Raw genomic sequence first — 107958 nt, 5'->3', positions numbered from 1 at the left:
AAACCCAGTGAAACTCCTCATCATCCACCCGACTGCCCTAAATAATGATAGAAAAATAATAACTAAAAGAGAGAAGGGTGGTCTTCCATACATCAGTAGTATTCTTCGTCTGCGGTTTTGGCCTCGTTTTGGGTGTGGGCTGGGCAGGGGGAGTTTGAGGACAGCTTTATAAAGAGCACAAGGGTCCCGGCAAATCAAAGGTGAGATCACAAGAGTTCATACTGCCGCAGGTGCATTCTCTGGATGATGTCTCGACAGTCGTTGAAGACCCGCCGGATGTTTTCTGTGTCCACTGCACATGTAAAATGGGGGTAACAGTAGTGACGGCCATCTCCATTTTCTGTACTGATCCTCTGTAAATAATAGAGGCAAAAAGTTAATTTGAATTAAACATAAATTAACATTTCACTATATTCATATTCAATATTTCATAGCTGAGCATAACTAGAAAACGTGATATTCACTATAGACATTTGCATTACTTTGGTATTAATTTTTTATATTTTATTAATTTCAGTGCCTGGATATAGCGATGATAAAATTCCCGATAGTACAAAATTAAGAAGATAAAAAAAAACCTACCAGAAACTCGTCACGAATGAAAAACTTGGCTCTTGTCACTTTGGGGTCTTCTCCAGGTTCTGGAGTTACTAAAATAGAAATATTGATAAACACAAACATCAAAAGTGTTACTTACTAATATTAATGCAAGCATTACCTGCCGTTATCAACTAAAGCATTTTAGCATTTGAGAATTATAAGATAAAGTGTGTCCAGACAAAATCTTCACAAAACTAGAAAATTGAACAAATAATCTTGAGCAGTTTGCAATCTTAAAGGAATAGTTCACCCAAAAATGAAAATTCTGTCAAATAAATGTACTCACCAAATGTTGTTCCAAACCCACATGACTTACTTTTTTATTTAGAACACAAAAGGATAATTTGTTTTAATCATTTTTGTATGTACATTTGAAGTCAGAAGTAAACATACACTTAGGTTGAAGTTATTAAAACTAAAAAATAACATTTTAACCACTCCACAGATTTAATATTAGCAAACTATAGTTTTGGCAAGTGGTTTAGGACATCTACTTTGTGCATGACACAAGTAATTTTTCCAACAATTGTTTAGAGACAGATTGTTCCAGATTTAATTGACTATATCACAATTCCAGTGGGTCAGAAGTTTACATACACTAAGATAACTGTGCCTTTAAGCAGCTTGGAAAATTCCAGAAAATTATGTGAAGCCTTTAGGCAATTAGCTTCTGATAGGAGGTGTACCTTTGGATGTACCTCCGAACTCATTGCCTCTTTGCTTGACACCATGGGAAAATAAAAAAATACAAATCAGAAAGACCTCAGAAAAAAAAATTGTGGACCTCCACAAGTCTGGTTCATCCTTGTGAGCAATTTCCAAATGCCTGAATGTACCACGTTCATCTGTACAAACAATAGTACGCAAGTATAAACACCATGAGACGCATTCTGTCTCCAAGATATGAACGTAGTTTGGTGCGAAAAGTGCAAATCAATCCCAGAACAACAGCAAAGGACCTTGTGAAGATGCTGGAGGAAACATGTTGACAAGTATCTATATCCACAGTAAAACAAGTCCTACAGTATATCGACATAACCTGAAAGGCTGCTCAGCAAGGAAGAAGCCACTGCTCCAAAACCGCCATAAAAAAGACAGACTACAGTTTGCAAGTGCACATGGGGACAAAGATCATAATTTTTGGAGAAATGCCCTCTGGTCTGATGAAACAAAAATGTAACTGTTTGGCTATAATGACCATCGTTACGTTTGGAGGGAAAAGAGTGAGGCTTGCAAGCCGAAGAACAGCATCCCAACTGTGAAGCAAGGGGGTGGCAGCATCATGTTGTAGGGTGATTTTCTGCAGGAGGGACTGGTGCACTTCACAAAATAGATGGCATCATGAGGAAGGAAAATTATGTGGATATATTGAAGCACCATCTCAAGACATAAGTCATGAAGTTAAAGCTTGGTCACAAATGGGTCTTCCTAATGGACAATGAGCCCAAGCATACCTCCAAAGTGTGGTAAAATGGATTAAGGACAACAAAGTCAAAGTATTGGAGTGTCAATCACAAAGCCCTGACCTCTGTGAGCCCGTTAGAAAATTTGCGGGCAGAACTGAAAGTGTGTGTGTGAGCAAGGAGGCCTACAAACCTGACTCAGTTACACCAGTTCTGTCTGGAGGAATGAGCTCAAATTCCAGAAACTTATTGTGAGAAGCTTGTGGAAGGATACCCAAAACATTTGACCCAAGTTATACAATTTAAAGTCAATTCTACCAAATACTAACAAAGTGTATGTAAACTTCTGATTCACTGGGAATGTGATGAAAGAAATAAAAGTACTATTATTCTGACATTTCACATTCTTAAAATAAAGTAGTGATCCTAACTGACCTAAAACAGGGAATGTTTTCTATGATTAAATGTCAGGACTTGCGAAAAACCGAGTTTAAATGTATTTGGCTAAGATGTATGTAAACTTCTGACTCCAACTGTATATCCCGTCCGTCTTTTTACTACAATGGCAGTTGACAGAGACTCACTTTAAAGCTCATAAAGGACATAAAAAGTGTCAAAAGTAGTCCATGTGGCTTGTGCATTGTATTCCATGTCTTCTGAAGGCATGTGATAGATTTTGGTGTGAAACAACCTAAAATTTCATGAGTTTTTTAGTGATCTTGACGTCTGTTGTGCATTTACAAGTGCATAAGAGAAACTTGTTCACAGTTGCATATATGCTCACTCGAAACCTTTTAGCGCTAACACAGCCCTCTGCGCTAAAAGTAATCACTTGCATTTGCGACTAATATATGTCTGTTATTAGCCACTGTTTAGTAAATATTCAGATTTCACTCACCAGTAATTGAGCTGTGTAGTGGCGAATCACTGAGATCCTTTTACTCAATAAGAAGCTAGCGATGAAAAGGCTGGATTCAGCCTCGTGTTCACTGCATGCTTGTTGTGTCTCATGAGCGAACACACTCTGTAGGAAATCTACCTTATTTGGCTACGGTGAGTGAGTGATCATGCAGCCATGATATGCCATAGTTAGCTACATTTACATTTTATTTAACCACTTCAGCTCCAATATTGGTTAAACCTTTCCATGGACTGTTTACACAACATTCTCTGTTTTACAGCATGGCTACAGACCAGTGTAATGTGCTGGTTGGATGTCTATTAGAAGGTAGAAATGATGCAAAACTCATGCGCTTGTAGATTTGAATTTGAGAACTTGTACAATATATATTTCTAGTAGCAAGTCAACACACATTATGGAAGTAAAAGTTTCCTTTTGGCTCTTTCTGTGTATTGCGTGTCCAAAGATTAGATCATTTCATGTCTCTAATATCCTTTATCTTATTTACAGTTAGTTGTTGATCAAAAAGTAAAAAAGAAATATTGATTTAAATCACACATTGCACAGATGAGGTAAAAACAACTGTTGTAGTTCTCTCTTATTAATGTGTGCTGCGCTCATTCAGCAGTAAACACTTGCTAGCGGAAACTACCGTAAACTATTTCTCTTAAAGAGACGGTACCAATTTAGTGCTTGTTATACATATCAATGTAAACTTAATGTAAATCACACAAATGCATATAAACAAACATGTAGTAAGTGTAATAAATTTGTAAATTATTCATATTTAAAAGGGACAATCAGACATTATGAAATATTTTTTTTAAAAAACACTATAAATATGACAGAATTTAACAAATAGGCTCTTGCGGCATGTATGCAGGGGTTTGGTTAAAAACAATATAATTTTTTTGCATAGTACATCATTTTTTTAATATAATCATTACATAATTATTAGACACGTAATTCCATTTTCATTATTAGGTTTCAACTTTGTGAATATCTTGTTAAAATGTGTATGACCTTTCAAACAGTGACAGCATTTTGTATCATTATTAAAATTGCAATTTCATTACATCGTATAAATTTATGTGAAATTTGTAGATTTTTAAGAAGCTAATTAGTGGTTCAATTTCACTAAATAAAATTCACAATCTTGCATAGTATATTGCATTAACATATGTGAAGATGCCCTGTTCCTGGTTAGCTTAATATCTTAAGTCGTTAAAAGTCTGGCAAGTAAAAACAAAAATTTACTAGCCAATGGCCATTCTTTCTCCAATGTGTACGTAGAGGGTTGAAACACAGTTTTTCACATAAACACGCTTGTGAATGCACAACAGCCGTTGTTTTGGGTGAACTATTCCTTTAAAGGTGTCAGCGTGAGAACTCTCTACCTTTGTCTGGTATGGTGTAGCGAGTATATTCAGGGAAATAATCTTCGATTTTGGATTTCCCAGCTAAAACTTTCTCTGCCAGCATGTCCTGTTTGTTGAGGAACAATATGACAGAAATCGTCCGTAACCATCTGTAAACAAACAGAGAACAAAATAGACACAAATAAGGGTCAATAAAGCTTGTACTTTCACTAAAAGCATGTTGCAAATAATAGAAACACATTTGTAAATACTGGTGTTGAACACTGTGAGTAGATATGGACAGTTTCCAAGAAGCATCAGTGTATACCTAATATGATGAAGAGAATGAATTAAGAGAATGCGTCACCTGTTGTTCCAGATACTGCGAAAAAGATCAAGTGCTTCCCGTAGTCTGTTTGTGTTGTTGTCTTCCCTTATGACCATGTTGTAGCTGCTGCTCGCTACCACAAAGATGATCGCTGTGACGTCTGCAGAGAATGAGAGAAAATCAGCCCCAAACACATGCTGAATATAAATGTGTCCCTGTATTTTTTAAAAGCTTTAAATTTTAAGTAAACCAATACATTTAAAAGTACTTAAAGACCACAACACAAAATCTATTTTCCAAATACTTAGGTATTTAAGGTCAAATAAAATTGTTAAAAGCATGTTTAACATATATGTATGTCCACTCTCACAATGTACACACTTAAATGTAAATGAATATACCATTAAAACACTGAATCCATTTTCTCCTTTCATCTCTCTGACCTCCAACATCAAACATACTGCAAATAAAGAAAGACATAAATGAGTTTGGAGGATGGCTCTCTCTAGTGGACATTTGAAGACATGATGCTGCTAAACACAACAGGACTAAAGTTTATAATAATAAGATAATAACAAGAAGAAAATTGTGGTTATTTACATTTTTAAAGAGATTCAATGTATAATCGCAAATGGACTCACTGAAAGTTGACTTTGTCTACTTGAAATCGTGTTTCAAAAATCCCTGATGTTAACACTCTGCAGCGAAGCAAATCCTGTAAGAGAAAAGATAGATGTGTGTAAGGGGGGAAAAACAAGTTTTATGGTTTCTGGAGGAAATTTGGCAATCGTAAAGTTTACCTCATAACATGAGTTACAATGAAGGTAAATTACAGTGAACATGTGGTAAAATGAAGACAGGGACAGGGTTTAATCTAGTGTCCTATCTAGAAAATCTGCTTATTTAAAAATCCGACAAAGCAAGGAATCTGTGTTTACATGACATTTAAAATAACCGCGTTATTCTCCGCTTCTGACGTCAAACCAAGAAGAGGCCTGCGCACAAAACATGCGCACATTTGATAAGCCGGTGAGAACCCAATGGTTTATTCTTACGCCCTTTAAGGTCTTACAGTGATAAAGGAACGCTGTTTAATGCGTTTATATGACCACACACGTTGGCGGCTTATTAAGCATAATAATGGATGTAAGAACGTGCATGTGAACTTTGGTTGTGTTACCTGATCTGTTGGAGTATAGTCACTTTGTCTTACGGCATCGATCCGGTCAAGAAAACTGTAAAGACAAATACAGAGAAAATGTCAAATTTACAAGTGTACATTTTTCAAATTAATAAAAAAACAAAACACCAAGCTGATGCATTCGTATCTTTCACTATGTAATCTCTTAATACTGAACATAACTCCACAGTGTGAGTACAGTATCAAAGCATAATTACATGCACAACATATTTGGTGTTAGTAACACTATCAAATAGTAACTGGCCAGACCAGTTAATCATCGATAACAACAATTTTGATTATCTCAGATCATATAAAAGTGGCAAAACGTATTAAAGAAACTCCACTGCTCAAGATTATACCTGTTGCTGTGTCAGATATATTCAGCAAATATACAGAGGGCCTTATCTACTCAATAGACCTGAATGAGAGCTGAACCCCTGAAAACATCCCTAGTACAAGTATGCAGCTCAAGTATGTTAGATAACAAGCCCATCTCTTTGTCCTCACTTTCATGCAGAAAGGCAGAACTACTCCAACACTCTGTGACCATCATGTGCTATCAGCACTCACAGAGACAAACATAGACTCATCCCACAAGCTTGTGACAAGACAATCTGTAACGACATTGCCAAAAAAAAAAAGATAAAGAGATAGAGGGGAAATGAGTTTGTGTGCAGAAGCTATAACTTTTTAGAAGGAAAATTGGTTTTAATGTATAAAAGACTTGATTGTGACTTGATAAATATTTGTTTCGATCATAACTTAAAACTCACAGTTAGTTATTTATAATAAATACAACAGAACAATAAATAATGCCTGATGAAGGTCACATGACCAAAATGTTGCATTTTTATAAATACTGGACTTCTTGCAAGCTTTTCGGTAAAACTTTACAATAAGTTTGTATTTGTTAACAATAGCTAATACATTAGGTATCATGAACTAACAATGAACAATATTTTTTCTAAGGGTGCGAAAAATACTGATTTTCCGATGAATAGCGATCTTCATTTGAGCTGTCTCCATCTCAGCTCTTAAATCCCAAGATCGACCTTTTGCTTTATGCACAACCCTTTACCACAATGAGAGGAAATCATGCACATTGAAACTTTCATACAAATTTGGACATCTACATTTTGTAAATGAGACTAAAATGTATACAGATGAAGTCAGAAGTTGACATACACCTCAACCAAATACATTTAAACTCTGTTTTTAACAATTTCACAATAGGTCATTAAGGATCACTACTTTATTTTAACAATGTGAAATGTCAGAATAATAGTAGAGAGAATTATTTATTTCAGCTTTATGTCTTCATCACATTCCCAGTGGGTCAGAAGTTTACATACACTTTGTTAGTATCTGGTAGCATTCCCTTTAAATTGTTTAAATTGGGTCAAATGTTTTGGGTATCCTTCCACAAGCTTCTCACAATAAGTTTCTGGAATTTTGTCCCATTCCACCAAACAGAACTGGTGTAACAGAGACAAGTTTGTAGCCCTCCTTGCTCGCACACAAACTTTCAGTCCTGCCCACAAATTCTCAATTAGATTGAGGTCAGGACCTTGTGATGCCACTCCAATACCTTGACTTATAGATACTTGTCTACCCGTTTCCTCCAGCATCTTCACAAGGTCCGTTGTTGTTCTGGGATTGATTTGCACTTTTCGCACCAAACTACGTTCATCTCTAGGAGACAGAATGGGTCTCCTTCCTGAGCATTATGATGGCTGCGTGGTCCCATGGTGTTTACACTTGCGTACTATTGTTTGCACGGATGAACATTGTACCTTCAGGCATTTGGAAATTGCTCCCAAGGATGAACCAGACTTGCGGAGGTCCACAATTTTTTTTTTCTTGGCTGATTTCTTTGATTTCCCATTATGTCAAGCAAAGAGGCACTGAGTTTGAAGGTATGCCTTAAAATACATCCACATGTACACCTCCAATTGACTCAAATTAGCCAATTAGCCTATAATAAGCTAATTGGCTAATTGTGTAAAGGCTTGACATCACTTCTAGGAATTTTCCAAGCTGCTTAAAGGCACAGTTAACTTAATGTGTGTACATTTCTGACCAACTGGAACTGTGATAGTCAATAGAAAGTGAAACAATCTGTCTGTAAACAACTGTTGGAAAAATGACTCATGTCATGCACAAAGTAGATGTCCTAAACGACTTGCCAAAACTATAGTTTGCTAATATGTGGAGTGGTTAAAGAATTAGTTTTAATAACTTCAACCTAAGTGTATGTAAACTTCTGACTTCAACTGTATTTTTGGTAACTGGCTGGTAAAATGTTTACATTTCACTCACTAGTAATTGTGTATTATAGTAGTGGAGTATAAAGCAGCAAGATCCTTTCACTACATGTGGAGAATATAAGTTGTTCCATGTATGTTTAAATAAGAGATCCACGTGACCCATTTGTCATTAAATAATGTATTTTTGAATACCCTTTCTGTTCTTAACAGTCAGTTGTTGATCAAAACCAACAAAAAAAATAAACATTTGATTCTAATCAGGCATAGCACAGATAAGATATATCCAATTGAGTCATCTCTCGTTAATATGCGATCATTTACAGACGCTCTTGAACATAATTCTGGTTTTGTTAAAGAGACAGTACCAGTTTTAGCACGTGTTCAATTAATCAATGTAAATACTTGTAAATAGTAAAAATTGAGCAATTAACAATAAACATGTAACAAAAAAACTATATATGAAATCTCTTATTTATTGATTGAATACATGGATTTATTCATTTCTAAAAAGACAAAATGTGACCAAAATTATGAAAAACGAATTAAGAATTTCTTTATTTTTTTCATAAAGTAGAAGGTCCCCTGTATAATTCACATTATAACTGAAAAATACCCAAATGAATAGATATCAAATCGAAATCACATGAAATCCAGAGCATGTGAATTGGAATCGAATCGGGAAATCTGAATAAATATCCAGACCTAATTTTACAGCATTTATTAATCTTAGTTAACTTTAATTTTAAAAATACAATTGTTCATTGTTAGTTTGACACATTAACAACTTATAAATAAAAAAAAATGTATTAGTATACATTGTTATTAACACGAAACAAGATTAAAAAGTTCAGTAAAATTACCATTTATTGTTAGTTAACAAATTGTTATGTTAATGTAACTGGTCCTACTCGAACCGTTCTGAGTGGGATTCGAACCGGGGACCCCGGCATGGGAGGCGGGTGTGCTAACGAGGAAGCTAAAGGCTACAGATTCTAGCAACAGTCGCTAGTGCGCCTCTTGAGACCACGGGAGTGATATTTACACACTGCACAGCTACCTACCAGCTGGCTACCATTAAATTAACAAACATAAGCTTACTGTAGTGTTGACGCTTTTTCTATCAGGAAGACTCGCAGATTTGATTTCTTAAACATTTTTTTTTATCTTAATGGCATTTCAGAACTTGTCATCTAACAAACAAAACATTATATAAAAATGTTCTTTTATAATGTACAAATTAAAAATGACTCCTCGCAAACTTCTGGCATTCTGACTATTTCAGAGTATAAAAGTTTTGGGCAATGGCTTCAGAGGAAGTGATGTCACCTCATGTGCTCATTTTATAGTTGGCCTTATGTGGGCATGGTGGTGAAATGAATAGATTTTTAATTCCAGACTTTCTATGTGGTCTCAGACATTTGAACGACACTGTATATACCTTTGTTCTTGGTTAAATGCGTGTTTGATTCACTGTTTAACCTATCCAACTTGTCCAACATATAAGCCACAACCAAACATGCACTTGTATTTCCAATGTTGACCTCCAGAGGGCGCATTGTTTGCTCTGCTTATGTAAACCTCATTGAGTTGTGAAGATTTCCTCCCTGTGATCTGTACTCACAAAGTAACCACAGCTCTATCGACAACACTCCTATTAACATAAATCATCTCTCTCAGTATAATTTTCTTATTGTGTGATCTCTTTAAACTGTTTCTCTAAAACAACAGCAACCATATATCTGTATGACTATAAGAAGGCCCCTTTATCTGCATTGGACAGTTGGTGAGATGCATGTTTGTTTATGTGTAGGAGAAGACCAGAGTATGCGATTAAAACACAAGGAACAGGGTGTCTTTCAGCCAACAACAACATGCACAGTATGTGTAATGACAAGATGTACATGCTGAGTCCCCACCTTTGTCTTGTGCTGTTTTGCACGTACAAATGTTTTACATATGAGCAGTTTTGACATAAAGGTCAAATTAAAACAATTAAAACAAATTTCACAGATGGCTTTATGCACTGTAGATCAAAATATACCGTAGTATACAAGCGGACTCTATGATCCAAAAAAAAAATGTAATTCTTGTTGCACATTCATCAGTTTTGAATACTATTCTGATGCTACTCAAACTTTGTAATATGGCACTTTTTGTGTTTGACCCCCTTTCGCCTTCAGAACTGCCTTAATTCTATGTGGCATTGATTCAACAAGGTGCTGAAAGCATTCTTTAGAAATGTTGGCCCATATTGATAGGATAGCATCTTGCAGTTGATGGAGATTTGTGGGATGCACATCCAGGGCACGAAGCTCCCGTTCCACCACATCCCAAAGATGCTCTATTGGGTTGAGATCTGGTGACTGTGGGGGCCATTTTAGTACAGTGAACTCATTGTCATGTTCAAGAAACCAATTTGAAATGATTCGAGCTTTGTGACATGGTGCATTATCCTGCTGGAAGTAGCCATCAGATGATGGGTACACGGTGGCCATAAAGGGATGGACATGGTCAGAAACAATGCTCAGGTAGGCCGTGGCATATAAACGATGCCCAATTGGCACTAAGGGGCCTAAAGTGTGCCAAGAAAACATCCCCCACACCATTACACCACCACCACCAGCCTGCACAGTGGTAAAAAGGCATGATGGATCCATGTTCTCATTCTGTTTACGCCAAATTCTGACTCTACCATCTGAATGTCTCAACAGAAATCCAGACTCATCAGACCAGGCAACATTTTTCCAGTCTTCAACTGTCCAATTTTGGTGAGCTCTTGCAAATTGTAGCCTCTTTTTCCTATTTGTAGTGGAGATGAGTGGTACCCGGTGGGCTCTTCTGCTGTTGTAGCCCATCCGCCTCAAGGTTGTGCGTGTTGTGGCTTCACAAATGCTTTGCTGCATACCTCGGTTGTAACGAGTGGTTATTTCAGTCAAAGTTGCTCTTCTATCAGCTTGAATCAGTCGGCCCATTCTCCTCTGACCTCTAAGCGTCAACAAGGCATTTTAAGCCCACAGGACTGCCGCATACTGGATGTTTTTCCTTTTCACACCATTCTTTGTAAACCCTAGAAATGGTTGTGCGTGAAAATCCCAGTAATTGAGCAGATTGTGAAATACTCAGACCGGCCCGTCTGGCACCAACAACCATGCCACGCTCAAAATTGTTTAAATCACCTTTCTTTCCCATTCTGACATTCAGTTTGGAGTTCAGGAGATTGTCTTGACCAGGACCACACCCCTAAATGCATTGAAGCAACTGCCATGTGATTGGTTGATTAGATAATTGCATTAATGAGAAATTGAACAGGTGTTCCTAATAATCCTTTAGGTGAGTGTATATATATATATATATATATATATATATATATATATATATATATATATATATATATATATATATATATATATATATATATCATATATATAATATATCGTTTATATTGTTTGGCCATTATCATATAAAAATAGCTGATATTTTCTTCTCAAATTTATTTTAAACTTTTTTTAATAAAAATATTTGATTTAAATCACCCTCGGTTGCCCTTATTCTGAAAATAACATACTTCACGCTGTTAATCAGATATACAGGTGAAACTCGAAAAATTAGAATATCGTGCAAAAGTTCATTAATTTCAGTAATTCAACTTAAAAGATGAAACTAATATATTATATAGACTCATTACAAGCAAAGTAAGATATTTCAATACTTTATTTGATATAATTTTGATGATTATGGCTTACAGCTTATGAAAACCCCAAATTCAGAATCTCAGAAAATTAGAATATTACATGAAATCAATAAAAAAAAGGATTTTAAATACAGAAATGTCGGCCCTCTGAAAAGTATAATCATGCATATGTACTCAGTACTTGGTTTGGGCCGCTTTTGCATTAATTACTGCCTCAATGCGGCGTGGCATGGATGCTATCAGCCTGTAGCACTGCTGAGGTGTTATGGAAGACCAAGATGCTTCAATAGCGGCCTTCAGCTCTTCTGCATTGTTTGGTCTCATGTCTCTCATCTTTCTCTTGGCAATGCCCCATAGATTCTCTATGGGGTTCAGGTCAGGCGAGTTTGCTGGCCAATCAAGCACAGTAATACCATGGTCATTGAACCAGGTTTTGGTACTTTTGGCATTGTGGGCAGGTGCCAAGTCCTGCTGGAAAATGAAGTCAGCATCTCCATAAAGCTTGTCTGCTGAAGGAAGCATGAAGTGCTCTAAAATGTCCCGGTAGACAGCTGCGTTGACTCTGGACTTAATAAAGCACAGTGGACCAACACCAGCCGATGACATGGCTCCCCAAACCAACACAGACTGTGGAAACTTCACACTGGACTTCAAGCATCTTGGATTGTGTGCCTCTCCATTCTTCCTCCAGACTCTGGGACCTTGGTTTCCAAATGAGATGCAAAATTTGCTCTCATCAGAAAAGAGGACTTTGGACCACTGAGCAACAGACCAGTTCTTTTTTCTTTAGCCCAGGTAAGGCGCTTCTGATGTTGTTTGTTGTTCAGGAGCGGCTTGACAAGAGGAATACGACATTTGAAGCCCATGTCCAGGACCCGTCTGTGTGTGGTGGCTCTTGATGCAGTAACTCCAGCCTCAGTCCACTCCTTGTGAAGCTCCCCCACACATATGAATGGCCTTTTCCTGACAATCCTCTCCAGGCTACGGTCATCCCTGCTGCTTGTGCACCTTTTTCTTCCACACTTTTCCCTTCCACTTCACTTTCTATTAATGTGCTTTGATACAGCACTTTGAGAACATCCAACATCTTTTGCAATTACCTTTTGAGGCTTTCCCTCCTTGTGGAGGGTGTCAATGATGGTTTTCTGCACAACTGTCAGGTCAGCAGTCTTCCCCATGATTGTGAATTCAACTGAACCAGACTGAGAGACCATTTAAAGGCTCAGGAACCCTTTGCAGGTGTTTAGCTGATTAGAGTGTGACACTTTGAGCCTACAATACTGAACCTTTTCACAATATTCTAATTTTCTGAGATTCTGAATTTGGGGTTTTCATAAGCTGTAAGCCATAATCATCAAAATTATATCAAATAAAGGCTTGAAATATCTTACTTTGCTTGTAATGAGTCTATATAATATATTAGTTTCACCTTTTAAGTTGAATTACTGAAATTAATGAACTTTTGCACGATATTCTAATTTTTCGAGTTTCACCTGTATCATCCTGGTTTTTCTTCTTGAGAATGTTCTGCACAAAAGAGAAGATAATTGAGCCCAGATTGTACTCGACCACCCCTGTGTAGTACACTGTTTAGGATCAAGTGGTTGATTCTACAGTAGTGGTCAACATATTTGTGTTATTTAGTGGTCGATGCCAATATCCAGAGAGCAGGGTGGCTGATAGGACGATATAATGACGATATCTCACACAATTGAATATAGTAAACATAACATAAACATAAAATTGAAAAACAAAAAAAAATCAAAACAATCTATGAACTCTTTATATAGCACTATATTTTCACACTAAACTTTGAAAAACTATTTAGAGCACAAAACACAAGGAAATTGTACCAGGAGCCATTCCAAAACCAGTAAATCCAGTTCATACTGAACAATACGTGAATGTTTGAACACGTTTCACATTCCCCAGAGATTTCAACCGCCCAAGAGCTAAAGGTGTAGAGTGAAAGGTTACTTGGGTCTGTGCTTTGAAGTGATTGTTCACCCAAAAATACTGTCATCATTAATCATTTGTTTTTTGTTCCTTTTGTGTTGTGACAGAATTTATATTTTTGGGTGAACTATCCCTTTAAGTTTGAGGAAGCTTTCGGACCAAATATTTCCTCATGTAATATACAAAACCTTTCCACAGAAAAAAATATGTCACGTGTTTGGAACCACATAAGGGTGAGTAAATGATGACAATGTTTTCTTTGTTGGGTGAATAGTCCCTTTAAAGTTATGTTAATGTTGGCAGGACAAGTAACAATCTGAACTACAGAAACAATCCTTACTGTTGAGCCCTGGCTAACACCTGAAGCTTAAAGTAACCTACTTTTGCTTAAGTAACCAACATGGCACAGTTCATTTGTGCAATGAAAATCAAAGTAATAAACCTGTATTTAATATAATGACATTATGATTTAAAAACTATTATTGGTTTCCGTGGTTTTGAGCATTTGTGCTGCGCCCATTCTATTTTTTGCTACATGCTGGCAAATTTCTCCTATATAGACACCCAAATACTAAAAAAAGGAACTAATCTGTTGCTATTTTTATCAACTGCATGTGTGCGTGTTTGTGCATCTATGTAAGAAAAAAGTGAGAGACAGAAAGAGAGAGAGAGAGAGAGAGAGAGAGAGAGAGAGAGAGAGAGAGAGAGCCCATGAGCCGCTGTATATCAGTGAATGTTGATCCCCTTTAAACAAGGATGTAACCACATATTCAATGTACAAATATATTACAAGTGTAATTATTTAATAATAAAACATGGGAAAAACCCATATCAGTAGACCACTATTATGAATATTGGGGCGGGACATATCCTCCTCAATGTCTATGGTGGTTACGGCCATGCATTTAAGCACTTATGCGGGCCTGATATATAACCACACACACACATATACACACACATACACAAACACAGGCCCTTTCTGCTCCTCACCTTCTCTCTCTGACCTTCCTTTGTTTACGCGCATTGCCGGGATACTCCCTTTGAATCGGCGGTGCGCACACACACACACGTGACGCCCTCCACCAGTGAGTGCTCTGCAGTGCAATGCTATAAATAGCTCAGCTTGCCCCGGCCGCTCTGTTCCTTTACATAAGCTCTGGTGGAGAGAGGGAGGCGTTGGGTACAGACAGCCCAACCACAATCTCCATACAGCCGGGCCTGCAGAGCACACACAATTGGGATCTCTCGTGCTCTGACTGGTCCCTTTTGCTTTATAAGTGTCCTTCTATCACAACAATTTGATTTTGGTCATGCCAACAGTATTGCATACGAATGTGTGTTTGTGTGTGTCTCAGTGGTTTGAAATGACAAGCTATGGTTTTCAGTTTTATCCATTTTTTTCTTCTTCTATTTTAAACTTCACAGATATAATTGATCAGTGGATTTTAACTGGTGGGTCACAACCAAAAATGGGTTGCATGTCTGTTTTATTTGGGTCGTGGACAGCTGGTAAAAAGAAATGCTAAATGCAAATAATAAAATACAACTAACCATATCATCAGCATATTAGGGACAAGAAAACACTTGTTGTTAACGTAAAAGACTGCGTGTCCAATTAAACATGACAATATTTTAGCACAAATTAACTTGGTATTGGGCTGCTAAATCACACTACTACTGTTTTTTATGCAATTACAAAAGTTATTTTCACTTCACTTCTGTAAGCATATAACAATTATTTGTATTTTGAGCTGTCAGGTTCGATTTGGTGCAAAATCACTGGCTTATGATGTTCATCCTTGTGTCATTACGTCATGTCCGCACACACAGGAAAGTAGTGCCGGCTGTCTCGTGTTACGGCTGGAGAATCTAACTACGCTGTTCAGGTCAGTCAGTCACTGTGACACATTTCAGGACGGCATCGCTGCATTCTTGATGGATGTTTTTCTGTTATCCATTTGGCAAAGTTGTTTACCTGCTATAACGCTTGGATATGTTTTCTGGTAGGATTGATGAAGCTTATATGGCTTGTCATGCTTGTATGAATCGAACATTACTCGTGTGTTAACCGATCGCATTGTATCTACGTTGTCCGATTAAGTTACTGTGACATGTTTAAAATGTATGACTTCTGAAATCAGAAGTGGTGCCTGAGGAGAGTCCCCGTTCTCTTATTAAAAGTGCTTTGAGTGTAGGGTCAGAAAAGAGATTTAAGTGTAAAATTCATTCATTCATATACGTAAATAAGAGTGTTGTTTATCTTCATCAAAGCAAGTAATATTTCCATTTCAAATGTTTAATCGTATAACAGAATATCAACAATAAAATAACATGTTATGACTCCGGCTCCAGTCATGATCCCACACAGTCGATATCCAGGTAAGCTCGAATAGGGAGATTAATCTGCCAGAAGAGCAGTGCCATAACACGACTGACGCAACGCATTCTTCTGCAAATTGCTTGCAATTATACGTTTCAACCACAAATGCTGCTAGATAGCACAGATACGTAGTGCAATTAACAATACTTTGGCAGCACTTATTAATCTTGGTTAATGTTAATTTAAACATAAGCTAATTTATTTTAAACTAAAAGTTGTATATGTTTACATTATTAAATGCATTTTGAACCAACATGAACAAAAAACTGTATTTTCATAAGTTAACAATAACCATGATTAATAAATGCACTAAAAATGACAACTCTAATTACTAATTAGCTGCATTTAGGAATGCATTTATCAAATAGAACCGTATTGTACAGCGTTACCATATTAGTATTAACAAATATTAAATATTAATAAAACTTATTATAAATGTTTACACTAAATTTAGGTCTTTTTACAATTGATTACAATTAGGTACAATTGATTAATATTAATATTGTAAAACACATAAAGGCTACATGCACATAATGTGTGTAAAAATACTGTTTCAATAAATTTTAAACAAATACATTGACGCTGTATTGACGCTGACTACCACCCCTGGAAGAAAAGGGGATCATTTATTTTAAAACAAAAATTTAAAATGTGAGTATTGCAATGTTTCTGTTAATATATTTTCATGTCAGTGTATCTTGTGAATTGTTTAATAATAGTAAAAAAAAAAAAAAAAAAAAATGTTGGTAACATATGCAGGTTTTCATTTTTATTTACGCAATTTTGTGTTCATCTCATTTGCCAAAATGACATTTTATTATAAGTTAATTGTACATATACAGCAAGTGTCAGTATTATATCAGCTATCGGCTACAGCGCTGTCTAATTATCAGCACCAGTATCAGCTACAAAAAAAATAAAATCAATAGACCACTATTCACCACAATGCTGTAAACAGAATATATATAACAAAATACAATAAAAAGAAAACATAAAATTCTGCTTTAACTCTGAACATAGTTGTTCTGTGTAAAATTACTTATTGGGCAAATAATTAGTATAGAATGACAAGAACGGCAATAACATAAAATTAAGCTTATCCCTTACGACAGGCATTACATTCTTAAGGCAAAACATCCTCTATGCAAGTACGTAAATGCGGATGCTTCCAGCTACGCAAGCACAATTTCATGCATTGTTGCCTTCCAAATTGTGTCAAACTGACATGTTTCATGCCATAACGCAAGTATGCGTTGCATTCTCAACTTTGCCACAAGGGGTCCAATAGCAGCCGGACATTAGTATGAACTGTTCGGTTCTATGTTACGTTTTCTCTCTCAAGTCAACTACTGTCATGGTGAAGCAATAGTTTGAACAAAATATTGCTAAGTAATATATTAAGTCATTAAATTAATAGCAACATACCGGAATAAACACAAATTCAGTTTAATGGCACAGACTCTATCACGGCCTTGAGTACTGAGGTTTTATTTCCACAACAGTAACGCAAAAATGCACGTTAAGCAGACCACGCATTGGAAATATGTTGGCACATCTTTGGTGCACGTATCTTTGACAAGTTTATTTCCGGCTTTACAGTTCACGACAGGATTAAGACGTTTTACAAAAACAAACCTGATCTCAAAGTAATTCTAGAACGATAAAGCAATGCTAAATGTTCAAACTTTATTAGAAACATCCTTCTAAAGCTTTCTAAAATAAACACAAAACACCCCAAAACATGTTTGAGCAGACACTGACTTGAAGTTGTATAACAGAAGAATTCTCAGAATTGTAACAGTGTTCCACAAAGAACAAGCTCGTATTGAGAGCAGTTTGTCTGAGTTTCTCCAGGCCTTTTCTGACAGAGAGACAACAGTCGCCATTATGTGTCAGGCACTGCAATAGCTGGTGATGCTATCTGTGTCCCACAAACTGCTGACCAACTCCCATGACCTGCCCACCCTCCTCAGTTTTATATACCTGATACACAGACATTGTTCGACAGAATAAACACTTACACTACTCTAACACGCAGTCATCGGTAGACGTACAAACATCTCAATCTCCACAGCTAATAAAACTGGCAACTACAATATATGAAGTTAGATTCTAAATCTGTGTGTTTGCGTGTATGAGATTGCACATTCTGTTTCACTATTACGTGCACCTGTTACACAGTAGTGATGAGCAAATCTACATATTCTCTAAATCAACTATTTGGGGGAGTTGCATTAACTAGGGCTGGGAATAAATATAGATTTCTCAGTAAATTGTGATCTTTATTTGATTTTGTACGAGCACAATACTGATTCTTAAAATCCCAAGATCAGTCTTTTACTTTAAAGTCTACTTCTGATTGTGTGCTTATTATGTCTCTAAATATAAATAGCAATTGAACTGCATTGTTTGGTCCCGGATGTGATTTTTTTAAATACATTTTTGCGTAATGAACCAAGTTAAAAGGTTCCATGTATAATAGCATTATAATAAAGAAATAATTTCTCAGATTATGCTGTATCACATATATAGTCAAAATGGACATTATTACTGAAATATACACAAATGAATCAGAATCAAATCATTTGGAATCAGAATTTAATTGAAAGCTCATGAATCGAAATGGGGAAATCTGCACCTGACTGGGCTGGTATTTGGCAGGTTTCGGGTTCACCTGACCCTGATCATTTTTAAAGGGTGTTACAATGTCTGGCCAAAAAAAATTGGGTTTGGATTTAAATAAGCTGATACTAAAGAGTCTATGATTGGAACATTATTGCAGTAATTAATATGTTTCAGCCGGCAACAATTCTTTTAACCCTAACTGATGCAGTGTGTAGCTTGTCATTTCTTAAACAACTATGTCGGAAGATGTATCCCGTGGTCATGGCAAAGAGGTTACTTCACGGAAGAAATGTGGTTGGAAATCTTGAACGATCATGATCGGAGATAACTAAATGCTTGAAGTCACATCATAAAAAAATCGACAGTAGAACTCACGGCTATGTTTAAAAGTGAAAGTAAGAGCATTTCCACATGCACAATGTGACAAGGATTTACAGGATTGGGACTAAACAGCTGTGTGGCCACAAGAAAGCCACTTGTTAGTGAGGCTAATCGGAAAAACATATTTAAATTTGCTAGGGAGCATAGAGATTGGACTGTAGAGCAATGGAAAAAGGTAATTTGGTCTGTTGAGTCCAGATTTGCCCTATTCCAAACAGATGGGTGCATCAGGGTAAGAAGGGAAACTCATGAAGCGATGCACCCATCATGCATAGTGCCCACTGCACAAGCCTCTGGAAGCAGTTATGATCTGGCGTTGCTTCAATTGGTCAGGTCAAGGCTCAGCGACGTTATGCGTCAGCTGACTGACTACCTGAATGTACCGAATGACCAGGTTATCCCATCAATTGATTTTTTTATTCCCTGACGGCACGGGCATATTCCAGGATGACAACGCAAAAGATTCATCAGGCTCAAATTGTGAAAGAGTGGTTCAGGGAGCATGAGGAATCATTTTCACACATGAATTGGCTACCACGGAGTCCTGACCTCAACCGCATTGAAAGTCTTTGGGATGTGATGGAGAAGACTTACGGAGTAGTTCGTCTCTCCTGTCATCAGTGCAAGATCTCGGCCAAAGATGAATGCAATTATGGATGGAATTAGATGTTGTGACGTTGCATAAGGTTATCGAAACAATGCCAAGATGAATGCATGCCGTAATCAAAGCTAAAGGCGGTCCAATGAAATATTAGAGTATGAGACTTTCTTTTGGCCAGGCAGTGTATATGATGCTATCTTATTGGTGCAGCGCCCTTTAGAATGCAAAAAGTGACACAATGGCAGTAGACTTCCATCTGAGAGTGTATAGTTGTAGTGGCATGATTTTAAGGGGATGAATCTAAAGACGCAACTTTTCTGGGCTTTATTGTGCAAACTGTCTAACAGCTAAAGAACCACCACTAAAATATCTATCCATCTTTAGTATATACAGTATATAGGTAAGCTAGTCAACCTCACTAATCGATTAGTCATTTGTTAGACAACTAGTCGACCACAGCGACCCAAACAAAACAAACATTTACACCAATTACACAAACAGGCCCATGCGAGTTCAGCTATGTTTACAGAATCTGTTCCATTCAGATTCCTATTAACACACAATAGCAGGCGTTATTTCAAACCAACGCAAGCAGCAATTCCACTCTGATTTAGAATTTGATTCAAAACATCAGTGAAGAAGAGTGAGCGTTAGCATGGCTGTGCAACGATGGAACCATAAATACTACCATAACTGTCAGCACAAATAAAAAATAAGAAACAAATCACAGCAACTACTATGGATATTAACAGTGAATGACAGGAAGCTTTTGTCTAACCTGTGCAACAACAAAAAAAAGGAAAAAATGTAGTGCATGGCAGCAACAACGGCAAGGTCAGGAAACTTAACAACATTACAAGGCACTTTGGTAAAAGCATCTGCCAAATGCATAGATTTCAGGTGGTACTCACTAATGCGCACAGTCGATTAGTTGATACTCATTGGACCGCTCGTAACACGCCTTAACGCCTTCATCGTCCCAAAGCTTCTTCGCATGGTCGAAAAACTCCTGCAGAGGAAATTATAACAATGTTAACAACAACAACATACTACTTGAATTTCTTACATGCCAATTTTTTGGAATGATTTCTTCCTTATGGTTAGTACTTCATTTAAGTATATTTTCAAAAACATAACTTTGCTACATTCATAACATCCATTTCCATTAATAACCTTTTGGCTGTTCTGAAAACAGGCCGACTTATCACACTGGCTAGTCACTATGTATTCGGTGCTGCTCAGCACATCTGATCTTATAAGAACTCAAACGGCTCTTTATTTTCTTTCGTGGTTTGCAATTTTACATATTGTTCTGAAACATGAATTATTATTTTTTATATATAATTCAGCAATTGAATTAATTTGCGGTCATGTACTTTTATGGGCTTTTGTCCATTGTCACCTCTATTTTCACAAATGGTTAGAATATACAATCCTTAAAGAACTGACAAGGCATATGTGCTATCATTGCAGCATGTAATGTAACCTGCCTATGCAGCTGTCATTGATTCATAGCCTTTGATTCCTTCAAAAAGCAACTTGATAAAAGTGCAAGATCTACCAAAAATGTGTGTCGATCACTTTTTTAACCCAACCTACTCTTCTGGATGTTCTGGATGTTACAGTATTTATAATATATAAACATACAGACATTATAACCTCATGAATTTATGCATGAGTATAAATTTCTACTAATAATCAATTGAAGAGAAATCTTGAACTCCAATTGAAAAATATCTGTGTGGCATAAAACTCTCAGTTTCAAAATATAAAATCTCCATTTCAGCAGAGCCCACATTATATGAAGTTTAGAATTGTTATATAAAAATAATAGAATGTCAATTCAGTTTAATAAACATTCTTGCTCTGTAAAATGAGAGAATAGAGCCAACATTCTTGCAATCAGTCGACCAAGAATGCCAATAATAATTATAAAAGGTATAATGTGCAAGAGAAAAAATAATAAATTACCAAACAACAGAGTGCAATAGAATAAAAAAAAATTTTTTTTTAAAGGTTTTTGAGTTCACCAAAGTTTCCAACATCATTTAAAACTGAATTATAACAGGATATGGACTCTAAAAACTAACACAAAAGGTCAGTATCAGTAAACATATGCCTACAAATCTAACAGACAGCTTTTTTTATTATTAAAATAATTACAATCAACTACAGCCCAATTATAATAAATCAATAAGTTCATTCAGATTTAATAAAAACAACAAAACTATTGACTGTTGCAATGCTTGTTTTTGTACTACACTGTCATTCTATCTACAAACACTATTCGCAAAGCCAAAAAGAATATCAATAAAGGGTTAGTGATTATTTGTCCCGATCTAAAGTGCTAATGCAACATTTCCACGTGAAAATCTACATTCCGTTTCTGTGTCCCATGGATTAGTCAATCTCTAAATTAAAAGCTACATGTGAACTCAAGATAACCTCCACAATCCTTTAATTTATTTAACATAAAAAGCTTTGGATGCATGATATTGACTTGACGTTGTATAGTGGCATGCTAGCACAAAAATGCATGGCATTAACAAAATGCAAGCTATCAGAGCATATAGGCTACATTTAACACAATATGCACCATACATGATACAACTAAAATGTTTGGACAAATTAGGCCAAATATGTGTGTGATTAAAAGGCCAGTCCATTTTCATCATCTTTAACAAGTACAACATCACAAATTCCTAGACAACACAACACATTAGTTCGGATGATATCTGTCGATAATCTGAGGAACAAAATAGCTCTGCATGATTTTAGAACAGAATATGATTCAGATATTATCTGTTGATACATGTAACGGACAGCCACATCTTTTTTTTTAAATGTATTAGCTTTAAAAGATGCTAATTTGGCTAGAAATGCATTTTTGCCACACTTCTGATAATATTATGGGGCCATTTTTATTCTTTGGTGTCTGAACTTTTAAATCATAACACAATGGGAACAGCAGTTTTTGCATGTTCACAATGTAAAATACAATGACCCTAAAGTTACAAGTGTTTACAGCCCCTTTAAATTACACATGTAAACAACAACATGCCAGTCAGCATCTGTATTCACCCAAAATAGGTTTCCTCAGTTAAACATATTCAAATATTCAGCAGTCACATCTCTTAAGGTCCATAAAAATGTTGTTAAATCTGGATGTAGTAAAAACAACAGGGTTCCTACTCTTTTTGACCAATACATTTCCATTTTTCTGATTCCATAGAATGATTCATTGACAGATCACACATTACTTTGGCTTTCAAGCTAGTTTTGCTCAACACAAAAGCAATATTGAGCTAAAGAAAACTTTATATATTCGCTATAAATTTCCATAGCTATAAACTATAATTTTCCATAAAGTAAAAAAACACTATCTTTCCAGGTATTTTATGACCATGTGAACCCTCAAAATAAAATTTCTCTCACTAATTTGGAATGCCCAATTCCCTAAGTCCTCGTGGTGGCGTAGTGACTCGCCTCAAAACGGGTGGTGGATGATGAATCTCAGTTGCCTCCGCGCCTGAGACCGTCAATCCACGCATCTTATCACGTGACTTGTTGAGCGCGTTACTGCGGAGACGTAGCACGACGTAGCACGCTATTCTAAGCGGCATCCACGCACAACTCACCACGTGCCCCACCGAGAGCGAGAACCACACATTATAGCAACCACGAGGTGGTTACCCCATGTTACACTAACATCCCTAGCAACCGGCCAATTTGGTTGCTTAGGAGACCTGGCTGGAGTCACTCAGCACGCCCTGGATTCGAACTCGCGACTCCAGGGGTGGTAGTCAGCATCAAAACTCGCTGAACTACCCAGGTATCCATTTTTTTAAATGAATCATTCAAAACCAATTTGTGACCAGTTCAGCCGATTAATCGGCAATAACCAACTCAAAAGAACAATTCATTCACTAATGTCACAATGCGATCACGTTTTACTCCACATTCGAGAAATAACTAGCTTTTAAAATGATTAACAGCAGGTCTTATCAAGAAAAATGGAAAAGGATATACAGTAGAAATTAAATTCCCATGATATTTCAAAGTTAGGGTTACCTCAGTGAGCGGTTCAGAAGCCACAATACAATCAAACTAGTCTTTGCAGTTCAGTAACCTGAACACATTTACAAATATTCAAATTGAATTCAAAGCATCTCAGGTAAATTATGCAAATGAGACTCCTTACCTGTGTGTAATCAAAATCAGAGAGTGGAGCTATACTTTTGATGTAGTCGATCCTAAACTGGTCTTCTGAATTAGCGAGTGGGACGGGTGGTATTAAAGTGCTCATTGCCGACACTATGGTCTGGAAAAGAAAATAAAGATTTATGATCGGTGACACTGAGATTACCAAAAATCGAATTATAGAAACCAAAATCAGGATTGAACAGACGTTCACTTACCACGATGGCGTCCTTCACATTTTTACGAATATCTAGAATTTTCTGTTTCTTCTCTCTGCGTGTGAAAACAAGAAAAACAATTAAATTGGGCAAAAAAGCACAAAAATAAAGCCTTCAGGGCTTTGAATGAGTTGCGAGATATCTTACAGGAATAGTTGACCCAAAAATGAAAAATCTAGTTTTTTTACCTATATGCTTTCTTTTTTTCATGGAACACAAAAAAAGACATTTTGAAAAATCGATTCAATACAACGACGATTGCATGCAACCGTACATCCCACTTTAAATATGTGCAATGGAGAATGATATTTGAGAGCTTTGGCGGAGGGCAATATTATCAGTGAATAACAACTACATTTCAGTCAGTTCCTCACACAAAACTATCGTACAACTTCAGAAGATTTAGAATGAGTCATGTGGACCATTTATGTGTTTTTCATCCTATTTGTAGCTTGACAGATGTGGCTACTACTAGGGTTGCTTCGATACCAAAAATTTGGCTTTGGTACGATACCAGCCCTGGTACCTCGGTATTGATACTTCGGCAACAAATAAATAGCCTCTCCATGTAGAATAAAACAGCTTTTAAAAGGTTACTGATATGACTGGAGTCTTCATCTCATGGGAGTCATTATACGAGTTTAAAAATGTTTCTAAATTGCTATTAATTTCTTTAGGTGTAAATGTTATTTATAAGGCAAAAATTACTGAGTGCAACTTTAATCAAATGAATATATAAAGCTTTAATCAAATAAAATGTAATACATTTTCAACAAATAAATAGCAATATTTGCTATATTATTGCTGCACAAACACAGCTTCACAGTATAAATGAAAATATTAATGAAAAAAATCCAGTACACTTATTTTTGTGATTTTGCTAGCATGTAATAATAATTGTAATAATAATAATTATTATTATTAATAATGATAATAACAAAAAAAAAACATGTATTAATTAAATATTTTTCTGCTGTAATGTATTCAATTACACGCATCCAGTAAAACAGAGCTTTTATTTTGGCGGAACTTTTATTTTGACGGACCTTTGAGTTCCCCTTGTGTGGTAGCTTTTAATAAGGTCCGCATTCTAAATCAAATGCTGAAATACTTGCGCGCTGAGATCTCATCTTGATGTGCATCAATCTGTTTGTGTATATGTGTGCGAATCACGACATAGAGCACAGCGGCACCTCTCATTCATTTTGAAGCGTGCAGCATGTGTAGACGGCATATTATTTAATTAAATTACATACTTCCGCTGTTTGACGTTTACACTTCGCCATATCGAAATTTGTATTTGATTGTCAAATTGTCAGATTTCACCTTAAAAATGTCACATCCCGTAAAACTTTGTCAGTAGCACCAAACTGTATTATGGTACCAAAATTTGCAAAAAGCTGATATCGTACTGTTTTGAATTTTTTTATATCTCGATATTTCGTTAGTACTGTTATACCGCAGAACCAAGGGTGTATATTTGGCTTGAACATTGTGGGGGTTGCAGCGTGAAGCATTTACCCACTGATCATGGTATAAATAATGGAGGTTACCTCGCCCCATCCGCCGGAATCTACGCCCCTGCCGCTACCCTTGTTACTACAAACCGTTGTTTTATGGAAAAGAGCTGAATGATCATTCTTCAAAATTTCTCCTTTGGTTTCCCACAACAGAGCGAGCGAGTAAATAATGACCAAATTGTCATTTTTGGTGAACAGTTCCTTTAAAATTGACAACAACAGTGTTACTTCCCCATATTTAAAAACATACTCGTGAAAAAACAGCCAGACTATTTACATTAATATTACAGGTAACTAAGCTGTTACATTGCCAGGCATGAAACTTCACACACACACACACACACACACACACACACACACACACACACACACACACACACAGAGGCCTATCTGCAATCATATAGCATCGTGGGCACTAGTATGCTCATGATTATGAGCTGATCATTACAATTTAGTCTAAGATCACTTCGTAGGGTCTATTTAATGACTTTCCTACGTGCATTTCCAAGATCCATTCATTTACATTTACAATATGCATCATCATAACAGTGATGTTGTTAGCCCATACACTAGCTAATAGCATGTAGTGCTACATCAGAAACTAGTTGAGCATGTATAAGGCCCAAAACTAACATCCTATAGAAAATACATACAACAGAAGACTTTGCCTTCATAAAACGCCCTATACACATGTGCATTTGGTGCTTATGTCATTAGTAAATGTCTACTCACTCTGCATTAAACCCGTTGACATGAAGTATTTTCATCTGCTTAACGATAGTGCTCTTCCCCGACTCACCAGCCCCTATGAAGACAAACACAGCCGTATAAAGACATGCAAACATGCATATGCACCAAGGGCCAGGCAGATACTTTCGTTATCACGGTTTGATCTTGATATGTAGCCACATAGAGCTGTCAAACACGGTGCATTTGAAAAACACATTCTCGTATGGGTCTTCTATGCCATATATAATGCCTCACGTCTCCTCTTACCCAATAACAAAAGTCGGTGCGTGGCTTTAAAAGCCTGTCGCTCCTTTTGTAACTGTTTCTCTATTTTCTTGTTGGCCTCGCGCTGTGCTTTCTCGTCGATGCGCTGGTCTTCGGTTTTACCGCTGCCCAAACACCCCATTTTACTCCCTCGAACCCAAACTGTGTGCTGTCCTCACGAATGATATATCCAATTCCAAATCCAAGTGGCGTTAAATCCAGAATGGTGCGTAAAAATATATATAAAAAATATAAAAAAGGGAGAAAGGTCCTCGGGAAGGTTTTTTTTTTTTTTTTTTTTTTTTCCTCCCAGTTACAACGTATCAACCAGACCGGGGTAGCCTGTCTGGTATCATTCGGGCGACGGGATAGATGAAATTGATCACATATCGATCGGTAGGGTGAGATATGAACTTGACATCTGGATTTGGGGGTCTCCGTTGAGCCCCTGCCAAGAACTCGTCCCTTCTCTTCACTCGCCCTCTCTGTTTTGCTGTGTGATAGTCTCTGCATGTACATCTGCTGTAGTCTGTGGCTCAGCACTGCCCCTATCTGTGACAACTGGTAATGACAGCCGAGAACCCAAGAAAACCGTTACAAAGTAGCGCCTGAATATTGATACATTATAACAAGAAACGGATGTTACAGTGCGAGAAAAGAACGTTGCCACCCTTAAGTACACCTTAAGAACAATGTGCATTTTATGATACATTTTTACATATTTAAATGTGAGTTGTGTCATCCAATATTTTATTAGAGGACACAAATGCAAGGTTACTGCTTTAAAACCAAACCTTCAACTATTCTGTATTGAAATCTGAAATTGCTTTATGAATGTTTTCTACTTGAAACAAGAAAGCAATCAAAACATCTCTTTTATTGAAAATAATTATTGAATCATTGAGAAGTCAACCCGTTCAAGAGTGTGTTATTAGGCATTTTTTTTTATTTATATATTATTGTCTGTAATTTTATTCATTTATGTGTGTTGTTTTATGTTGTATTAGCCTGGCTATTTGCGGTTGCCCTGTACTGTTTCTAATTTCAAAATAAAAGCTTAAAAAATATGATTAGGGGAAATAAACAGAAACATTTGCTAATTTAGTTGTTATAATAGATATATAATAATACAAATAATAATATCAAAATCATGAATTTTTACAGAATGTTTCAAATACACCTGCTATCTTTTTTTAATTATTTATTCTCTTGGAAAATGTGCTTTTAAGTGTATAATACTAAATCATATTATGTAAAATTTTAGCAATTAGACAATTTAGTTTGTTAGCTATACAAATCTAATACTACTGTATTCTACTGTAAATTGGCCTTTGAATATATACCTTACACAAGCTATATTTTTAACTGAAGTGATGTCATAATAGCAACAGAGTATGAATTCAGATTGAATGATTCCACTTAATTAGTCTGAAGAATAATTAATCAATCTGCCTAAGCTGCTTTGCTGGTTTCAGCTTTTTAAAGTTGGGTTAACTGGTTTAAACGCGTCTCCCGTGTGGTTAAGCTGGACTTCAGCTGACCATAACCCCTCTAAACCCAGCCAAAAGAGCAGCCTTAAGAGACCAGTTAAGACCAACAAAACAATGGAAACAAGAAAATCTGACCTTTTAAATTCATGTATAAATTTTAATACATTACATAGTGCAGAATCTAAAGTATTTAATCTTAATTTTAAGATATATCTTTCCTTTTGTTTTAAATATAAAATATTTTACAACTTAATATTTATTTTCAGGTTTAAATCAAAGCAATTTCAGATTTGCAAAGTGGTCGCAGACTTTTGTATCCCACTTTAAATATATTTAATGAACACTGACCCTGTCCTGATGTAGGAATATCTTTATGACTTTGTGTGGTTATTGATAGTTTCCAGGACAATTAACAAAGCCAAAATAATAACAGTGCATATGACTAAGTGCAAATAAGTGGCTATGCCAACGGTCTAGTTTTACTTTTGTGATGCAAAATCTGTGGAAATGTGAGCCTCAGGTGTCATTTCCATTTTTTGAGCATGCATAAAAATGTGTACATTTGTGAAACTTTTAAGAGAAATAATAGGAAAAGTGATACATAGTGACATGTGACTCTCTGTGACATACTTAAAATGAATTAGGTTTTATTTTACTAATATATATTTTTTCATTTAATTTCATATTCAATGTTTTATTAAATAATTTTACAATGTAAATGTATAATAACAAAGTGAGTTTGTACATTTACATTGTAGTTCTCCTATTTTCTACTCAAGAACAGATACAACTTTCACTTCTTATAAAACATCTATAAAAAGCTCTTAAGATTCCTGTGAACTGATAGAGGATGTTCTGTTAAATAAAAATGAACTCCACTTTTCTGTGTTTCTTCAGCATTAAGCAATTGTGGAAAAATGATAACTCGCATTATCCAGAAATACAATGGACTTTGTTTAAAATAATAGGAAGAACCAAGGTCAAAATATACAATAAATGTTCTAGTAGTGGCTCAAGTTGGTGTAAAGTAAAGAAAACTTTAACATTGTGCAAATGGTGGTTCTGGAAAGACTTTTGAATGGTTTTAAGGGTATAATTTGAATGTTTCTTAGTACCTTAACTTATATTGTCACATTGTAAGACATAATCAGTGAGCATTTACGGCATAACCAGACAGAATAGAAGTAAACTATTAGGCCTACTTTCCACTTGGTAAGCATTAGCAACACATTTGATAATAATAAAAAAAATAGGATCCATCTACTTAAAGCCAACAGAAAAGAAAAGTCATAAATGGAGGAGAAATTATAAGCTTCACGTTTTCCCTTTTAATCCTAAAAAATGGCCCCATTCACTTCCATTGTAAGTTCCTCACTAAAGCTTTGCTTTCTTTCTTTTAGTTTTTTTTTTTTTAGAAAAGGAGGGACGAGTCCAAAATCATTTTTGTGGTAATCAACATTATGCCACAAATGCTATTGATTGAGCTTAACTCGTACTGAACACAAAATATTACTTGATGTTGATTTCCTTTTAAGGGTAAGACATAATTAATTCTCAATCTTGAGAATTCTTACTAATAAATTGAGGTAATTTATACAAAATTAGACAAATTTTATGTTTTATAAAATTAGGAAAAAAATGTCCCGGAAAATCAAAATCGAATTTTGCCTCTTAATGCAAAAGTGAATTTCTGACACTGACAATGCTCACTCAAAACCTACAATAACTTATTTATTAGTGCCGTTAATGCAACAAACCAATATTTATAGACCTAAATTACATGGAAGACCATTTTTGGATGATGGTTGATGCTTTGTGATCTCACCATGTTTTCAGGACAAAAGCTGCATGTATGCTCACATCTTTCAACAACAGAGGATATTGCATAATACTTTCATTACAATTAGCTACCCATATGCTGTAAGAGCCACACTAGAGCCAAAGTACACCTTCAGTAAATGATAAAACCTATTTACAGGGTAACAAAGTTCAGTTTAGATACTACATACACTTCACATTGCAACACATTCAGAAAGGAACAATAAAAGCTTTTGTAGAATTATGACATTTTTTTGCTTAAAGGCTTCCCTGCATGGTTTGCTACCACCATAATCAAACTATTCAAAAGAGAACCCCCTATCCCATCCCTTCTGGCTATTTATGGACAAGGAATCCATTATAAAAGGTAAATGTGCTATTTGTCTGTATAAGACACTTGTTTTTTATGATACTAGTCATGTTATATTAATAAATACCCAAATTAGCTTAAGGCCTAAAATACCTATTCAAATGGGATTATATTAGTTTTAAAGGAATAGTTCACCCAAAAATTATCCTAATGCCATCCCAAATGTGTATGACTGTCTTTCTTCAGCAGAACACAAATGAAGATTTTTAGAAGAAGATGGAGCTCTGTCAGGTCCTTATAATGCAAGTAAATGGGTGCCAGCACTTTGACAGTCAAAATGTCACATTTAGGCAGCATAAAAGTAATCCACACGACTCCAGTCGATCAATGAATATCTTCTGAAGCAAATTGATAGGTTAATGTAAAAAACAAGTCGATAATTAAAACTTTTTTAACTTTAAATCAGCACTTCCATCCAGGGATCTGATGCGGTTTGAAATAGCCGAACTCTCACGTTCTTCTGAGAACTTGCCGACGCGCTTACGTCATGCTTCGCTTTTTAAAAGTTAATACAATTATAATTATCTACTTATTTTATACACAAACATATCAATTTGCTTCAGAAGATATTCATTGATCGACTGAAGTCGTGTGGATTACTTTTATGCTGCATAAATGTGACTTTTGGACCGTCAAAGTGCTGGCACCCATTTACTTGCATTATAAGGACCTGACAGAGCTCCATCTTCTTCTAAAAATCTTCATTTGTGTTCTGCTGTAGAAAGACAGTCATACACATCTGGGATGGCATCAGGGTAAGTGAATAATGAGAGAATTTTCATTTTTGGGTGAACTATCTCTTTAAGGCTGTGTTATCTACTACTTGATATACCAGATTAAAGTACAGTTACAGTACAGCTTGCACAAAGATAATAATTGCAAGAAAATAATTGCACCATAAAGCTTAAAGATAACTCACCCAGATCCTCCAAGCAAGTTCATTTCTAATCCATATCTTGGATGCCTTCTCTCTTTTTTCCACTTTGTTAAATTTTATTATCATCTTAAAATGACAACACCTGTATCTCATCAGTTAAGGTTGTTTAATTGTCTAAGAGCAGGCTATCTTACGCAATAGTGCTAAATTATAAAACTAGACTTCTATCCAGAAAGAAAAATGAATTAATAATGTGTTCGTTTTTGAGGTGCCATTTCAATCTCCATATCTGGTTCACTAAACCAGAGATCAAATGAGTCATGTGTCTGTAAAACATACAAATAAATAGCTCTAACAATTGCTGGCCTGTGAGTTTGGATGACCAGATAACCTCAAGTTAGGTGCCACCTGGCATAACATCTTAAAACTGCATGCAAGTATTGGTAGTGTGTAGTAATTCACTCTTCTAGTGTGGGCTACACAGTTGTACATTATCCACTGGAGTTCACCCGTCTTCCTTGTAACCAGCAGGAAAGTACAATGAATGAATAAATGAATTCATTTAAAATTGCAGCAAAGTCTAATCTTTAGTCTTATCAACTCATGCCTATGGAAACAGGTACACCTAAACAAACTGATTCAGTGCAAAGCCAACACAGACATCACGTAGCAACATACTAAACCTCAAGGGCCAGTATTAAAGAACTATCTAGCATTAGAAGCCGTTTCCACTGTACTTCAAATTAAGTCACAATGAAATCGCTTTTTAGACCTTTAAAACAGCAGTAGGTTTCTATATTTATATTTAGTAAATTTTTCAGTACTTGCGTGATGTTTGAAATCAATACATATTTAGTTTTACAGGTTGTATAGGGTTTCTAGAATTAAAATAAGAATTACACTGAAAGAATATCAGGATATGTATGATCATGTTGGAACTGTCACTGTCCCAAAGGTCTAAGGATAACATCCTTTTTACTATGACTAATACTGGTATCTTATCAAAGCATCATATCCGTGCTGACAAACTACATGAGGTCAGTTTAAATACAGTATCTCATATCGCAGATAATAAGCAAAACTCTCCTACAATATTGAATGCGGAGTATATTAATGTCCATTTCAAGGGCCTCATTGGTGATGACAAAACTCATTAAAATAGACTTCTTGGTGAGAAAACGTATAAAAGCTATCCACGTTTACAGTTAACACAAATCACATAAATAGGCAAATAAAATTGATAAATAAATGCCACTTTACTTGTATCTATAATGCACTATAGAGGCATTGAAATACATTATAAAGGTCATTTATAATTCCTTTACAATAAACATTACAATACATTATATGATATTTTTGTTACTGATATACACCCTTTTTTTATACTTAACTTGTTATTGGTTGCTTTGGGTCTACCAATAAAAAGCAACTCCAAATGTTTAAAATATAACCCCAAATCAACATCTACTTTGTCATTTGTCAAAAATAGCATTGTTGAATTAATGAAATTGGTACTTTAATTCACCAAAGTGACATTCAACTGATCGCAAAGTATAGTCAGGACATTACTGATGAAAAAAAAGGCATTTTTGAACAAACCTAGACAGACCCCATTTCCAGCAGTCATCACTCCAACACCTTATCCTTGAGTAATCATGCTAAATTGATCATTTGGTCCTAGAAAATCTCTTGCCATCATATCAAACACAGTTGAAAGCTATTTGGTTCATTAAATGAAGATTAACATTGTCTTTGTGTTTGTTTTTGAGTTGTCACAGTATGCAATAGACTGGCATGTCTTAAGGTCAATATTAGGTCAAAAAAGGCAAAAAAGAAACAGCTTTCTCTAGAAACTCATCAGTCAATCATTGTTTTGAGGAATAAAGGCGATACAATGCTAGAGATTGCCAAAAAAACTGAAGATTTCATACAAAGGTGACACTACAGTCTTCAAAGACAAAGAACAACTGACTCTAACAAGGACAGAAAGAGATGTGGAAGACCAGATGTACAACTAAACAAGAGGATGAGTACATCAGAGTCTCTAGTTTGAGAAATAGACACCTCACATGTCCTCCGCTGACAGCTTCATTGAATTCTACCTGCTAAACACCAGTTTCATGTACAACAGTAAAGAGAAGACTCAGGGGTGCAGGCCTTATAAAAGTAGGAAAGTAGAAAAATAAAAAGAAAAGGTTCGAGTGGGCAAAGAAACACAGACATTGAACAACAGATAATTGGAAAAGAGTGTTATGGATCTTAACCCCATTGAGCTTTTGTGGGATCAGTTAGACTGTAAGGTGCGTGAGAAGTGCACGACAAGACAGTCACATCTATGGCAAGTGCTACAGGAAGTGTGGGGTGAAATGTCACCTGAGTGGAGGATCGGTGATGATCTGGGGGTGCTTCAGCAAGTCTAGAATCAGGGAGATTCATCTATGTGAAGGACGCATGAATCAAGCCACGTACAAGTTTCTCCTGGAAGAAAACTTGATCTCTTCTGCTCTGACAATGTTCTCCAACTCTGATGATTAGTTTTTCCAGCAGGACAATGCTTCATACCACACAGTCAGGTCAATCAAGGTGTGATTGGAGGACCACCGGATTAAGACCATGTCATGGCCAGCCCAATCTACAGACCTGAAACCTATTGAAAACCTCTGGAATGTGATCAAGAGGAAGATGGAGGCCACAAGCCAAAAAACAAAGCCGAGCTGCTTGAATTTTTGCACCAGGAGTGGCATAAAGTCACCCAACAGCAATACGAAAGACTGGTAGAGATCATGCCAAGATGCATGAGTTATTCCACCAAATATTGATTTCTGAACTCTTCCTAAGTTAAAACATTAGTTTTGTGTTGTTTACGAATTAATATGAACTTGTTTTCTTTGCATTATTTGAGGTCTGAAAACACGGCATCTTTATTGTTATTTTGATCAGTTTTCATTTTCTGCATATTAAATGCTCTAAATGACAATATTTATATTTGGAATTTGGGAGAAATGTTGTCCGTACTTTATAGAATAAAACTAAAATGTTAATTTGACTCAAAACACATACCTGTAAATAGTAAATCCAGAGAAACTGATAATTTTGCAGTGGTCTCTTAATTTTTTCCAGAGCTGTATATATATATGTGTATTACATTAATAATTACATTGTATATTAATTTATTACTAATATTAATTTATGTTAATATAGAAAAAGAATAAGAAGTTATTTTTTCAAATTGTAATAGTAATTTTTCATGTTATTAATGTCCTGAATCTTTATTGTGATCAGTTGAATGCCACTTTGGTGAATAAAAGCACCAATTTCATCCATAAGAGCAAAATCTGTACATTATTCCAAACATTTGGCCATCAGTATGTATGTGTGAGTGTGTGTGTGTGTGTGTGTGTGTATGTGTGTGTGTGTGTGTGTGTGATTGTATTATATTTAGAATTGAACTGTTGTAATGCAATGTTTATTTAGTGATTTAGTTTAATGATGAGTTAGTTGCTAGTAAAAATAGATTCACTATATCGGTTATCAGACACCTTCAAATGAAAATAATCCATATCAGTCATTTGAAAACACAGTAGGCAAAACCGTTATTAACATTAAAATAAAAATACAAATTACACCTACAAATTAAAGTAATAGGTATTGGTCATGTACAAATTTTATTAAAAAATATTAGTTGGTCTCTAATCAAAAGAAGACGTATAATGAGGCATTATGAATGCATTTATAATGTGCAATACCGACTTAAAGTAAAGTGTTGACACTGATTTAAGCAAGGCATTATGACGTCAACGTCACTCATGCATACACATGTCAATACCACATAAATAAACGGGGACCGTTATAAAGCAACCCAACATGTAGATGTAGCATCACCCACCTAAGAGCAGCAGCCGATGAGTCTGTTTATACTCCCGCTTGAGTTCCTTCAAGGCCCTGTCAATGTTCTTACTGACTTTATTGGCCTCCTTCTCGGCCTCCTTCTCCTCCACCACCACCAGTTTATCCCAGGTCTTCTGTTTTTGAGCGCTGCAGGACGTCTGGAGCAGCTGTAGCCTCCTCTTCCCGCCTCCTCCACCCCCGTTCTGGATGAGCGCTTTGTCCGCGTCTCCATGGCGGGGCTCCCCGGTCGGGATCTTACTGGCGTCCCCGGTGCGTAAAGGCGAGGTGGATGATGTCTTTCCGTTGTTCCCCCCGGACTCATCATCGTGCTGCCGCGATCCCCGGACACAGGACGGCTTCATCGTCATCCCTGCATCCGGAGGCTGGTGGTCCGACTCTGAGTTGGCGTTGGAAATGGATCCACTGAGTTCTCCAAACAAACGGGGACGCAGACTGTAGCACAGCCCCATGATATGACCAAGCGCTCACTGTTGATATTTTATCATAAATATACAATAAACCCTCTAATCCCCCAGTGATTTAGCGCGTCACCACGCGAGTTGAAGGTACCTGGTGCATTTTCCATCCACGTGTATTTGAAAAACGAAGCTCCTGTATTTACAAAATGTCATTTTGTATTCTTCTACAGTCCAACCTACGCGCAGTAGTCGGTGGATCACCTGACATCTGCCTGTGCTGACAGTGCATGTCCACTTTACCGTAAAGAAACCAAAAGCCCAACCACTGAAAATCCAGGTCGGACAAGGGATGGACACATCAAGATGCATTTTGCATGCACATTCATATACATTTACTGATCTATAATAGCAAAACCCTGTTGAGATGTCTGGGTGGATAATAACCTGGACTATTTGAGTGCCAAGGTTACATTATACCCTTGAGAGCATTTAAAGACTCACTAATGAGACACTTAATGAGGACACCTTAAGCTCAGAAGTATTTTGAAAATGAAGATCATAACAACAGTTGTGTGTAACTGATGTGATTGTACTATGTTAGATTGAGTTAAGTTATTTGGTTGTCCCACAAAATATTCTTCACACAAATCCATCAGAAACTATCTTTGGATAAAAAGTAGCAAAATGTGATAAATGTTTATATGCTGTTATAAAGAACAGCCATTTTTTGTGGTCTAAATTTGTTTTATTTGAACTAAAAGATTTTGGTTCCCTCTATACGTTGAAGTCACTATACTTTATACAGTTGCAACAATAAACAGTCTCCAAATGCAAGAAATTTGACTTCTGAGAAATTGTCTATGAACAAAACACATCAAATTAATTATTTTATTTTAAAATGCATTTGTGTTGCATTAGGCTCAGAAAGACTGAGGCTTGTCTGAGAAAACAATTTCAGCATAGCTCTGCCCACAGGTTCTGTCCTTTGGTTCATGATGCATCCTTTCTTCTTTTGAGAAGTCTGTAACACCTTCACACATATCCTGAGGAACATAAACAAACTGCGAGGAACAAAAGAGTGAAGAATAAAACATTTTGACAACCAAAATATACATAGATGATAGAGACATTTTATTTTTGTATCTATGAAAATATAACAGATTTCTTAGTCTCTTAGTGTAGAAAGTCTGGGTAGCTCAGCGAGTATTGACGCTGACTACCACCCCTGAAGATGCGAGTTGGAATCCAGGGTGTGCTGAGTGACTCCAGCCAGGTCTCCTAAACAACCAAATTGGCCCGGTTGCTAGGGAGGGTAGAGTCACATGGGGTAACCTCCTCGTGTTCGCTATAAGTGGTTCTCGCTCTCAATCAGGGATGGACTGGTAATCTGGCATACCAGGCATTTTCCCGGTGGACCGACGTATTTTGGGGCCGATCAGAACCGAGCGGGCCAGTGGGTCGGCCACGTAACGGGCCAAGATTTGCTAATATGGGCTGCCTCGTTAGGTAGAACGGACCACAAAACAGCACCGCGATATGCAGAAAAGGGCAGCGAGTTTTGGGCCAGTTGCCATGTAAAATCCCCGGCCGATTACTCTTCCCAGTCCAGCCCTGCTCTCAATGGGGCACATGGATCGCGGAGAGTAGCATGAGCCTCCACATGCTGTGAGTCTCTGCGGTGTCATGTACAGTGAGCCAGGTGATTAAAATTCGTGGTTTGACTGTCTCAGAAGCAGAGGCAACTGAGACATGTCCTCTGCCATCCGGATTGAAGTGAGTAACAGTGCCACCAGGAGGACCTGCTTAGTAGTGGGAATTTGGAATTCCAAATTGGGGAAAAAAGGGGATAAAAAATAAATAAAAATAATAATAGAATGTTTGCATTAAATAAAATCAATATTCCTGCCTTGCTCCTGCCATGAGTCCAGCTGGCATCATCTACCATGAACTCAAATATCTCACAGCCATTACAGCTGTCAGAGATCCATTCAAATAAAATACATTTATACAAAATAAAACTATTCATGATATATAGTGCTTATTTTCCATAAATCACAATAATAATAATAACGAAAAGAGAAATAAATAGGAGCATGAGATAAAAAACTAATGCTGCAACGCAAAACAGCAGCTCGGCGAACAAAGACACTAAACCGCCTACAGCAGGAAGACGAGCACATCTGACCATATTAGGAAGTTCCGTTCAAATAACGTTCCTGTCACGCATACCTGTATGATTTACAAACTGCTACATTCTAGTACAACAATCATGAAGGTTGAAAAAATCTTACCTGCTTAAGCATAACCAATAAAACCTCCTAATGTTATAAGAGTTGCATAAACATAACCTATCCAATCGACAGACATATTTGGATGTTTAACTCTCAAAGAAAACAGAAAGATGCGTTGGAAAAGCTAAATCATCCTACTTCCTGTTTGCTACTACAAAATAAAAGTCTGTCAGTACAGGTGGGGATTTTCAAAGTATTTTTACACAATTGCATCTGCAAGCAACCCAAACAAAGGCCAGTGTGCTCAGATTGAAAATGTTTGTTCCTTTACCTTTTGCTAATGCTAAAATATATATATATACACTCACCTAAAGGATTATTAGGAACACCATACTAATACTGTGTTTGACCCACATTCGCCTTCAGAACTGCCTTAATTCTACGTGGCATTGATTCAACAAGGTGCTGAAAGCATTCTTTAGAAATGTTGGCCCATATTGATAGGATAGCATCTTGCAGTTGATGGAGATTTGTGGGATGCACATCCAGGGCACGAAGCTCCGTTCCACCACATCCCAAAGATGCTCTATTGGGTTGAGATCTGGTGACTGTGGGGGCCATTTTAGTACAGTGAACTCATTGTCATGTTCAAGAAACCAATTTGAAATGATTCGAGCTTTGTGACATGGTGCATTATCCTGCTGGAAGTAGCCATCAGAGGATGGGTACATGGTGGCCATAAAGGGATGGACATGGTCAGAAACAATGCTCAGGTAGGCCGTGGCATTTAAGCGATGCCCAATTGGCACTAAGGGGCCTAAAGTGTGCCAAGAAAACATCCCCACACCATTACACCACCACCACCAGCCTGCACAGTGGTAACAAGGCATGATGGATCCATGTTCTCATTCTGTTTACGCCAAATTCTGACTCTACCATCTGAATGTCTCAACAGAAATCGAGACTCATCAGACCAGGCAACATTTTTCCAGTCTTCAACTGTCCAATTTTGGTGAGCTCTTGCAAATTGTAGCCTCTTTTTCCTATTTGTAGTGGAGATGAGTGGTACCCGGTGGGGTCTTCTGCTGTTGTAGCCCATCCGCCTCAAGGTTGTGCGTGTTGTGGCTTCACAAATGCTTTGCTGCATACCTCGGTTGTAACGAGTGGTTATTTCAGGCAAAGTTGCTCTTCTATCAGCTTGAATCAGTCGGCCCATTCTCCTCTGACCTCTAGCATCAACAAGGCATTTTCAGCCCACAGGACTGCCACATACTGGATGTTTTTCCCTTTTCACACCATTCTTTGTAAACCCTAGAAATGGTTGTGCGTGAAAATCCCAGTAACTGAGCAGATTGTGAAATACTCAGACCGGCCCGTCTGGCACCAACAACCATGCCACGCTCAAAATTGCTTAAATCACCTTTCTTTCCCATTCTGACATTCAGTTTGGAGTTCAGGAGATTGTCTTGACCAGGACCACACCCCTAAATGCATTGAAGCAACTGCCATGTGATTGGTTGATTAGATAATTGCATTAATGAGAAATTGAACAGGTGTTCCTAATAATCCTTTAGGTGAGTGTATATATATATATATATATATATAAATAAAATAGGTTTGGTAATGTCTTTGTAGTATAAGTGGTTCTCGCTCTCAATCAAGGATGGACTGGTAATCTGGCATACCGGGCATTTTCCCGGTGGACCGACGTACTTTGGGGCCGATCAGAACCGAGCGGGCCAGTGGGTCGGCCATGTAACGGGCCGAGATTTGCTAATATGGGCTGCCTCGTTAGGTAGAACGGACCACAAAACAGCAACGCGATATGCAGAAAAGGGCAGCGAGTTTTGGGCCAGTTGCCATGTAAAATCCCCGGCCGATTACTCTTCCCAGTCCAGCCCTGCTCTCAATGGGGCACATGGATAGTTTTTGACTCTAATAGTGTACTAAAGTGTCACTTTACTATACAGCAAGTAACTAAAGACATGTAAGGTAAATAACGAGATGACAGAAGATTTCAATACAAACAAAGTTTATTGCACTTTTTGTCTTTTTGTCTTTTTTCCTCGTTTCATGGAGCTGCTTTCCTCCTGTATAATCACCTCTTCAGTTTTGATCCTCACGCTTTTACCTTTGGCTGGCATAGGGGACTCCACAACAGCTGTTTTGAGAGAAGAGACATGCATGTTATTAGATTTTCAAAGTGTGGTTATCTTTCTGATTATGACTGCACAGTACTTCACAGTATTAAGGGTTACAGGGTTTGTTAGACATACTCTTAGAAGTTGCAGTCTGGGCAGATGGTTCTTTACCAGGTTTCCAGACAGATAGACAGGTGAGCCTGGCAGTGGTATTAATCTCACCAAGCAAGGAAGGGGTTTCCAGATTCTATGGGGAGAAAGGAGGAAGAGTAAAATCAAAATGGTTTGGCTAAAGCACCATTGGCCAAAAAGTTGTGCCTGTGTATTATATTAGTGCTCTTACATGTCTAGCTAAGAGAAGATAACACAATACCTCAAGATTAAGCTTCCACATCTTAATGAACCCATCATTTGAAGCTGTAACAAGGACATGGAAATAATCTTTCACAAAGCTCTGCATGGCTTTTACTCTAGAATGAAACACATTAACACGAACATTAAATTAATTAAACAATAGCAAATAGCGGTTACATCAAATGTGTTATGCAGACAAGCACCACTTGATGGATCCAATGCTTTAAAGGGATAGTTCACCCAAAAATAATAATTCTCTCATTTACTCACCTTCACGCCATCCCAAATGTGTCTGGCTTTTCTTCTGCAAAACACAAATTAAGATTTTTAGAAGAACATCTCAGCTCTGTAGGTCCATACAATGCAAGTGAATGGGGTCCAAAACTTTGATGCTCCAAAAAGCACATAAAAGCAGCATAATAGCAATCCATACGACTCCAGTGGTTTAATCCATGTCTTCTGAAGCCATCCAATCAGTCTTGGGTGCGAACAGACAAAATATAACTCCTTTTCACTGTACATCTTGGCATCAGAAGTCTTCCTTGGCAATCCTGATTTCAAGCTTGATTATACTTCTTAGCCCCATATAGCGCTCTGCGCTTGAGTTAAGCACTAGGAAGTGTAATCGAGCATGAAATCATGATCATGCCTATAGACTTCAATGGTAAGATGTACAGTGGAAAAAGGAGTTACATTTTGGTCTGTTCTCACACAAAACCGATTGCATCGCTTCAGAAGACATGGATTAAACCACTTATGGATTACTTTTAAGATTCCTATATGTGCTTTTTGGAGATTCGATATATGGTCACCATTCACTTATATTGTATGGACCTACAGAATGGAAATATTCTTCTAAAAATTTTAATTTGTGTTCTACAGAAGAAATAAAGTTATACACATCTGGCATGGCATGAGAGTAAATGATGAGAGAATTTTCATTTTGGGGTAATTACTCTGTTTATGGTTAATCGTTGACAAATCACCTGTTCTCATGCGCCTTGAACTCGCAAACGCACTTCTGTGAGGTGATGTCATATATACGCACACTGTCATCATCTCCCGCCACAGCTAAGAGCATATTCTTAATAAAAATATACAACAGAAACTTTAATAATGGATGTAAGAACGTATCTACACATTAACAATTTGATCAGACTACATCTGACAAACATGGGCAGCAAAATTTGAGAAAAACAAAACTTAGCAACTTCTCTTTTCAAACTATACAGATGTGTTTTGTTTGAATCCATGCAGCATGAGGAAAGCAGGTTTACATTTAGAAAGTTGAGACATGTAATCCTTTTTTGGAAGGCTATGGTTCCAATGACTGTGGCTGACTCCAGGATGTATATGTCCACTCTGTCATTCACAACCACTGCATATTTATCGCCATCGGGTGACCACAACACTATTTCTGCGTCTAGGAAACATTATTAAACACCGGTCACCTTACATCCAACAAAAGTAAGGAAAATACAGAATGGAAAAGTATTACAGCATGCATCCCCACTTACTTTGTTTGATGTTTTTGATGAAGGCTGACCGCCCTTCAATTAGATTCCATGTTCTGTAACACGATCAAATAATTAAAATAAATCAATGTGTTTTTCATTGACCCACATGATAAAAACCAAGCTGAATGGTGTTCATTACTAATTTAAAGAAATATTTCAGGTTCAATACAAGTTAAGCTCAATCGACAGCATTTGTGGCATAATGTTTATTACCACAAAAATTATTTCAACTGGCCCCTCTTTTTCTTTAAAAAAGGGGCAAATTAGGTTTCAGTGAGGCACATTCAATAGAAGTGAATGGGGCCAATTTTTGGAGGGTACAAAAGGCAGAAATGTGAAGCTTATTATTTTATAAAAGCACTTACATTAATTCTTCTGTTCAAACTGATTCATAATTTGAGCTGCTGTAAAGTTCTTTAAATCGTCATATTTACAGTATTTATTAGGGTTTGTTGACATTACATCGTTACATGGTGAAATAGGTAATAACTTTACACATAAAAAGCAAATTAGTGATTTTATCACCCTCAACCCTTTAAGCTCTGAAGGTGTTGCTGTTTTGCAGGACCTGGGTAGCTCAGAGATTATTGACGCTGACTACCACCCCTGGAGTCGTGAGTTCGAATCCAGGGTGTGCTGAGTGACTCCAGCCAGGTCTCCTAAACAACCAAATTGGCCTGGTTGCTAGGGAGGGTAGAGTCACATAGGGTAACCTCTTAGTGCTCGCGATTAGTGGTTGTCGCCCTCAATGGGGTGCTTGGTGAGTTGTGCGTGGATCGCAGAAAGTAGCATGAACCTCCACATGCTGTGAGTCTCCACAGTGTCATGCACAACGAGCCACATGATAAGATGTGCAGATTGACTGTCTCAGAAGTGGAGGCAACTGAGACTTGTCCTCCAAAACCCGGATTGAGATGAGTAACAGCGCCACCACGAGGACGCACTAAGTAGTGAGAATTGGGCGTTCAAAAATTGGGGAAAAAGAGGATAAAAAAAAATCATGCCCCCTGAGCCGTATTTAAATTCCGTAATGCAGGGTTTTTATTATCTTGACACAGTATCCTAAAAATACAGCATTTATGGCTAGAGATGCTGAAAACTACTGAGATGCGACGCAATCAAAGTGAGACGCTCCAAAAGCATCCGTCTGACGCATGAGTATTTAAACCAACAATTAAAAATAAAGAGATATGGGGAAAAATATATACATATTTTTATTGTCTAAATCCTGTACATTGTCTGCTGACACAATGCAAGGGATTGCAATTATTTTAATTATAATATTTATTACATCAAATTAATAATTATTGTAATTATTCTATACAAAATTATATTTCTTTAAGGGAGTTTCTCAGTACATATTAATGTATGCAATTAAATGTAGCTTAATTGACTTGATTAAAACATTTTAATCGACTGACAGCCCTAATACACTGTATATATAAAGTGTATTATGGCTGTCAGTCAATTATATATATTTATACACTCATAACATAAAATTCAACTTGTTTATTTACCGTAGAGTCTTGTCTGTTCCAACCGAGAGTGCCAGTTTTCCTGACGGGTGTACGGACAGTGATTTAACATGACCCCTAAGAAATGATACCCAGAATAATCCATTTAATCGTTGAATGTTTTTACTACACAATACATTTATGTTGCTTATGTGTGTTCAGCATATTTCAGAGCCCTTACTTGTGAGCTTTGATGGATTTTAGACACTCCCATTTCTGGGTGCTCCACACACAGATCAGACCGTCTTCTCCTCCGCTGAGTAAATGTGACGAGCTGTAGAACTCCAGACATGAGATGGTACCTGCCGAGAGTGTGGTTATAATATGTGGGACTCCAAAGAAGGTGCTTTATTTAAATATAACGAAGCATTATTATGATATGTAGGATTATAATTAACCTCACCATCATGGTGCAACAAGGATCCATATTCGGTTTTCTTGCTCATGTCATATAACTGAATGGTTTCATCTTTGCTTCCTGTGGCGATGAACTGATCATTGGATGCAACTGCAGAGAGTGATGCGGCGTGTGCATGGTGTGTAAAGTTGGGCTCAAGTGTCCACTCCTAAAAGAGAGGATATAATGGATCATATCTGAAGTCTGACATATACGGATAGTTAACCCAAAAATAAAAATGATGTCATCATTTAATCACCCTCATGTTGTTTTGGCACAATTCGAGTAAATGAAGGTGAGTAAATTACAGAATTTTCATTTTGGGGTGAACTATCCCCCACTGGAATGAGTGATTATAACTTTTATTAGAAATGTTATATTTTATCATACATGAAGAAATTACTTTATATGAGTCAAACTATTACGACAGTTTATCTAGACCAAAACGAAAGTTATATAATCTTAAACTCAAATCAATAGACGTATCTGCATTTTAATATACGCAATCATGGCCAATTACAACAATATGAAAAAACAAAAATATGTCGTTTAAAAAATAATTACCTTTTCACCCGTACATATACGATAACCAAACACTATCTGCTCATAACTTCCAGCGACCAACTCAACACGATCCCCCATTTTGACTACAAAACACGGGTTCACACGGCTACAAACTTAACGAGATGAGAGACTCCGATTAATTTACAACAATGTAATTAAACACGTTATGCGCAGATACAAGTGTTGAACGTATGTCAATGCTGGTTATCGTGTCTGAAGCAACGTGTGAGCAGCCATATGTGATTTTGAAAGACACGCCCACCGGAAGCTGGGTCATTTCATAATAAAAGTCCATATGTAAGTCGTCGAGAACTAGAAAAAATGTAATTATAAATAAATTGTGAAACAGTAGGACAAATATCGGAAATATGAGCTTGACCTCGTTAAGTCATTGAATAAAACACAAACAGTGTTTGTCATTACTTTTTTCATACATTTGTGGAACATTATATTTACTGTAATATTCACATTATGTGTTGGAGAATAGTGAAAGAGGATCTAAGTTGCCCCATTGTTAATTAAAGACAAGATTTAAAACGTTGCTTTTTTTAAACAGCCACGATATTCATTATTATGTCTGTTCTACCATGTATAACACTCTGAAGTTTAGTTTTTTACTTTTTCATTTATTTGTATTTTACCCAACTTGGGATTTCTGTCCAGCTGTCACAAGTTCATAAAAGACAAGTCCAGAGATTTTAGAACAAAACAAAGGGCTGACAGTAGCTTTACCAAAACATTGAAGGTGGCTGCTGAATGCTGGTTAATTAGCTCATAATTTTAGCTTAAAGCTGAAGTATGTTACTTTTTCTGTGTTAAGATACTTTCTTCGATCCCATCCTGACATGCAGAGACAACAATAAGTAAGCCATTCATAGGTACATTTTCTCAAAAACGGTAAACACTGTGTCTCTGTGGCACTATAAAAGTCCTGTTTGTTTAAAGCGACCTGCTTTGACCTGATGGTTAGAAGAGGGGCGTATATGGAAATCTATTTAAAAAACAGTTTATTTTTTCAATTCCATTCGGTGGCGTTAGTGTAACAGAAATTACATCCTTGAGCGTTAAAAGAATATTCCGGGTTCAATGAAAGTTAAGCTCAGTCAACAGCATTTGTTGAATTATTGATAACCACAAAATATTGTTTTGACTCATCCGTCCTTTTCTTTAAAAAAGAATAATCAAAGTTACAATGGGGCACGTACAATGGAAGTGAATGGGGCCAATTTTAGGAGGATTTATAGGTAGAAATGCAAAGCTTATAATTTTATAAAAGCACTTACATTAATTCTTCTGTTAAAAATGTCTTATTTGAACAGTAAAGTTGTTTAAATCCTCATATTTACAGTAATTTTAGGGTTTGCTGACATTAAATCGTCATTGCAACAAAGTTATAAAATTGTCTATAGCTTCACACTGAAAACTAGAGGTCGACCGATAGTGGATTTTGCAGATACCGATAACAAAGTTGGTGGAAAAGGCCAATAACGGATTATCGGTCGATAGTTTTTAAAATTGATTTATAAATAATCTAAGTATTTCCTTACTATGATGAGTACAGACAGTGGCTCCAAGAGTCCAAAATGAATAAAATCCCAGATGCAGTTTATTGTTCAATCAAAAACCTAATAATAATTCATAAATATGATTTGGTGCATAATGTGGTTGTTTTAACTATAAAAAAGCCCAAAACACACAAGGGACTTTTTCTCCCCAATTTGGAATGCCCAATTCCCAATGTGCTCTAAATCCTCACAGTGGCGAAGTGACTCGCCTCAATCCGGGTGGCGGAGGACAAATCTCAGTTGCCTCCGCATCTAAGACATCAATCCGTGCATCTTATCACATGGCTTGTTGAGTGCGTTACCATGGAGACGTAACGCACGTGGATGCTTCACTCTATTCACCGCAGAATCCACGCACAAATCTCCACGCGCCCCCACCGAGAGCGATCCACATTATAGCGACCACGAGGAGGTTACCCCATGTGACTCTACCCTCCATAACAACCGGGCCAATTTGGTTGCTTAGGAGACCTGGCTGGAGTAACTCAGCACGCCCTTTAATCGAACTTGCGAGTCAAGGAGTGGTAGTCAGCGTCAATACTCGCTGAGCTACCCAGGCCCCCTTGTGGCTATACTTTTGAAATAGTGATTCATTTAATGTTTCCGGATTGGCTCCATTCACTTCCATTTTAAGTGTCTCACTGGAAACGAGATTTTCCTCTTTTTTTTTTTTTTTTAAGAAAAGGATGGACAAAAATAAATTTTTGTGGTAATCAATATTATGCCACAAATGCTGTCAATAGAGCTTAACTTGTATTGAACCCGGAATATTCCTTTAAGACTGTTGTACAACTAGCCACTGTAAAATCTTATCAGTTGTTCTTCACAGTTTTGTAAACAAAGATGATAAAATACCCCAATGCATCGGAATAACATTAACTCAGTTGTTCTGATTGGTTAATGAGGCTTTTAAAATGTATTTTTGTATGGAGCAAAAGTATTACAAAAAAAGTATACACTTAAAAGTGTTCTTTGAAGTTATTTTATGGCTTTGAGTCACTGTTTACAAAGTGATGTACAGATAAATAAAGATATGTAGTCATTTCCAGGGGTAAATTAATATAATTCAATCAAAATACATATACATACATAAAAACCCTTCTAAAAATATTAAAATGAGATGGAATGCTATGGCTGGGCAAACATTGGATTATAACACTCGTGTTTTAGAAACAAATGAATCAAAGTCATTCTGCACAGTGCTGTGCAATACCAGTGACTTCTACGAAATCATTAGTGAATGCCATGCATGTAAACCTCTTTAAAATGCACATGGAACGCATTGTATCATGAAAATACACTCTTTTTGAAAATAGTTGACAAGATGTAGGGCTTTAAGGGAGTTTCTAATGACAAATTCATGACTTTCAACCTGAGATTCAAAAGATTTCGCCTCGTGACCGAGGCATTGCTTACAGTAGTAAAGCTCACACATCTTCCCGTATGTTTTAGGAAGAAGCACACTGATTTTGCATTTGTGCACTGGACAACATGGCTTCCACTAAACAGCGAGTCCTAAGATAGGCTGCAACGTAAACCTGAGAGAACATTTCAGATCTCTTTCACCAAACGATGCAACAGGTATAAGCTACTGTGTAGTCTTATTGAAATACGTCAACCGGCCAACGTGAGGAGTTCGATTTCAAAGTCTAACGTTGCATTCAATATCTCTGGTGAGGATCGCCATTTAAAAAACATCATAAGATGTTTCTGTTTCTTTCTTGTGTTCTCTTGCACTGACTGCTATAGTGAAATAATGTCTTCTTAGTCCAGTCCTCTTCTCAACTGAAAATATTTTAAAACTAAGCACTGTTTTTATGTCACGTCAGGTCGAGCGGTTGCCACTGACAAAGTTGTAGACCAGAAACCGAGAGGTTCCGCAGTAATGTGTGGCGAAAAGTTTGCCGTCAGGCGTGGGATCAGAGAAGGCGATTTCATCTTTACTTAGATGTGACCCATAGATAAAATTATTCCTGGAGAAGGAAAGAAAACAGAAAGAATTTATGTTCAAGATAAGTCTCTGGTAGGACTGTTTTATTGTTGTCAAATCACTCTCTTCTTTACCTGAGACACTCAATCATGCGCGAGGCGATGCCTTTCCGTCTCATCATACTGAACACCCAAATGCGGCTGATGCCGCAAAGTGCCGGCTCAGGAACCGTAGAGCAGCACCAGGCCCTCTGACGCTCAAACATCACCTTCTCTCCTTCTGTTCCTTCCAGCACAGACTCTTCAATAACCCTGTAGCCCTGCACACATCAACCAAAAGCAACCAATCAGATGTAGAATAGACTCATTTTATCATAATTAGTCATGAATTAGGCATGCTTTTTAGTCACATTTCTTGTGCAAATTGTGGTGGCAAAAATGGCAGAATTCTGGTAAATGGATTTAAATAATAAAAGGTGTTAAAATTAGCCAAAGGAACACAACTGTGGGGGTGTATAACTTGTGTAGTCGAATTCTGCAGGCACAGATTAAATACAGATTACGTGAAGTAATGATGTATTAAGCATTTTCTCAGCAAATTTCTCCCATCACTTACTCACCCTCATGCCATCCCATATCAGTATGACTTACTTTCTTCTGTAGAACACAAATTAAGATTTCTAGAAGGATATTTCAGCTCTGTAGGTCCATACAATGTAAGTGAGGGGGGTTCCAAAACTTTGAAGCTCCAAAAAGCACATAAAAGGCAGCATAAAAGTAATCCATATAACTACAGCGGTTAAATCTATAACTTTAGAAGCGATATGATAGGTGTAGGTGAGAAACAGATGAATATTTAAGTCCCTTTTTTCTTATAACTTCTCCTCCCTGCCCAGTAGGTGGCGATAGGAATGAAGAATGAGAATCAGCAAAAAATAAATTAATAAATAACTCTTTGGAGGGCTGTTTGAAAGTGGAGATTTACAGTAAAAAAAATAAATAAATGAAACCACTGGAGACATAGATAACTTTTATGCTGCCTTTATGTGCTTTTTGGAGCTTCAAAGTTTTGAACCTCATTCACTTACATTGTATGGAGGTACAGAGCTGAAATATCCTTCTAGAAATCTTAATTTGTGTTCTGCAGAAGAAAGACAGTCAAACACATCTGGAATGATGTGAGGTTTAGTAAATAATGAGAGAATTTTCATTTTTGGGTGAACTATTCCTTTAATTGTGATATATACCTATAACCATGTTATTAAAAGACCTGTATGATCAGCTGACCTCTTGGATGTGCTCGGCGATAAGGCAGCCTGCTACTTTCTTATCATTTGAAATGAAGAGGAAGGTTTTGGTCTGTGAAGGGACATTGGTCTCCACTTGCTGGAAGCCCAAGTCATTGTCCACCATTTCCCTTATCTCCTCAACCTTAAAGCCAGACAAAAAGCTATTAGAAGTGTTTTAATTGTGTTGTTCAAGTGCAACGGGCTGTTTTAAGGGGTAGTGAATGAAAATATTATGGCAAACACAGCATACCTTTTTTAGTGCATACTTTGGGTCATCAGGGAGTACAAGAATAATCTTGCCATCGGGATACTCTCCTAGAATTCTCTCTTTCTTCCAGCCCTGGGACAGATATTACGAGAGTGATTTTAAGACAAACGCATGTGATTATTAAAAAAAATCATAACACCCATCATCTTAAAATGTAAACTATACTATGCATAGTTTTGGCTCTAAAATCTGACTTGTTTGAAGCAGTTGTAAAATAGCCAAAATAAACAGACTGCATATGAAATTAATTCTGTATTAAAGGAATATTCCAGGTTCAATGTATGTTATGCTCAATTGACAGCCTTTGTGGCATAATACTGATAAAAAAAGCACAAATCTGAGTTATAGTGAGGCACTTTCAATGGAAGTGAATGGGGCCAATCTGTAAACGGTGTCTCCGGAAGTGACGATTTTGTTCTTTTGAACACATGGGATGGAAACACGACTTTATTGACACGTTGTTTTTGAGATATTATGAGTTTTTGCATAAGTTAAATTCACAAACTGGATGGAAACATAACTACTGTAACCTCGATTTTTGCTTCTTTTTTTTAAGAAAAGATTGTACAAGTTAAAATTATTATTTAAAATGATGCCTCAAATGCTGTTGATTGAGCTTAACTTGTACTGAATCCAGAATATTCCTAACATGCATTAATCACTCAATCATAGAATGACCTCCAATAGTTACAGCGCTGTGAAAAAGTATTTGCCCCCATTGTTTTTGTTTTTGTGTACACCTCAAAGTAAATAATTTCAAAATCTAACATAAAACAAAGGTAACTGGAGTAAACACAAAATACAGTTTTTAAATGATAATGTTATTTATTGAAGCAAAAAGGTTATCCAATACCAACTGGGCCTTTGTGAAAAAGTATTTGCCCCCTTACTTACTAAATCCTCAAATCTATGAAACTGCCCTCGTAATGGGGTTCAGCTGGACTACACACACTCAGGCCTGATTACTGCCAAACCTGTTCAATCAAATCAACACCTAAATATAACTTTTTCAGCAGCATGAAGTTGGCTAAATGGTCTCACACAGTAGCACACTATGCTACAGACGAAAGAACTTCCAGAAATGATGAGGAAAGAAAAGTGATAAAAGCACATCAGTCTGGGAAAGGTTAAAAAGCTATTTCAAAGGCTCTGGGACCCAGTGAGAGCTATTATCATCAAATAGAGAAAACTTGGCACAGTAGTGAACCTTCCCAGAAGTGGCTGACCTTCCAAAATGCCTCCACGTGCACAGCGACGAATCATCCAGGAAGTCACAAAAAAGCCAAGGACAACATACAAGGAACTTCAGGCCTTTCTGAAATCAAGGTCTCTGATCATATTCCACTATCAGCCAAAAATGACATCCATGGAAGAGTGGCGAGGCGAAAATCACTGCTAACCCAGAAGAACATTAAGGCTCGTCTGAATTTTTCACACCTTGATGATCCTCAAACCTATTGGGACAAAGTTCTGTGGGCTGATGAGTCAGACGTGGAACTGTTTGGAAGACACGTGTCCCGTTACATCTGGCGTAAATCAAACACAGAGTTCCACAATAAGAGCATCATACCTACGGTCAAATATGGTGGTGGTAGTGTGATGGTGTGGGGATGCTTGGCTGCTTCAGGAACAGGGCGACTTGCAATAATTGAGGGAAACATGAATTCTGCTCTCTACCAGAAAATCCTAATGGAGAACGTCCGGTCATCAGTCCGTGTGTTGAAGCTCAAGCGCAACTGGATTATGCATCAAGACATTGATCCAAAGCATAGGAGTAAGTCCACCTCTGAATGACTCAAAAGAAGCAAAATGTAAGTTTTGGAGCGGCCTAGTCAAAGTCATGACCTGAACCCGATTGAGATGCTGTGGCAGGACCTTAAATGTGCAGTTCATACTCTCAAACCCTCCAATGTGGCTGAACTAAAGCAGTTCTGCAAAGAAGAATGGGCAAATATTCCACCACAGCGTTGTGAAAGACTGATCTCCAGTTATCGGAAGCGTTTGATTGCAGCTGTTGTTGCTAAAGGTGGCACAACCAGCCATTAAATTTAAGGGGCAGTTTGTTTTTCATATGGGTGATATTACTTCAACAAAAAAAACATACAGCTCTGCAAATGTATCAGTTTCTCTGGATTTACCATTTATAGGTATGTGTTTGAGTAAAATAATTTTTTTTGTTTTATTATACAAAGTACTGACAACATTTCTCCCAAATTCCAAATAAAAATATTGTAATTTAGAGCATTTATTTGCAGAAAATAACAAATTATCAAAATAACAAAACAGTGTTTTCAGACCTCGAATAATGCAAAGAAAATAAGTTCATATTCATTTATGAACATATAGAAAGAGTTCAGAAATCAATATTTGGTGGAATAACTCAGATTTTCAATCACAGCTTTCATGTGTCTTGGCATGATCTCTACCAGTCTTTCATATTGCTGTTGGGTGACTTTATGCCACTCCTGGTGCAAAAATTCTCCTGATCTGAACCCCATTGAAAACCTCTGGAATGTGATCAAGAGGAAGATGGAGGCCACAAGCCAAAAAACAAAGCCGGGCTGCTTGAATTTTTGCACCAGGAGTGGCATAAAGTCACCCAACAGAAATATGAAAGACTGGTAGAGATCATGCCAAGATGCATGAGTTATTCCACCAAATATTGATTTCTGAACTCTTCCTAAGTTAAAACATTAGTATTGTTTTGTTTAAAAATTAATATGAACTTGTTTTCTTTGCATAATTTGAGGTCTGAAAACACGGCATCTTTATTGTTATTTTGATCAGTTGTCATTTTCTGCAATTAAATGTTCTAAATGACAATATTTTTATTTGGAATTTGGGAGAAATGTTGTCCGTACTTTATAGAATAAAACTAAAATGTTCATTTAACTCAAACACATACCTGTAAATAGTAAATCCAGAGAAACTAATAATTTTGCAGTGGTCTCTTAATTTTTTCTAGAGCTGTATATATATTTGAAAACTGTATTTTGTGTTTACTCAAGTAGCCTTTGTTTTATGTTATATCTCGTTTGAAGATCTAAAACAATTTAGTATGAAACAAATACACAAAAATAAAAGAAATCAGGAAGTGGGCAAATACATTTTTACACCAATGAATGTTGTTTGGCAACCTTTAGAAGCCTACAGTTAGATTATTTAGCTATATTTGGCAGGAAAGTTTGTTTAATATGAATATTACACTTAATAATAAATGTCATGTTATTTGACATGAAACTTTGGAGTCTTTTAAAGTTGTTGTCATAGTTTCATACAAGTAATAAGCCTTTTGAGGCGATGCATTGCAATGATTTTACTACAAGTAAAAGGGGTTTTAGGCAAGCCAATTCAAGTTGTGGCGAAAAACACCCCTTAATCAGGGTAAAATCACTGTAACTCATGGCCTAAATAACTATGAATTGTGTGCCAAAAAGTATCTGGATGGGCTGTCTGAGCAGCAGACATCAACAGCTACTGACTCACCACGTATTTGACAGCACTGATGAACTGGTTGTGGAAGAGGAGGTGTTGAGATTCGTCCTCTGGGCTGGTAGGAGAGTACAGCATCCCACACACATTACACGTCATCGCACCAAACGCCTTCTGACTAGCATCCTGCAAACCACAAAAACACCTGACGCAAAACCCTATAACGGATCCTGGAGATATCTATCATGTTAGGGTTTTATCCCGATATCTTTCATTTCTCAGAATTTACTTCATTATATTTTTACTTAATGACTTTTATTTCAAAAGGTTGTGTATGTGGCTCAGTAAGGCTACACCAGCAATCTGTAAATGAAAATGAAGGACAAGAGAAAAGATGGAACTATTAATACATGAGTTGATTTAAAATGTACTTACATTGCTTGTTTGTGATGCTGTACTTTCAGGTTTTGAACCATTTTTGACCTCTTTCTTCTGTTCTGCTGCAGGATCAACACCAGAACTTCCACTGAAAGTCGAACAAACAGTCACATGTAAGCACATGTAAGAATAATAGTTTCTATATTTGGACCTGCTGTCCTTCATTTTCTCCAAATTCCAAAAATGAATAGACATTACTCGGAGGCAATCGTGTATTTATGAGGATGTCATTTCAATAACATTTAACACTCCTATTGCCTTACGGTCATTTTTGACCCAGAGAGTATACATTAGAAATACTGCATAGTTTTTGGTATTAGAACCAAACATTGTGACTTTGTAAAGACCATCAAATCAAACTAAATAAAAAAAGAACTTACATTTTTGTATATAACCATTTAAGAGAAATAACTACTTAAAATAAACTGTTCCATCCTTTGTCTTAACATCTCAATTTTGACCTGTATTGGAAGAACCAGTTGTGACCTTTAACCTTTGGACTTTCTGGATGTTTTACAGCTTTTTATTTACATTATCTCCCCAAATATGGAATGCCCAATTCCCAATGTGCTCTAAGTCCTCGTGGTGGCGTAGTGACCCGCCTCAATCTGAGTGGAGGACGACTCATAGTTTCCTCCGCGTCTGAGATCGTCAATCCATGCATCTTATCACGTGGCTTGTTGAGCGCTTTACAGTGAAGACGTAGTGCGTGTGGAGGCCACGCACCCCACCACACATTATAGCGACCACAAGGAGTTTACCCCATGTGACTCTACCCTCCCTAGCAACCGGGCCAATTTAGTTTCTTAGGAGACCTGGCTGGAGTCACTCAGCACGCCCTGGATTCGAACTCGCGATTCCAGGTGTGGTAGTCAGCGTCAATTCTCGCTGAACTACCCAGGCCCCCGATGTTATACAGCTTTATATAGTTTTTAGTACATCTATGAATAAAATTTGACCTAAAAATTTTTTAGCCCTTAGCTCAATACTGTTCTCTAGCTTCCCCACCTGCCCCACTGCATCCTGCATCGTTTCAACAAATTGCACACTTTCCTCTCAAACTGGGTTTTTGGACACATGCACATGTCCAAACACACACAAAACAGAGTATTTTTTATTTTGTTTACAGTTTTGAATAGGCAATTGTTAGTAAATAATTTAAGACCATGATTTTAGATGGTAGTGTACAATGAGACCACCTAATGGTAAAAGACCTACTGAAGATCATTTTCTCCTATACATAAGATGGCAGAAATAACTATTACGGCACCTTCCTAAACCCCTGTAACACTGCAACAAATTGTCTGACTTAGCAAAGTGGACCCATTTTGAATTTTAGGTGCATTTTTGCCCTGAGCCCCCCTTAATTTCTGACCCTGCCACACAAACACTAAAAGTTTAAACAAATTTACATTTTCAACCTTGCACATTACCTGTTGCTGTTTTCTGTTTGTGTCTTTTGGGCAGGTTTTTGAGGGGAAGAGGGTTTCTGTTTAGTATCTGTGGATACATCCAACAAAAATAGGTTAAATTACGATATATTCTGTCTTATTACACATACCATGATGCCGAATACGCTTTTAGCATTATCACACATGGAATCTACAAGAGCAGGTGATTGATCTTGCTTACATAACAATCCACAAAAGCTAAGAATGAAACTAGCATTATTTGTAAAAAGGGGCAGATATTGGACACATTATTAGTTTTTTTTATTGAAAAACAATGGGACAACCTAATCTTTACCTGCAGTAGTGGGAGCACATTGTTTCTTCTCCACTGGTGCTTCAGGCTGGACTTTGGCTGATGAAGATGACTGCTCTGGTTTGATCTATGAGAGAATGACACATATCAGCAACACTAATAAACAGAAATTAATCACTGCCTATCTATTACATTAAAACTAACCCTTTAAAGGGATGGCTCACCCAAAAATGGAAATTCTCATCATTTACTCACCCTCATGCCATCCCATATGTGTATGACTTACCTTGTTCATCGGAACACAAACGAAGATTTTTGGAAGAATATTTCTGCTCTGCAGGTATATAAAATGCAAGTAAATGGGTACCAAAATTTTGAAGCTCCAAAAAGCACATATACCCATCATAAAAGTAATCCATACGACTCCAGTGCTCCAGTGTGTGAAACAAAAAGCAAGGTGTGTGTGTGTGTGTGTGTGTGTGTGTGTGTGTGTGTGTGTGTGTGTGTAAGAAATAGATCAATATTTAAAACTTTTTGACTAAAAATGTTCACTTCCGGCTAGCTTTTGGTTGCTTGTTGACAAGGATGAGTTCAAACTGCCTCTCACATGACATAAGCACGTAAGCCTCCTCTGCATAGATATAAATACGTAGATACCTTATTAGCAGCTGTTTCTATGGGCAATCATCTCAGCAAGGAGCTCATTCTGTGGCCTCTCCTCCATTCACTTGCATTCAAACCAATTCAAACCGCTCTAAGATGGCGCCACAGTTGGCGTACCCAAACTAGCCAAATGAGGCACCTCTGTATGAATATCTATGCTATTCTGTTGTAAAGAACACTGCGCTTCCGTATTTTTATCACATGTCAGTTCTCGCGTGAACTTGCCAACACGCATACTTGACGCGAGAGGCTGCATGACCTCAACCCTCCTGAATTTTAGTAAAAAGTTTAAAATATTGATCTATTTCTTACACACACCTAGCATTTCGCTTATTGTTTCAGAAGACAATAATTATCCACTGGAGTCTTTTATGGATTACTTTTATGATGGCTATTAGGGTTGTGCAGAACGACTGATTTCACTGATGTTTAAACTAGAGATGCACCGATCAACCGGCCAGGGACCGGAATTAGCCGATTTTCCGTGCGACGTTATCACAGCCGCACGTAAACATGTCATTGGCGTGGAAGATCATCACTGTGAAGAATACATAAAGTTCAAAATGTGTAATAATTGTAAGGCCAAAGTAAACCGTGGGGGAACCACCACAATAACCTTTGGAACAACAAACCTAATTAGACATTTATAACACCACCACCCAGCTGAAAATGCCCATTTTAAAAAAGAAGCTAAAAAGTGAAGGCAGCTAAAGCTAGCCAGAGCTCAGAGCCAGCCACAAGTCAGCAGCCTCTCCTATCATTCCTTGGAATGAGCAGCGAAAAGACCAAAGCAATTAGGAGGAAAATTATGGAATTCATGGCCCTGGATGACCAGCTGTTCTCCATAGTTGAGGACAGAGGCTTCAAAAATCTGATAAATTTCCTCGATACGGAGTAGGAGGTTATTTTCCGACGTCACGTTGCCCGAGTTGTTTAATCTCGTGTCATGTCACACACGCAGCCTGTTATCTGTCAACATTTGGGTACACAAATAAATACATACAAATTGTGCCGTTGTGATTTAACGTAATTTTTCCCACCATGTCCGATATTAAAATCAGTGCGAAACACATTGCAAAAGGCGTGGGCATTGTCGATATGGCTTCGGGATATGAAATTAAATTCTTCCATCCAGCTGTTGTTAAATGTACATGTATATTTCGTTTTTTTCACCAGAGCACCAGCTGAGTCTTCTCCTCCCCTCTACCAGTGATGCTTGATTTAACATCCCGCGTCTACTGCTTGCGCAGATATCAACAGCGCAAATGGGTTTTGGTTGCCAGGTAAAGGTCACAAATGATTTGTAATTTGTATGATGTGTCGATTGTGTGAGTAGGATTCGTTTCATTCATGATCTGGCAACTGGACCACCTTGGAATAATATATTGATGTGATTATTCATATAACGTGGTTTGGGCCATACAAATTATGGGAGGTTTTTTGGGAGAAATAACAAAACGGGAGACTCCTGGGAAAAAAGGGAGTGGTGACAGGTACAAGCCGATCCCGAAGCTGCAATCAGTTTTACAACTGATATTTAGACATCTAACGTAAGTTGAGTGTATTGGACACTTCAGTTTTTCAGATCTTTGGAATTGTTTTGTTAGACTAGTAATAAAGAGAAAAAGGTCCATTTATAAAAATAGTGGAAAATGACATCTGTTATATAAAGCAACTCATTTGCAGTTAATTGTTATTTCTACCTCTTTCCAGTCACAGAGCACTTTATTTTGAGAGTTGTTTAAGTGAGAGAAGATCCTGTAACTTAGTGCAGTTTGGGGGAAATTGTACTGTTTAATAATTTATTTTATGAAAATAAAATGTTGCATTGAAGAAAGGTAGATTTTGTTTGTATATGCGGTCAATAATAGTTCTTAGAAAGAAAATCGGAAAAAATCGGTATCGGCAGGTCACACTTGCCAAAAATCGGAAATCGGCCAAGAAAATTGCATTCGGTGCATCTCTAGTTTAAACGTCAATTTTGGAGTCGACTAGTCTAAAAAGTACAAAATTCTCAGAAAACATTAAGAAAAACAATGTTTATGTGGCCCATTTAAAATGCATTCTAGAATGGAATGATGGAGAGTAAATGATGAGAGAACTTTCATTTTTGGGTGAACTATCCCTTTAAGTTCAATAAAGTTTTCAATGAAATTTGGTGCATGTGCCTGCGTTTTTTACCTCATTTTTGGGAGCTGCTGGTTCGGTCATCTCTTCCTCGAGACCGTCTAGGTCAAAATCATCAGGTGAATACTTGGGTCTGGGAGTGTATGGTTTATACTCCACCACATGTTTGGGTTTTGTGCTGGTAATTCCATTAGGCATGGGTGGTGCCTGTACAGGCAGTGCCCGCCTGGGTTCGTTTGAGCCCACTTTGGGGATGCTCTCTGGGACAGGAGGCTGAGCAGGAGTGGCGCACTGGCTTGGTGAATCCAAAACAATTTCGGTCTCCTTGGGGGAGGCAGCTTGGCTTGCCTGATCAGACTTCAGTTTCTTAACACGGGTCCAGGTTAGTTTGTCCCTCTGAATTTCCACCTGCCTAAGCCTTTGATACCGGGTTAATTTCTTCTCCTGGGACTTGATAGGCAGTGACACGTGGCTGAGGAAAAAGCGCTTTCTGGGTGTGATATCTTGCGGCTGGGGCTCAGAGGTCTCGGGGGTTGCAATTTTGTCGGAGACAGTTGGTGATATTACTTCTTTTGTTTCACTTTCGGTATCACTTACCTCCATAGTCTCACTCCCCTCCTTTAGTTGCTCACCTTCTTTCTCATCTGAACCCACAGGGGCGTCGGAGGCAATATCGGAGGCGATTTCTTCGCAGAGAGCCAAAAGGTTGAGCTGTCGGGGTGGGGGTCTCTTGGCGGCAGCCGCCCTCTCCTGGGCAAGGGCAGCAATACGGGCCTTCGTCCGAGCCTGCGGGTTCATCGCTTGCTTTTTCGGAGGCCCTTCTGAGGAGTCTGTTGCACTTTCCTGGGGTGAAGAGGTAACATCCTTACTTACAACAGTTTCATTTTTTTCTTTATTTGGCGTTTCGTCCTCAATGTTTAAAGCTGATTGCTGGTCCTTAATGGAGCCGCTTTCCAAATCCTCATAGGTTTCAATCTCAACAACACAATGTTCAATTTCGATGTCGTCATCAAGAAATGCTTCAGAGTCTTGGAGAATCACTTTCGCCACATCTGATATTTTGGTGCTTTGTATATTGTCCTGAAGGGAACATGTGTTTACGACCTCTAGCTCATCCATATCGGAGATGTCTTTACTAGTGAATGCGTGTTTTGTAATGCCGGTCTCTTGGATGACTTTAAAAAGAGCTTCAAGTGGTGGAGGCGACTTTGTCATTACATCTACTTTTGCATCCAAACTCACAGTAATTTTTTCAATAGGGACTGTTGACAGCTCCTTATGCTCTTCAACTGATCCTTTGCTGGCTCTTAGGCAACTGTCAGGAACTTCTGGTTGTAAATCACCTATATTGGCCACATGGTTTTTCTCAGGTTGGGGTAACGTTATCTCCTTACTTTGCAAGTCAAGAAATCGACCATAGTTGTGCTCGATTTGCACGGGATACAAGGCTGCTGTCACAGTTTTTATGGTTTCGGAGACAGAAGGCTTGTCTTTCCTCACTCTTGGGGCATATTTCTTGGTTCCTTTTTTAAGGACAGCCAAATTCTGACATGGTTTACCTCCAAGTTTCTCTGAGATCTTGGAACCTCGTTCATTCGGTTGTACCACATCAGGTGCGCTCGATGCTTTCCGCAGTCTTCCTCTCGCACCCTTCTTTTGTGTCGTTTTTAGGCGAGAGGACCGGCGAACACACTTTCCGTTCTCTTCCCTCGAATGCGACGTTTCCAAACCCCTGCTTTTTGGAGGTCTTCCCCTTTTAGACTTCTGAGGTATCGGACCAGGTTTATCTGAGGACACAAGGTTTTGGTCCATCCTTGTCTTCTTAATTTCAGGTTCAACAGATGACATCCTTCTTTTCTGACCTGGCATCCTAAAGTGAAAATACAAAGCAAGTTATATGCACGTCCAAAGCATCAAACCATTAATTATGTGAACGTTACAGGAACAGTTAAATCAAAAAGACTGTTATATCATCATTTAGGCTACTCACCCACATGTTGTTCCAAACATGTATGACTTTCTTCCCTGAAACATGAAAGCAGATACAAGGCAGAATGTTAGAGGCTGACAACCTCGATCTACAGTAACATTCTGCATAATAAATCGCTCTTTTTGTGTTTCACGGTGAAACAGGATTGGAACAATATGAAGGCGAGTAAATTATGATAGAATTTGCATTCTGGGCTGCACAATCACTTTAAAACACGATTCACATAGATTCATAAAAGGAAAACTGATATAATACTGATTACAGAAGACGAACAACTGTCATCAAACAGAACAGATTGGATAAGTAACAACTCAGGCCAGATTTAAACGTTCCTACAGCCTGTAATAATAAGACCAGAGTTCCCTCAATCCTCTTTGACTTTACTAGCTCCATGTATAACGCAAACATCCATGAACATGTCAACAGCTCAGAGTCTCTGTGTTTCCAGAGATGTCAACTAGTCATGTGCCATTTATTCTCATTCAGCGTATTAATTACATGACAGGGTGTCCAATGAGCACTGTTTTGACCCGAAATATAAATAAAATCTTATTTTCTTTTGGGGTTAAAGTGACATTTAAGTGTTTAATCAGTCTGACGTCAAGAATAAAGTTAGCAGAGCTGGCTAACACTGTTAGCTGCATCTTTAAGAAGCCTCATTCATTCAGTGTCATTGTTTACATATACGAACCAAGTACGCATGACTTAAATATGAATACATTTACGAGTAGAAAATGAAACTGAAGTATAAAAAAGCAAGGCGGTGAACTTACTTTTATTTTCCTGATTCTAAACAACAGCTGTTTTCCGCTGTGTAGCAAAAGTTGAACCTCACTTCCGGCGCTGAGACATCTTTGGCGAATCAGCTGCGTTTGTGACTGACTGAGCGACATCTGCTGGACTGGAGAATAGAGACAAAAACACGCATTACACAATATTGTCCTTGCTCTTTAAAGGGACAGTTCACCCAAAACTGGAAATTCTTTCATAATGTACTCACACTCATGCCATAACAGATGTTTGACTTTCTTTCTTCTACTGAACACAAAGATTTTTAGAAGAATGTCTCAGCTCTGTAGGTCCATACAAAAGTAATCTGTGTGACTCCTGTGGTTTAATCCATGTCTTCAGAAGCGATATGATAGGTGTGGGTGAGAAACAGATCAACATATAAGTAATTTGGTACTATAAATTGTCCTTACAGATCAGTAAGTGGCAATATGCACAAAGAATGTGAATGTGAATGTGAAAGTGGAGATTTACAGGAGAGAAAAAAATACTTAAATATTGATCTGTTTTTCACCCACACTTATCAGTTAGCTTCTGAAGACATAGATTTAACAACTGGAGTCGTATGGATTACTTTTATGCTGCCTTTATTGTTTTTTTTTTATCTACAAATGTTGGGCCCTATTGACTTGCAATGTATGGATATACAGAGCTGAGATTTTCTCATAAAAATCTTCGTTTGTGTTCAGCAGAAGAAAGTCATGCACCTATGGGATGGCATGAGGGTGAGTAAATGATGAGACTTTTGGGTGAACTATTCCTTTACAGTAACATCTTTTTGAATGTTTATTTGATGATAGATAGATAGATAGACAGACAGACAGACAGACAGACAGACAGACAGACAGACAGACAGACAGACAGATAGATAGATAGATAGATAGATAGATAGATAGATAGATAGATAGATAGATAGATAGATAGATAGATAGATAGATAGATAGATAGATAGATAGATAGATAGATAGATAGATAGATACCCTTTAGCAACACTGTAAATGTTAACAATCATGTCAACAGGGGGCCTGGGTAGCTCAGCGAGTATTTACACTGACTACCACTCCTGGATTCGTGAGTTCGAATCCAGGGTGTGCTTAGTGACTCCAGCCAGGTCTCCTTAGCAACCAAATTGGCCCAGTTGCAAAGGAGGTTAGAGTCACATGGGGTTAGGGGTTCTCGCTCTCAATGGGGCATGTGGTAATATGTGCGTGGATTGTGGAGAGTAGCATGTGCCTCCACATGCTGGGAGTCTCCACTGTGTCATGCACAACGAGCGACGTGATAAGATGCACGGTTTGACGGTCTCAGAAGCGGAGGCAGTTGAGTCTTGTCCTCCACCACCCGGATGGAGGCGAGTAACCACACCACCACAGTGATGTCCTTCAGGTGGGCCAACACCAGTCTCTCAAATTACTTCATGACCACAGATGTCAGAGCTATGGGTCTGTAGTCATTAAGTCTTGGGTTTATTTGGGACAGGGATTATAGTGGAGCATTTGAAGCAGCAGGGAACTTTCCAGTGATCTGGTGAAGATCTGTGTGAGGATGGAGGCCAGATGGTCAGCACAAGTGGGTGAAACACCATCTGGGCCCTGTGCTTTCCTTGTCTTTTGTTTCCAGAAGACCCAGCACACCTCTTCTTCACAGATCTTAAGTGCAGGTTGTGTGGCAGGGAGGGGGGTGGTTGCAGGAGGTGTTGGTGTTTGTGTGAAGTGAAGGTTGGAGCGGGTGTGGGGTGTGAGACTGGGCCTTTCAAATCTACAGCAAAACACATTCAAGTTGTCATCCAGTTGTTGATTCCCTATAGTGTTGGGGGATGGTGTCATGTAGTTAGCAATGCCACAGACTCTGCTGATCCAATTCTGCTCAGCAGTTATTGAGTCTGTCCTCTGCACTTCAAAAACTGTCTGGTTTGGTTCAGCTACAAAATTGGACATCAGAAGACAATACAAAGTACAGTTTTGACTGCTTAGCAGATTATTGGTTGCCCCCTGCCATCCCTTCAAGATCTGTACACTTCCAGAGTGAGGAAAAGGGCTGGATAAATCACTCCGGACCCCACTCACCCTGCCCACTACCTTTTTGAACTGTTGCCTTCTGGCCGGCGCTACAGAGCACCGAGCACCAGAACAGTCAGGCACAGGAACAGTTTTTTCCCTCAGGCTATCCATCTCATAAACAGGTAAAACTGCCCCATTGAGCAATAATTATGTGCAATACACACCCTAGTCAATTATATTTATTTTACATATCCTACCTCTTCTGCATTACATTCTCTTGCACAGTGTATAACATTTGTATTTGTACATGTGTCTTATTGTTCTATATATACTTATATTTTCTATTATTAATTTATTTTATTTTATTTATTATTATCTCTGTCTTGTTGTTGTATTGTTTGTGCACTAGAAGCTTCTGTGACCAAGAAAAATTCCTTGTATGTGGAAGCATATTTGCCAATAAAGCTAATTCTGATTTTGATACACAGATAATTTTGTTGAAAAACGAATATTTCTGACTTAAACTGACTAATATAATATAATATAATATAATATAATATAATATAATATAATATAATATAATATAATATAATATAATAATTATTTTAACTATTATTAATGTAGTGTCCATGTGTGTCCACTAGGAAGTGCGCATGTGTTGAGCCGCCGCTGACTCCCAGAATCCCTCACGAGGCGCGGAATCCGAATGTTTACATGGTGGAACGGAATGTTCACGAGCTCTGAGGCGCAAATCTTTCTTGTTAATTTGTCGTTTATTAATTTCAAACGCATATACATGTACCGGATGATGACATCATGGCAACAACTTTAGTGAATATATTACAACCAGCTTTATCTTCGCCGTTCTTCTTATTTTAGCCCTACAATAAATGCCTTCCGCCCTGGCTCTGAGATGTGAAATAGTGAATAGACAAAAGCAGCTAGTTCAGTCGCTTTGTTGACAGCAGTTTGCAGGAAGATTTTAGGTGTTGTCATAGTTCAAGTTGAAGGTGTTTGTCTTTATGAGGGATCGAGAATGAGTACTCCAGATCTAAACGGTCCAAGTCCTGTTTTAAATACTCCTTCAGACTCCAGAGAGCAACTTCAGGATCTTTTGAATGCTGTCAGGGAGTTTCATGACACTGCAATACAAGGTACAGAAATAGCATTCATGCATCAACATTCTCCATTCTATTGATCACGAGAATATCTGTCAAACTGTAGAATTCTAGAATTCACTCTGAACTGCCACTTGGCCTATTATATAGTGTATATATAGGATACAGTATAGAACGTAGAACCGTTTTTGAAATTTGGAAATAATCAGAACGGACTATTTCCTGGGTTATTGATTATTTGTATTGTTATTTGACAATATGTTGATCTCAAATGGCACTTTAGTGTGAATTCTAGAATGAAATGGATTAGATTTTAGACTAACTGCTTTAACTTTCTCATGTTTAGATTTGCAGGCCAAAGTAAACAAACTGAAGAGGGAACGATGTCTGTAAGTTTAAGCCTTTAACTACATCAGAATGTAATTACTTGTTTAGTTTAGATTACTGATCAATTTCATGACTGTCACAGTATCTCTTTTACTAAATGTATTTCCTTTGTATCTGTTATTATTTCTTGTCTTGAGCTACCATAATTATTATTGTATGAATTATTGTATGAAGGATCCAACTCACATAATCAGAAGTCACTGAATAAAAAAAATACCAGTCAGCCCAGTTTGAATCTTATATAAAACCGCATTGTGTTTAAATAGCTTTTGAAGAATGTCAAATGTTAATATGATGCTCTACTGTCTGTAACAATACTATTTCCTTCTCAGAGATGCTCAGAGACTGAGTGAATTCCACAGTAAAAACCAGCAGTTACGAGAACAACAGAAGATTCTGGAGGAGAAGATCAAACAGTTAGAGGACAGGTGCATCGCAATATTACGACATCCAAAGAGACATTTCCACCTTTTTATTTCTTTCCAAGTTTGATGTAGATAGTTTGCCTTAAGTTCTGTTTTGTTTCTCCTTTTAGAGTGCATTCGGGACCATGTGATCGCTGCACTTTGACAGAGAGACATATTAAGAAGACAAATACTGAGTTTGAAGAAACTAATAAGAAAAATCTGTTTCACATTTCTGAGCTTGGTATGGTTTTAAAGATGTTTGTGTATTCTTGTGAATTTAAACACATTTATGTTTCATGTTATTACTCTATCTATCTATTATCTATCTATCAATCTATGAATTGATCGGCCTATCTATCTATTTATCTGTCTATCGATTGGTCTATCTATCTATTTATCAGTCTGCTATCTATCTCTATTAATCAGCTACCTATCATTATCGATCAGTCGGTCTATCTATCTATCATCTATCTATTTATCAGTCTGCTATCTATCATCTATCGATCAGTCTATCTATCTATTAATCAGCTACCTATCATTATCGATCAGTCGGTCTATCTATCTATCATCTATCTATTTATCAGTCTGCTATCTATCATCTATCGATCAGTCTATCTATCTATTTATACTAGCCATATTCAACCCAAAAAAATCTTTACAGTTGCAAACAAAATGCTGTTATGTGTGTTTGTGTGCTGATCATTGTGTTTAGAGGCAGACAGGAAGACTCTGAAAGATGAAAACAGGAGGTTGAGTCTTGAGTTGGAGCGATTCAGAAAGTCTGGGTGAGTTTGAGAGACAAAAACATGTCAAAATACCTTTAGAAGTTTAATCCTTAAATGCATGTGAATTTCACCAAATACAGGTGAAACTCGAAAAATTAGAATATCGTGCAAAAGTTCATTAATTTCAGTAATTCAACTTAAAAGGTGAAACTAATATATTATATAGACTCATTACAAGCAAAGTAAGATATTTCAAGCCTTTATTTGATATAATTTTGATGATTATGGCTTACAGCTTATGAAAACCCCAAATTCAGAATCTCAGAAAATTAGAATATTGTGAAAAGGTTCAGTATTGTAGGCTCAAAGTGTCACACTCTAATCAGCTAAACACCTGCAAAGGGTTCCTGAGCCTTTAAATGGTCTCTCAGTCTGGTTCAGTTGAATTCACAATCATGGGGAAGACTGCTGACCTGACAGTTGTGCAGAAAACCATCATTGACACCCTCCACAAGGAGGGAAAGCCTCAAAAGGTAATTGCAAAAGAAGTTGGATGTTCTCAAAGTGCTGTATCAAAGCACATTAATAGAAAGTTAAGTGGAAGGGAAAAGTGTGGAAGAAAAAGGTGCACAAGCAGCAGGGATGACCATAGCCTGGAGAGGATTGTCAGGAAGAGGCCATTCAAATGTGTGGGGAGCTTCACAAGGAGTGGACTGAGGCTGGAGTTACTGCATCAAGAGCCACCACACACAGACGGGTCCTGGACATGGGCTTCAAATGTCGTATTCCTCTTGTCAAGCAGCTCCTGAACAACAAACAACGTCAGAAGCGTCTTACCTGGGCTAAAGAAAAAAAGAACTGGTCTGTTGCTCAGTGGTCCAAAGTCCTCTTTTCTGATGAGAGCAAATTTTGCATCTCATTTGGAAACCAAGGTCCCAGAGTCTGGAGGAAGAATGGAGAGGCACACAATCCAAGATGCTTGAAGTCCAGTGTGAAGTTTCCACAGTCTGTGTTGGTTTGGGGAGCCATGTCATCGGCTGGTGTTGGTCCACTGTGCTTTATTAAGTCCAGAGTCAACGCAGCTGTCTACCGGGACATTTTAGAGCACTTCATGCTTCCTTCAGCAGACAAGCTTTATGGAGATGCTGACTTCATTTTCCAGCAGGACTTGGCACCTGCCCACACTGCCAAAAGTACCAAAACCTGGTTCAATGACCATGATATTACTGTGCTTGATTGGCCAGCAAACTCGCCTGACCTGAACCCCATAGAGAATCTATGGGGCATTGCCAAGAGAAAGATGAGAGACATGAGACCAAACAATGCAGAAGAGCTGAAGGCCGCTATTGAAGCATCTTGGTCTTCCATAACACCTCAGCAGTGCCACAGGCTGATAGCATCCATGCCACGCCGCATTGAGGCAGTAATTAATGCAAAGGGGCCCAAACCAAGTACTGAGTACATATGCATGATTATACTTTTCAGAGGGCCGACATTTCTGTATTTAAAATCCTTTTTTTTTATTGGTTTCATGTAATATTCTAATTTTCTGAGATTCTGAATTTGGGGTTTTCATAAGCTGTAAGCCATAATCATAAAACTTATATCAAATAAAGGCTTGAAATATCTTACTTTGCTTGTAATGAGTCTATATAATATATTAGTTTCACCTTTTAAGTTGAATTACTGAAATTAATGAACTTTTGCATGATATTCTAATTTTTCGAGTTTCACCTGTACTCTTACATATTCAGGTCTATAGAGACTCGGCACATATATCTATACAAATTAATATACAAAATACCCAGATAGTAAACATTTTCAAAATATGTTCAAAACCGTAAAATAATATAATACAAATATTGGTATTTTTATGTTTTATTTTTCATAAATCAAAGATATAATGCAACAAATATACAAAGGGATTCATTGTTTTCCCACTGAGATTTAATGAGACGCAACTGGCTGTCAAAAACATATTGAGCTACACATAATAGTTTCACAGGCATTACTGAGTCTAAATAGATGCACAAATTACACAAGTTCATGTGTTACATTCGCTATAGTTTACTTCCATGTTGTTTCTTCATCAAATAGCAATGTCAATTATAAATCAAGTCAATCACTGAAACAAAAGTGCCATCTTGAATAAGAAATAACATGTATATTATGTATGTGTCCATGCATATGGGAAACAGATAATTCACCATTGTTGATAATTAATTGTTGCACAGAAAATCAACATCATATAGTATTTATTTGTATGAATATAGTACACATTTATTTTGTAATAAACAAAGAAATAGATGTCCTGTGATCGTAGACTTATATAGATATGAAATAATCATAAAAAATATAAAAGACCATAAACAATTTTGGTACATAAACCATATATTTTTTAAAATATATAATAATATATTTTTATTAAATTGTATTGTGCGTGTGTGTTACACTGTTTATAAGAGATAGATTGAGGTATACTAAAGAGGTGTGGGCACAACTCCAAAAAATGGATGAGGTACAAGGGGTGTAATGAGATCCCGGGGTATGCGTTTAAGGGTTAAAGAGATCTATATTGATTATGTGAATTCTGTCTCTCTGTGTGTGTGTGTGTGTGTGTGTGTGTGTGTGTGTGTGTGTGTGTGTGTGTGTGTGTAGTTCTTCACAGAGCATGTCTACTGAAGTAGAGGAGGGAATGATCCCAGACTCTCCACTGAGGCCACTGTCTTTACCTGTCATTAGCAAGATGAAACGCAAGAAAGAACAAAACCATGTTCGCTACACTGAGAAACCACTATCATTCTCACACCCCGGTTAGACACATTCTTCAGGAATTTTTCTGTCTGTAAAGTTGCAAAAATTGATATTAATCAGTTTTATTCTGAATAAGTTATTTAAAACTGCATTTTGCTTTGATTGATTCTTAGAGCCCAGCAGAGGAGAGCCCTTAGATTGCAATGGCAGAAATGTGTTGGTTGCTGAAACTTGTGAAATGGATGTGACACATTTTCCAGGTAGTACGAGGTGATCTTCATCTATAAATTCACATTCATATATTTTCTGATCAATTATGTTTTTAAGGATATTCTTATTGTTTTATCTATTTTAGAGGCTAATCACAGGAAGCATTTCAGGACTGTGGTTCCAGAGACGTGCCGTATAGACGTCCCTCCAGAGCAGGTTCCCCCTTATCTGCTTAATTATAAAGGCTTTTTCAGGTGTCAGCTGAGTTATAAGATGACCTATAGGAAAATGCTTTTTATTAGAATTGCACAGTTAATCGAAATAAAATCGAAATCACGATATGAGCTTGTGCGATTATTAAACCACAAAGGGCTGTGATTTATTTAATAAAATAAATCGTCTTTGTGTGTTGCTCAGTTAAATTTTTTTGGTGAAATTCCAAATATGTTTGGCAGCTATATGGTAATATACAGTATAAATACAAATATTATACTTCTTAGCACCGGTTATTTGTGGTCAGAGGAGGTGGTGATGTTAAATTGAGGTGAGTAACCGCACCACGAGGACCTACTAAGTAGTGGGAATTGGGCATTCCAAATTGGGAGAAAAAGGGATAAAATACTGATTTATATATTTATGTGTTTGTTTGTTTTTGGCTGAAGTGATAAAGGTTTGAGTTTTTTTAGGAGGACTCAAGTGTGAACCTTTAAAGGGGTCATGACATGAGGAAACTAGTTTTCCTTGACATTTTGACATATAAGAGGTCGTTGTACTATGAAAACACACTGTAATTTTCATAACTCAAAACTTCCTTCTCACTGCAAAAAGAGCATTTGTGAATCCATGCTGCCAAGCTCGTTTTATACTTCCTCCACATTGTGATGTCACACTGGTAGAAATTTGCATTTGACCACCTCCACAACAACACATCGACGCCTACTTTACTTTTAATCACTTCCGTAGCCCGCCCAGTAGCAGTGAGCAGTGAGATGGCAAGACGAGAGGGCAGGTCAGTCAAGAGCAGAGAGCCAATCATAACAGTGGGTGTTTACTGTCAAGTCTTAAAGGAGAAGCAACACCAAAACCCAGTGTTTCTAACAGAGGGTCAGAAGGAGGGTGGAAAATGATAAATTGTTTTACTTATAGATGATTGTTTTAAGTGCAAAAAAACATTACTAATATTATAAGTGAACCTCAAGGAACATATTCAAATAATAATAAAAAAAGGCATGTCATGACCCCTTTAAAGAGTAGCCCAATTTTCTAATCTTTTCTTTTTTTGGCAGTAGAGCATGGGTAAAACATTACCTGATTTTAGTCAAAAGGAATAACTCATTATTATTATTATAATATTTCCAAGGTCATGGAAACCTCGAAATATCAGGGCATTTTAAAAAATGTATTTGCAGGCTTTTAAAAGTAATTTACATTTTTCAAATTGAACAAGTCATTCTTTTCTAAAATATTTAATCAGCAAGAAATTGCACCTTGTGAGTGTAATGTCTATCACATTTAAAAAAAAATGTAAATGCTAATTATAGAAATGCATTGGTCAAAAGGTGTGGGAATCTTGTACTGTATATATCCAGACTTGCAGTCTTCTAGAACGTCTTCAGACGTTCAGTGTGTTTTACTACAGGACTCTGAGTGTGATAATGATGATGAAGATGATGATAACAAGCTACACACTTCACTACAACAAACCAAACAACCAGATGGTGATGATGACCGAACAGCTAAGTAAGGAGACACTCGCTAATCTATGCAAACTTCCACTATAAACTCTTAAGAATTACCTCCGACTCTCTCTCTATATATGCTGATGATGTATATATATATATATATATATATATATATATATATATATATATAATCCACATCCACTAGAACTTTAGACAAAATGTCAAAGGTCTTCACTTATCGCACCTGTGACATAAATAGTTCAGAATAGTAGATGGTGTTTATGTTTACCAGTGTACTGAACATTATTTCCCTCTGCAAGTAAGTGAATAATCTTTACCCTTTTGTTCCAGTACCACTGAAGTCAATAATGAGGACTCGCCGTGCATTTTACGAATTCATGCTTTGGGTTCTCGAGAAAAGCAGCAACCCTCCACAGACATCACCGCACACACACCCATACACAACAGCTCACATGTCCCAGTGACAGGGAAGAGAAAACAAACAGACTGCAGGAAAAGAGAACAGAAGAATTCTGATGTCAGTCTGGAGAACCCTGATGAGACCGAAATCAAGGGGCTGATATTTGCATCAACTCCTGCTCACTGTCATACAGGCACCAAACATCTGAAAATGACAGTTAGACATAGTGAGACAGAAACAGTCCCAACACACCAGGTGGGACCTGCTACTATCCAATATTTATTCTCACTTATTCTGTTTAATCCAACAAAATAGTTTTGTATTAACCAAATGAAAACGTAATGTAAATATGTTTGACCTGGTGTTTAGGGATTGTGTAACTTTTAATTTTTCTAGGATTCAAAGAAAAGGAAATGTTTGGAGGACGACCTGTACTCGCAACACAAGAGTTCTCATCAGAACCAAAACATCACACAATTTCCTTACGGTATGCATGCTTTTTCTTTTCTTTTTTTATATCCCATTTAATTAATGCCCAATTCCCACTACTTAGTAGGTACCTCATGATGGTGCGGTTTCTCACCTCAATCCGGGTGGTGGAGGAACTCAGTTGCCTCCTCTTCTGAGACCGTCAATACACTCATCTTATCACGTGGCTCGTCGTGCATGACACCGCAGAGACTCACAGCATGTGGAGGCTCATGCTACTCTCCGCGATCTACGCACAACTTACCATGTGTCCCGTTGAGAGCAAGAACCATTTAATCGTGACCACGAGGAGGTTAACCCATGTGACTCTACCCTCCCTAGCAACCGGGCCAATTTGGTTGCTTTGGAGACCTGGCTGGAGTCACTCAGCACACCCTGGATTCGAACTCGCGACTCCAGGGGTGGTAGTCAGCGTCAATACTTACTGAGCTACCCAGGCCCCCGTATGCATACGTTCTTTTAAGCGTTACAGACCCTGTACTGTATGAAGCTAAATTATATTATACTTTATTCTTAAAGTACACCTTAAAGGAATAGTTTACCAAAAAATGTCATCCCAGATGTGTATGACTTTCTTCTGCTAAACACAAAAGATTTTTAAATTAATTTTTTAGCTCTGTTGATCTATACAAGTCAACAGGGTCAGAAACTTTGAAAATCAAAAAAAAGCACAAAGGCAGCATAAAAGTCCATACGACTCTAGTGGTTAAATCAATGTCTTCAGAAGCTATAAAATAGGTGTTTGTGGGAAACAAGTCCATTTTTAAGTCCTTTTTTACTATAAATTATCTTCCCTACCAAGTAGGTGGCGATATGCACCAAAAATGTGCATCGCTAAAAACAAAAGAACAAGAACACTCTTGAGGGTTGATTGAAAGTGGAGATTTATAGTAAAAAAGGATACATATAATAGGTACATATTTATCTGTTTCTCACCCGCACCTATCATATCACTTCTAAAAACCACTGGAGTCATATGGATTACTTTTATGCTGCAGTTATGTGATTTTTGAGCTTCAAAGTTCTGGACCAAAAGTGACAATAAAAGTAACCTACAAAAGTAGACATTGATTTAAACTGTTAAATTGCAAATATTGCCTTGCACCTGAGCCTATTTTCATTTTTGCGTCTCTTAAAGTGTCAACTACAGCACTTTTTGGAGTAGTTTGGGTTGAATCGTTCTAAATTAGCTTTGACTTATTTGGTGTATAATTCTTCCTCATATTCCCCAGATCAAAGTTGGAGTGTCGATCCAGGTGCTGATCTGGCTCAGTATGATACAGAGAACACTCTTCAACCTGAGGTATTGACATACTAATGAAAATTGATCCTAATAAATTTTATTTTGAAATATTATTTATCGTATGTGTCAGGAACTCGGGGGTGACGCAAGGTCAAGGGAACTGAGCTCGTGGAAAATGGGTTATGTGGACAAAGTTGCAGAAATGAGAGCACAGTCAGGGAATACACGAAATGTCTTTTAATTAGTCCAGAAGGTAATTCCAGAACAATCCATAAAATTATTCCAAACTGAAAAAATCTAAAAATGTCCCAGAGAGTCAATAGGGGGAAAAAGATAAAGTCATACCAACAGAAGATCCAAAAAGGGTTTAGAAACCTCAAAGGGTAAAAGAGTGTCTTCAAAAAACAAAAGACTAGAGATGTTGGTCTCAACATATGAAACACTGAGCATAGAACAGAGGAACAGAGCAACTTAAATACACTCACAGAAAAATGAGGCACAGGTGAAAACAATTACACATGATACAAAGGCGGGAAACTGAAATGAAATGTAATGAGGGCCTCTAGTGGCCAAAACTAGTCCATAAACCTAACAGTATGTTATGTAAACTGCTGAAAAAATGCGTTTTGGCAGTTAACACTCATTTACTAAAGTTATATAACATGGAATTTTTAATGATGCCTAATAGCGATGCACCAATATAAATAATATTGATACTGATACTTTGCCACTCACCGCTAGAGGGCGCCGCTTGCTTACACAATGCTGACTGAAGCGCTGAATGCAGACTATTTTAAAACGCAGCCTTTCAAGCTTTCATCATTTTGCACAAGACCATATTGCAATTTCAATTTAACTTAAGCAATCGTGCAGCCTTAATGGATACCATATCAATGTCTCAGAAGTCAAAGTTTGTTGATTTCAAAGGATTTTGTATGGTTTTACCTCATATAGCCTGTGAAAGTTCTGGATTGCGCATTTGAATTCAAAGAGTTTTTACAGAATGCGTTGATCATTTTAAATTAACCATTGATTTTTCATATCAGCGTTTTCATGCTTCAAACCGATTTGCCGATGGTTTTAATTTGGTCAATAATAGGCCAATAAACTTCAGCTGCCGATGCATCGGTGCATCCCTAGTGCCTTTCTAGATTCACTGACTGTTGATCTTTTTTTATTATTCAACGTGCATTAGCCCGTTGCTGACTTGGAAACAATGGACACAGACTGCACATTTGTGAGCCACAGTCTCCTGCTGGGAGGCCAAAAGAAGACAGGACTGACTGGTATAACATTAATCGCTAATTGATTTGTGTGAAGGACTTGTATGGTAAACATGCTTGTTTTGTAACATATGATTGACCAACAGGAATAGGGCAGAGAGCAAACGATAGTCTTGCTGACATCTTCGATAAAACAGCATATGGAGAATACGAGTCATGTCCTCAGGATGTGAGCTCTGATGACAATCAAGAGAGTGTGTATGAGGAAGAGAGAGAGGAAGAGGAGATAAAAGAGGAAGAACAACAACAAGTAGTTGGTAATTGTTTCATATTCCATTAATTTCTCTAAATCTTGCAGATGTTGGATGATAAAAATATTGCACTCCATGTAGCTTTGTAGGCTTTGCCACTTGTTAATTGTGAGCAACATTATTATTATGTTTGAAATCTAACAAAGTTTGAATATTTGATCTTTTAAACACTTTTTAACAAACATGTTATGGATGTTTAGTGGAGTTCCGCCGGCCTGCAGACAAAGAACGTGTAAAGTGCAACGGTGATGCTTCTAACAGGTGAGACAGTGTCCATGATACATTATTTAGAAATAGATATATACATATTTGATGTAATTATATTGTACATAGACAGGATGTGGTGCTTTAAAAACATCCAGTAATAAAAGAAGAGTCATGATGGGTTTTTAAGCCTATGTAGTACTTTATTTCTAGTCATTAGTATAAAACTCATCAAGTGAGCATGAAATATGCTTCTCGCCAACATAAGACAAATTCAAAGTATGTACTTTTCTTTTTTCTTTTCATATTATCTTTTTTTGTTATTGTTTTTATGCTTGGTATTGAAATTACTTAAAATGTTGTTTCATGTTCCTCATTTAGAATATAATTTTCACCATATAATCGTAATGCAAGAAAAGTAGTTTTATCCTTATTTTTCTCTTAACCCTTAGATTGTGTTTTCCGGTCAAAACTGACCGATTAATTAATTGAACTAGTTTATTTCATCCAGTTGAAATAACATTCCATGACTTTGTTCACGTAAGGCATCTGAACATACTTTTTTTATTATTTAGCTATTTTTCATAAAATGTTATTGGTTTTATTTCACTTTGTTACAACTATGGTGTTACCGGTCAAAAATGACCGACCATTGGAAATGGATGGATTAGACTACAAAATACAGAAATATGAAGTTTTCAGGAGTATTCCAATCCTTTAGATGAGCACATATGTGGATGTGTGTGTGTGTGCACACAGACACACACGGTGCCCTTTTGTGTGTCGTATTTCCATGTACACTCTTTGAGGAATATTTCAAGATCTACTAATATTATGTTGCGTTTGGGCTCGTTTGAATCGGGATATTCTGCTGTAAGTTTTGATATGTCATTGTCTATGTTATATGCATGTTTCAGGAAGTAATAAGGAAAAACATGTTTTTTATATTTATGGGTGTCAGTGTGAATTTCGCACTAATACTCACTACAGTTTGGCCTCTGAGTGAAACAAATTAGTTCATTGCAAATGGTAGGATCAGCTATGTGCCAGTGTAAAGTCCCGATTCTAATCTTTAAAATGACACCTATTTTTGTTTTTTAGATCAAGCAAGTGGTTATTAATTTATTCTGTAGGGAAAATATCAGCCACTAGCCCAATATGAGCTCAGTTCAATTAATCCTATCAATAAAAAATGTATATATATGTTCAAAAAAGTAGTGCAACACCTGTCATAATTACAAAAAAAAGAAGAAATCTTTGCATAATATAGGCAATATGAGAGATTTATTAACAATCTTTGCGGACTGGTAATTTTTGACCGGGAACACAAAAGGGCAAAAGGTTAATACATACATTGCACAAGTGATCACTTTGTGGATGCGAATGGGGATCGGAAAACAGAAACAAAATACATTTAATCTCAACAATGTTTAAAATAATAAGACGATGTGAAAGTATATATTTTTTGGGGAAAAAAGTATAATTTTGTCTATTCCAGGAACAGGTCTTTTGCTTGTGTAGACGTTGTACGAAAGAAAGATGAAAGGAGAAAGCTGAAAGGCCACTATTGCAAAGAGTGTGAAATTGTGAGTCTGTCATCTGAACATCTTTTCAAGATCCATTCCTCAACATGATCCTTCATACAGTACATGACTAAGCACATATCATGTATCAACTTTTTTATAAGTATTAATCTTCATAATCAAAGTACCATTGATTAATAGAAGTGTGTTGTTTCAGTATTATGCAGACCTCCCAGAGGAAGAAAGACAGAAAAAACTGTCTTCCTGCTCACGGCATCGTTACCGCTACATTCCACCTTCCACTCCGGAAAACTTCTGGGAAGTGGGCTTCCCATCAACACAGACCTGTGTGGAAAGAGGTACTACGTTATGTGTATTTGTGATTATTATAATTGTTTTATTTTGACAAAGAATGCTGTTCTCTTTTAAACTTGAAGTACTATATCAGATTAATAATGCTTTGTTACGTGTGTACGTAATATGCATTATTTCTCAGTATGGATTTAATGAATAGACTTACCATTAGCGAGTCATAAAATTGTTAGTTTAGGAGTTTGTCCTGATCATTAGTGAAGGTTCATTTACAAATACAGGTCATATTTGCCGTTTTGCTTTCAACAGGATACATCAAAGAGGAAGACCAGCCAGATGTGCGGATACGCAGGAGACGACCATACCTCGCCATGTTCTCACCAAAAGTCAAGTCACAAAAAGAGCAGCACTGAGTCGATACATTATGAGTCGCTTTGACTTAATGGTTAAATGTTGATTTTCTTTTAACTCCTACAATACAAAGATCTCAGAGTAGATCAGAGGGGCATTTATTTTTTTATTTTTTTTGTATGTATGTCATGCATACACATACTAATTGTCTGCACAGATTTTATTAGAATGACCTCGATTAATAAACGAACAAACCTATAAACGTATGCAAGTAGTTTTCTGTTATTTTGTGTGCTTGATATTGACAGTTATTTGTAAAAAAAAAAAAATAGAAATTATAGGTACCTTAAATGCTAATAATAACATAAGCTGTTATAAAAATAATACAATAGTGTATTTGTTTAAAATGCATGCACTTGCTAAAAAAAATTAACATTTCAGTCAAGGCAACACATTTAGCATGTTTATGTGGGTATAACATATTGATACAAAGACTTTCTTCTGCTAGAAAGTACACAGATATACTTTGTTAGCATGTGGACATGTTGCTGTTGCAAAATTTGATTTATCTTTAACAAAATAATATATATATTAGGTTTCGTTTAATTTTGTTTAAGCTGAATTATGTAACTTTTTCTGTGTTAAAATTCGTTCTCCTATCCCAGTTTAATATGGACAACTATTAGTAAGCTACGTGTTGTCATTTCTTTGAAAACTGTAAACAGGAGGTGTCTCAAACTACACACTTCTGCACTATTTTACGTCATTTTGAAGTGTAAGTAGTGCGAGTAGTATGTTCACACTGAAAATGCAACAAAAAGAAGTGTACTACGAGTACCCGGATGATGCACTTTTTCAACCATCATACATAGTGTGGAATGTTGGTCACTTCGTGCAGTCAGCACACGCGGCTTGCCGTACATAGCTGAAGGGGCGGAGTTACCGGCAGCAATGGTGATCTGGCAAAACAATTGTAAATAATGGAGAATATGACATGTAGCTAAACTTCTGTGAAGTCAGCACCTTACAAAAGCGAGTTAAACGCTTTACCATCATACCATGCTGTGTATATGTATAATATTGAGATATAAGTGTTGAACTGAGCGTGGATAGTGTGCTAAAACAGCGGCAACACAACAATTGTGTTTGAAACATCAATTCCATCAGCTGTTAAATGGCAAATGCTTCCGTGTAGTAAAAAAACATTAAGCGTTCCATTTGGGACGATACAACACTTTGAAAATTCATACATTACATGGCTGAGTGCATAGTGCAATTTGTGAGTCTTTAGTGTGTAGTTTGGGACAGCTACTGTTTCTGTTGCTCTTTGAAAATTGCTCCGTTTTGATGACCCGCTTTAGACATGCCCCAAGAACATTATTCAACAAATGGCATGGGTTGGAGGCAGGGCTATCTCTTCATTTGACCAACGGCAACAAATGCATATTCAGAATGCTGTTTTGAAAACAAATTGGCGAAATGCCAATCAAAGGGATCATCCCTGTGCCCTACTTACTACGAAAGACAGTGGGCACTCTGTGGGCACTCTGAAGGGAGCATGACATTACAGTTTAAATGTAGACTTCACTGAAAGTCTTCTGAAAGGGCCCTTTGCTTGTCAGACTGTAGGATGTGAACGCATTGAGATTGCTATAGCACACTGTATGATATTATGTCAGACTGTATGATACACATCATAGCCGACTGTTGTCCCGATCAGTGAACGTGAGCGTTGTGGAATAGAAGCGAAACAGCAAGATTTGCCCTTTTTTTTCCCCAAGGAGCTCACTCGGGGAGGTTTCTCTGGGGTGCGAGAGAGGAGCGGACTATAAGAGTCGTAATGGCAGTCACACTATACGAATGGCAGAACTTCGTCGGAGGCTAAAGATTGACTGTTGGTGAACATGTCACACTGAATGTTGTAAGATTGCCCATTTTGCCCTACGATGACAGAAATCCTTTAGGATTCCCTACATTTGTCTCAGATGGCAGAATCGTTGCCAAAATCGTACAGAGTGAACCGGGCTTTACTTTTGTTTGGAACGACCTTTGCGAAGTGCACTTCAAGGGCGCAAAATGCCATTTGGAGAGTTTACTTTTGCAATTCCGTTAGGTGGAACTAGTAGCACAGAAATGACCTACTTCAGTTTGTTCAACTTGTAGTCCAAAAACCCAGAGGAGAATTCACCACTGGATCCCTCTTGATTTTCCTATGGGTTTTTCAAATTATGATGAAAATAAGGTCTGTGGTAAACGTTACTTTACAATTACTCATAAGCTGAAAAACCCCATTATAAAAACCTGTAAAATCTCGAAGTAACCCATGGCGATTTAGACTTCTGGGTTTGCCTACAAATTGATGTCACGGCTGTACCGCTCTTTTAATTTTGCTGTGAAGTTGAACTCCATAAATCTTAAAAATAGTCTAATATGGATCCTGGGTAACTGGGTAGTTACTACCACCCCTGGAGTCACGAGTTCAAATCTAGGTTGTGCTGAGTGGCTCCAGCCAGGTCTCCTAAGCAACCAAATTGGCCCGGTTGCTAGGGAGGGTAGTCACATGGGGTAACCTCCTCGTGGTCGCTATTAGGGGTTCTCGCTCTCAATGGGGTGTGTGGTGAGTTGTGCATGGATCGCGGAATGTAGCATGAGCCTCCACATGCTGTGAGTCTCCGCGGTGTCATACACAGCGAGTCATGTGATAAGATGCGCGGATTGATAGTCTTGGAAGCAGAGGCAACTGAGACATGTCCTCCACCACCTGGATTGAGGTGTGTAACCGCGCCACCACGAGGACCAGTAGTGGGAATTGGGCATTCCAAAGCTGAGGAGAAAAGGGGATAAAATGAAAAAGTAATATATTTTTTGAGTAATATATAGTTTCTCTGACTAGCTAGCTAATTGGCTGTTTGTCTTACTGTAACATCTGTATAACCATCAAACTTTTAAAACTACTTTAAACTTTTAAACAAGTCTTTGTAAAGCCAACATCAATGTAGTTTGATCGGATTTGTGAGTGAATAACAACTAAAGAGACCAGGAGACTATACCTATTGATATCAATCGACTGATGTCTTGGTGTCCGTTAGAGAATGGAGACACTGCAGTTGAATCAGGGGGAACGTTTATCGTTGAAAGTTTCCTGCGTTTGTGGCACTTGAATTTTAAGTATTGTAAATTACATATCTCAGGGCTCCCACCCCTTCTTTGCCAACACATTTACATGATTTTTCCATAATCCATAATGTTTTTTTTTTAAATCATTTAAATTCAGACAGATCTGCTAATGAATCATAACAATTAGCAAATTGGTTTAACTCAAAATAATGATTTGCAAAATTTAGAGCAGAGCATAACACAAAAAATGTACACTCACCTAAAGGTTTATTAGGAACACCTGTTCAATTTCTCATTAATGCAATTATCTAATCAACCAATCACATGGCAGTTGCTTCAGTGCATTTAGGGGTGTGGTCCTGGTCAAGACAATCTCCTGAACTCCAAACTGAATGTCAGAATGGGAAAGAAAGGTGATTTAAGCAATTTTGAGCGTGGCATGGTTGTTGGTGCCAGACGGGCCGGTCTGAGTATTTCACAATCTGCTCAGTTACTGGGATTTTCACGCACAACCATTTCTAGGGTTTACAAAGAATGGTGTGAAAAGGGAAAAACATCCAGTATGCGGCAGTCCTGTGGGCGAAAATGGCTTGTTGATGCTAGAGGTCAGAGGAGAATGGGCCGACTGATTCAAGCTGATAGAAGAGCAACTTTGCCTGAAATAACCACTCGTTACAACCGAGGTATGCAGCAAAGCATTTGTGAAGCCACAACACGCACAACCTTGAGGCGGATGGGCTACAACAGCAGAAGACCCCACCGGGTAACACTCATCTCCACTACAAATAGGAAAAAGAGGCTACAATTTGCAAGAGCTCACCAAAATTGGACAGTTGAAGACTGGAAAAATGTTGCCTGGTCTGATGAGTCTCGATTTCTGTTGAGACATTCAGATGGTAGAGTCAGAATTTGGTGTAAACAGAATGAGAACATGGATCCATCATGCATTGTTACCACTGTGCAGGCTGGTGGTGGTGGTGTAATGGTGTGGGGGATGTTTTCTTGGCACACTTTAGGCCCCTTAGTGCCAATTGGGCATCGTTTAAATGCCACGGCCTACCTGAGCATTGTTTCTGACCATGTCCATCCCTTTATGGCCACCATGTACCCATCCTCTGATGGCTACTTCCAGCAGGATAATGCAATGTCACAAAGCTCGAATCATTTCAAATTGGTTTCTTGAACATGACAATGAGTTCACTGTACTAAAATGGCCCCCAGAGTCACCAGATCTCAACCCAATAGAGCATCTTTGGGATGTGGTGGAACGGGAGCTTCGTGCCCTGGATGTGCATCCCACAAATCTCCATCAACTGCAAGATGCTATCCTATCAATATGGGCCAACATTTCTAAAGAATGCTTTCAGCACCTTGTTGAATCAATGCCACGTAGAATTATGGCAGTTCAGGGGGTCAAACACAGTATTAGTATGGTGTTCCTAATAATCCTTTAGGTGAGTGTATATTGACTACATAAATTATTTTCCATTAAAAAATTAATTTAAAAAAAAATCCCTTTCCAGGTTTTCAACGACTCTTAACCCTGATACCAACCAATCCTGACTCATTAATGATTGTATGACATCAATTCTGTGTTGTATTATTTCATTTTATTTTCAGCAGAAAACAAAGATGGAAAATGGTCATTGAAATCACTTTATTTACTTTTGAGAAGACAGATTTGAAACAGAGAATGAATAAATAAAGGAAGGTGCAGTTTTGTGACAGAAGCTGTAAAAATAGCATAATATTGTGGCTCTGAAATGCAGTAAACATCATTCAGTTCAAACTGAATAATCCCAGTACTAGTAGCAAGAATATTTTAAAGGCGAGAGTTATTTATATATTTATGGTTATTAGACACCCTGGTTTTCTTACGAAAATTATTATAACCGTCAACCAAGCTGCAATCATTATGAATCATACTCACACTTTAATAAAATTACACCACAACAACATTTACAGTACTGTGCAAATGTTTTAGGCACATACGATGTTTCACAAAAACATGTGTCTTAAGATGGTTATTTATATCTTCAGCTTTAGTGCGTCAATAGCACAAATACATGTTAGACTCCCAAACATTACTTTTGCAAATAGAAAATATTAGAATAGAAAAAATGGTGGTGGCGTAGTGGGCTAAAGCACAGGGCTGTTAATCAGAAGGTCTTTGGTTCGAACCCCACGGCCACCACCATTGTGCCCTTGAGCAAGGCACTTGGTTGTTCCGGGGGGATTGTCCCTGTAATAATTGCACTGTAAGTCGCTTTGGATAAAAGCGTCTGCCAAATGCATAAATGTAAATGTAAGAACAGGGAGCCCTGCTACAACAGATGTCATGGCCCCCACAAAGCCCCCTCTGAACATCGAGTCAGTCTGAGATTACATAAAGAGACAGAAACAATTGAGAAAGCCGAAATAGTTAGAGGAACTGTGGTGAATTCTCCAAGCAGCTTGAAACATCGGAACTGCCGACAACCAAGAAAAACTGTGTCCAGGTGTAAGTAGGAGAATTGTTGCTGTTTTAAAAGCAAAGGTGATCACACCAAATATTGATCTAGCTTTTTTATGTTCACTGGACTTTGTGTGACATTAATTGATAAATGAAAACTATTTATGTCGTCCTCACTATGTAACATTTTTCACAAGTGCCTAAAACTTTTGCACAGTACTGTATATTTTACCAATAATACTTTAATGGTGACGGCCATTATGTAAAACATAACTGAAAAACTGCATGAGAGCTACTGGAGGCTAATATACTGTTTCTCCATATGTTTTGTTTTTACAAAGAGGTGTACTAATGTACAAGGTGTGGCATACAGGATACAATAAAGGATTTAAAAAGTAAACATTGCAAGACAATGACATCCTACATAAAGATGTACAAGTTTGACAAATTACAGTAACTAGAAACGTTGCTGCTGAAACAGAAAATCCCAAATAAATGTTTATAATTTACTGGCCACATATATGTGAAAGTAAACAGATTATGTAAATGGACTTCAGTCCTAACAAATGTTACTGTGCCTTTAAATGATGCTCTATTTTGGGATTTGTGAGGGTTTTCTAGGGTATATGTTATTTAACAATGACATAATCTGGATTGTTTAATAAAGACTGTATAAAAGGTTTATGGTGGAGTGACTCTGCAATGGTTGGTGAATCTTCAAAGGCACTAAGAATACAATTATAATCTCAATCACAATTTTTAGAATCTGTCAGAAAACAAAAACAAGGCATCTCCGGTGTAATTCAGGATAATGCTAAGGAAAGAAACAAAATCATAACATTTATTTAATCATTTCACTTTACATGTAAATACCACTACAAAGTCTCCTATGTTGTGATGTACACTATGACATGTGCCTGGATGAAATATGAACTCACCAGCAAAGTGTCACAGGACTGATCACAGTGTTGAATGTGGAAAGAAGAAATGAAAGACCTGAGGCCATTACCTAAAACAACAACAGTGCAAAAATAAATAATCTACCTGGAGTTTAATTTTAAATTCATTTTGCCGTGTATATGACACAGGGAAACATTCAAAGCACTGAAGAAATGTCTTTCTGTTGCATCTTTATGTCTCTAACTTATTATTGGTGGTTATGAGAATGGTTACTGGGGCCATAACAATTTCTAAATATATATTTTAGGGGTGTGTCACACCTTAGCCAGGAAGAACCAGACCCCACAGTGTTCCTGAGACAGACTGCTCTTCAGCTTCACGGTTGCAAGCATCAGAGAAAAACTGAAAATGGCACTTTAATAAGAAAGAAATGGGTTTTGCAATCAGCATAAGACAGATTTGAAAAGACAGACACATTCTTATGATAAAATGACAGGGCTTCCTTTCAAATAGACAGTCTGAATCTTCATTTGTAACAAATAGTCCCACTGAATGTATGAATATGTTCCTCACCTGGCCAAACAGCCAGTATGGAACCTGGATGAGGTCAGGAGAGGAAAGTCTAAGGCACCAGACAGGTCACCTGAAAACAAGTACACATGGATCTTGATAAAAATCAATTGTATTGTAGTAAGAAAACATTGTTGCATTAAATGTATTTTATTACCTGTTGAGTACGCAAGGGAAGCAAGTAACAATGTACTGTAAAATAAGAGTAGAAATGAATTGTGGCAGAAAATGAAAATGTAAAGGAAATGTTAAACATATTTTATGAATGACAATTTTCATATTGATCTATTTACCTGATCACATAGTTGATGAACTGCTCTTCAAGATCACTGATGATCAAAATATTGAAAATAATGTACAATAAGGACATTTCAAATAAACACAGATATGTTAAAAGGATAGTTCACCCAAAAATTAATAAAAATCCCTCATCATTTACACCCTCGTGCCATCCCAGGTGTCTGGCTTTCTTTCTTCTGCTGAACACAAATGAAGATTTTTAGAAGAATATTTCAGCTCTGTAGGTCCATAAAATGCAAGTGAATGGTGACCAGATCTTTGTAGCTCCAAAAATCACATTAAGCAACATAAAAGTAATCAATTAGTCACCAATTGTTTAATAAAAGTCTTCTGAAGCGATGTAATCACTTTGGGTGAGAAACAGATCAACATTTCAATCCTTTTTTTTCTATAAATCTCCACTTTGACTTTCACTTTCAGAATGTGAATGTTAATCTGAAAGTGGATATTTATAGTAAAAAATTACTTAAATATTGATCTGTTTCTCAACCACACCTATCATATAACTTTTAAAGATTTGGATTTAACTGCTGGAGTCGTATGGATTACTTCTATGCTGCCCTTATGTGATTTCTTTGGAGCTTCAAAGTTCTGGTCACCATTCACTTTCATTGTATGGATCTACAGATCTGAGATATTCTTCTAAAAATCTTAATTTGTGTTCAGCCAGATGAAAGAAAGTCATACACATCTGGGATGGCATGTAGGTAAGTAAATGACAAGAGAATTTATATTTTGGGGTGAACTGTCCCTTTAACAGCACATTTTTTGTAAGCAGTCACAATACACAACATATATTAACTACCTTAGATGGCTGGTTTTGGAATTCTTCTGGAATACTTTATATGATCCTAAATTAGAAAAGAGCCTAAATTAACAACGACTACACAATTTCATATTTATCACCATAGTTTTAAGATTGCTACTTAGATTAATGCACTAAGAACTTGTGATTCTGGCTCCAACAACAAATAAATACTCACTCACCAACACAGAACAGATGGATGGATGCCCATGTGTAGCCACTGGGACCAAACTGGATGGTGAGACCAATTGAACCATAAAGAGGACATGTGACAATGCAGATTGGACCATTTTTACCATTACAGGACACAACAATGGTCAAAACGTTCATTATGCAGGAAGCATCCATGTATATTTTGTAACTTACCTGTGGATTGTACAGAATAAGGCTGGTAGCAGATCCCAGTAACATACACACACTGTAAAGAATAGAAATTGAGCAATTATACATTATATCTCAAACATACTTTACATCTATTGTTCTACTTAAACAGAAACATGAAATGTAATATTAATAAAGTCTGAAGTAAATCTACTTCTTTATTTTTTCTCATGCATTAGTTTATTCTCAGTACAGTATTAGAACATAACCAATTTAAAGGTATGCATTTACAGTCATATACCCGAATGCAGAATTGAAAGAATCATACCTTAATAATTTCACCCATGACGGTTTCTGAATATTAATGGCACAATGTTATGAACATGATAGTATAAGAATATTATAAAACCATCAAAAAGAAAAATTAAACCACATTATGATTATTAAACCTATTAAATAACCTATAACCCAGCAGTACATATGCTTACCTCTCTTTGAGTAACCGTTATAATGAGAAGGGTAAAGACCTCTGAGGCATTTTGTAACACAAAGAAGAACGGAATTGGCTAAAAAAAGCAAAAACAAAGAGAACTAAGATAAGATGTTATATTATGTACTGTAAGTCACGTCTTAAGAAATAAAAAAAAAGCAAGTCGCTTTTTAAGATTTCCCACTTACCAAAAGCGAAAGTGCTTTGGACCCGGCATAAATGTTTCCAATAAATAAGAATGACCCAGGAAGCTGGGAAAACGCTGCCGATCTAGAGAAACAAATACAGCAAAAATAAATAAATAAATAAATAAGCCAGATCATAATAATGCACTGACATTATATAGATGCATATATTAGTTACCTGGACAGCCCATTAATTTCAACCCAACCTAGTTTCCAAGTAACCAGTAGCAACAGAGCTCCAGTGGAGGTCTGCCACCTGTAATTAAAATTCCAGTTAATTATAAAGATAATTATTGCAATATTGTGTGAATGAAAAAAAATAATATTTGTAATCTATATGGGGAATTACAAACATCAAAATGTCCTGTATACTTACCCCTGAAAAATGGTTGGAAATGTAAACTTTAAGATAAACAGGACATACTGTAATGCAAAAAGACAATGATTAATTTCAGAGTTTACATTTACTTTGATTTAACAAAAAAGGCCACACAACTAAAAAAAAAAACAAAATCTTTGTCCTACCAGAAATGGCATTTTTAGGCAAAAGTAGACACTACACAGCACAGATTTAAAGCATGCATTGCCATTTTTAACAACAGAACAAACACACACACAATGCTGCCTATCAGTTCAAAGAGGAATAAAGTTAATTCACCTTATTTGTGAAATATGACGCTGTAAAAAAGGTGCAGAATATTAGAGCAAGGATCACTCGAGCAACATTCATTGGTATGGTTGCATCGTGCACAGCTCATCTAAAACTCATTTACTCTCATTTCATCTGTACTTCCTCTGTTCTGATGACCACGCCCACTGTGACACGCAGGACATTTTTAACCAATAAAAGTCTGCTTGAAATCTGACATTTTGAGCAACCTTTTGATTAACAAACGATATTAAAACGAACCAGAAAGTAATTATACATTATATAGTAATTATTATCAGTCATATACAAAACATTTTAAAAATCTCTGCTGATAAAAGTGCATACATTTTGAATAACAAATCAAGCAATAAAAAATATAAAAATATACTTGAAGAAAATGTATTACACTGTACTCAAGTCAAATCTAGGTGTCTTTTTAAGAAAGTTCTGTTTGTGAACGTCACATTTTGCGACAAGGATAAATAACTATGAGTCAAACAAAATATTTTTAGAGTGAAAATAATTTTTGAACATCACATTGAGCAAATTTGTTTTTAATTATCCAGATTATGATTAATTAAATTAATTAATCTGATAAAAAGTAAGAATTGTCTGAAATAAATTTCTGTTTATGAATATCAAATTTCGCCACAAGGATAAAGAAATAATTTTTTTTGTCATTATACCATAACTTTAATAAAAAATATTGTAGTTTACATATGAATTAGTGAAACAATAATGCCTCATATTACACCAGAACAAAATTCACAATATGTCCAAATGTCACTCTTTAAATCTTTTATTATGTTTTTATATTTAGATAAAAAGAGTCTCTTTTTCAAAATAAAGGTATAAAATAAAGAGCGACATAATAATAAAAATACTTTAAAAATGACCTGTACCGGGGCCAGGGTAGCTCAGCGAGTATTGACGATGACTACCACCCCTGGAATCACGAGTTCGAATCCAGGGCGTGCTGAGTGACTCCAGCCAGGTCTCCTAAGCAACCAAATTGGCCCGGTTGCTAGTGAGGCTAGAGTCACATGGGGTAACCTCCTCATGGTCACGGTTAGTGGTTCTCGCTCTCAATGAGGCTCATGGTAGGATGAGTAGCATGAGCCTCCACATGCTGTGAGTCTCCGCAGTGTCATGCACTATGAGCAACGTGATAAATTGCATGGATTGACGTCTCCGAAGTGGAGGCAACTGAGACTTGTCCTCCACCACCCGGATTGATGTGAGTAACCGCGCCACCACAAGGGCCTACTAAGTAGTAGGAATTGGGCATTCCAAATTGGGAGAAAAGGAGATAAAATAAATAACTAAATAAAATGACCTGTACCATTTTGATAATTAAAAAGGTATCTGAAATTTACAGTTGTAGTGTATCCTCTGCTTTTTGGAATTTGAGGCATTGTTGTTTCACAAATATGAATGTAAATGACAATTTTAGTATTTAAGAAATTATATGTTATTATAATAAAAAAGTCTGTGTAAACTACTAATAAATTCTTCATCTTTGCATTTGTTTTTCTGTTTGTATTTTCTTTTATTTATTTTTTTTCTTGTTTATAATACCTTTATTTTGAAAAACAGGCCGAATTATACATATAAAATAGTCTTTTTTCAAAATAAAGGTTTGAAAAGAGTAAAAAGTGACAAAAACAATAATACTTTAAAATTACTTCTACACCTTTTTTTATAATAAAAAAATAATAAAAATAGTTGAAATTCATAGTTGTAATGTAAACTCTGTTTTCTGGTGTCGTAAGGCATTGTTGTCTCAAAGTACGAATGTAAATAATGATTGTATTATTTAAGACATTACATGTTATTATAAAAACAAAAATAAGCGTCAATAAATTCCTAATAATTTCTTCATTCTTGCATTGAACCCTTTATTTTGATACCTTTATTTTGAAAAACAGACCTCGTGATGTCATTGTCATGGTGGGTTGTCCCACCAACCAAGGTAGGTTGCATCATACAGTCGGTAACTTTAGCTTTAGTCGTTTTAGCCGTCTCTGTCAAAGATAGTCATACTTAGTAGTACATTTAAGATTAAAGTCGATATTAACGAACGTTTATTAATATTATCTACTCAAAAAGCATCTTAATCGTTTTTTTCTGCTTGAATCTAAACCTTCTGTCAAAAGCAAACATGGATCAACTTGAAGTGTCAACAAAAGAGACAAAGGTGAGATTTCTTAACGCCTTTAAAAGTTTTCAATCGAAGTCATCTGACTGTCAAAATATGTGTGTAAAAGTACATCCATGTCAACAATATGACTTGATTTAGGACAGGGCCTTTCAGCCGTTATAAAACAGGGTGAGTAATGACTGTAAACCTGCATGACATGTCCACTTTATCCAGTGGGTTTGAGTTCACTTGGTAATGAACTCAGTTGCTAGGTTTTGTGTTTGAATAGTTTTGAATAGAGCTGAAAAGCAAACATTCAGGTAATTTAATATGGTAGGAAAGTTAATGGGCGAGGTAAGCTTTAGAAATGTTTAGTATGTGTACTTGAAACTCTTTGAGTCCTCATTTGTAGCTTTAATGACTTGGTCAGACTGATATTAGAAAACTTGAGACTAATTTCAGGAATTAAAGACACATTGGATGATCTGTAAATGTCAGCTCACAAATCATAAATGATGCTCTGATTTTCTAGACACAAGATTTGAATGTGTTCTCTATCAGTAATTTAAAGAGATTATTATTATTATTATTATATGTTCTTCCAGAACCCTTGGGGCACTCCCACCCTGGCACCGTCTCCCTTGTCTCTGGCTGAAGTTATGAGTGAACAGCTGGCTAGACAGATGCATGAGGAGGGCAACTCTTTCACAGACCCAGAGTGAGTCTCACAAACCTATTAAATGTATTGTTAGTGCCATCGTAATGGTTTAAACACCCCGGCTGCTTAGATTTAAATGTAGTCAACAGTGGTGTAATGGCTCTCAGCAGTGATATCAATTACACAAACCAGCCTGGTATCTTTTAGAACTTGTATTCTATTTAAAAGCCATTTTCATCCATGTGTCCATTTGTTGAAAATCTTTTCTTGTAACTTAAACATCTTTTGCATAAATCCTTCATATTCACTAGTTTCAGTACTGATCTGGACCTGACCTGTGCTGCTGAAACGGACACATCCAGCGACCTGATTCTGGCTCAGATGCTGCAGATGCAGTTCGATCGTGAGTTTGATACGCAGCTACGCATAGAGGAGAAGAAGTTTAATGGAGACAGCAAAGGTAAAAACCAGGTTGTGGCAGAAATTAAAGCAAATGTTTTTTTGTTGTTCTGAATTAACCATCTTTTTGACTTCATGTTAACTCAGCATGGTCTTAAAGGGATAGTTCACCTAAACATTTTTATTCTCTCATAATTTACACACCCTCATGCCATACCAGATGTGTACGACTTTCTTTCTTCTGCTGAACATAAACGAAGATTTTTAGAAGAATATCCCAGCTCTGTTGGTCCATAAAATGCAAGTCAGCAGGGTCCAAAACTTTGAAGCTCAAAAAAGCACATAAAGGCAGCATAAAAGTAAGCCATACGACTCCAGTGGCTAAATCTACGTCTTCAGAAGTGATAAGATAGGTGTGAGTGAGAAATAGACAAATATTTAAGTCCTTATTAAATATTCTCCTCCCTGCCCATTAGGTGTTGATATGCATGAAGAATGTGAATCCTCAAAAACAAAAGAAGAAGAACTCTTAGAAGACTGCTTGGGAGGGCTTTTTGAATGTGGAACTATAGTAAAAAAGGACTTAAATATTGATCTGCGCTGACTACCAACCCTGGAGTCGCGAGTTCAAATCCAGGGCTTGCTGAGTGACTCCAGCCAGGTCTCCTAAGCAACCAAATTAGCCCGGTTTGTAGGGTAACCTCCTCATGGTGCCTGTAAGGACCTAGAGCACATTGGGAATTGGGCATCCAAATTGGGGAGAAAAAAAAAAAAGAAATATATATACATATATATACATACATTGATCTGTTTCTCACTCATAAATATCATATTGGTTCTGAAGACTTGGATTTAACCACTTCGTATGGATTACTTTTATGCTGCCTTTGTGTGCTTAGTGAGCAAAGTTTTGGACCCCAATCACTTGCACTGTATGGACATACAGACCTGAAATATTCTTCCAAATATCATAGTTTGTGTTCAGCAGGAGAAAGTTACACATCTAGGATGGCATGAGGATGAGTAAATGATGAGAATTTTCATTGTTGGGTGAACTATCCCTTTAACTTCATTACATGTTTATGTCTTCAGTCTCCATATCCTTTGAGAACTACCGCATGGTTCATCCATATGAGGACAGTGACAGCTCTGAGGATGAGGTGGACTGGCAAGACACTCGCCATGACCCCTACAAAGCTGGTGAGACCTTATTTGTTCAACACTTAAAATCAGTTATTCTATGTAATTGTTTATGTGGCCTTATTACTTAGCAGTAGGGACGGAAATCACAAGGAATTTAACAATTCCAGTTCCGAATCCTCTTAACGAATCCGGTTCCTTAACGGTTCAATTAATGATTTTTTAGACCTTTTGTGGAGGCAATATTTGGAAATAATAAATTCAATTGTTATATGATTCACTGCCCTCAGCAGTCTGTTACCATATTTTAACAGAACAGCTTCTTGCAAATGGTGTGTTTACCCAGACTTTAAATTAAGCTAAATTGATTCTTAAATACATTTTTATAAAAGCAATTAATTTTAGTTTATGCAACAAAACTCTACATGTTCCTTTTATTACACTTTGCCATACCAACAACTATCCAATTTTTAGTTTAACTTCAAGTCATGATGAAATTAATGACTTGCAGTTCAGTACGTTTTTGATTCAGTAAAAAAAAGGGCAGAAAAGTAATTTGTTCGGTACGTTACTGAGTCTGTTCAAAAGAAACAACTCATACGAGTCATCCGTTAAGAAATCAGGCTACACTGCTCGTGCTGTGTTTCGCTCTGTAGATTCAAAAGAATCGTCTCAAAGAGTCATTCGCTCAGGAATCGAATTACACTGGTCACGCTGTATGTTTTTGGTTCATTAAAAAGAACCGGCTCAAAAGAGTCATTCATTCAGTAATCACACTGATCTCATTGTATGTTTCTGATTCATTTAAAAGAACCGCCTCAAAAAGTAAATTAGTTCAGGTATCAGACTACACTGGTCATGCTGTATGTTTTTGATTCATTAAAAAGAACCAGCTCAAAGATTCATTCATTCATGAATCAGACTCTCTGGTCATTCTTTATGTTTTTGATTCATTAATAAGAACCAGCTCAAAAGAGTAATTTGTTCAGTAATCAGACTACACCGGTCATACTGTATGTTTTCGATTCATTAAAAAGAACCAGCTCAAAAGATTCATTCATTCAGGAATCAGACTACACTGGTCATGCTGTATGTTTTTGATTCATTAAAAATACTGGCTCAAAAGAGTAATTTGTTCAGGAATCAGACTACACCGGAAGTGTAATTTCTAGGTTCTCAATGCTGCTTAGCAGTTAGTAGTTTTTGACTGGACCATATTTGATTTACTTAGATAAGCCAACAACTACCCCCAAAAAAGGCTTTGTTGGGAAAGGCAAGAACATCACCACCAAACACGATGAGGAGGTGTGTGGACGGAAGAACACAGCACGTATGGACAATGTAAGACTAGTCAATACTCGGTCCAAAAGAACATGTTGACCTTAAACGGCGATTTTGACTAGTTTTTGAACAAGAATAATTAACCTTTTACATTTTCTCTTCTCCCATTTTCAATCTATTTTCCTCAGTTTGCTCCAGAGGTGCAGGTGGGAGATGGGATCGGCATGGACCTGAAGCTCTCCAACAAGGTGTACAACGCTCTGAAACGCCACTGTGACACAGAACAGCGCCGCAGCGCTCGACTGCATGAGAAGAAGGAGCACTCGACTTCTGTGAGAAGTTTTATACTTTAAGAACCATGCGATTTAAGGATTTGTTTTGGTTATCAAACTCTTTGATGGCACAGTAGCCTAGTTTCCATCCACCTTTCATGCTATTTTGTTATCGACAAAGTGTAAATTTGAAAAATAAAATTGCAACATTTGCCGCCTTCTGCCCGTTTCCATTCAAATGGAAACAGGCAGTTTTTATCGATAAAAATGGTCTGCGTGATGACGTCTTGCCTAAAAAAACACTTTGTCGCATAAGTTTTGGTTTAGCGCAAAATAAATCTTCCCTGAAGCCGTTTCCATTCAGGAATGTGTGTTTATCGCTAATTCGCCTCCCAGATGTCCCTAATTTTTTTCCTTTGAAGTTTTGGTAAAATGGGGAGAGTATTGAGACAATTCATTAAAATTAGGCAGCTTACCGTCATTTTAATTTCACAAAAGGAGGAAAAAGGAGGAATTCCAATCAAAAGGGAACAGTTGCCCTTCTAATAGAAATGTAATATTGGTCCTGATTTTGCACCTATCGCAGGTTGGCATATTTCTCCAGCAACTTTTAATGACCAACTGAACTTGATTGTCAAAATGCAAATGTATATTTTCTGAAGAAGCCGTAAATGCGATTGGACAAATAGTTCTGATAAGTTTATAGTCTTGAAAAAAGTGCAGAACATTCTGAGAACGTCATTCACCGGACTTTATTCATCTACAGAACAGAGTAAAGCTAATTTAAGTTTGAGAAAAGAAAAGGCATATATAGTTAGTGGCAGGGCGGAGGGCGGTGCCAGGTCGTGATTCTACACACCCGGTCCCTTATCAGGCTAATCAAGCCTCCGAGAGGGATAAAGGCCGACTGCGGGGGAGAGATCGTTTACGGACATGTCCGTCATGTGTGTGTGTGTTTGTGTCTTTTGTTTAAATTTAGCATTTAAAATATTATTTACAGCGGGTCCTCGGCACAAAGTCGAGTTCATTCCATGTGGGGGTTGGTCTCCGCCAAGGCTGCGCTTTGTCACCAATCCTGTTTGTGATATTCATGGACAGGATATCGAGGCGTAGTCGGGGTGGGGAAGGTGTGCGGTTCGGTGGGCTGGGGATCTCATCGCTGCTTTTTGCAGATGATGTTGTCTTCATGTCATCATCGGTCCGTGACCTTCAGCTCTCACTGGATCGCTTGGCAGCCGAGTGTGAAGCAGCTGGGATGAGGATTAGCACCTCTAAATCTGAGGCCATGGTTCTCAACAGGAAACCGATGGAGTGCGTACTCCAGGTAGGGAATGAGGTTTTGCCCCAAGTGAAGGAGTTCAAGTACCTGGGGGTCTTGTTCACGAGTGAGGGGACAATGGAGCGGGAGGTTGGCTGGAGAATCAGGGCAGCGGGGGCGGTATTGTACTCGCTCTATCGCACCGTTGTCACGAAAAGAGAGCTGAGCCGAAAGGCAAAGCTCTCGATCTACCGGTCAGTTTTTGTTCCTACCCTCACCTATGGTCATGAAGGATGGGGCATGACCGAAAGAACTAGGTCGCGAGTACAAGCGGCCGAAATGGGCTTCCTCAGAAGGGTGGCGGGCTTCTCCCTTAGAGATCGGGTGAGGAGCTCAGTCATCCGTGAGGAGCTCGGAGTAGAGCCGCTGCTGCTTTGCGTCGAAAGGAGTCAGTTGAGGTGGTTTGGGCATCTGGTAAGGATGCCCCCTGGCCGCCTCCCTAGGGAGGTGTTTCAGGCACGTCCAGCTGGGAGGCGGCCTCGGGGAAGACCCAGGACTAGGTGGAGAGATTACATCTCCACACTGGCCTGGGAACGCCTCGGGGTCCCCCAGTCAGAGTTGGTTAATGTGGCTCGGGATAGGGAAGTTTGGGGCCCCCTGCTGGAGCAGCTGCCCCCGCGACCCGACTTCAGATAATCGGTTGAAGATGGATGGATGGATGGATGGAATATTATTTACATTGCCAAGCCGGTTCTCACCGCCTCATTTCCATTTGTATTTTTTTTTGTTTTGTTTTTTTCGTAATTTTATTTTTTTTAATTTAATGCTTTTTTTGTTTGGTAATTTATTTAATTTAACACAGGAAATTTTGCCAGCATTTTTCAAAAGTAGACTAAACAATAATTTAATAGAATTGGGCTGTAAGTGTTAAAAAAACAACAACAACAATGTAGTAGTTTCACCTAGTAATGTGTATTTATTCTTAATTTAAAACATCTTTATGCACAGAAATAATGTTTTTTGTACTGTGGGCAAATTCTGTGACTGCTGTCTATTATTTTGAATGGTGTGGAAAAGAAACGGAAATAAACGGATGGATACTGCGATTAAGTTCATCGCAAACAGTGGCCATTAATTTGTTCAATGTGCAGGAGATATTTGTGTAGGCACTCCTGGAGTGTCGTGTGCAGATCGGCTCTATATGCCGTAAAGATCAATCCATAATCGCGTACAATATATTGGCTTTCAACACTGTCATCATAACACAGACTAAGGATTGGGGCAAAATCTGTCATGTGACACTGCATTTTGGCATTAATGCCAATTTTATCAACAAAAAGTGTTTCCCAAAAAACGTTTCACGACATTTGATGTATCGACATAGAGATTATGCGCTTGAGTTAAACAGAAAAATATAATGTCAACGTTTGTGACATTTTAGCGATAATGTGCGTTTCCATCAGCTTTATTTTAATGCGCTAAAACCTTTTTCGACAAAAATCCTTGGACGGAAATGTAGTTAGTGAAAACGTATCTACTTTAGAAGAAATGTCATGTGTTCTTTTAAACTCTCCACTTGTTTGTTGTGTCTGTATATTTGAGGACTAATCAATATCCTCTTTTGCTTAGGAACAAGCTGTGGACCCCAAAACCAGACTGCTGATGTACAAAATGGTGAATGCTGGGATACTGGAGAACATTAATGGCTGTATCAGCACAGGAAAAGAGTCAGTGGTGTTCCATGCTGATGGAGGAAGGTGGGTTTCTTGGTATGACTTGAGTTCTGACTTACTTAAGTCTTAGTCAACACAACTCATAATGTCTGCGCATCTGCTGTAGCTTTGAAGAGAAGATCGTTCCGGAGGAGTGTGTGCTCAAAGTTTTCAAGACCACCCTGAATGAGTTTAAGAACAGGGACAAATATATCAAGGATGACTACCGCTTCAAAGATCGCTTCAGCAAGCTGAATCCTCGCAAAATTATCCGCCTGTGGGCTGAGAAGGAGATGCACAATCTCGCCAGGTGATACATAGATTTACATTTACATTTACATTTATGCATTTGGCAGACGCTTTTATCCAAAGCGACTTACAGTGCACTTATTACAGGGACAACCCCCCCGGAGCAACCTGGAGTTAAGTGCCTTGCTCAAGGACACAATGGTGGTGGTGGCTGTGGGGCTCGAACCAGCGTCCTTCTGATTACCAGATATGTACTTTAGACCACTAGACCACCACCACTCCACAAGATTTAAAGAGTAGACATGTGATATATTTAAAGGGGTAGTTCACTCTAAAATTAACATTCTGTCATCATTTACTCATCCTCATGTTGTTCCAAACCTGTATGACTTTCTTCGATGGAATGCAAGAAATGTTTTCCATGCAATGAAATTGAATGGCAACCGAGTGGATTTTCTGCTGTCTCAGTTGACTTAAGTTGAAACCGGAACAGAATACTGTAGAATGTTTCTTTCTTTACACATACTATATATATTTACATGTAGGCTAAAGAAAGCCGAGATCCCGTGCCCAGAGGTGGTGATACTGAAGAAGCACATCCTTGTGATGTCATTCATTGGCCGCGATCATGTGCCTGCACCTAAATTGAAGGATGCCATGCTGAACTCTGAAGATATGAAAAAAGCATATTATCAAGTTCTAAACGTAAGTTGATTAAAATGACACAATAGAGCGCAACAGTCTGATTCCGGAAGTAAAACGTCCCATACATATTTTCCATAGGGGAATCGATTTATAACGATAACTTACAAACCTTTAAAGACAGACCTACTGTGAGCTTTGATGAATAATCGATGGTAAATGCTTTTGCTGAAGCCATCAGTCCATGTCATTTTTTTACAATCGTGTTGAATAGCAGAATTCCTGGTGAAGAGCTGCACTACACATGATCCTGAAGTGAAAGATCCACCAATCAGAGAATTGCAGCAAACAAACTGCGGCAAAAGTGCTCTGCAGCGACCGCCCACTCACATGACACTGCGAATGACAGTCAAGTCGGTCTTCCTTACACTCTCAAACTATTTATATATTTGTCTATATCTGAAAATTTTTATGTGAGATACATTTATTGGTTATGCACTTAAAATCCAAAAATGTAAAATAGTTTTTTTCCCTCCGTTTTTAATTTTATTACGTCATTCGCAGTGCTTCATGGGATTGTAGTTAATTCCCTCATTAAAGACGTTAAGTACACAGTCTTGAACCGTTTGTTTTTTTGTCAGATTTTCAATTGATTTTTTCGCTTTAAATCAAAGTTTGTAATTTTGTGTTTTACCCCAGAGCTTGTTTTAGTTCATTAATAGCTTAGAACTCTTGTATAAAGTACTTTATGTAGGACTCTATGAAATCGGTTTTATTTTATTTTTTTCCAAATTCTGTGTTTTCTGTTTTATTTTATTTTTAAGATTAAAGTTTTATTGTTTAATTACATTTTATCATAAAAACTAATTATAATGAATTAATGGAATTTAAATAATATGAAAAGCAAAGCATTTATTTTTCAACATGGAATTACATTAATATTATCAAATGAGGTGCTTCTTTACAGATCCTCACAGCACAATACAAAACACAATATTGGAGTTTGTTGTTGTTGTTGATGTTGTTAAGTATACAGCAGACCATCAGAGTATTAATGAAGGCATTAAACTTCTATTCAGTACAACATTACTCTTGCATGTGAGATATTGCTTAAATATATTTTTATTTAATTATAATTATTATTGTTTAATTCTACATTGAATATTACATTTTAATACACAATTCAATTTCACGTTTCTAGATAAATTGAGCTTTTATTTTGGCGAAAAGCCGAATAAAGTAATTTGAGTTTGTATGTTTTTGACGACAGCTTCACACCTCCGAATAACCAGTTTGCTATATGGCCCAAATGTGCTTATTAAACCGCAAAAGGCTCCAATTTAATTATATAATTAAATTGCAACATTTGAAGCGTGCAGCACATTCAGACTGTATGTTTGTTTGGGCTGCAACTAACGATTATTTTGATATAGATTAATCTTCAATTATTTATTTGATGAATCGAATAAAAGCCCCAAAAAAATTTATTACATTTTCTTTATTTGCTTATGATTTTCTTTGAAGTGTAACATAAAATGCTCCCATGCGCTGGACAACTGGTTGTTTTTTCCGCTTCAGTGTGCCTCCGCCATTTCTCAAATGAGTTTTATTATGCAAGCACATTTTTCAGTACTGAGGTCACGTTACTGACAGAGCTTCTCCGTCACACACATCCAACTAATCGATAATTACATTTGTCATCGATGATTTTGATCATTGTTTGTTATTGATTTTATTGATTAGTTGTTGCAGGCTTTTGTGGTTCAATCGTTATAATAGGACACATCACAATTTTAAGTTGATTAAGCATTAATACAGTAATTTTCTGCTAAATATGTCAAATTCTGCATTAAATAATTCTGTTTTTATGACTAGATTCCGCAATTCCTTCTGTGTTTTCCACGTTATGGAAATTTCAAGTGAATTTGACTTTCATTCAGGACGGTTGAAAAATGGTTGGCCAGTGTTGCACTCTACAGTATAATTAAAATCTGTACGATCAACCTTTTGTAATTCGCTCTGTGAATTTTAGGTAGAAATGCTTTACTCATGTTATCTCATTTTCTTTTACAATACAGATGATGCAGCGACTGTATCAGGAATGTAATCTGGTTCACGCCGATTTGAGTGAATACAACATGCTTTGGCATGATGGACAGGTGTGTATGACAGCCAATCCAAAAACATATTTTGGTCTTTATATTAATTACATTTGCATTCTAAACTAAGAAACGAGGCTTATTTTCTCATTTATTAAACTGTATATTAATTTGCATAATGTTTTTTTAAATTTTATGGAGCTCTTGAATACATCAAGAAACTCAAAATTATATTCTATTGTTTTTTTTTTTATCCTGAAGGTGTGGTTTATTGATGTGAGTCAGTCCATAGAGCCCACTCACCCTCATGGTCTGGAGTTCCTCTTCCGGGACTGTAGGAATGTGGCCACTGTAAGTACCCAAAACCAACTTGTGATCGATGAGGGAATTAAAAGTTATGTATGATGACATATTCCTTACGAAGGGATACTGATAGTCCTAAAGCAGGGATCTGGTCATTACTGAATGCTCTTAATTTATTTGCTCTCCAGTTTTTCCGGAAAGCTGGTGTGGCCGAGGCTGTGAATGTGTTCGAGCTGTTCAACAATGTGTCTGGACTGCAAATCAACTGTGATAATGAGGCTGATTTCTTAGCCCAAGTAAGGCCTTCATTTGTCTGGTACTTGCAATCAGCATTTGCTAATTATTTGGAAAGGCAAATGTAATGATGTCAGGAAAAAGTGATACATAATTGCATAAATAGGCTCATAACAAGTGGAAAAACCCAACATCAATAAATGTTTAATTGGTGGTGAAATTGGGGCAAATTAAAGTAGCTCCAGTTTAGTGTATTACTCTCTGCTTATTCAGTGTCTGGGGGACGGAGGTTTAAATTCTCTAAAAAGATTATGGGAGGTAGATTTAAATTTGGTATTGGAGGAGGTAGTGTGGGCTAGGATTCTAAAAAACATCAAGTCTGCATCTAGAGATGCAAGAGTTCGCCTTATGCAATTTAAGATTATTCATCGATTTTATTGGACCCCTTCTAAGTAGGATAGGCTTTGTCTTAAGGACACACCCATCTGCTGGCAATGCCATTCAGAAGATGGAGACACCACCCATGTTTTTTGGGGGTGTCGTAAGATCCAAGAATTTTGGATGGTGCAAAGTTTTGTATGTGATGTGTTGAACACTCAAATTTTGTTCTGCCCCAGACTCTGTATTTTGGGAGATTGGGAGGTCATTAATGTGGAGGATAAGTAAATAAAAAAATGGGTTTTGACCAGTGTGATAATTGGTAGGCAGGTTATTTTGAGGGGATGGAAGTCGGATGCCCCCTCGTTCCCAGAGTGGTGCGCGGAGATGTGGAGGGTGGCTTGTGTGTTTTTTGTGTTTATGGAGATATAGTGCATATTAAGCATATTGTGTTTCTACAGATTGAAGCCCTGGAGAAAAGAAACGAAGACCATGTGCAGAAATCCAGCAAGAAAATCTTCACCTCCACCAGTGATGGCAGCCCACCCCAATTAAACACTGATGATGATGATGATTAACATGTGCAAAATAGCCACTTGAATTAAAAGAGAGAGAAAATCCCTTTGGTCTCCAGTCACAACAAGGTGTGGAACGGTCAGATCGCGGGCCTCAGAATGTGTTGTGCATCATTCTGCACGCTCTGCCCTCTGAAATGCTCACGCCATCCCTCTACTGCCGTTAACGCGTTTGCTCAATCTTGAAAGTGATACATATCGCTCATTTGAAACAATAAAGCATAACTTGTCATTCTTTAACAGACAGTTTTGGAAGATGGTTATAAAAAAAAAGAAGAAAAAAAGTAACTATGGAGACACATGTAATGTAATAGAATTGTGGTAAAGAAATTGCATCTCCTTGCACAAAAAGGGCAAACAGAAGATTTGTCAAATCTCTGAATGTCAGGTGTTTGTGTGTTGATTTTAGTTTTAGTAATGAGCAGAACCCAAGACATTGCTCTTGTTCTGCTCAAGCCATTATTCAAAGTTTTTTGTTGAATAGTTTTATAGATTATAAGATTACAGTTGTTGTGGATTTGTGGTGTCTTTTGTGTAATCAGGTAAATAATAAACTCTTAAATTAAATGGGCTTTTTTTCCCCCTTCATTTATTTAGGATCTGTCTGTCCTAGTGAAGACCTGTCAATAAGCATGTTTTTACACCGATTGTGCTTAATAAGCCGACAATGCGTGTGGTCATGTAAACAGCGTTCCTTTATCGGTGTAATGTCATGAATGGTGTAAGAATAAACCGGTTGACACGGGTAGATTTTTGCCCATTACATTGATTTTGGATGGCGTGTAAACGCCTTTACCAGTGTTCTCACCGGCTTATCCAATGTGCGCACGTGTTGAGTGTCAGTTTGACGTCAAAAGCAGAGAATAAAGCGATTATTTCAAATCTCATGTAAACACGGTTTCCTTGCTTTGTCAGATTTTTGGGAGTAATCAGCGTATTGGTGTGCATGTAAATGTGCTCAGTGATTTTAATGTTTTTAGATTGTTCCCACTCAGAAGACATCAACATTATGCGTTTATGCACAAACTATGCGTTTATATACAGTGGCAATAAAAAGTATGTGAACCCTTTGTCTAACTGTGGACAGATGAATATCTAAGCTCTTCAAGAAAACCTTGTAACCCTTTCCAGCTGTATGCAAAGCAACAATTCTTTATGTTTGAGTGCTTTTTATAAGTCAAAGTAGCTCTAGCCCACACCTCCAATCTTGTTTCATTAATCGGATGCCTCGTTTGCCAACTCCTGACTCTAATTAACTTTTGATGATGTAATTAGACTAGGGGTCACATACCTCTAATCCAATCTACACTTTTAAAATGATGAATGATGTATTCAGTATGTACAAATGTATAATTTCTATTCAAATAATATGGTTTCCAAGCTATTATACCATATGTGCATATCTATAAATCTTTTTGGGCACTATCTTTGTTTGCTTTAAGTTTATATACATGTAACATTAGAAGTCAAAAGGAAGAAATACAAATTAGCAATAAGGTAACAAATGAAATTTTGTTCGAACAAGGTGTTTTTCACGTGGCCACCTTAACTACTGTATGTAAAACTTCATTGGCTAATTTTATTTATTTTCACTGTGCAAATGATTCCCGCAGTGGCAGCCCCAAAAATGACTTATTAATGTGTTATTTTTGGGAATGGTGATTACTGGTTTTGGTGGAGAGGTGATTACTGCATTTGGAAAAGTCATGAGGCATCAGTGTATTACTCCCTGGGAATTCAGAGTCTGGGGGCGGAGCTTTAACTTCTATTAAGAGATTATGGGAGAAAGATTTCAACTTGGTATTGGAGGAGGAAGTGTGGGTTAGGATTCTTAAAAAGTCTGAATCTTTTGAGCAATTCAGGATTTTACATCGATTCTATTGGACCCCCTCTAGATTGAATAGGCTTGGTCTTAAAGACACACCCACCTGCTGGCGATGCCAAATGGAGGATGGAGACATGGCCCATGTTTTTCAGTGGTGTGTTGAGATCCAGAAATTCTGGCTGAAGGTTCAGAATTTTGTGTGTGATGTGGTGGGCACTCGGGTTTCATTTTGCCCAGAATTTGTGTTTTGGGTGATGGCTGGGGTGGTCATCGATGTGGGGAATAGTCACATAGAGAATTGGGTTCTGACCTGTGTTATGATCGCTAGGCAGATTATTTTGAGGGGTTGGAGGTCAGCTGGTGCGCCCCCATTTCCGGAGTGGTGCACGGAGATTGGGAGGGTGGTGGTTTTTGAAGAGGTGTCATTAGGAAGACAGGGTAACTTAGATTTGTTTGTTGGGAAATGGGGCAATTATTTTGAGTTTTAGGAGGGATCTCGGGTTGGGGCGTGGAGAGAGTAGTGTAGTTTTGATTGAGTATGATTATTATTTATATATATATATATATATATATATATATATATATATATATATATATATATATATTTGCACAAATGGTTGATGACTTCATGTAACTCACTTTTCAAAGGATTAATCAGTGACAAGTATGTTATGTATTTTCCCTGAATGTTTGTTATTTAATTTTTTTTACTTCCTATATGTAACCTTACAAGTTTATTGCATTATATGTTACCTTGTTATTATATTTGACCATGTATGCATTAAATTTACCTTGATTGAAATATTTATAATATAGTAGGAGACATTTAATCGACCAGCAGATGGTATCAGAGCAATGCTAGTGTATCATGTCACCTTGAAAGTACAAAGAGCCTCTGTGATGAAATCATCTGCAGAACACAAACAAAGATTTTTAGAAGAATATCTCAACTCTGTAGGTCCATACAATGCAAGTGAATGGTGACCAAAAAGCCTATAAATACAGCATAAAAGGAATCCATAAATACTCCAGTGGTTATATCCTAATATTCTGGGTTAATTACAAGTTAATGTCAATCGACAGCTTTTGTGGAATAATGTTGAATACCCCAAAATTGTATTTAGATTCGTCCCCACTCACTTGGTTAACCGTGAGGCACTTAAAATGGAAATTAATGGGGCCAATTTTTGGAAGGTCAAAAAGAAATGTGAGTCCTTTCATTTTATAAAAGCACTTGCATTCATTCTTCTGTTACAACTATGGAACTGTTTCAGCTGAAAAGCAGTTTAAACTGTTTATACTGATATCCCAGATCTCTTTTTTGCATCCTACAATCATGTACATCATTCTCCTGTAGGTGGCGACAGCACAACACGAATCCATAGGCTTGGTTTTTATTTCAATGTAAAATGTTATGTATTGTCTTTAACAGTTTTTTTTTTTTTTTTTTTTTGCACTTGCTATGTAGTTGTTTACTAATGGAGTGCAGTTCTACTATATATTGCGTAACAATGCCGATGTTCTAGAATCTTTTGAGTCATAATGGAAACATTCCATCAAACACACCCCTCAGACAGGCTAAATAATTTCACCAGATGTTACATACTCTCCACCCGATAAGGTTTGCCTTTTAATGACTACATTTATTTAACTAGTTACTTTACACAAGGACTGATACAAAGTGCCTGTATTTCATACGGAAGTGTCTTCACTATATATATATATATACCGTATATCTAGCCCTTGTGCGTCAAAAAAGTTACTTATAGGACAAAAATTATCCTCGTCAAAAAACTGTGATAGTAATATTATATATTAATATTATTTTCCACTTTCATTTAGTACTTTTTTTTTTTTTCATTCATGATTTTAACACTCTAAATGCCAGTATAATGATTATATAATGTCACTGTTGGTTTTTTATGAATAATAAAAAAAAAAAGAATGATTTTCCATAGACTAAATGCTAAGGGTAATTAATAGAATGTTTTTATTATTATTTATTTATTTTGATTATTTTTGGCATCTGTCAGTGATTAGCAACAACATTGATTTTGATGCATTATTAATGTTTGTGCTGTGTCAAATAAAAAAAAACCTCTCACACAGTACCTTTGAGGACCTGTGTCAGAAAACTGCCATAAAAAATATTATATATTTATATTATTTTCCACTTTCACTGATTTTTTTTAACCAACATGACTCTTGATCATAACTACCAAATATGTATTAAATATTAATTGTCTGGATTTGAACCCTTTAAATGCCACTTTTTTTTCACACACACACATTTCTTAATACACACATACAAATCACACCCACACAATTTTAGCTGCATTATTTATTCAATTGGCCTGTAGTGCTCTATAATACAGCAAACAGAAAATAGGAGAAAAGCATGTAATTGCTCCATAGGCTAAACATGAGAAAAATGGTGCCATCTGGTGGAAAATATAAAAAAAATATTTGAAAAACCAGGGCTTCAGAATGAAAGCATAATATCATAGAATTCATGATTTTATGCTTTAATGGCACTGGGATTAAATACTGCAATTTGAATGGGTTTCAATGGGGACATTTTTGTCCTGAGTGTAGCTATTTTGTGTACACAGTGTATTATAGGAACTGAGGTTGAAATTCCAAAATTCCCCCAAAAATACACACCTTTGGCAAAATGTAAGCCATTGGAATTAAAACAGCGACAAAAATGTCCCTACGGTTGCACAAGGGCTAGAATAACCCTCCCTTGGCATGTCAATTAGTTTAACCACCCCTGAGTCATTATAAAATATGTATTTGAATTAAATTGCCTTCTGTCCCATTTTCTGTGGTAAAGAGTAAGTGTGAACCAGCTGTGATGGACACTAGTGATGAGATGCCCTCAACTGAGGCCAAATATACACATCAGGACAATAAACAGAGACACAAAGATCGTCTGAAGCAAGTTCTGGATTCACTGTAAGTGTGTAGGGTAACACAGCTTTAAGAAAATGAACAATTAAATGCTGCTCATTGATTAGTTCAGATCTAACCATTCTAATCTGTCTTATCATGGTGATCCAACACCACAGAGGCCTTGGTCGGATTGCAGAGCTGGAGAAATTGTCAGAAGAACCTCTGACTGATGCTCAAATAAAGGGTGAGACACACGCTCACACAAAGACTAAGACTTCATATTTTGAACTATCATTTCACAACTTCATTCTAAGAACCTGTTATTGCATTCAAAGCGTTAATGTCCTTTATTTTTGGTTCTACTAAAGCATTCAAGGTGATGTTCGAGCTGTTCTCCACTCACTCTAAGGGTCGTATTGATGCTAAGAGTCTCTCTGCTCTCATGAATGATCTGCACATGAAGGTCAACCTTCAACTGCTGCAGGAGACACTTCACCATGCGGACTTTGATGGTGAGAGCTGTTGATCTTATCTAAAGACAGAACAAAATACATCCATTCACTCTATACATCTTAATTTTTGTGTTTGTAATGTTCTGTTAACTTTTTTTTTTTTTTTGGGTAACATGCATCTTCTTTTTAGTCTTCTATAATGTCCTATGTATGGGTGCTCTGCTTTCTCAGGTGATGGATGTGTGGGTTTCCAGGATTTCCTCTCAGTGATGACAGATTGTCAGATGTTCTCCAGGTGTCTGAAAGGTTAACTTGAATGTTCCCACTTTTATAAGAGACTAAACCACTAAAGGGTCAGCTTACATTACACAATGCTATGGAAAATGTGGAAGTATTCACCTTTAATGCTGCATGTTCTGTTTTGTTTATATTGTATATTCTTTACTGAGTTATTGGCTAGTATGTAGTCAAGTACAATATCTGACTATAGTTTTAAACTCGTAATGTGACACCACACCTCTACCAGATCATCTGAGCCTTTTCCCCCCATAGATCATGAGCCAGATCACCTTATTGAGGTATCATGCACTTTGTTCTATGATATCCTGAATAAAGTCATGGAGGCAGCACTCATTCCCAGTGCTACAACTGGACAACTTGTCAGGTAAACAAAAACATACCTGAGCATCAAAATGTCCAAGGGTTTTGCTGATTCATCTAGTACTCTTCTCTCTATCTATAAAACAATAAATAGAAAAGTAGGTTGTGGTGATGCATCTGCATGTAACCCTTAAATAGTCTGACTGCTCTTAAATTATTAATTTCTACAATCAAATGATCAAAACAGGTTGTGATTATCAAGAAAAATCTAAATAACTGATCTATTCTGTCAATGCAAGAAGTTCAGTACAGTTTATCTCTGTCTATGGTATAAAGTCCTCTAATAACATTTCTCTCTCAGGTATTACCACAAAAAGTCTCTCTACCATGTTTGGAGATCTGCTCCAGCAGAGCATCATCAGAATCATGTGATCACCTACTATGATAAAGCAGCTCAACTGGTGGGCTTGAAGCCCAAACAACTGATGAAATACATCCAGCCACAAGGTAAATAGAATAAACCACACAGTACAGTACAACAATACTATACTACACTATACTATACTATACTATACCATTCTATAACATGCTCCAGTATACTAGGCCATTATTTTCCATACTATACCATGCTTTACCATACCATACTATACTACAGGTACCGTACCATGCCATACTATACCATACTACACTATACTGTGCCATGCTATACCTCACCATACTATACAGTATGCTACAGTACAGTACACTATACTATATGTATCATACTATACTTTACCATATTATACTATACCATTCTATACAATACCATACCATACTATACTACGCAGTACCATGCCAAACTATACCATACTACACTATTCCGTACCATGCTATAACATAATATACTATACACAATGCTATACTATACAATTCTGTACCATGCTACAGTAGACTAAACTATACCATACCATATCATACTATACTGTACCATACTATACTACACCATACCATGCGATACTATACCATATTACACTATGCCATCCTAAACCATAGCATATTATACTATATCATGCTATACTATACCATTATATACCATGCTACAGTATACTATACTATACTATACTATACTGTATCACACTATATTATACCATACTTTAACATGTTATACTATTCCTTACAATACCATGCTATACAATACTATATTATTCCATAGCATACTATACTACACCGTGCCATCCCATACTATACCATACTACACTATTTCGTACCATTCTATACCATGTTACAGTAGACTGAACTATATCGTATCATACTATACTGTACCATACTATACTAAACCATAATTTGCCATGCAATACTACACCGAACCATGCCATACTATAACATACTACATTATTATACCGTGCCATCTAATACCTTACATACTATACTATACCATTCTATACCATGCTGCAGTATACTATACTATACTGTATCATACTATACTTTGCCATGTTATACTATTCCATACTATACTAATCTGTACCATGCCATACTATACCATACTACACTATTCTTTACCGTGCTATACATACTATACTCTGCTATACTATACCATACTTTACCATGCTATTCTACACCATACAACATTATTTCGTACCACGCTATACTATAGCATTCTTTACCATGCTACAGTATATTATACTATACGTATAATACTATACCGTACCAAGGCAATTTGTACCATGCTATTCCATATTATACTATACCATACTATACTGTACCATGCTAATCTATACCATACCATGCTATATCATACTGTACTATACTATCCTTCGCCATCCTATACTATACTATTCCATGCTATAAAATACTATACCATACCATACTATACGTTGCTATACTACAGTGTATCATAGTGTATAATACTGTACCATACTGTATTGCACTATACTACATAACACACAATATGCTATACTACAATCTGTTACACTGAGCTATACTATACTGTGCTGTTATATACCATACACTGCACCACACCATACCATACTGTACTACACAACAGATAACACTTCACAACACTACACTACATATTTATTATACTATGATCACTTAGTTATATTATACTTCAAGATTATTGCTAATTGAAATATTTTTTGAGTGCTAATATTTGAGCATCTATTATATAATATGCTCTTCAGTCCAGAGAAAGAGCCCGTACTCTGTAATGCCCTGTCTGACTGTAAGAGATAAGAAAAGCTCTGAAAAGCCTTTTCCTGCTGAGCAGCTGGACAGTATTTCTGCTCAGGGTAGTAGCAGACCGGTTACTCTGAAAGGAAAAGCACAAGAGGTGAGGTCACTATTATAAATGCATGAATTGTGTTTTATTGACATGAGATGCATTTATTTCATTGTTAGCAATGGGAACAAATGCATTACACATAAATACAGTATGTGTGCAAAAGAAAGATCTATAGAGAGAACTATAAATTTGCTGTATCCAAATTATACTTGTATATGAAATTAAATTCTCTGTTTTTGTTTCTCCATGGAAGCTCTTATGGAGACACTGGGGGGCTGAGACCAAAGCGCTGATCACACCTGTGCAGATCAGTGTTGATCTGAATGGAAAAGACCTGACCAAACTCACATATGACGACATCGGATGCATTCGTCGCAAGGTGCACTAGTCATATCTGTCTCCCTCAAGCACTCATTATAACTTTGGACACATGCAGATATAAATGAACAGTGAATATCCAGAATAAGGTGTTTACATGACAAAGATTTCCGATGATTGAAGGTTTTTGCCAGCTTGCCATTAGAATATTGTCTAAATATGGTAATTGCTATTGGGTTAATATGTTACATGACAATTGCAGGTTAGGGAGGGTACGGATTCATATCTGTCCTCTCTGACGGAGCTCAAGCAGCATGACATGTGGGTCTTATGGAGATCTCTGGAGAAATCCTATGATTTGCAAGATGACAAAGCATTTCAGCAGACCTTCTCCACTTACAGCTGGAGCTGGAGTGCCGGTAGGAACTTAATACAGACTGAAGAACTGGAGAGGAGTGAGGAAACCCTACATTGATTTCCGGTCCTCACGTCACTAAATAAAGGCATTGAAGAAAACTGACTGTAAATTAGGAGATTTTTAGGAGTGATTAAATCAATCCACAAATATTCTCCTATCACAGATCATTTCACTGATCGCATTAACTGAGAAAGGAAAACTTGTACTTTTTTACTATTTTGTCCTAATTTTTTTAAAAAGGTCATGATCTATTAATTTATTCAGTAAATACATCAAAGTGTCAATTCATACCATGACTTAAATACTAACAGAAGAATTAGTG

The 107958-nt window shown here is 37.1% G+C and overlaps 7 protein-coding genes across 9 annotated transcripts; 3 read left to right on the top strand and 4 right to left on the bottom strand.

Moving 5' to 3' along the window:
* Positions 1–204: 204 nt before the first annotated feature.
* Positions 205–35739, bottom strand: LOC127634302 (guanine nucleotide-binding protein G(olf) subunit alpha). Of its 2 annotated transcripts, none has more exons than XM_052113795.1 (12): positions 35047–35739; positions 26345–26417; positions 24093–24147; positions 23876–23995; positions 20586–20683; positions 5771–5825; positions 5232–5305; positions 4992–5050; positions 4630–4750; positions 4302–4432; positions 583–650; positions 205–353 (listed from the first exon to the last, which is right to left on the bottom strand). In XM_052113795.1, exons 1-12 carry the CDS (start codon positions 35516–35518, stop codon positions 207–209), a joined length of 1473 nt encoding a protein of 490 aa, XP_051969755.1. In that variant the 5' UTR covers positions 35519–35739; the 3' UTR covers positions 205–206. The 2 variants fall into 2 exon arrangements, with proteins under 2 accessions (XP_051969755.1, XP_051969756.1); XM_052113796.1 differs by lacking the exon at positions 35047–35739 and adding an exon at positions 26609–27210.
* A 3976-nt stretch (positions 35740–39715) lies between these two features.
* pak1ip1 (PAK1 interacting protein 1) lies at positions 39716–44430 on the bottom strand. The gene is made up of 10 exons (XM_052113800.1): positions 44186–44430; positions 43628–43790; positions 43406–43526; positions 43228–43302; positions 41711–41763; positions 41471–41616; positions 41180–41277; positions 40213–40309; positions 39975–40086; positions 39716–39859 (listed from the first exon to the last, which is right to left on the bottom strand). Exons 1-10 carry the CDS (start codon positions 44261–44263, stop codon positions 39732–39734), a joined length of 1071 nt encoding a protein of 356 aa, XP_051969760.1. The 5' UTR covers positions 44264–44430; the 3' UTR covers positions 39716–39731.
* A 2296-nt stretch (positions 44431–46726) lies between these two features.
* esco1 (establishment of sister chromatid cohesion N-acetyltransferase 1) lies at positions 46727–60426 on the bottom strand. Of its 2 annotated transcripts, XM_052113782.1 has the most exons (11): positions 60364–60426; positions 59591–59625; positions 57655–59470; positions 54853–54937; positions 54540–54606; positions 53104–53194; positions 52723–52854; positions 49219–49308; positions 48967–49110; positions 47815–47999; positions 46727–47723 (listed from the first exon to the last, which is right to left on the bottom strand). In XM_052113782.1, exons 2-11 carry the CDS (start codon positions 59608–59610, stop codon positions 47576–47578), a joined length of 2778 nt encoding a protein of 925 aa, XP_051969742.1. In that variant the 5' UTR covers positions 59611–59625; positions 60364–60426; the 3' UTR covers positions 46727–47575. The 2 variants fall into 2 exon arrangements, with proteins under 2 accessions (XP_051969742.1, XP_051969743.1); XM_052113783.1 differs by lacking the exon at positions 59591–59625 and having other exon boundaries at positions 60364–60417.
* Positions 60427–63104: 2678 nt separating this feature from the next.
* On the top strand, positions 63105–75988 carry rbbp8 (retinoblastoma binding protein 8). The gene is made up of 18 exons (XM_052113790.1): positions 63105–63533; positions 63844–63886; positions 64217–64312; positions 64420–64532; positions 65004–65076; positions 67675–67829; positions 67944–68030; positions 68126–68196; positions 69620–69720; positions 70014–70338; positions 70480–70570; positions 71805–71875; positions 73011–73101; positions 73185–73355; positions 73550–73610; positions 75052–75139; positions 75294–75435; positions 75698–75988. The coding sequence occupies exons 1-18, from the start codon at positions 63416–63418 to the stop codon at positions 75799–75801; spliced, it is 2001 nt and encodes a 666-aa protein (XP_051969750.1). The 5' UTR covers positions 63105–63415; the 3' UTR covers positions 75802–75988.
* A 4471-nt stretch (positions 75989–80459) lies between these two features.
* Positions 80460–85685, bottom strand: LOC127634309 (transmembrane protein 241). Its single transcript, XM_052113804.1, has 15 exons — positions 85538–85685; positions 85256–85302; positions 85058–85135; positions 84883–84964; positions 84693–84770; positions 84533–84558; positions 84250–84301; positions 84066–84114; positions 83884–83929; positions 83072–83107; positions 82936–82970; positions 82782–82851; positions 82529–82622; positions 82247–82317; positions 80460–82122 (listed from the first exon to the last, which is right to left on the bottom strand). Exons 1-15 carry the CDS (start codon positions 85607–85609, stop codon positions 82068–82070), a joined length of 891 nt encoding a protein of 296 aa, XP_051969764.1. The 5' UTR covers positions 85610–85685; the 3' UTR covers positions 80460–82067.
* Positions 85686–87495: 1810 nt separating this feature from the next.
* On the top strand, positions 87496–99439 carry riok3 (RIO kinase 3 (yeast)). Its single transcript, XM_052113794.1, has 13 exons — positions 87496–87725; positions 88274–88386; positions 88638–88786; positions 89818–89925; positions 91097–91206; positions 91335–91478; positions 94306–94433; positions 94516–94698; positions 95183–95342; positions 97358–97438; positions 97640–97729; positions 97870–97977; positions 98755–99439. The coding sequence occupies exons 1-13, from the start codon at positions 87690–87692 to the stop codon at positions 98869–98871; spliced, it is 1527 nt and encodes a 508-aa protein (XP_051969754.1). The 5' UTR covers positions 87496–87689; the 3' UTR covers positions 98872–99439.
* A 4093-nt stretch (positions 99440–103532) lies between these two features.
* LOC127634102 (EF-hand calcium-binding domain-containing protein 3-like) lies at positions 103533–107693 on the top strand. The gene is made up of 9 exons (XM_052113510.1): positions 103533–103651; positions 103765–103832; positions 103957–104100; positions 104272–104346; positions 104593–104704; positions 105002–105147; positions 106800–106948; positions 107154–107279; positions 107481–107693. The coding sequence occupies exons 1-9, from the start codon at positions 103551–103553 to the stop codon at positions 107691–107693; spliced, it is 1134 nt and encodes a 377-aa protein (XP_051969470.1). The 5' UTR covers positions 103533–103550.
* Positions 107694–107958: the final 265 nt, after the last annotated feature.

The sequence above is a fragment of the Xyrauchen texanus genome, chromosome 41 (assembly GCF_025860055.1).
Source record: "Xyrauchen texanus isolate HMW12.3.18 chromosome 41, RBS_HiC_50CHRs, whole genome shotgun sequence".
NCBI lineage: Eukaryota > Metazoa > Chordata > Actinopteri > Cypriniformes > Catostomidae > Xyrauchen > Xyrauchen texanus.
Note: the sequence above shows the minus strand (reverse complement) of the source record. Positions and strands in the feature narration are given on the sequence as shown.

Bases quoted from the DNA above. Each gene is read 5' to 3' on its own strand.
- LOC127634302 (XM_052113795.1), bottom strand. From the start codon at position 35,518: ATGGGGCTGTGCTACAGTCTGCGTCCCCGTTTGTTTGGAGAACTCAGT. The intron at 24,148-26,344 runs GTGAGTAGACAT...TTTCACACGCAG, and splicing joins GTCAACGGGTTTAATGCAGA to AGAGAAGAAACAGAAAATTC. The intron at 20,684-23,875 runs GTAAGGAGTCTC...TTTCCTCTGCAG, and splicing joins CTGATTTTGATTACACACAG to GAGTTTTTCGACCATGCGAA.
- pak1ip1 (XM_052113800.1), bottom strand. From the start codon at position 44,263: ATGGGGGATCGTGTTGAGTTGGTCGCTGGAAGTTATGAGCAGATAGTG. The intron at 41,764-43,227 runs GTAAATAAACAA...ATCGTGTTACAG, and splicing joins GGAACAGACAAGACTCTACG to AACATGGAATCTAATTGAAG. The intron at 41,278-41,470 runs GTAAACCTGCTT...ATTTTTATTAAG, and splicing joins CATGTCTCAACTTTCTAAAT to AATATGCTCTTAGCTGTGGC.
- esco1 (XM_052113782.1), bottom strand. From the start codon at position 59,610: ATGTTTGGAACAACATGTGG. The intron at 54,607-54,852 runs GTAAAGATTAGG...ATGTATCCACAG, and splicing joins ATGTGCTCCCACTACTGCAG to ATACTAAACAGAAACCCTCT. The intron at 49,111-49,218 runs GTATGCTGTGTT...TCTGGCTTTAAG, and splicing joins CAAAGTATGCACTAAAAAAG to GTTGAGGAGATAAGGGAAAT.
- rbbp8 (XM_052113790.1), top strand. From the start codon at position 63,416: ATGAGTACTCCAGATCTAAACGGTCCAAGTCCTGTTTTAAATACTCCT. The intron at 64,313-64,419 runs GTGCATCGCAAT...TTCTCCTTTTAG, and splicing joins ATCAAACAGTTAGAGGACAG to AGTGCATTCGGGACCATGTG. The intron at 68,197-69,619 runs GTTCCCCCTTAT...GTTTTACTACAG, and splicing joins TAGACGTCCCTCCAGAGCAG to GACTCTGAGTGTGATAATGA.
- LOC127634309 (XM_052113804.1), bottom strand. From the start codon at position 85,609: ATGAATGTTGCTCGAGTGATCCTTGCTCTAATATTCTGCACCTTTTTT. The intron at 84,965-85,057 runs GTAACTAATATA...TTGTTTCTCTAG, and splicing joins GAAATTAATGGGCTGTCCAG to ATCGGCAGCGTTTTCCCAGC. The intron at 82,971-83,071 runs GTAAATAGATCA...CTTATTTTACAG, and splicing joins TTCATCAACTATGTGATCAG to TACATTGTTACTTGCTTCCC.
- riok3 (XM_052113794.1), top strand. From the start codon at position 87,690: ATGGATCAACTTGAAGTGTCAACAAAAGAGACAAAG. The intron at 87,726-88,273 runs GTGAGATTTCTT...ATGTTCTTCCAG, and splicing joins TGTCAACAAAAGAGACAAAG to AACCCTTGGGGCACTCCCAC. The intron at 91,479-94,305 runs GTGAGAAGTTTT...TCTTTTGCTTAG, and splicing joins AGAAGGAGCACTCGACTTCT to GAACAAGCTGTGGACCCCAA.
- LOC127634102 (XM_052113510.1), top strand. From the start codon at position 103,551: ATGGACACTAGTGATGAGATGCCCTCAACTGAGGCCAAATATACACAT. The intron at 104,347-104,592 runs GTTAACTTGAAT...TTCCCCCCATAG, and splicing joins GTTCTCCAGGTGTCTGAAAG to ATCATGAGCCAGATCACCTT. The intron at 105,148-106,799 runs GTAAATAGAATA...TATGCTCTTCAG, and splicing joins GAAATACATCCAGCCACAAG to TCCAGAGAAAGAGCCCGTAC.